We start from the raw sequence: 103578 nt of genomic DNA on the forward strand, positions 1-103578 counted from the left end.
TTATTGGTTTACTCTCTGTTGGAGTGAAAAGCTTTTTCTGTGTCTTTAGGAGACTACAATAAATTGATGTGACTTATTTGACAATAAAAAAAAAACAAAGGCACTCCAGCTGAAGACAACAATACATACTGTATATTAAAAGGTTTATTCCCATTGTTTCCCTTGTACAGTGCATTGAGGTAGACGAAGAGCCTTCCCTTCACTTATTTTCTATGTTCTCCTTGGGTGTTCTCACTGGAACCAGGTGATGTCACCAGGGTCCCAGCTGCTCATGTCACGTGTTCTGGGAAAAAGCTAGGTTATGATGTCTATAGTGTAGGCATCATAGAATTAGGAATACTAGTAATTTAGCACATTTGTAATTTAATAGGATCTCTATGGTATTGTAGCTAGGTCAAGAGCTGCCTACTGCTCTATATGATAATACACAGAACCATTTCCCTTTGGTTACTGGAGAGCTAGCTCTTTGGTTACTGGAGAGCTAGCTCTTTGGTTACTGGACTATTTGCATAACCGTCTGTACATTGTGATGTGGTATCACACCTTTGACAATGGATAGTTTGAATCTTCTACAATTATGCAAATGTTTCGACCATGTATGCTACAGTATCTCTAGTGACTGATGTGTTAGTCTTTCTACCGTTTTGAAAAATGACGGACAGGTATTTGAAACCTGTGTGTCAGGGCCCTTTCCTCTCTGGTCCCACGTTGGCCACAGTGGTATGGAAGGCGTGTTGCATTTTAAAATGTCCGTCATCTGGAAAGGGAGAGGCAGGTCTTCTGCTTAACTTTACCTTGGGCCTTACCAAAACACTACTTTACCAAAACACTACAGGACACATTTTCCACAACACTGTGTTGTCCTTTCCCACAGACTAAACAACACCGAGTCTACTGAAATGAACTAGCATCTAGGGAGGCCATCCTTTAGACATGAATAAGATTGAACTTTTGACCCTTGCCTCTGTCTCGGTCCTCATAAAATCTACCATTTAATTGTTTTTAAAGTCAACTCCACCTGCTGAACACATGGTTTCCTAGAGGCTGAAGACATACCATATACAAACACATAATCCCACATAACTACAGACAATGCTGCACTAAATAAAACTAACAATGTGTGCAGTATACAGATTGTTTACCGTTGAAGTTTTTATCAAGCACATGCCAGATAAGAACCAGGGTTTGTATTCCTCCCCCGTGGTTCATTGGGCTTCCTGCTCTTATTTTTTACTTTCTCTTTTTCACGCTGCCAGACTCGAGGTGAGTTCTCTTTTTATGTTTGGATTTCTTACTTTTACATGCTAACCTAGCCCTTGTTTTTAGACAGATCTTGTGTGATGGTAGGTATGCAGGTCTGAAACTAATTATTTAAAAGTTTTTGAAATAATTTGAGAGTAGATCAGCCATTATAATGAGTTAAATGGACATACAATAACCCCACTGGGCATAGACGTCAATTCAACGTCTATTCCACATTTGTTCAAGGTAATTTAATTGAAATGACGTGGAAACAACGTTGATTCAACCAAAAAAAAGACTGTATAAAGTAATACAATGCTATTTTATGGTGAAAATTATATTTTATACTAATACAATTGCTTTGTTTAACAAATAAAAAACAAATCTAAAAAAAGAAAGTCAAAATAATTGGCACTCCTGTTTTCAATACTCCTACACTTCTTTCAAAGATGTTTTATGAGATTGCAGAACACATTGGGAGGGATCTTAGACCATTTCTAAATACAGAATGCAAAACACACATTTATTGAGGTTCAAGTCTGGAGACTGAGAAGACATTTGCAAAATGCTGATGTTGTGGTCAATTAACCATTTCTTTGTGGATTTTAATGTGTGCTCAGGGTTATTGTCTTGGTAGAAAATCCACTTGCGGCCAAGTTTCAGCCTCCTAGCAGAGGCAACCAGGTTTTTGGCTAAAATGTCCTGATACCTGGTAGAGTTTGATGCAGTTGACCTTAACAAGGGCTTCAAGACCAGTGGAAGCATAACAGCCCCATAACATCAAGGATCCACCACCTTATTTTACAGTAGGTATGATGTACTTTTCTGCATATGCATATTTCTTTCAAGGCCAAACCCACCACTGGGTGTGCGTGGCCAAGAACTGTATTTTCATGTCATCCAACAATTGTAAATGCCTGGAGTTTGCTAAAACAGCATTGGTTACTTGGATTGGAACCGGTGCTATGATCAGATGACACACAAATCGAGCCCTTTGATCACGCACACCAGTGGTGGGTTTGGCGTCGAAAGAAAGATGCAAGGAGAGGGTGCCGGAGTATTGAAAACAGGGGTGCCGATAATTATGTTTTACTACTTAGAACAATATAATTGTTTTGAATATAATACCCGACTGTATATCTATATAATCCGTCATGACCCTATGTAAAAAAAATATTTAAAAATCTTGTAAACAGAGTTAAGTGACCAACACAGAGGAGAGGCAATTAAGTCGACCAACAAAATAATAACAGGAAGGGTTTGAAGCTGTTGAGGCATTTTTATTAAGCTGTTGAGGGGTTTGAAGCTGTTGACATGGTGCACAGTTAACCCCAGTTAAAGCTAAGGGGGACAGGAAGAGATGGAGAGACCTTGTGGAGGCCTTACACGCCACTCTGTGCAATGAGGCCCAAGTAAAGGGGACATAGCATCCCATTGCATACTCAGCAGAATTACCCTCAAACTTGACGGTGTGTTTCTGCACAACTAGAGCCACATAGGGAATAGGGTGCCATTTGGGACTCAGCCTACATAGTCCTATGGGCCCTGGTAAAAAGTAGTGCACTATATAGGGAATAGAGTGCCATTTGGTAACCATCCTACTGTGGACAGCTCTCAGCCAGAAGCAGGAAATAGGTCACAGCACAAAATCGTTTGCATCACCGCTGTAGCAGCAGCCATCTTATTCCCACAGAATATGTACCTCCAGTCTCCTGTGAAAGTGAAGTGCAATGATCAAAGCTTTAAATAGAAACAGGTACTGACAAAAGACGTTGTCTTCCACTTCAGTGTTTGGTTGAGTTTATGGTGGCCAGCCAGTCACTCACTACAACACACTCCAGATTTAAACTGGCATTCCTACAATGGGAATGCAGTAAACTGGGAATCACACAGATAAAAACCACAAAACACATTTGATAAAAACTTGAATGAATTGCAGCATGACCTTGTGTTTGTTCTGTTGGTTTAGAGCCCTGTCGTGGACAGACTACCTATCTCACCAAATTATGCAACATTCGTTGTTGGTTTTCCTTCTTTTTGAGTTGACTTACTTCATTGTCCTATGGGCCTAGTGTTGACATGTGCTATTGGTTTAGCCTTTTTTGTGGGATGAAGACATCAAGTGTACTAATCCCGTAACCTGGAAAGCCTATGACTAGATGACTCAAGTACTGGCATAAAAACTTTTCCCATTTAGTTTATGCTTTCAGTTACATGGTGTGCAACAATTTCATGAACATAAAGGAGCACATTTCCTGAAGGATTGTGCATGTAAAGCAGAGCACCAAGATTTTTTCACATAGGCCAAGGCTTTAGTTGACTGGTTGTAGGTCTAGAGTCATAAAAACGCTCAGAATATCAAGACGTTAGATATATGAAACTTCAGGAGCTAGTAAATGAGTTGTCAAAGGGATGATACGGCAGACATGTCCTAAGGTTTACAACAATCCTTGCCATATCTTCATCTTATAGGTTAGTGTTACCTTTACAGGGTCAAAACCTTTGAGGCAACAATTTTCATTGTCACCCACCTTTTGCCGGTTTAGTTCCTTCCCTTATGGAATGTAAAGCCAAAGTGAGACCATAAACAGTCTATAATAGTGATTGACAGGTCTAGGAGGCATGTGGCATTACACAATGTGTCGACAGGACATTGGGCATGGACTAAATTGAATCTAGGCACCACCAGGTCTAGGGACACCTGCATTCCAAAAGCACCTGGAAGAAAGGGAAGGAAGGGAGAGAAAAAAAAAGTGTTTGTCACTATCTCTGCAGCCTCTAAGGTCAAAAGGGGGTGAATTTACTACCACAGATGTGAGATGTGCTTGGAAAAATGATAAAGGATGCATCTTGGAGTTGGTAGTGGTTAGTTATATGTTATACAGTAGACTATATTATATATGCAGTAGAAGAAAGATAGTTTCTAAAACTATCTGGATAGGCAGTTCCTCTGTCCTTGAGATGGTTTTAGAGAACAGCCGGGTTTGTTTCCTTTCCACAACCATTATGATGATACCCTGTATGTATGTGGTGCACAGTTAGCCTATTTAAAGACTATCAAGTATGGGACATGTCAACGCAGCATGATAAGAACACAGTGAATAGAAAGGGAGTCACTGTCGCTGCACGGAGTTGAAGCCGAGCGCATTTTTCCTGCTCAAGTCTCTCAGGGCATGACATATCTCACTATTTAGTTTCCAGACTAATGACGTGTGTTCAATTTATGCTTTAGAGCAAACACACCTGATCTCATCAGGTTCTCTTTCAGGAGCCTGCAGCCAGGCACTGTTCAAACCCCAACTGCATGGTAGCAGTGATATAGTCAACACGACTTCTCAGCAGGGAGCAAAGATGCTGGTTTATGAGACCATCAAAACAAAGGCATCATCTGCCAACAAGCTGCATGCTACCATCTTTCTGCCCTGTTAAATGGAAGGTAATGGAAATACAGAACTGTTGCTGGGGTCTACACATGGCACAGAATAAAAAGGGGACGACAGAGGCGCATTACTACACAAATCAGCTCATTTTTACAAGAGCACAAAAATACAATTGCATTATTAATGTTCATGCAGTAATTCTTGCTGGATTAATATGATTCTTATTCATTTGGATTTGAATGGGGATTTCCTCCCGAGTGCAAAAATAATCCTTTTATCTACCTTCTTCTGAGTGGAAAAGTGCTGTTTACTTCCATAACACATCTGGGGTTTTACTGAATTGGCTGGCTAGGCCTTGGCTTTGGATAAAGTTTGGCAGTGTATTCCATTGAATACAAAGATTTTTATTTTAAACACTTCAGGGGGGAATAACATGTCCAACAGTGAAATGACTCCAGATTCCCACAATGCCCTCTCTCTGTGAATGGACAATGATTATAAAAATATGGGTCACACTTTATTTGGATAGTCCCATATAGAGAATGTACAGATGGTCATACTATCAACAAACTGTCTGTTGATGAGCAAATACTTGCTAAGGGTAGGTTTAGAATAAGGGGTGAGGTGAGGGTTAAGGTTAAGGTTAGGCTAAGGGTTAAGTTTAGGGTAGGGCTAGGGTAGAGGATAGTTAGTTAAAATGTTGTTGACGGTTATTGAACATCTACTAGGGACTATCCAAATAAAGTGTTACCAAAATCTGTTACACATTTACTACTGGCTAATACAGTCCTCTACAGATGACTAATCTCACACACACACACACACAACAAATTTGGTCTTGTTTGGGGGAGGAGCTTGTTAGCCAGTGTGTAGAATAAGACCCAAACATGCAATGGAAGATATGAAATGTTTCTACCTTTGTGTACATATTTCAGGATACATCACCATGAAGAGAATTACATAAATAAATGATGCATTTACAGTATGTTTAGTACAGATCATGGACCAATAATGTAATTATGTTATCATCATCCAAGTGTTGATCCACTTCACTTACTGTAGCTCAATAAACAAGAGATTTTTTCAAACTCAAGGTATCATATCATAGCTGACACCACAGGAGGCTGCTGAGGGGAGGACAGCTCATAATAATAATAATAATGGCCGGAACAGAGCGAATGGAATGGCATTAAACACATGGAAACCATGTGTCTGATGCATTTGATAGCATTCCACTCCAGCCATTACCACGAGCCAGTCCTCCCCAATTAAAAATGGCACTGGGTGCTCTGCCTCAAAAAAAAAGAAAAAGATTTTACTATTCAATTACAACATCAACATAGGCCCCCAAACAGATGGCCTTCATCTCCTCCTCACACACAAATTGGGTTGAGGGGTACTATGACACCCTAACTAAAATAGAGTGTTGCTTTGTGCAAGGTATTTGCAGTTATGAACTAGACACAAATCAGATTAAGCTTCCTGTTGGCCTCATTGAGGGGCACCTACTGGGCACAGACGTCAGTTCAATGTCTATTTTTTAAATTTACATTCGGTTGAGCCGTGCGAATTCAACAAAACATTTCACCACCATATCCGCCGATGTTGCACTTCCGCATCTTGCCATGAAAGGTGACAGCTAGAGCGGTGTTTGTCAGACCATGAGATATCCCAACAATCGGTCTTCTCGTGTCTTTATCGTCCGAACGGGTTGGCCTACAAACTATTATGACCCCTCTATGAAAAGGTGAGACTCTCACTAATATTTCAGTCTCCGGTTGGCTCTACGACCCCCACAAACGTCTTGGGACTTGTATGATGTCGGTACAGCCGATCTGCCAACTTCTGAGACTCTTAAACAGGTACATGTCGGTTGTTTTGCTCTAGGACGCCCACAGGCCTCACAAGACTCTTCTGAAGGCCCCCCAGTACCCATTTTCTTTTTATGAATGGAAGTATCTCTTATAGTCTTATATCTCCCTCTCTAACTTTAAGCATCAGCTGTCAGAGCAGCTTACAGATCACTGTACCTGTACACAGCCAATCTGTAAATAGCGCACCCAACTACCTCATCCCCATATTATTACTTACCCTCTTGCACCTCAGTATCTCTACTTGCACATCATCATTTGCACATCTATCACTCGTGTTAATCGCTAAATTGTAATTATTTCTCCTCTATGGCCTATTTATTGCCTTACCTCCCTACTCTTCTACATTTGCACACACTGTGTTATTGACTGTACATTTGTAACTATTGTTGTCGTTTTTTTTATATATATATTTTTGTAACCTTTATTTAACTAGGCAAGTCAGTTAAAGAACTAATTCTTATTTTCAATGACGGCCTAGGAACAGTGGGTTAGCTGCCTACATGGTTAAATAAAAATAAATACATGGAAACTGTTTAGTACCAAAAATAATGGGTTAAATGAATGTAAAAAAAATAATAATAATACAAATCTTTATATCTCTCAGGTACAGTACCAGTCAAAAGTGTGGACACCTACACATTCAACAGTTTCTTTATTTTTACAATTTTCTGTATTGTAGAATAGTAAAGACTATCAAAACTATGAAATAACACATACAGAATCATGTAATAACCACAAAGTGTTAAACAAATCTAAATATATTGTATATAGTAGCCACCCTATAGCGTTGCACACTCTTTGTATTATCATCCAGCTTCATGAGGTAGTCACCTGGAATGCATTTTAACAGGTGTGCCTTTAAAAGTTCATTTGTGGAATTTCTTTCCTTCCTAATTTGTTTGAGCCAATCAGTTGTGTTTTGACAACGTAGAGGTGGTTTACAGAAGATTGCCCTATTTCAATTAAGTCGCACTTTCCTTTTCATTAGGGACAGATAGTTTGGACAGGTAGCCAACTGCTTGTAAAATGTACGGAACATTTTAGAGTATGATGAAGCAAAAGGGGGTTGAGCGCATGTTCATTGAGGTCAATACTGGTAGAGGAAACAGTGCATCCTGTAATCTATTTCGAGCCCAAGAAAATGCGTCTCATCAGGAAAGCACAATACATTGCAGGTTCAGGTAATATTTTACAGTAGTAGCCTACAGTAGCTACTGGATGACTGATTGGCAGCATGATTTGAATAATCCAAATAATAATCAAATGAGATGGGGGACCAGCCTTAATTAAAGATTTGACAGGGAAATCTAGGAAGGAAATTTGACCTCAGTCAAAGAGGAAGAGGCATAGCAAGATGTTTCACTCTCGCCAAAATGTCTAAAATAAGCATAATTTGTTCCTATGGGCTTATTTTGGAGCTAATCACCTGCCTTCCTGCCTTTGGGACAACGACTCCATTGTTGGGGCGGAGATATGAGCATCTCGTCATTATATACCGATCTCTGCCTCACTAGCCTACTGCTGCTGCGTACTGTACCTTACGACTCACTGGTGAGGGGACCAAATGGCTCAATACATTTGGTAGCTAGCGTACGATACATTAGCTACGATATCAGAAATATGTATGTATTTAGCAGAAAATTACATTTATGACTTCGGGTAGTTAAGTTAAATACCGACCGTGCAACTGCGTCCTCCTTGTCAGGGGTAGAGTTAGTTATTCCGTTGCTTTGTCGGAAAGCAGCAGGAGCGTATTGGTCTGGTTTGGCTAGCAACACAATTTAGCTAACTTAACATTTTATTTGTATTAACAAACAAGCTAGCTAATTTAGCCGTGTGAAACCAGTCTGAGGTAAGTGAAAGGGCATGTTGTTTTATAAACCAGTTATTTTACCTGTTGACGTCTGCCAGTGAAGCTAGTTAGCCAGCTAACGTTAGCTACCCACCCCCTAGCCGATTACACTCAACTCCAGTTTAGTCGGCTACTTACCCTCTGCTCTCCAGCCAGGTAACTAGTCACTTTAATACTAAAATAGTGTAGTTAGCTAGTTAACCAACTAAAGTGTAACCCAGTTTACTGTAAAAATTGACTAGTTAGGTAGTTAGAAAACGCCATTCTAGCTAGCTAACTGATTTTATATAGTTAATCTTGTTCATTATTAGCCTTGACTTGAGCTAACTAACCAGCCACAATGTATATGTACACTGACTGTTCATGTCCATTACTCCACTACTAACTAGAGCAGCTGTTTGCCTCTAAACATAGCTATGTTTGCCAAGCACATTAGGATAATTAAACAGCTAAATGAGTGCAAAAACAGATGTATTCACCAACTGTTAATGACCTAACTAACGGGCATCAAACAGTTGCTGTCATCTGTTTTTTGGGGGTTGTATAATGTAGCCTCATGTGAATTCAACAATAGCCTACAGTATTGTAGCCAGAATTTTAAATAATACTCCACCAGCATTAATCATGTGAGTAGAAATACATCCTTGAAATATAAGCTTATGTCTTTTGATTGACCAAAGCAGACCGATCCCATGTCAATCTGGTAACATTTCAGGGACTAGAATGCTCCCAATCAATGTCAATATTTAAATGAGATTGCTCTAGATTAGACGACTCCGCGGTTGTCACTAGCCAGTGAAAATTGCTATATCAAAAATTACTGAAGGGATAATCCATCCCAAAACACAAATTATTGAGTGATAAATATCACTAACGTAAAAATAATTTGGACAAATGTTTCATTTTGTCGTTAAATTCCTTAATGAAATCTGTTGCAGCTCAAATCTACTACAAAACCCACAATGCAATTCTCTCTCGCTGGGCTAGGTAGCTAGAAAACATAGCTACACACAATAGTAGCAGAGTCAATATAAGCATGTGAAGTAACTAGCTAGCTGTACAATCGCCTAAACAAACAGCACTATCAATTTAGAAGTATTACTCACTGAGTTCAACTTCCAGTTTGTTTCTGCCACTGAGCTATAAACGGCGTCTCTACCCAGAGCGAGAGCAGAGTAACGTTGCTATCCCACATAGATGTTTTTGAGGAGATGGGGTACACCATTAGAATCGTATTAACGCCCATTGTGAACATTGCCCATAAATCGTCCATGGGCCGCACGGTGCATTCTGTGGCAATGAGCTCTCCTTCAAGGAGCGAATGGGAGTCAATTGAGCCCTAGCTCAAAAACCAAACATTAGCATGAATTTCGAGAAACAAGTACAACGTTGCAAACCATTTCCAAGGTGTGAAATAATTAACTTGTTCGCTGTAATATCATATAGCTTTGGAATCATGACATTACGTACTTTTGAGGAAAATAGGCAACTTTATCTACTCTTACTCTAAATTTGAGAAGGGATTGCGTGACGATTAGTTTAGCAACCGTGTGATTTAGCATGACGACGTGAATGTGATGGTTGGATGGGGCGTTTCTTCATTCCTTTATTTAATATCTCTGTTTCACAGACACAGGGCGCATTGCGACATGGTACTTGAAGGAGAAAAAGAGTTGAATCATTTTGGACACTGTTTAGATAAACCACATCGAAGTGAAATTTTTCATGACGATATAAACGGATGGATGTGTTCTAGACAATTATGCTCATACCATCTTTTGGCTGCTTTGGCGATCTGGAGTGCATTTCATTGTTTTAAAAGCGGTATGAAATATGATAGTGTTATTTCCAGTGACGAGTTAGGTTGGGATTAGTCATAAATATGATTTTGTGGTGACTAGTGAGGACCCGACTCTGCATTCAATACTCAGTAACAAGAAACCGAGGCTTACAACTCTTACTATCATTATTTACCGAATATGTTCAACCACAGGGCTTAGGCTGTGTAGGCTATGTCATAATTTAAAGCTTCAACATGTAACTTTTTTTGGCGACCTGACCAAATTCAGATAGAAATGGGATTGTAGATATGTAATTCTCATTGAAAGCAAGTCTAAGAAGGGGTAGATCTGTTCTGTGCTCCATTTCAATGCTTCCAGTTAAGTTTAGTTTTTACTTTCCGTTTTGTACACCAGCTTTAAACAGCTGAAAAATACAAAATGTGATTATTGAAAGTATATTTCACAGCTGTTTAGATGGTACGGTGATTCTCTACACTAGCTTGTTTTGTCACATACACAGCATTTTTATTTATTTATTTCACCTTTATTTAACAAGGTAGGCTAGTTAAGAACAAGTTCTCATTTGCAACTGCGACCTGGCCAAGATAAAGCATAGCAGTGTGAACAGACAACAACAGAGTTACACATGGAGTAAACAAGTCAATAACATAGTAGAACAAAAATAATCTATATATGTTGTGTGCTAAAGGCATGAGGAGGTAGGCAATAAATAGGCCATAGGAGTGAATAATTGCAATTTAGCAGATTAACACTGGAGTGATAAATGATCAGATGAACATGTGCAGGTAGAGATACTGGTGTGCAAAAGAGCAGAAAAGTAAATCAAATAAAAACAGTATGGGGATGAGGTAGGTAAATTGGGTGGGCTATATAGCGATGGACTATATACAGCTGCAGCGATCGGTTAGCTGCTCAGATAGCAGATGTTTAAAGTTGGTGAGGGAGATAAGTCTCCAACTTCAAAGATTTTTGCAATTCGTTTCAGTCACAGGCAGCAGAGAACTGGAAAGAAAGGCGGCCAAATTAGGTTTTGGCTTTAGGGATGATCAGTGAGATACACCTGCTGGAGCGCGTGCTACAGGATGCAAATTTCTGCTTGAAAAAGCTGGCCTTTGCTTTCCTGACTGACTGCGTGTATTGGTTCCTGACTTCCCTGAACAGTTGCATACCGCAGGGACTATTCGATGCTATTGCAGTCCGCCACAGGATGTTTTTGTGCTGGTCGAGGGCAGTCAGGTCTGGAGTGAACCAAGGGCTATATCTGTTCTTAGTTCTGCATTTTTTGAACGGAGCATGCTCGTCTAAGATGGTGATGAAGTTACATTTAAAGAATGACCAGGCATCCTCAACTGACGGGATGAGGTCAATATCCTTCCAAGATACCCGGGCCAGGTTGATTAGAAAGGCCTTCTCGCAGAAGTATTTTAGGGAGCGTTTGACAGTAATGAGGGGTGGCCGTTTGACCGCGGATACAGGCAATGAGGCAGTGATCGCTGAGATCCTGATTGAAGACAGCAGAGGTGTATTTGGAGGGCAAGTTGGTCAGGATAATGTCAATTAGGGTGCCCATGTTTACAGATTTAGGGTTGTACCTGGTGGGTTCCTTGATGATTTGTGTGAGATTGAGGGCATCTAGCTTCAATTGTAGGACTTCCGGGGTGTTAAGCATATCCCAGTTTAGGTCACCTAACAGAACAAACTCTGAAGCTAGATGGGGGGACGATCAATTCACAGATGGTCTCCAGGGCACAGCTGGGAGCTGAGGGGGGTCGGTAGCAGGCGGCAACAGTGAGACTTTCTGGAGAGATTCATTTTTAAAATTAGAAGTTCTAACTGTTTGGGCATAGACCTGGAAAGTATGACAGAACTTTGCAGGCTATCTCTGCAGTAGATTGCAACTCATCCCCCTTTGGCAGTGCTATCTTGACGGAAAGTGTTCTAGTTGGGTATGGAAATCTCAGAATTTTTGGTGGCCTTCCTAAGCCAGGATTCAGACACGGCAAGGACATCAGGGTTGGCAGAGTGTGCTAAAGCAGTGAGTAAAACAAATTTAGGGAGGAGGCTTCTGATGTTGACATGCATGAAACCAAGGCTTTTTCAATCACAGAAGTCAACAAATGAGGGTGCCTGGGGACATGCAGGGCCTGGGTTTACCTCCACATCACCCGAGGAACAGAGGAGGAGTAGGATGAGAGTGCGGCTAAAGGCTATCAAAACTGGTCGCCTAGAGCGTTGGGGACAAGGAATAAAAGGAGCAGATTTATGGGCATGGTAGAATATACAGTGGGGCAAAAAATTATTTAGTCAGCCACCAATTGTGCAAGTTCTCCCACTTAAAAATATGAGAGTGGCCTGTAATTTTCATCATAGGTACACTTCAACTATGACAGACAAAATAAGGGGGGAAAAATCCAGAAAATCACATTGTAGGATTTTTAATGAATTTATTTGCAAATTATGGTGGAAAATAAGTATTTGGTCACCTACAAACAAGCAAGATTTCTGGCTCTCACAGACCTGTAACTTCTTCTTTAAGAGGCTCCTCTGTCCTCCACTCGTTACCTGTATTAATGGCACCTGTTTGAACTTGTTATCAGTATAAAAGACACCTGTCCACAACCTCAAACAGTCACACTCCAAACTCCACTATGGCCAAGACCAAAGAGCTGTCAAAGGACACCAGAAACAAAATTGTAGACCTGCACCAGGCTGGGAAGACTGAATCTGCAATAGGTACGCAGCTTGGTTTGAAGAAATCAACTGTGGGAGCAATTATTAGGAAATGGAAGACATACAAGACCACTGATAATCTCCCTCGATCTGGGCCTCCACGCAAGATCTCACCCCGTGGGGTCAAAATGATCACAAGAACGGTGAGCAAAAATCCCAGAACCACACGGGGGGACCTAGTGAATGACCTGCAGAGAGCTGGGACCAAAGTAACAAAGCCTACCATCAGCAAGGGCATTGAAGATGAAACGTGGCTGGGTCTTTCAGCATGACAATGATGCCAAACACACTGCCCGGGCAACGAAGGAGTGGCTTCGTAAGAAGCATTTCAAGGTCCTGGAGTGGCCTAGCCAGTCTCCAGATCTCAACCCCATAGAAAATCTTTGGAGGGAGTTGAAAGTCTGTGTTGCCCAGCAACAGCCCCAAAACATCACTGCTCTAGAGGAGATCTGTATGGAGGAATGGGCCAAAATACCAGCAACAGTGTGTGAAAACCTTGTAAAGACTTACAGAAAACGTTTGACCTCTCATTGCCAACAAAGGGTATATATCAAAGTATTGAGAAACGTTTGTTATTGACCAAATACTTATTTCCCACCATAATAAATTCATTACAAATCCTACAATGTGATTTTCTGGATTTTTTTCTGCTCATTTTGTCTGTCATTGTTGAAGTGTACCTATGATGAAAATTACAGGCCTCATCTTTTTAAGTGGGAGAACTTGCACAATTGGTGGCTGACTAAATACTTTTTTGCCCCACTATATTCAGGGCATAATGTGCAGACGGGTATGGTGGGTACAGCGGAGGTAAGCCCAGGCACTGGGTGACGATAAGAGAGGTTGTATCTCTGGACATGCTGGTTATAATGGGTGAGATCAAATTAGTTGAACTATTAGAATTTTAGCAACCAGGAAATGTCAGTGATTTATGCATATGGTACCTTTTGGCTTTGTATGCCCTATCTGTATATACACTACTGTTCAAAAGTTTTGGGTCACATAGAAATGTAGAATACATTAAATGAGTTGCATTAAATGAATAGGAAATATAGTCAAGATGTTGACAAGGTTATAAATAGTGATTTTTAATTTAAATAATAATTGTGTCCTTCAAACTTTGCTTTCTCAAAGAATCCTCCATTTGCAACAATTACAGTTTTGCAGACCTTTGGCATTCTAGTTGTCAATTTGTTGAGGTAATCTGAAGAGATTTCACCCCATGCTTCCTGAAGCATCTCCCACAAATTGGATTGGCTTGATGGACACTTCTTACGTACCATACGGTCAAGCTGCTCTTACAACAGCTCAATAGGGTTGAGATCCGATGACTGTGCTGGCCACTCCATTATAGACAGAATACCAGCTGACTGCTTCTTCCCTAAATAGTTATTGTATAGTTTGAAGCTGTCCTTTGGGTCATTGTCCTGTTGTAGGGGGAAATTGGCTCCAATTAAGCGGCGTCCACAGGGTATGGTATGGCGTTGCAACATGGTGATAGCCTTCCTTCTTCAAGATCCCTTTAACCCTGTACTAATCTCCCACTTTACCACCACCGAAGCAGCCCCAGACCATTGACTCCACCATGCTCGACAGATGGCGTCAAGCAGTCCTCCAGAATCTTTTCATTTTTTCTGCGTCTCACAAATGTTCTTTGTGATCCGAACACCTCAAACTTATATATGTCTGCCCATAACACTTTTTTCCAATCTTCCAGCTACAATAGTCATTTACAATATTAACAATGTCTACACTGTATTTCTGATCAATTTGAAGTTATTTTAATGGACAAAAAAAAATGTTTTTCTTTCAAAAACAAGGACGTTTCTTACACAGAACCCAATCCGGCTGCGCGCGCCATCGTGCATAAATTAGTTTTGTCCCCCCACACCAAACGCGATCACGACACGCAGGTTAAAATATCAGAACAAACTGAACCAATTACATTCATTTGGGCACAGGTCGAAAAGCATTAAACATTTATGGCAATTTAGCTAGCTTGCACTTGGTAGCTAATGTGTCCTATTTAGCTAGCTTGCTGTTGCTAGCTAATTTGTCCTGGGATATAAACATTGAGTTGTTATTTTACCTGAAATGCGCAAGGGCCTCTACTCTGACAATTAATCCACACATAAAACAATCAACTGACTCGTTTCTAGTCATCTCTCCTCCTTCCAGGCTTTCTCTTCCCTCAACTTTTATATTGCGATTGGCAACTTTCATAAAATATGGTGCATTACCTCCACTGACCTCGTTTGTCTTTCAGTCACCCATGTGGGTATAACCAATGAGGAGATGGCACCTGCTAGAGGTCGACCGAATAATCGGAATGGCTGATTAATTAGGGCCGATTCCAAGTTTTCATAACAATCGGTAATCTCCAAAAGGACACCGATTGTGGCCGATTTAAAAAAATATATATATATAGATTTTTTTTTAAATATATATAAAAATAATAAATAATATTTTTTTACCTTGTTTATTTAACTAGGCAAGTCTGTTAAGAACACATTCTTATTTTCAATGACGGCTTAGGAACGGTGGTTTAGGAACGGTGGGTTAACTGGCTTGTTCAGGGGCAGAACGACAGATTTTTAACTTAGCTCGGGATTCGATCTTGCAACCTTCCGGTTACTAGTCCAACACTAACCATACAGCAAGAAGCCGCAAGAAGCCAAGGTAAGTTGCTAGCTAGCATTAAACTTATCTTATAAAAAACAATCAACCTAACATAATCACTACTTAACTACACATGGTTGATGATTTTACTAGTTTATCTAGTGTGTCCTGCGTTGCATATAATCGATGTGGTGCCTGTTAACTTATCATCGAATCACAGCCTACTTCTCCAAACAGGTGATGATTTAACAAGCGTATTAGCGAAAAAAGCACTGTCGTTGCACCAATGTGTACCTAACCATAAACATCAATGCCTTTCTTTAAAATCAATGCACAAGTATATATTTTAACCTGCATATTTAGTTAATATTGTCTGCTAACATGACTAACTTTTAACTAGGGAAATTGTGTCACTTCTCTTGCAAGCAGTCAGGGCATATGCAGCAGTTTGGGCTGCCTGGCTCGTTGCAAACTGTGAAGACCATTTATTCCTAACAAAGACAGGAATTAATTTGCCAGAATTGTACATAATTATGACATAACATTGAAGGTTGTACAATGTAACAGCAATAATTAGACTTAGGATACCACCCATTAGATAAAATACAGAATGGTCCTGTATTTCACTGAATTAATAAACATTTTGTTTTCGAAATGATAGTTTCCGGATTTGACCATATTAATGACCAAAGGCTCGTATTTCTGTGTGTTAGTTATTATGTTATAATTTAGTCTATGATTTGATATTTTATAGAGCACTCTGAGCGGTAGTAGGCAGCAGCAGGCTTGTAAGCATTCATTCAAACAGCACTTTCGTCCGTTTCAAGCAGCTCTTCGTTGTGCTTCAAGCATTGAGCTATTTATGACTTCAAGCCTATCAACTCCCGAAATTAGGCTGGTGTAACCGATGTGAAATGTCTAGCTAGTTAGCGGGGTGTGCGCTAATAGCGTTTCAATCGGTGACTGCACTCGCTCAAGGACCATGCAGTAGTTGTTCCCCTTGCCCTGCAAGGACCGCGGCGTATGTGGAGCAATGGATAATGATGCTTCGAGGGTTGCTGTTTTCGATGTGTTCCTGGTTCGAGCCCGGGTAGGGGCGAGGAGAGGGACGGAAGCCATACTGTTACACTAAAGTGCCTATAAGAACATCCAATAGTCAAAGGTATATGAAATACAAATGGTATAGAGATGAATAGTCCTATAATTCCTATAATAACTTCAACCTAAAACTTCTTACCTGGGAATATTGAAGACACGTGTTAAAAGGAACCACCAGCTTTCATATGTTCTCATGTTCTGAGCAATGAACTTAAACGTTAGCTTTTTTACATGGCACATATTGCACTTTTACTTTCTTCTCCAACACTTTGTTTTTGCATTATTTAAACCAAATTGAATGTTATTTAAACCAATAATGTTTCATTATTTATTTAAGGCTAAATTGATTTTATTAATGTATTATATTAAGTTAAAATAAGTGTTAATTTCAGTATTGTTGTAATTGTCATTATTACAAATAAAGAAATAAAATAGTCAGATTTAATTGGTGTTGGCTTTTTTTGGTCCTCCAATAATTGGTAAAATCTTAATCGGTCGACCTTTAGTACCTGCTTCTATAAACCAATGAGGAGATGGGAGAGGCAGGACTTACAGCGCAATCTGTGTCACAAATAGAACTGACTTCTATTTTAGCCCTTGGCAACGCAGACGCTTGTTTGCGCTTGCGCAATAATTGAATAATATAGATTTCTAAATGTATTTTGCCATGCTCGCGCACGCGATGTAGTCAGGGTATTAGTGACCTCAAACTTTTAAACGGTAGTCTATATGCTAGGCCTGCGTGTGCACTAGGATAGGTCCCACATTTAGTAACTACAGGCTCTTTTTGTCTGCCTGTATGTTGACCAGAATTAGAAGCCTCTTACTGTGAAAAGACCTGAACTCTAGCTGGGTATGTGACTTGCACTTCTCTGTGAGAGACTACTGCTTAGTTGAAGTGTAAACTTTTACGTCTGAATGAGTAACATAGCGAAGTCACAAAGCCATGTTCTTCAGAATCTGTGAAAGCTGAGGATCTAGAGACCTAGGTTGTAAAGGAACTTTCTGTCAGATTTCCTGTGTTGTACATGATGTGTCAACACTTCCCAAGACCCCACCTCCCTTGTCTCGTTTGTACACTACAACCCCTTACCAGCATACTGTTCAAGAAGGGGAAGAACAACACATTGTGAAATATTTATTCTCTGTTCTGATTGCTTGACTTAAGTTTGAGAGGGGGTAAGGGTATGTCCCAGATGGCACCTACATAGCGCACAACTTTTAGGATCTGGTCAAAAGTAGTGCACTATGTAGGGAATAGGGTGCTATTTGGGATGCAGACAGAGAAAGCCGGTTTTGATGAATAAGGTTGACAATGCGGGCCAGGGAAAGTGAAGGAAGGCACTGAGGCATTGCGGAGTAAATACAATACAGTGCTTGTAACATGCACTCTGCAGGATGCACTGCACAGCCATGGGAATGAGGAAAGGAGCATCAGACGGTGATGATTCGCATACAAACCTTCCACTGCTAATTATTAACCAGTAGACAGCCTTGTTTATCATAGGTCTACCTCAGACTATAATGAGTAGCCTAATACAGAAAAGACAATGTCCCAACATTAGGCTCTAACTGGTTTGGTGAGAACAATAGGCAAGAAATAGGCCTACAAGTGCAAAATTGCAAATGCTCATCATTGTGTTGATTGCAACTTGAGAACAAGTTAATCATATTTAGGCAGTAGATTGAAGAAAACCATTTGTTTGTGGTTGAAATACCAATTGGACAAGAAATCTAAATCTAAGTTCATTAGTCGCATACACAGATTTGCAGATGTTATTGCAGGTGCCGTGAAATGCTTGTAATTTTAATTGATAAATTATTTACCATTTGATGGTGTGTGCAGTGCATCCTCATTCGCTATGAGCAAATACAAAGGTTAGGCCTAATTGTTTAACAGCGTCTTTATGCATTGCTAGTTAGTGTTATGTATGTGGACTACCTTAAAGTTAACTCCTCTAAATATTTGAAATAATGTTTTGTTAGCAATGAAATAGAAAAATGCAGAGCACTTGACCCCTGACTTCTGCCAGTCTCTTGGCCCATTTGGGCCATAGTGTCCTCTCTACTGTCAATTTTTCTCAATCGCTAACAGTACTACAGAACAATAAAAAATCATTGTAATACTTGTGTATTGTTGGGAAGTGTTTCCAAAATACATTTGAATACCAAATTTGACATCCTAACCCTACAATAAGTACCCAGTTGCATAATTTTGTTTACTTGTCTTCCTCCTCTACTATTCCAGAGAAGACTGCACTGTTAAATGATGGTACATTGTGTCCAATTATATTGATGCACGTGTGAGGAGGCCAGTTGCCTTTGACTTGTCCTAGATCACATGTCAAACTCATTCCACAGAGGACCGTGTGTCTGGCTTTTCACTCCTCCCTTGTACTTGTTTGATGAATTAAGGTAGCTGATTAGCAAGCAATTCCCCTCATCTGTTTTTTTTATTCTTATTCTTATTTGAAAGAGAAACAAAAACCAGCAGACGTTATGCCCTCCATGGAATGAGTTTGACACCCCTGAGATGATTGTGTGGCTGGAAGTTAGACGTTATCTTTTCTAATAACTTCACAAGGAAAACAATATAAAACACGTTCGTGCTGCCTGATATTCAGAAGGATGTTTGGGCCGGAGCACTAGATTTCTGTCAGGATTTTTAAAGCTATGTTCAAATCCTTCGTGTTATGTCTGATCTTGGACTACGTCCCCATCCCTCCTTTCTGTTTTGATGGAGGCACCTGTCCTTTGGGCTGAATATTAAGATTGTGTGTATCTGAAGCAGAGCCAGCCATTACCCCCATGGAGTTGCCAGAGGCTGTGTGTCTTGTGTCCGAAATAGTGCTGCTCTATTCCCAGCCCCCACCTGCACTATCATGCACTATGGATATGGCTGCAGGATAAAGCCGGCGCTAAAAGCATTCCTCGCCATTCTCTCTTGTTATATATTCGGACAGTGTAGTTTTTATTTTTAGCCAGTGCCAGGTTTAGCCTTTTTCCACACTCGCCGTGAAGGTCGTGTGGGGCTTTTGGCGGTACTGCTGGTGACAGGCAGGGGTTAAGCAGGTGAGGGCCGCTAGGCAAGTGGGTCTTGTAGACGGGGGACAAGGTATCAAGTCATTGTTCCAGATCTGAGGTCACAACAGCTCTAGAAATAGGCTGTCTCAAATGGCACCTATTCCCTAAATCAACTAGATTAGTCTGTTGACAACCCCTGCCTTATATATAGTGCACTACTTTTGACCAGGGTCTGTAGGTATAGGGTGGCATTTGGGACATAGTCAGACAGGCCCCTGGTTGCTGATAGGTTCCAAGATTCTCTGGGGGCCATGATTTTGAATTTGTAGAGTTGATTTTCTTGGACATTGTTTTTAAGTTGTGTAGTGATTTTATATACAGTATTTGTCAACATTTTGTTACTCATCCAAGTTTTTTTAAATGTGATTTTCTACATTGTAGAATAATAGTGAAGACATCAACTATGAAATAACATTGAATCATGTAGTAACCAAAAAAGTATTTTATATTTGAGATTCTTCAAAGTAGCCACCCTTTACCTTGATGACAGCTTTGCACACTCTTGGCATTCTCTCAACCTGCTTCATGAGGAATGCTTTTCCAACAGTCTTGAAGAGGTTCCCACATGCTGAGCACTTGTTGGCTACTTTTACTTCACTCTGCGGTCCAATTCATCCCAAACCATCTCAATTGGGTTGAGGTCGGGTGATTGTGGAGGCCAGGTAGTCTGATGCAGCACTTGAATCACTCTCCTTCCTGGTCAAATAGCCCTTACATAGCCTGGAGGTGTGTTTCAGGTCATTGTCCTGTAAAAAAAAAAAAAAAAAAGATTGTCCCACTAAGCACAAACCAGATGGGATGGTGTATCACTGCAGAATACTGTGGTAGCCATGCTGGTTAAGTGTGCCTTGAATTCGAAATAAATCCCTGACACTGTCACCAGCAAAGCACCATCACACCTCCTACTCCATGCTTCACAGTGGGAACCACACATGCAGAGATCATCCGTTAACATAATCTGCGTCTCACAAAGACACAGCGGTTGGAGCCAAAAATCTCAAATTTGGACTCGTCAAACCAAAGGACAGGTTTCCACCGGTCTAATGTCCATTAATCGTGTTTCTTGGCCCAAGCAAGTCTCTTCTTCTTTATTGGTGTCCTTTTAGTAGTGGTTTCTTTGCAGCAATTTGACCATGAAGTCCTGATTGTCTCTGAACAGTGGATGTTGAGATGTCTGTTACTTGAACTCAGTGACACATTTATTTGGGCTGCAATTTCTGAAGCTGGTAACTCTAATGAACTTATCCTCTGCAGCAGAGGTAACTCTGGGTCTTCCTTTCCTGTGGCGGTGCTCATGAGAGCCAGTTTCATCATAGAGCTGGATGGTTTTTGCAACTGCACTTGAAGAAATGTTCAAAGTTCTTGACCTTCATGTCCTAAAGTCATGTGGACTGTTGTTTCACTTTGCTTATTTGAGCTGTTCCTGCCATAATATGGACTTGGTCTTTTACCAAATAGGGCTATTTTCTGTATACCAACCCTACCTTGTCACAACACAACTGATTGGCTCAAACGCATTAAGAAGGAAAGAAATTCTGAATGTACTTTTAACAAGACACACCTGTTAATTGAAATGCATTCCAGGTGACATGAAGCTGGTTGAGAGAATGCCAAGTGTGTGCAAAGCTGTCAAGGTGAAGGGTAGCTACTTTGAAGAATCTCAAATAGAAAATTTAATTTGTTTAACACATTTTTTGGTTACTATATGATTCCGTATATGTTGTCTCATAGATTTGATGTCTTCACTATTATTCTACAATTTAGATAATGGTAAAAATGAACACTTGAATTAGTAGGTGTGTCCAAACTTTGACTAGTACTGTATATTTTTGCAAGTAAACTAGTTTTATTGTAGATCTGTGCTTATTTCAAGGATGGCAACTTCCTGGTTTTAGGCGTATCAATTTTGTTCAATAGGCATGAAAGTTGAGAACTGTCTAAAGCACAAGTGTATTACCCAGTGCATACTAACATCACCCTGTTGTTGGACAGGTAAACCTCTAGACAGTTGTGACTGCGGAGATGTCCAAGGCTCCAGATTCCCCTGCACGGTCCCGCTCCAGATCAAAGTCCAGATCCAGGTCTTACACTCGGTCTCGCTCGAGAAGCCGCTCCAGATCCAGGAAGCACCGCTACAGGTGAGGTTTATTTGAACTTCCTTCCCCTATTTGGTGGTCAATTACGAAACATTTCTGTAAAAAAAAAACTACGATCAAGCCTTGCATTAGTGTCGGACGATTTTACGATTGCATCTTCTATCAACCATGTTTTTCAGCCATCGTCGATGATGATGACATTGTGATGTCACAAACTATGTTTTAGCATATTTGAGTCTGGCAGGGCAGCAAGCACACAGCAGGGTGACATGCCAAATGGCCTATTCCCTATTTGCCATAACCTAAAATGTTCAATACATGTGTGGTAGTTGCTAATGCAAGATCACAATGTAGAAAGAATGGAGGGCACCAAAGCAGCGCAAAATGTCAGATGGGGCCTAATGTGTTTTTTGTTATTTTTCCCTCCCCTCTCCAATGTTGGATGATGTTTACAGCAGACACTCTGTCTGGCTTATTGTTTTAAAATCTTAATTTCCCCTTTTCTCCCCATTTGATTTGAATGTGACTTGTTGGCCTAGCCTACTCAGAGAGAGACTCTCTCCTTGCAAACCAAACCAACAATAGGCTATAGACCTACACATAGGCTACTATCATTAAAAGTTTAACTAATATTTACGAAGTGTTTATTATTGTCCGTAAACTGAGCATATAAGTTCCCGTAGCAGAACTTTCAATAAGCGGGAACAAAAAATGAATTGATGATGAGTTGGTGTCATAGTTGTCTGAAAAACACAATTTTATTTTGAATAACTTACAAATTGTGTATTTTATATAAAGGTTCACCACAGTCAGAAAACTATTACCACTTGCATGAACATTGGTTTAGGCTTAAAACAAATAGGCCTATTAACCAGGCTATGCCTTTTGCCTAATAAACTGTACAAATCCTAAATATAGGCATATAAAATAGTCTAAAAAAACAAATGCTGCAAATAAGTATTTCAAGATTTGACAGAGTATTTTTGCCTATAAGAAATGTATTTTGAATATAGGCTCCATTTTAAAATTAAAGTGCAATGAGGAACAATTAGGTCTAGTTGTTTTTGTTGCCAAGTCTTAGGTAGACCTAAAGTTTTCTGGCAAGGAACACAAGCATGTTCACCTCTTCTGCCCCAGAGTAGAGCACTCAGCAGGATGATTCACTTGTTAATGTTGACGGAGGTCCTTTGCCCTGATATTTTTTTTTGCATATTCTGCAAGTAACTTCAGTCAGGTCTGCTGCTGATCCCTCACATTTATCAGTCGGCCTGAAAGCAAAGACCTGCTTTCTTTTCCACCAAGTCAGCCATGGTTTTTTCCCCTTCTGATTTAGCATAAGGCAGGCTATACTATAAGTGAAATCCCATCACTTCCTTTTTATGTCGGAAAGTAGCATTTGTCACTAGTTACCACAGCCACAAAGTCATAAAGCCAGCTTATTTATGTAATTTCTCTTCTTAAAATGTGATTTTAACCTTAACCACACTACTAACCTTATTCCTAACCTTAACCAAAAAGCAAATGTAGCCTAATGCCCGATGTCCACCAGATACATTTTTCTTTTCTGGATGTCTAGCCAGCATTTTCTGTACTTGATGTCCAAGTGCTTCACTTTTCAACTAGCTAAAAGCTAGCTAGTTGGAGTCTATGTACTAATGTTTGTACCACCGCGTGATAAAGCAACGCAGGAGTTGAAAATATTGAACGTATGTGGTACACCGAAAACACTGTAGCCTAGTACGGCACCCCCAACATAGCGTTACGGACTGCTCCATTGACAATGAATGACTTCCGCCAGAACACAGTTTGCATCTGGTGGACATGAGGCGTAATGGAAGAATGGCGTGAATGCGCATACCTAGATGATCAAGATGAAATAACAATGGCCTACACTTGATATGGCTATAATATTTGTTTTTAAAAGGTAGGCTAATAACTGATATCTGAGTATTTTTATGGATAAGAGAAACAATTTGAAAATCATTCTATAGACTACATTTTTTTTTTAAATAACTAGGCCTAATACTGTTTTTTTGTTTTGAACAATGATTTGATGACATTGTTTGTGGCTTAGTAACAATTTAAATAAGAAAAATGACACGCACCTAATCACAGTTCTGGTATAACCAATGTGAACTTGTTTTCCCCACCATTTGACCCCTCTGTATCTGTCTGCAGCTTCCTCAAATGCACAGAAAAGTAAGTTGATACTGTGACTTCAAAATGTCTAAAACCATGACTAAAGAGAGACTATCAACAAATACAACAGAGCTTCTGTATTTGAGTGAGTTCATGTTTACGTTTTTATTCAACACGTTTATAAGCCATGAAATGTGCTTCGCCACTCGCGCTGCAACCAGCATTGCAGCTTCAAGAAATTAGTAGCAAAATGTATTGATAGGCTGGAGTTACTGGTAGATGTGTTTTTTAATATAGAGGAATATCACTTTCTCTGGTCATAGGAGTAACAACATGAATTTGTGCATGAGGCAGAAATAATGTGGTATGACTCGATTTTTGCTATCAGCTGGAAGACTCCCCTTTTTGGTCAGTCTACATGGAGGGCTAAGGGACTGTCTGATGGTGGGAGGTTGACCTTCTGATGCTCTCCCTCCACTGAGACAGACCATCTGATGCAGGCACAAAAAGCACATTTATTTAAATGTATGCTCACTCAGCTGTGCCTCACAAGTAATACCACAAGTGATCTATAACCAGTATGATCATATTCCTCAAGTTTTAAAATCTATATTTTTATGGTCTGAGAAGAACATTGGCAGGACAGTTCGAGCATAACCGATATGCAGTGATAATGTATTTGGCATATAGCCTACTACAAACCTCATTGTTACAGAACTGCTGTAATAGGTTAGTGTTGCACAGGCTTACGTTTTTTTTAAATGTTATGTTTTAAAAAATTCTGAGCGGTAGATCTTGGCCTTCATTTTGACTCTGTGATCTCAGCTCAAAGTTTGGGGACCACTGCCTTACTGTATGAAGTTGTAATCCAGTCCTGTTTCTCATAAGATTACTGGGATGGAAAGCCTACCCACCATGAGATTTGAATATGTGTATTTCCTGTTCTTCAGCCTGGAGTTGGGCTATATCGATTCTTAGAATATTTGGGTAAAACAAACTTTCAACTAATGTATGTTTATTGCTTGCTCTTCTTTTGCTACTAGAAGACTAACCTCTCTTCATATTAAGGCTGATGTGCTGTATCCATTGAGGCTGTGACAATACCAGTATCACACATTTAAAAAACGTTTTAAAAACATTTTTTATAGTAAAATGAAAACACGAAGCCGACAAACTCTTTGGTCCTTTTTTAAAGGGTAACTCAACTCCAATTTGAGCGTTTGCCCTACACTTTAAATTTGTTTTAAAAAATGCATTCACGTGAGAAGTTGTGGGTGGGGGGGAAATTGCTCAAACATTTATTTTGGTGGTGGGTAAATGTAGTTGCATCTGATCCCAACACATTCTCACTAAAGCATACTTACCAGAAGTCCTCTGGCACACTCTGATAATAAAAATACGGCTCTGGGGAGTTAGCTCACGGTGGTAAGGCGCCGAGTTCCAATTGCTACTAAGTTCAAATCCCATGGGATGGATTTTTTTATTTTTATGTGGTATTGTGAAAAGTGCAATCACCTTGAAAATTAAGGTTAGGGGCTCAATTCAATCCAACCTGTATTGCAGTATTTACGCAGTAGCTCTTTTTCCAATGGTCAAATTAATTCACAGGTTGGTCTTGGGTACTGTATAAAAACCTACAACTACTACCAGTTTGACCCCTGGTAGTAGGCTTTCACTTTTCAGAATTAGAAGTGTGTGGGCATCGGATGAATATTGTAAATATAGGATCAAAATAATATCTGCCCTGTTTGGGATTCAAACTCATATTTTTAACTATGAGCCAACTGCCTTTGCGGACTGCACCATCAATCAGTTATAGCAGGTGAGAAAAAAACATGACCACCATTGTCATGTATTTCTATGAATATGAACATCATATAATCCTCATAGCCTACACATTTGTTCTTAAAACCACATAGATGTGTATGAAAGGGTAAGCAAAAATGTTGAATTTGGTCATACGCGGAAACGTGCCATACTGATTTCCCAATTATGTGTAACGGCAGTAGTCAAGGAAGCATCATGCAAAATATATTCGCCGTGCTTCACCTGCTTTTATAGTAAGCCTTGAGGTGGTACCACTCAGCACATCTAGAAGGGAGTGTAGCCTACGAACTAGATTTACTACCAAAAGACCAAAATATACTGACAAGGTGAATCCAGGTGAAAGCTATGATTCCTTGTCGATGTCACTTGTTAAATTCACTTCAATCAGTGTAGATGGAGAGGAGACGGGTTAAAGAAGGATTTATTTTACGCCTTGAGACAATTGGGTCATGTATTGTGTGTCATTCAGAAGGTGAATGGGAAAGACAACATATTTAAGTGCCTTTGAACGGGGTGTGGTAGGTGCCAGGCACACCGGTTTGAGTGTCAAGAACTGCACCGCTGCTGGGTTTTTCACACTCAGCAGTTTCCCGTGTGTATCAAGAATGGTCCATCACCCAAAGGACATCCAGCCAACTTGACACAACTGTGGGAAGCATTGGAGTCAACACGGGCCAGCATCCCAGTGGAATGCTTTTGACACCTTGTAGACTCCATGCCCCAACGAACTGAGGCTGTTCTGAGGGCAAAGCGGGGTCCAACTCAATATTAAGAAGGTACCCCTAATGTTTTGTACAGTCTGTGAATATCACTTTTGCATTAAACTGTCAAAATGAACCAGAATTGAAGTGTGTCAGTAAAACTAAGCCTAAAATGTTTTTCCATGAAAGTTACTCTTTAACCTCCTGTATGCTAAATGTTGTGTGCAATAGCTTGGAAAAAAAATAAATGTGACTCAATGACACCATGATGATGTTTATTTCCAACATGAGGGCTGTTTTCCCAATACTAATGAGTATCGTGAGACTGGTATCATCCTGGCCCTAGTATCAATGCTCTGGTATAGTCTACAGCCTCTTTTCCAGATGACACATTATAGGACCTGTTACACAACCTCGCTCCAGTCTTCTGTTGAGTTGTACATTTTGTGAGTGACATAATAAAGTAGTGCACTTACATAACATGCAGGGAGTGACACCATCAGTTTTGATAAATTATTTAGTCAGCCTTTTGTTTCAGAGGAATACTTAAATCCTTTTGATTTGACTCATAATTTCGGTTGGTTCTTTGCTCTGAAGTAGATGGGCTGCCAGACAGCGTTCAGCACTTTGTCGGTATGTTTTCAGCTGGTAGGACTTTAATGAGGGCCCGGCGTCAGTTACGTCACAACTTAGTTTTTCATGACTGAACTTTGTAATTAATAAAATATATATATATATGGCTATTGTTAAAGTTAGATCCCACTCTGGTAGGAGATGTTGTTTTTATGCCATGCTTTAGGGCTCAAAACAAAGCGCTTGGGACCTCTTTCAGTTTAATGGTCAGCAATGCATAATACAAGTGACATACATTTTGAGTGATTTGTCCAAAGTGAAAGTAATGGCTGGAAGTGCATGCTTTTATAAAGAGAGAAGGAATTGGCAGAAGGAAGGAGAGGGAGGTGTGGGGGGGGGGGGGGAGAACCCAGGCCAAACCCTCTTCTCCCCACTCCCTTCAAGGATTAGAGTGAAAATGCTTCCCCTTTTGGCCCAATGTGTTCCGCCTCTTTCCACTGCTCCAGTCCCACCACACGCGCTCTCACCAGACATGGGGAGTCCCTCACTACTGTGAGTGTTATATGTTGCTCAGCACATCACCTCCAGAATATTCCAATGAAAAGGTGCAAGCGGTAAGTTATGGGGGATTTTATTAGAGGCTTACATGACAGATTTGGCTGTTTGGGGGTTCCCCCCCCCATCCCCTCTGCTGTACATGGTGTGTTGTGTAATTATTAGATATGACTTGTTAGATATTACTGCATGGTCGGAGCTAGAAGCACAAGAATTTCGCTACACCCGCAATAACATCTGCTAATCACGTGTATGTGACCAATAAAACTTGATTTGATGGGTAGAAACTAATCTCCGGTTTGCTTGCTGCATGGGTTCTAATTTGGGTTTTGTTGCGAGGCCCCAATTTGCATTCGTCGTTTTTAAAATTTGCCTGCTAGTTAGTATTTTCCATGATATGTAAGGTGTGCTGATGTACTGTAGGCACGGTACTTTCAATGTTATTGTACTTCTACTGCTACCACCATGTGGTTTTCCATTTCATTCTTTTTACATTATTTCCATTGATTTAAAGAAGAATGTGTAACAGGCAAGACATGATCTTAAACTATTCGAAGGTGTTAGACCTAGATAGCAGACTTTTATGCTCTCCAGGAGTTAACCAAATGCATTGGCTTGTGGCTACATTTGCATGAATAGGCCTACATTTAATTTGTTTTCGTAAGAAACGCTGGCTACTTTATTCCATATAATGCTAGAATGGGCACTTCTCCTGCTCTTTCCATCTGGTCAAAGGGCACCTTGAAGTGAAGATGTTGAGACTTCAGAGGAAAATGGCAGCAGTAGAATATTTGCTGAGTTGTAATTGGTGATGTAGTGTATGGTTTTGTAGCTCCCCCGAGTGGACAGAATACTCCATAACACAGTCCCTCAGTCCCATCCACTTGGAGCACAACCAGTTAATTTACAGTCAGTTTTCTTTAGCCTGATGATCTGTGCTGTTTGTTTAATTCACTCCCAGCTATTGAATACATCTGAGGGGCAGTTGTATAAAGTACTTAAGTAAAAACACTTTAAAGTACCACTTGAGTAGGTTTTTTGGCATCTGTACCTTACTTTACTATTTATATTTTTGCAAACTTTTACTTCTACATTCCTAAAGAAAATAATGTACTTTTTACTCCATTTTCCCTGACACCCAAAAGTACTTGTTACATTTGGACAGGAAAATTGTCCAATTCACACACTTACTTTTGATACTTAAGTATATTTTAGCAATTCCATTTACTATTGATACTTAATTATATTTAAAAGCAAATACTTTTACTCAAGTAGTATTTTACTAGGAGGCTTTCTCTTTTATGTGAATCATTATCTATTAAGGTATCTTTACTTTTACTCAAGAATGACATTTGAGTACTTTTTCTACCACTGCTGAGGGGTATACTACGAAGCAAGCTAGGTCTACTCAGGTTTTTTTCCCGCTTCACATTCCAGCTCATTTATGGATAGCCAAGGGCACACTCCAACACTCAGACATAATTTACAAACAATCCGTACTACAACGGTGGATATTGCTCCTTTTCTGGATCTATTAATGTTGTTACTATTTAGCCAAATACATTTTCTGGTCAAGCGACCATATTCTTCAGGCAATTAAAAACGGCTGGACGGACGGGCAAGTAAGGTGCCTTTTTGAGAACTTAATGTCAATCCCTGTGGGGTTTATTCATTGTTTTCTGTGAGTGAATTGTCTGGTGACGGGCAAACGCACACCTGAGTTGGCAAAGTGCAGGCTGGCGAAACAATACTTTTCCTCTCTGTCTGAATACACCAGACTGGATCTCAATATGTGTTTATGGTTTACAATGTTTTAGGCTACCTCCTGAAACTTGTATGGGCATTGACTACACAGTATCTTTTAACGTACCTCTTCCTCCTCTTCTGTTTTCTTCTCCTAGTTCCAGGTCTCGCTCCCGCTCCAGATCTCACTCTCCGTCCCACGGCAGGAACTATCCCACCAGAGACTATCAGAACAACCAGGGTTACCAGGGTTACCAGAGAGGCTACAACCGCGGCTTCCGCAGACCCTTCTACTTCCGAGGTAGAACCCGGGGCTTCTACCCTCGCCGTGGTTACCAGAGAGGAGGGAACAGCTATGGCTACAGGGCCAACAACTGGCGGGGGGGTGGCCACCGGGACGGGCCACACCGCGACCAGGATCACCACGGTCCGCATAGCCCCAGGAGAGGCCGCTCACGCTCCCGCACTCCTAGGAAACGCTCGGGCAGCCGCAGCCACTCGCGGTCTCGATACTCTGACCGCTCGTCCTCCAGGGGTTCTCGGTGGTCTCGGGGGCGCCACAGCTCGTCTCGCTCCCGCTCCTCATCCCCGCGGCAACGCCGCAGCAGCCCTAGCTCGGGGAAGCCCGGCTCCAAGGATGTAAAGGACAGGCCTACGCCAGCAGAGGCCAAGGGGGAGAGCGGAGGAGGGGCTGGGGAGCAGGCAGAAGGACAGGGGGGAGAGGCCAGTAGTCATGATAAAGATTCTGCTGGGAAATGGCAGGGTCTGAGTGACTATGACACCAGCCCCAAACGCAGCAGTCCTGCTGTTGGTGCCAACCAGGGAAAATCAGAACCCAAAGGGCCGTTGTGGAGAACTATCGGCAGCACTGGCAGTGCTCCCTCCACCAACAGCCCACCGGGCTCCACCAAGGCTGGGCCAACCGCCTCCTTCAGCGGGTTTGGCTTCCTTGGCAAGGAGGATCCCACCACGGTAGACGATAAGAGTGCCATTTCCTCTGCTTTCAAAAAGTATGTTCCATATTTCCCATTATATTCTGCTACATTTGTCTTTCATCATACCTGTTTTGTTTTATTTTCTTTAAGTTGAGTTTTCCTCATCCCACTTTGTGATTGTAATTATTCTTTTAAAATTGTTCAGTCTGTGCTCAGCTACAAAAATCCTTGGAAGAATACAGCTAAAACTGTATGCCGTAGTCAATGGCAGTCCTCTTCTCATTTCAAATGCTAGTGATAACAATTAAAAAGTCGCTGGCTGTTGTCCTCTGCTATGCATTGAAAGTAGGTTCAGTTGTATGAAATCCCCCTAATTTTGGAGGTGGAGATTAAGTATAATTATTTCAATACCAGACCTATGCTATTGTAAGTGTTACATGTCATTCTGTGGTGTTGTCACCTCTATGGTTGTGCTGTCTTGTTTGTTGATCATCCAATATTTGTACCCCTTGAGACGAAAAGCATTCAAATTTAATCAGTGCCCTGTTACAAAACTGGGGTTCTGTAACACAACTAGACATTCTTCTTTGTATAACATGTTGTAAAGGTCCATTTACTTCTGTCTGATTGTCCAGGTTCTTGGCAGAAAACAAGAGCAAAAAACAGCAGGCGGCGGCAGAGTGGAAGAATGGCCGGGACAGGGACCAAAGCACCACGGACGGAGACGGCAGAGAGAAAGGCAAGAGCAGGACTAGCAGTGGCCTCTTAAACATAACAGCAGGTTCCTTCAGCTCCAAGGCCGATAAGTCCCTGCCCTTCCTGGACAAAGCTGAAGAGGCCTTCCTCAAGTCTCAGGCTGCAGGGAGAGAGAGGGAGAGGGAGGCAGAAGAGGAGGCCAAGCCCAAAGGAGCCACCCTGACAACACGGGACGTGTTTGGGAAGTGGGAAGACGAGCCCCATTACTACCCCCCAGGGAAGGATGAGGAGAGACTGAGAGACACGGCCGAAGATGTGGTGGAAGACCTGGAGCACATGGAGGAGGAGCTCTACCGCAGCCGCAAGCAGGCCTCCAAGAAAGAAGAGAAGTCCAAGAAGAAGGAGAAGAAAGACAAGGAGAAGAGCAGTACGTCCCCAACCATAGCAACCGTGGCCCTTAGGGGTTCAGGTAGCAGGGAGAAGGACAGGCCCCTGGCCCTATTCCCCATCTCTAGGGTGGAGTCACCCCTACCCAGGCCCTCTGGAAAGAGGGATGACTTTGAGCTTAGTATCAACTCCTTTGACAAGATGCCCAGGTAAGCAGCATTACCATTATTGTTCATCAACAGACTGCTTGGAGGGTTAATGTTTTCTGAAAATATAATTTTTAACACAGGATAGTTTTTGATCTGCCTGAAAGTCAAAAATGTTATGGAACTCATCACGGTCTTGAACAAAACAGTTTTGTATCTGCTTGATCCACCTGGTCTCTCTTTCTCAGCTCCTCATCTGGAGGTCTGACCAAGGAGCGTGGTATGTCCAGGGATCTGGTGCATCCCGCTAAGAAAGATCACGGAGAGTTCCGTTCCATCTTCCAGCATATTCAGGCGGCTCAGCTCAGACGCAGCCCCTCTGAGCTTTTTGCGCAGCACATTGTCACCATTGTGCACTACATCAAAGGTAAGGTCTCTTATTGGGGACCATAAAGTGCTGTCTATGACGCCACAGACACAACAAGGACAGCAGTGGGGTTTAGCTTTGAAATATTCACTAGTTCCATGGACTGTTCAATCACTTGTCCCTTTGTAGGATTTACCAGCCACTCAGATTATTTACCAGCCCAAATATATATTTTCTGCTAAAATGACACGATCTTGGGTTAGCTATAAACATTTTTGGTAGGAGCGTTATATCTTGTCTTCCTTAGCAGTTGAAACTAATACATAGAAAAACAACCTAGCTTGTGAACAAAACAATGTAAATAGCCAAGAAACAAGGACAAAGTCTAACTTCAGTAGACTTTCGCTTCAAGTAAACTTTCATGCCTGTATGCAGCGTTTCTGAAAATGAATCTTTCACTCAGTTCAGCCAGGTAGTGTTGCAGCACAAGGTGGAATGGGTTATACAGGATTTGTAGTTCTTTTACTTTGTGCGATTTTACTTTTATTTATTCACAAAGGCACGTGAAATGTTTGCACTGTAGAGCCCTGAACACCCGCCAACGTGGCTGGTGAAATAGATCTCTTACCCGGTCTAATCTGTTAGAGATGTCCATTGACTAGAAGGACTATATAGATATTGTATCTGTCCTCCATTTGCAGCCCAACATTTCAGCTCTTCAGGCATGACTTTAAGTGAGCGGTTTGCCATGTACCAAAGAAAAGCCGCTGAGATGGAATTGATGAAGCCAAGGAAGAGTCCAGAAATCCATAGGTAAGGCAGTCTTTCTCATAAGTGTCTTCTTTTCAGATTGCTATGAGTTTACGTTAAGCGTTCAATATAGCTGCAAAGTTGTGTGTTCAACAAATGAAATACTCTCAAATACTTTGACACTATAGTGTGTTAAGTACATGCTTTGATGAAGCCATATCCAACTCACCTTGTGCCTTTTCCTTTTGTGTTCTCCAGGAGAATCGATGTCTCCCCCAGTGCGTTTAAGAGACACTCTCACCTGCTAGATGAGCTGGAGGACTGCAGCTACAAGGTGACCGGCCTTTTTGACATTTAATGTAAAAATATAAGGTGATTGAGACGATCCAAAGCAGCAGTGTTCAGCTTGTGCTTTTCTTTTAAAGGAGATGCATAAGTCTAAATCAAAAGAGCCCAATTTGTGTATTGTAATCCCAAGCGAGCCCCCCAGCCTATGAGATATGGTTATTGAGCGGGTATGTACGTACCCAAGAAAAAGCTAAAAGGAGGTGACTTAAGATGCTGTGTCCAAGCCTCTCATGGGACCCTAAGCAATGCCATCGTAAGTATTTCTCCTCAAACAAGCAACATGTTTTCAAGTTCAGTAAAATTATTTTGTTTTTAAAGGATATCTTAAAAGCATGCTCCTGTTTCCCATGAGTGTGTATATGTCTGTTGATGTGAATGTCTGTTACTTGGCCAAGTTACTCCGTTTAATAAAGCCTTAGAAAATGAACTAAGATTACATTAACACACGTGATTGATCTGTTTACTTGAGTACATCAATTCAAAATACTTTGATATAGAGCTTAAGTTATTTGGAAGAAAACATTTCAAGATGGCCTTGGCTCTCTGGAGGAATGCATTTATTGTGCAATCACCAGCAGATGGGGTGCAATACTACAAACACACACCTTCCTTATTTCACTGCATGTATTTTTATTTATTTTTTACTTAATCTTTGATACATTCATAGGTTGCACCTCAGTCACTGTCACGTCACGCCATTGTTATGAACGTTCTCAAGATGCCCTCGTGATAAGTCCAGTCATTCTGAACGGAGGCTAATGACTGTTTTGTTTAAATTATACGATAGTGGCCTGGAAATTTGACATTGCTAAAGTAGGAAAATATTTTGTAGGCAGCAACTTTGCCATCATTATCATGCTGTCAAATTTACTTTAGAAAGATGGAAATGTCATTATCTTGCAAAGTTTCTCAAAAATAGCTAGCAATGCTAATGTTAGCCAGCTAAAAACTGGTGGTCTTCCCTCAATCTTAGCTAGCTAGCTAATGTTATACTGCATCTAAAGTCAATCTGGCGACATCACAATGATGACTATTTTCTTACTAATTATTTGCCTCCTTTTGAAATGTGATTGTATTTCCAAGACACTGTACTGCACTTTTTAATAAATCTCCATCAGCGCTCATTGACAATGCATTGAATAGAATGCTCAGTTGGGCACCAGTCCTAAAACGAATGTTCAAAACAATATTGTGACGAAACGTGCAACCCATGAAATGGAAAGGCATCATTACTTCATTATGTTGCCCACTTCTAAGTTGTGGTATCGGAAGTGGCAAATAACATAGACCGCACTTCCATATCTCCACAGGATCAGGGTAAAAAACCTAAAGGTGACCCAATGGACCTGCGTCTGGATATAGAGCGCCGTAAAAGGTTTTCTGGGAAGGAGCCTGGGCAGCATAAACGGGACGGGGGCAAGGGCTCCGGAGGCTCCCGAGGACCCAGCCAAGAGAGGTCCTCAGAGAGATCCGCCAAACACCACAAGAAATCCAAGTAGGCTTATTATAGTTTACTTTGAAATCACCTCCCCATAGTCTCCTCCATCCCTGAATTGTTTCTTTCATTGGAATGTGGTTATATAAACTATATGCATGTCATTTTCTCCACCCCAAGGTTTCTTTGCGATTTCATGTTCAGCACTTAAAATATAGATCCAGTTAAAATGGAGTCTAGTTTGTAATTTCCCCCTTTTTACCCCTCTCGCTCACAGAAAAACCAAGAAGAAGCGTGATCGCTCTCCATCCTCCTCCTCTTCCTCCTCCTCTCCCTCTCCCTTCAGAGGAGGGTTCAGAGGTAAAGACCACATGATGGGGGAGGAGATGGAGCACATGGACCAGGGCTACAATAAACCTCGCTTCGGGCCCCGGGACTACGGAGGCCCCATGGATAGGGGTCTCTCCCGGGATTATGAGGGCCACATGGAGAGGGGTCCCCCCCGGGATTACGAGGGCCACATGGATAGGGGCCGAGGACGTGGAGGAGGATTTGTAAGTTCTGCTCTCTGTGTGACGTATTCTACTGTTTCACCTAGCCAGCCTACTGTATGGACTGGAGTGCACTATGGAATGACTTTGATTGTCTTGTAATTTTCTATCTTTATAACTTCGCTATAGACTGTGCTTCTCTGCTCTGTTCCTTCCTCCTAATGATGATGATGATAAGGAAAATGAGGAGGATGATGATTCTATTTCACACTTAATCCATACCTGATTACTAAAGGTAAAGTAATACTCATGTGACATTCAGAAACACAATACTCAATGTAGAAGCCTGACTCCTCCTTCTCTCCACAGCCGACTGAGAGCCCCTGGTGTTCTCATCCCGCTTACTCGCTCTCTCGCTCTCCATCTCTGATGTATTTGATCTTTACATTGGGAATGCTTTCCTGCAGCTATAATTTTTTATTCAGGTCCAAGCCCTCAGTCCAAGCCCTCCCCTCAGTCCAAGCCCTCCCCTCAGTCCAAGCCCTCCCCTCAGTCCAAGCCCTCCCCTCAGTCCAAGCCCTCCCCTCAGTCCAAGCCCTCCCCTCAGTCCAAGCCCTCCCCTCAGTCCAAGCCCTCACCTCAGTCCAAGCCCTCACCTCAGTCCAAGCCCTCACCTCAGTCCAAGCCCTCACCTCAGTCCAAGCCCTCACCTCAGTCCAAGCCCTCACCTCAGTCCAAGCCCTCACCTCAGTCCAAGCCCTCACCTCAGTCCAAGCCCTCACCTCAGTCCAAGCCCTCACCTCTGTCCAAGCCCTCACCTCAGTCCAAGCCCTCACCTCAGTCCAAGCCCTGTGAATATTGGAAATTATAATAGTTGATTGTGCTCAGACTAAGTTTCTCCTAGGTACATATCTAGGATCAGCATCCCCTCCCTCAATCCTAACCTTAGCCATTAATAGGGGAAATGCTAGATCAGTGTTTATGGGCAACTTCACTCTTCACCCCCAGTCTGACCCTGTTTGTTTTGGTTTCAGCTCCCCAGAGTGAGAGGAGGTGGAAGGGGCTGGAACAGGGGCAATTACCAAGGAAACAACAACAGCAACCCCCCTCCTAATATGAGCAATGCCCCCCCAGAGCGCCCGCCAGACGAGGAGTGGGACCCAGAGTACACTCCTAAGAGTAGGAAATATTACTTTGTAAGTTTCAGCACTTACTCTTTATTTGAGTATACCATAATTACTCTTTATTTGAGTATACCATAATTACTCTTTATTTGAGTATACCATAATTACTCTTTATTTGAGTATACCATAATTACTTTTGTGTGAGCACTTCTCTGCACAATACCCCTAGTGGATTTGAATCCAAATAGTCTCTCCTAACATTCAGAGCTGATTTTGGTTCTGTTTTCCCAGATTAGAATATGAAAACATGGTCTTGATTCTGTTTTCATATTGTGATAGGTGATCATCTTTGCTCTTAGTGACATTAATACAAGATGTATACATGTTAAATCTGGAATCGGTAGCGGTGAAACTGCCACGTCTGTTTGCGATATTACAACAAAGACGTAGTTTTCCCTTGAACAGCATTGCACACGCAATAGAACAGCAGAGTATGTTCTATGATATTTTTTTACCATGATGTAGAATGCTCTGCCCCGTTTCAAAAGAAAACAATAAATGTGCTTGGGGCGACCAGTGGCACTGTTACACCAATGTGGATCTCGGCTTTAATAATGAACATTAATACATGTTAACACATTTTAATTTGCTGATGTTGTCTTGGAATCCTTTTCACTGATCTGACCGTTTACTTATTTGGCAGCATGATGACCGAGAGGGAGAGAAGACGTGGCTGGAGAGCCGTGGCCGAGGGGCCTTCCCCCGCAGCAGGGGACGCTTCATCTACCGCAAGGGCGGCAGCAGCCCCAACAAGTGGACTCATGACAAGTTCCAGGGGGATGGGGAGGAGGGGGGCGAGCATGGGGAGGAGCACCACACAGAGATGGACCATAAAGACAACATCCAGTCCGGAGACCCCTCAGCTTCCAAGCTGTAGTAGACCCTCCTCTTCCTTCTTCCAGAGCTTTCTGTTCATCTGTTTGAGGTCATCTGATTATCTGCCGTCATCTCTGCGTAAGCTTGAAGAGTCTAAACTCTGGCTACCTGCCCTGCACCTAGTCAGTCACAGCATCAGAATGTACACGGTTGTTTTCCTATCGTTGACTCAAGCCACTTTCAGTAAGGGTTATATGGGAGAAAATGTTTAATTTAACTTGAATGAAGGGGCAAGCTACTTTTTATTTTTGTTTAATTACTACCAGTAATTTGTATTTGTTTCTGGGTGTTTGATATGTAAAGATGTGCTTTGTTTGTCTTTTTATCTGTATTTGCTTGTTTGTTACGAACAATAGCAGACTGGTTTCCGATCGTCTCCTGTGGGATATACTACAAACAGGATAAAGGAGTTGGTAAGCTAACTTGCCTACAGTAAATGTTATGAAATAAGAAAGTTATTTATTTTTGGAGTCAATTAGACCATGCCCAGATTGAAATAGGCATGGTCTAATTGACTCAACAACCAAAAATACATATGAAAGTTTAGCTTTCTTAATGAACCGAATATCTGTAGTTATTTCTGGTTGGCTAACTCATTGATCTTGCTTTGTAGTACACCCCTCTGGGTCCTCTGAAATGGTTACGTTATTGTAGCTACGTTGATTTAAAGCAAAGTAACTTTCCTCATGACATAAAAATGACAAATGGATTTGTGCCTTAAAATTGATATTCATAGTGATATGTATTGCTCTTATACTTTCGTCGTACAGCTTTTCTGCTGTACTAGCTAAAGCAAGCCTTTAGCTAAACAGCTGTTTAGGGCAGTGCTAGGTTTTTGATGGTGTTTTGCATGACACTTTGGTCCCATGGGGTGGTAAGGTTAGATTCCAATCTCTACTGTGGGTACAGGGCTCATACTAGAACTGGGCGATGTGGACAAAAATCCATATCACGATAAATTGCCTGAATTGATGCGAGAACAATACATTTCTAACAATTAACACAGTTAATTCTTTTTTTTTAAATGATACTTTCAACTACTACTAGTTTGATGGTTGTAGCCATCAATTATCCAATTAACAATGACCCATATTAGCAAACTTTATTTAAAGGTTCACATTTCTCTACTATAGGCTACTTATCGTATTGAACGATATCAGCAAAATGCCTGCGATTTAAATTTCGGTTTATCGTCCCAGCTACTGCTCACATACCAGTATGTCCTGCCACGTTGAGAATTCTCCATCCTACATAAGCATTCTCATTACCACCAATACTTCTGGTCTTCTACTTGTTGGAGAGTTGAGCTTGTTTCTGTGTGGTTTGTTCCCCTTGATACTTCCTGTTTTTAAGCATCAAGAGGACTTTCACTGTGTAAAATGAAAGGTCTGCTACAAAAAAATATTGTTTCACAGCTGACAAATAGCAGGTGTATGTTTGTGCCTGTGTCATAATTTTAGGTAAATCACTATTTAGATTTTTTTTGAATATAATTATAGGAAAAATAAGTAGTTATGTAACAAACAAAATTATTGATATTGAGGCCTTTTATATTGGGAGTTTAAATGTTTTAAATATACAGAACAAAAATATAAACGCAACATGTAATGTGTTGGTCTCATGTTTCATGAGTTGAAATAAAAGATCACAATTTTCCATACTCACAAAAGCTTATTTCTCTCATTTTGTGCATAAATTTGTTTACAACCCTGTTAGTCAACATTGGTCCTTTGCCAAGATAATCCATCCACCTGACATGTGTGACATATCAAGAAGCTGATTAAACAGCGTGATCATTACACAGGTGCCCCTTGTGCTGTGGACTATAAAAGGTCACAACATGTCTCAAGTTTTGAGGGCGTGTACAATTGTCATGCTGACTGCAGGAATGTCCACCAGAGCTGTTGCCAGTGAATGTAATGTTCATTTCTCTACCATAAGCCGCCTCCAACATCGTTTTACAGAATTTGCCAGTACGTCCAACAGGCCTCATAACAGCAGACCACATGTAACCATGCCAGCCCTGGACCTCCACATCCGGTTTCTTCACCTGCGGGATCATCTGAGACCAGCCACCTGGACAGCTGATGAAACTGAGGAGTAGTTCTGTCTGTAATAAAGCCATTTTGTGGGGAAGGACTCAGTCTGATTGGCTGGGCCTGGTTCCCCAGTGGGTGGGCCTATCTGGGCGCACCTGCCCAGCCATGTGAAATACATAGATTAGGGCTTAATGAACTTATTTCAATTGACTGATTTCCTTATGAACTGTAACTCAGTAAAATAAGTGAAATTGTTGCGTTTTTATATTTTTGTTCAGTCTAGTATAGCAGTTTACGGGCTTCATCATTTTCGTTCTTCCGTAATGTTCTACATCAAAAGGTAAACCTATACTATTGAGGTTATGGCACAAGATGACATAAGTATAACTTTTCCCTGTATGTGGCAAATAAATACTGTCAAACTATACTTGTTGTTGGAGCACGAATACAGGTGAGTAGATGTCAAGGAGCAGGTTTAGTCAGCAACAGTGCAAGACTGCTGCTTTGTGCAGTCTACCCCTAGACTACATTGTGTCCATACTGTATGTGTTGAGCATACTGTAACTGTAGGACTCTATTCTTTGTTTTTACGCTCTTACTCGAAACAGAAGCTGACATCTTTTCTACTGTTCCCTAAGAGATTTTAAGTACTTGTCATTAATTTTCAATAAATATTTTCTCTGGTTCACTTGAATTGTTTTGTCATGTACTACTTGCCTTTTCCTTCTGCACTCCTCATTTAAAGTTCTGAGTTTTCAACATTCTTATCAAATGCCTAATGGAAACTCTAAAAGTTGTACACATCCACGGTATTTGTTATATTGCAATTCTTTGGACTTGACAAGATATACTGCAACATGTCTAACTAATTTTAGACATCAGTGCCTGCTTAGGACAATTTGATAAGGACTGCAGGAATTTAGCTGTGGAATTTGGTAATGAGCACATACTCGATATGCGACTGCAGACTAGTTGTGCGCGGGTCAGCTGTTTGTTCACCTGGAATTGCTAATAACCCATCCATCACTAGTGCAGACTGAAGTTACATAACCTCAAAAGCAAACACGGGTCACTCACTCAAGCAAAATTCAAGGAATACATGCCAGCCCAAATGGCATCCTATCCCATAGTGCACCACTTAACCCGAGCCCAAGGTCCTGGTCAAAAGTAGTGCACTATACAGGGAATAGGGTGCAATTTGAGACATACACCAGTTTTTTTTTTTTTATATGGCTGTTACAATCCCCAATTGAAATAATTAACAGGACACTTACTGGCACTGGACATGAACACTCCAGTCATAACAAGCAACCTTTTCATTCAGCATAGAACAGTTTGGGTTTGGAGGGAAAAACTCACCCAGGGAAGCCAAAAACAGAGGATCCCCTGGGACATAGCTGGGATGCACTGGATTTTGCACAAGGGAAGTAGTACCTTGGTAAGATGTACAGCACAGGTATGTCCAAAATGACACCCTATTCCCTATATAGTGCATTACTTTTGACCAGAGGCCATGGTCAAAAGTGGTGCACTTGGTAGGAAATAGGGTGCCATTTGGGGCAACAAAAACAGGTATTTTGCCCGGGGACAAATGACCTTTTCATAAGTCCTGAACAACCTCTTCAGGAGAAAGAGAGAGAGGCTGCAGGGAGTGTGGAAAGGGAAATCGAGTGTGCATCCCAAATGGAATCATTTAGGAGTTTGGTCAAAAGTAGTGCACCATGTAAGGGAGTAGGGTGCCATTTATGGATCCACAGTGTTGCTGCTGCTGTAACATAGACTGCTGGGACTGGAAAGGAAAACAGGAAGTTACTAGTCGGAGATGGTGGCTAACGAGGGGTTAAAGGATGGGGGATTCTGTGGGAAGACTTGTAGCCGGCTAAGATTAACATGGAGGGTTGGAGCTTGGAGCTCTTGTGGAGCAGCCTAACAACCATGTAATTCAATAAGCAAATGTTAACATACATAAGACAGTGATATTGGTGGTTTCTCTAAGCTGTCTGCATTGTAAATCAATGTGTGAATGTCCAGTGGTCATGAAATTCTACTTTTTATTACCAAAATGTATATGGATACTCATTGAAGTATAAACATAAAAGCGTGCATTGTATTGTGCAACACATTTGCCATAGTCATACATTAATGAAAAACGTTGAAAATACACATTGAATGAAAAGATGAAGGTGAATCTGTGCCTGCCCAGTAAAGTCCTCTACAGTCTCTGTCTGAAGTAGATAAAGTTCAGGGTTAATAAAATGTTAGGTCATTGAGTCACTTTAGGTCCTTTAGAGGTAGTGTACCCGTCCGATGGTCCCTGTCCCAGTGGTCATTATATCAGGCTGCCTGTTTCTCCAGATTTCTCTGATGATGCGCTCCCTCTCCTCCAGTTGCCTCGCCCTCTCCAGCTCATCTGCCGACGCAAACACGTTCACGCTCCTCAAAGTACCATTTGATTGGCTGCTGAGGTTGCTCATAGGCACCGCAGTTAATTTAGGGATCTCAACCTCCTCCCCTTCTTCCACATCCACTTTCTCCTGTTCCTCATCTTCTTCACTAGACTTCAGTTGTCTCCTCTCTAGGGAGTGGGGAGTGTTGTTGTTCTTGGTGCGACCACGACGTGTGCTACAGGCGATGCCAGTGACCAGGAGGCACAGGGCCAGGAGCAGGCCAAAACACACACCCACCATGAAGTACAAAGCCAAGCTCTCTGGGTTGGCTAGATGGGTTTAGGAAAAACAGTTTAGATCACTCACTTACATAGCCTTGTGAAAACAGATTGTGTGAGCTTGCAAGATCAGGTTGGTTTTGATGCTATCAGCTACATTGCCAGGGGTTCAGTCAATTCTTCATTTCATTTAAACTAAATACAACAGCATGTGAATTGACTTTAACAATGCCTTGTTTGGTATCAGTTCTTGGCAAATCTCTTCACAAAGGGCCCCTGACTGGTCTTACTGTATAATCCACTTTCCTTTGGCTGTAATATGAGTACAGGAAATGAGGAACTTTACACAATATTTGAGAGGTCAAGCATGCAGACACTTTCCCGGTACAGGGGTGTCAAGCCAAAGCTAACAGAACGCACAAGTCCCTGGAAAGGATTGTGGTTCTACTCAGAGGTTACAGATCTTTCAGAAAGCTTTCTTAAAGCATCAGAATTAATAAAGGGTTGCTTTATCCTAGAATTATAAGAAGAACAAACACGGATGTCTCACCTTTGATGTGAGCATAGCTCGCCATGCTGTTACTTAGCAGCTCCATGTCTTTTCTAATTGGTTCCATTTTGACCTCTGTTTGGTTGACACCATCCACCAACAATATGACGAGTTCTTCTGTTTTGACGACTTCTCTGGTCATCACATCTCTAGGTCTCTGGTGTCAGTTCCGGGCCTGTCTCCAATACAAGGACCTGTAGTTCAAAAATAATTAACATACCGTCAGAACTGCCCCCACAAACAGGAAACAATCAACATTTCCTCTTCTACTATGACGCCAGTGTCATTTCCAATGAGAGGAACGGACTGTCATTTTGGACAGCCAGCACTCAAAGTGTCTAACTGTCTGAGCTCATTCTCTGGTCCTTAGGAGTCTCATAAGGCTTAGAAGAGAGTGTAACAGAATGCCTCCACCTATTTCCCACCCAACCATCCTCCCTACAATTCAATGAGGTGTCAGAGGTCACTGGGATGTACACATTGTGTTCCTGGTAGTACGTCCCTAGTGCCCCACAGAGGACACCATAAACACCGAGTCAGTCAGTGTGCTTGCTTAACCACTAATTACTTTGTATTTCTGGTATTTCCGTAGCAGTGGCCCAGCTATTCCTTTCCTGTGTGCTCAGAGTGGGGGGGTTCACTTTTCCCACAGAAACACGTGTTTCACATGCACGCTAACAGTCTGTCTGTGTGGAGTCTCACCTCGAGGAGGAGCCAAAGTGAAAGGGAAGGAGAGATCTAAAAAGACAAATAACACTATACAGTGTTACAGAGGTTGAGAGTGAATCTGGGGATTGGGGGAGGGAATAGGACAACAAAGTGTTGATGAAATCCCATGACTGCTGATTGCTCCCTCCCTCATTGCCTGCATGCAATTCAACAACAGCTGAGGCAATGGCAGACTGTTGTTCTTTCGCTGCGTCTTTCCTCTGGGAGTTTAAAATCATGCCAGCTATCATCAGGCCCATCAGGATCCTGTGTTTTCCCACCCTGATCTTTATCCCGCCGAGCCTTTATCCCGCAGCAGACCCTGACCCTGTTCACTCTCAAAGTACATTTTGCCAATTAAATGGTGGCCGCAATTGGCAGCATTGCTGCTTTGTTGGCCCACAGACTCATGGGAGATGGTGGGACTTGCCGCCTTGCCCCATCAGGGGTTCTCTGCTTATAGTTCTCTTGGCTAGCTAATTGATTTGACTTTTGGAAGGAAATAGCTCACCAACTTCATCCTCAGTTTTTTTTTCAGGCTTTAATGACAAGTGCTGTTCATTTAAAGACAAACAATATTTTCATTTAATTAGGCCTTGCTTGGCCTCGATTTTAATTTCCCAAATCCTACAAATTACCAGGATGGTGTTTCATCACCATGAGTCAGGCAGATTGAAAAGGATCAAGGTTAGGAAGGCTCTTTTTTTAAAAGAGGCACAAAAGCTCTCTTCATTTGAAAAATGCACCAGACACATTTCTGTACTTTTTTGTGTGTTTATAGTCTACTTCTTGGCATCTCGAAATATAATCCCTTTCAAGCACATTCTCCTCCCTGTGCATTCTCCTTCCCCTCCCTCCCTCTCTTTGAATAGCCATGTATACCAATGCACTCCAAGCAGTTTTATCACAAACAACCATAAAACTTTAGCACAACAAACAAGAAATGTTACCGTCATAAAAGTTTCTCTCAGTCTCAAAATGTCTGCATGCTACATACCGGCGGTAACTGGTGATGGCTCTTTAAGTTACACAGTTCTGGTCAACAAATTCTAAGACAGACAGCATTAACACCTACCAGACAAGTTCAATAACTCCTGAAATTAACTGTGGACGTGCGTGTTTACATACCTCATTAAACCCTCTGCCTTCAACCCTACACATTTCCTGCTTGGATAAATCAATCAGATTCAAACGATGACATTTTAAACCTTTGAATACCTAAGGGAAATTCTACGGTAACACAGACTCAGATTTTTCACTTTAAAATGTATGCCAAACAAAAACCAATGACTGCAAAGTTAAACAAACCATACAACTATGTACAAGGACAACTTTTAACAATTTCCACAGAATTTTACAAAAACACATGTACTTGAAGAACAGTGCAGATGCAAAGTTTGGTAACAGAATGACGGCATCAAAAGCACAAACCTTCATTCTGTTAAAATCTCAATATCACTCTGTTGCCGTGGATTTTCCCGTAAGTATTATTCTTGTCACTGGTGCCTTAAAACAGATATCATCCAACAACACAGTAATTTTAATGGATAAGGTTGTTGTCATAATACAAAAAACATAGAGACAACAAAACTGCCAAAAGCACATATGGTCTTTAACAACATACATGTGTGGCAGGCTGGGAGACAGACTGCTCTGATCATGTTTAAGTGAGGATGTAGAGGCGTTTTGGGTCTCTGCTTCTGTTACTGCTACAGTGCCTATAAAGAGTTTTCTAGATGTGGCATTATGAAGTACAGACATGAATAAGAGTTAATAACAGTCTCTACTAATAAACCTCCATGTCATGTTGTTACTTCCAGAGTACAGGATCACTTTTTTAGGTAAACTCAAAGTGTTTTCCTAAATTGTTAGGAAATCAATCTCTTCCATAGAAAACATAACATGTAAAAAGGCAAGTGAATACATCCTTATCACTGGTGAGGACATCAACAGTCGGTCCTACATACAGAAATAGTGACAACACCATTCAACAACACAAGTGAACTGAAACCACTCACTCACCTTAATCTTGATAAAGTCAGTTGAATTTGTGGCTTCACAGTCAATCCACAGATCCAACAATGATTCTCAGTCTAAGTCTAGACTGAGCAGCTGTCCATCTCTGTGGAAAGCAAATACTGCCACAGGCTGTGAAAAAAAGTGGAGGAGAAATCAGAGGATCTCAGAGGCGTAGAGGAGTAGGAGCAGTTAGTCCCATCGGGCTGTTATACTGCTGCTTAAGATGAGGAAAGATCCAAGGCTCAGGGGTGCTTGACCTGTCCTCTCTGTAAAGCTGAAGATAATATTTTAGAGAACAGCCTTCACACATGCTGCCTCTCTCCTCAACATCAGCTGTGCTCCACCACCACTGCCTCTCTCCTCAACATCAGCTGTGCTCCACCACCACTGCCTCTCTCCTCAACATCAGCTGTGCTCCACCACCGCTGCCTCTCTCCTCAACATCAGCTGTGCTCCACCACCACTGCCTCTCTCCTCAACATCAGCTGTGCTCCACCACCACTGCCTCTCTCCTCAACATCAGCTGTGCTCCACCACCACTGCCTCTCTCCTCAACATCAGCTGTGCTCCACCACCGCTGCCTCTCTCCTCAACATCAGCTGTGCTCCACCACCACTGCCTCTCTCCTCAACATCAGCTGTGCTCCACCACCGCTGCCTCTCTCCTCAACATCAGCTGTGCTCCACCACCACTGCCTCTCTCCTCAACATCAGCTGTGCTCCACCACCACTGCCTCTACTCAGAGAGAGGGAGGACTGGCCAAACCTGGGCCAAAAGAGGCTGTCAAAAGGGAGGTGTTGAGAGAGAAAAGAAAAGAGAGAGAGGAGAGAAAGAGATGAGCTTGATTAGCATTTTCCAAAAAACACAGAAAGAAATGAGCTTGATTAGCATTTACCAAAAATCCCCAAACAACATTAGTTGCATTCCACAGATCTTCATACATACATACTTACACTCAGTCTGAGGTATACTTGTGCTATAGTCAGTGTCCTGTTAACTTGGCCTCTGTGTGTGTGGGCTATCTCCAGCTCTAGGCCATGCCACAGTGAGGAAGCTCTGTTCAGCGTTAACCCAGGAAGGAGGGACTGACTGGGGATTAATTAAACTTTTTGTGTTGTGATCTCAGGGGTTACATTCCAAATGGCACCCTATTCCCTATATAGGGAACTACTTTTGACATAAGCCCTATGGGTCCTGGTCAAAAGTAGTGCACTGTGTAGGGTATAGGATGCCATTTAAGACAGGCACATGGTTTTAGGGATTAATATGTCCCTAGCAAGGTTTAAATAAACTGTTTCACACCCCCATGAAAGTCATACAAGTTTTTTTATGTGGTTCTTTGTGTTTGTTGTGTAAACCATAGTGATTTGTCCACATATTTCAGATTGATGAGGTAAACAACCATTTTTTCTTATTATTCCAAGGGGCTTTTACAACCAAAATGTTTATTTTGAATTCCTCTGTAAAGAACTGTTCTGAGCTAAACAGTGTTGATGTGGCAGTCAGTCCAGTGGCTTTCAAAAGCAGTTATGTGGTTGTTGTCACTGAGAGGTTTCTCAAGGTTGGTCTTAGAGAAAACATTTGTTTTTTTAAAAGAAGGTTCAAAACCAAAATCACACCACAGCTCAGACCACAGGTCCCCGACTAACAATAATGGAACGGCATAGGGAAATTCCTGAGATCCAGTGGTGGAACTACATTCTTTATCTAGTGGTTAGAGCATTGGGCAGGTAACCGAAAGGTTGCTGGATCGAATCCCCGAGCTGACCAAGGTAAAAATATGTCGTTCTGTCAGAGCAAGGCAGTTAACCCACTGTTACCTGGGCGCCAAAGATGCGTGGATGTCGATTATGGCAGCCCCCCACCTCTCTGATTCAGAGGGGTTGGGTTAAATGCGGAAGACACATTTCAGTTGTATTCAGTTGAACTGACTAGGTATCCCCCTTTCCATATGTACTACATTCTGTAGGGACATATTGACCCCAGGTGAATTCATCTCCTCCCCTTTGTAGTACACTCTATACATGAAACTCTATCTGAACTCAAGCGTTTGAGTTTGAGTTTATTTTTATTTATTTTTATTTTTACAGGGACAGTGCACATTAATCAACGTTTCAGTAAAAGTGCCGGTTTTAGCCAGCCGGCTAATTTTCAACCGCAGTCCCTGGGCAGGTTATTAAAAACAATTACAATATAGACAATAGCAACATAGAACAAGCAAGACATAGCAACATAGGACAAGCAAGACATAGCATACAGACAGAGCAACATAGGACAAGCAATACGTAGCATACAGACAGAGCAACATAAAACAAAAAGCAGCAAGACAAAATTCATAAAAGTAACAAAGTGTTTCCACACCTCACAAGCTACAGACAACAGACAACATGGAAAGCGGCAACACACAGCTAGGGACCATGTTCACAAATCTGATTGACCTTTAGCCATGTCTTCGAGCATTTTGTGAAAGTGTGATATGTGGTGCAGTTATGTGTGTCTGATGGCAGTGTATTCCAGACATGGGAAGCTCTCACAGAGAATGCAGATTTACTAAAGGTGCTTTTCCTTAGGGGAACTATACAGTCACCTCTCATGGCAGACCTTGTGGATCTGCTGCCATATGTCTGGGTTTTCTGTTTAACAAAAATACTGAGTGGAGGGGGAGCCAGGCCATTAAGGATCTTGAATACAAGACATGCGTCGGTGTATTGCACAAGATTTTCCCAACTCAAGAGCTCATGCTTTCTAAGGATGTGACAATGATGATGGCTATTGGGCTTCCTATCAAGCACTTTGTAGACAGACTGAATAGGTTTTAATGTTGTACAGCAAGCTTGGGCCCAACTAGTCAAGCAGTATGTTAAGTGGGGGAGTATCATAGATTTGAAGTACAGTTTTGCTACCTCTGTAGTCAAACAATTTCGTATAAATCGGAAATTAGCTAGGTTGAATTTGGTTATTTGAATTACCTTTATCACATGCTTTTTAAAAGAGAGGTTGGAATCAAGTATGATGCCAAGGTACTTAAAATCGGATACCACCTGGAGCTTCTCCCCTGACACATAGACATCTGTCTCAGTAGCATCTGTTGCCCTCTTTGTGAAGAACATGCAAACAGTTTTTTTCACATTGAGATGCAAACACGAGTCACTGAGACACTTTGTAACCTGGACCATTACAGTAGTGAGTTCTTGTGCAGCTTGTTGTTTGCTCTTTGCATGCACATATATCACTGTATCATCTGCATACATTTGAACTTCAGACCCAGTACAGACAGAAGGCAGATCATTAATGTACAGGCTGAACAGGAGGGGCCCCAGTATTGACCCTTGGGGCACGCCCACATCATAGCTACGAGTGGGCGACAGCTCATTGCTCACTCTGACACACTGAGTTCTGCCTTCAAGGTATGATTTCATCCATCTCAAGGCATCAGGGGAAAAGTTGAACTTGGACAATTTTGTGATGAGAATCTCATGGTTAACAGTATCAAAAGCCTTCCTTAGGTCCAGAAACACAGCCCCAACAGCACCCCCTTTGTCCATCTTGGACTTCACATTTTCCAGAAGAAAGCAGTTGGCCGTTTCTGTGGAGTGTTTCGCTCTGAAGCCAAACTGCATGGAGTGTAATGTGAAGGGGCTGTTGTTGAGGTGGGCAATCAGTTGTTCTGCTACACACTTTTCAACAACCTTTGACACCACAGGTAGTATACTAATGGGCCTGTAGTTACTCACGTCAGCAGGGTCGGCTGATTTAAAGATGGCCGTTATTATGGCCGACTTCCATACCCTTGGAAACACACCGAGACCAATAGATGTGTTGGTGACCTTAGTAATGGGGCCAATGAGTGACTCTTTGTAGTTTTTAAGAAAGGTAGAGTCCATCCCAAACACATCTTTGGCTTTAGAGTTCTTTAGTGAGCTAATCACCTTGTTCACCTTTGACTCAGAAACCTCCCTTATGATGAAGACAGGTTGAGTGTCATTCACTAGCACTGAGCCCAAGAAACAAGTGGAGGGGTTAATCTTCTTCTCCAGCCAACACATGTTATGTCAGACCTGTCCTCTTCCTGACACTGCTAAGAAATAACATACCCATTTAGAAATTCCTCTAAATCCCAAACACCATCGGAACATTTAGGATAGTCATTTCCAAGGGAAACACTTATTTCTTCCTCTTAGTTTCTCTATGCCATTGGCCCCAAGAAGTTCCATCCTGGTTCTGTGACTGCCAGTCCACCAATCACATTCAAGAGTGAACCAAAAGGCTTTTATGAGTGGGTTTTGTTTGGGAGAGGGAGAGCTAAAGTTTGGAAACAGCCCTGTTTTTTTCCCCTCATCCAGACGGGTATTGATCATAAGTAATCTTTTCCCTGGCTGGCCTGTGGGTAGGGAGGGAGACAGAGAGCTGGTTCCTCAGACAGATGGGCATTGTGGTCTATCCTAGCCGAGGCTCCTGGCCATGTTTGCATCCCAAATGACACCCTATTCCCTTTATAGTGCACTACTTTTCACCAGAGCTCATAGGGATATTGCACTTCAGTGCAATACATAGGGAATAGGGTGCCATTTGGACATGTTCATGTCCAGTAGAGAAAACACTGCCCCCACACAAACACACCCTCACTGTAGTGTGCTGTATGTATTGGTTCCTGTTCAAATTCTATACAATTAAAACATTTCCTTGCTTCCTTGAATTCATAAGTACAGATCTAACACAGTTGGACAGGTGAAAGCAAGGACACCAATACATAGCTTACAGGATCAACCGTCTGTGATCACTTCAAGGAAGGGACGAAAGGTATACGTAATGAAATAATGGTATACAGATGTGTAACTTACATGGTGTGCTTTTACATCTGAAATGCTTGCTGTTTGGGATTTTAGGCTGGGTTTCTGTACAGCACTGTGACATCTGCTGGTTTAAAGGGGCTTTATAAATACATCTGATTGATTGATTCACAATAAACCAAATTGCATTGTGCCTATATCAAAACCAGTTTTCCCCAAGACAAAAGGACAATCTAACTAACAAAATATAGCAATCACACATCTTGTCATCTTACCAAACAGCACTTAAGACTACATGGCTTGGAATTACTCAATTCGTTTTTTTTTCTGAAAATGCAATGATTTCTTTAAAAAAGGAATGTTTATTCAAAGTATTTCAACAAGAGATGGAGCAAAATGAGAATCAAAAACACTTAAGCATCCAAAAGAATAGTCTTTATTTACCAAAGAAAAGTCTTTACAATGCCAACTATTGACATTCTTAAACTTTAGTTTTCTTTCCTTGGATAAGAGGAAAACCTGTCACCCTCTGTGAGTTATAATGTTAAAGCATTATGAACATAAAGACTCAAGGATGACACATGTAACTTGTGAGAATCAATTCAAATTCATATTCTTCTGTTCTGGAGTCACAATTTCATTAATGAAACAAGGAGAAATTGCACAATGTGAAATGAGCGGTAATGGAAGGCTCCTTGGGGCAACACAACCTCCACCCTTCTAACCTCGTCCCCTGGTTCAATTGCTAGCCAACCACATACAGACAGAGAGAAAGCCAACTGGTGGATGAGAATACCACTCTTCAAGTTCAATTATTTTATCAATTCAGTATAGCCTGGTCCCAGATCTGTTTGTGCTCTTGCCAACTCCATTGCCGATTGTCAAGCCACACGTTTGAGGTGACCATGAGTGACAAGGAGCTGAAACTCAGGTCAGCCCCTTGGGGCCAACACAACGTCCTCCACCCTTCCAAGTTCAGTTCTTTTTCTTTTGATACTCCTTCCTGCCGCCTTTATTGCCGGCAAAGTTGCGAACGCGTCTGATCCTGGTCAGCTGGGTCTGTATGGTCTCCATGATGTCCACGTGGTCGGGAATGTGGACGTAGCGCACGTTCCTGGCCGTGATAAACAGATCGGCCAGCTGACTGAGCCGGCCGCGACGGTCCCGGTACAGCACCTGTGGTCGACCACATTGGAAGGATTAGGATATACTTTATTGTCACCAAAGGGGGAAATCGTCTTGGATGATTAAAGAATGTGCTGCTGCATCCACATAGAATAAATAAATACATAAAATCTAATTGTGCAACACATATCATTATCATCATCACCATGAGTGAACATTGGAAAAACGTGTATTTAACACTTACATGTGTCATCCTCTTGAGTTATTTGTACTTTAACATTATTGTTTCTAAATGTAAAAATCTGTTTTACCCAAAAATCAACCCAAAAATCACCTCCTCCAGACGCACGTTCATGAAGGCGTCCACGTTGACCACACGTCCCCTCGCCGTGCTTTCATCCCTCAGGTCCACGGTGGTCACCTCCCCCTGAAGCCCCTGGAGAAGGATCACCAGACTGTTCTCTGCTATGGTGCGCTCCCTGATCGAATGGGACACCTCCATTGGTCCTGCTTTGGTTGAGGATACAGCCAGGGAAGACTATGGAGAGGCTGGAAAGGGTCTGTGTATAAAATGTAAAGCCTTGTTATTAATTCGTTTCCTAAACGTTTCTTGCAAAAACGGGATTATGGGTAGCCCTATCATATATTATAATTCTAAATAGAAGGCTCTGGCGCACACGTTGGATCTGCATTCCCATCTGACGCATGGACCAGAGCTACTATTTTGGAAAAACGCGACACCGTGCGCACAATTAAATAAGTTCTCACGGTACAGCACAACATCTTTACTTTGGTGGGTTACTAAAGTATATATATAAGTCAAGTCACTAAGCATAGAGAAAGAATATCCTAAAGGATCAATGGAAGGCGACAAAGCTAGATAAGTCGTTGTAGTAGCGCGATGGACTAGAGGTACAACAGAAGCTAGATAACACTGACTTTACACAAAGCTAAGAAGCGAGCGTACATTTTGGTTGATTCGTTTACATTCAGGAGAAACCAAGGTTAAGTGTACTTAGAGAACAACTTTGCAGCTAATCATGTCAACGGAGCAAACTTGAGGATGAAAGTAAACCGCCGGAGCAGTTTGATGACGTTTCACAACTGTGTCGTCTACGTCACCACCAACTGCCACGCAGGGCCCATGTATTTCGTAACTTGCCAACGTCTTGAACAACACTACCAAGTCGAGTACTCCTCGCTTCTTTCTCCGTGTCTACAATCATGGCCAATAACATGACACTTCTCTGGTGCACCTTCTCGGTTCCGTGCTGGCGGGTTATGATCGCTCTGGAGGAGAAAATGTTGCAGGGATACAACCAGACGCTGTTGGACTTTGATAAAGAAGAGCACAAATCTACAATAGTCATGGACCTCAACCCCCGGGCACAGCTCCCTACATTCAAACACGGGGACTGCATAGTGAACGAGTCCTATGGAGCATGCATGTATTTGGAAAACCAGTTCAGGTCCCAGGGGACCCAGATGATCCCTGAGGGTCTAGCCGAACAGGCCCTGATGTACCAACGCATGTTTGAGGGCCAAACCTTCTACAAGAAACTTAGTGATGTGGTCTACTATGAGTATTATGTCCCTCAGGGAGAGAGACATGACTCTGCTATCAAGAGGAACAAAGATAACCTTGCAATTGAAATTAAACTGTGGGAGGGATACTTTCAGAAGATGGAGGCAGGCTCTTACCTGGCAGGAAAAGCCTTCTCGTTGGCTGATGTCCTTGTCTTCCCCACCATTGCCTACTCCTTCCGCTCTGGGCTGTCAGCAGAGCGTTACCCCAAACTGAGAGCATACTACTCTATGATGAAGGACAGACCAAGTGTCAAAACTACCTGGCCCCCACACTGGCTGGAAGACCAGGAAAAACCTCAGTGGGGTGACTTTCTCAAAGAGCTCTGAGACTCACTTCTACTAAAGGAGCACATTATTTAAAGTATTATAGGCACTTAAAATCTACGTACACTATATATACACAAGTATGTGGACACCCCTTCAAGTTAGTGGATTCGGCTGACAGGTGTATAAAATCGAGCACACATCCATGCAATCTCCATAGACAAACAGTATAATGGCCTTACTGAAGAGCTCAGTGACTTTCAGTGTTGTGGCGTCATAGGATGCCACCTATCCAGCAAGTCAGTTCGTCAAGTTTCTTCCCTGCTAGAGCTGCCCTCGTCAACTATAAGTGGTTATTGTGAGGTGAAACGTCTAGGAGCAACAACGGCTCAGTCGAGAAGTGGTAGGCCACACAAGCTCATAGAACAGGATCGCAGAGTGCTGAAGCGCGTAAAAATCATTAGTCCTCGGTTGCAACACTCACTACCGAGTTCCAAACTGCCTCTGGAAGCAATGTCTGCATAAGAACTGTTCGTTGAGAGCTTCATGAAATAGGTTTCCATGGCTGAGCAGCCGCACACAAGCCTAAGATCACTATGCACAATGCCAACCGTCGACTGGAGTGGTGTAAAGCTCGCCGCCATTGGACTCGGAAGCAGTGAAAACTCGTTCTCTGGTGTGATGAATCACGCTTCACCATCTCGCAGAGTCCTGACCTCAACCCCATTGAACAACTTTGGGATGAATTGGAACACCAACTGCAAGCCAAGCCTAATCGCCCACATCAGTGCCCGACATTACACCTGTGACTGAATGGAAGCAACATCCTCGCAACAATGTTCCAACATCTAGTGGAAAGCCTTCCCAGAAGAGTGGAGGCTGTTATAGCAGCAAAGGGAGGGGACCAACTCCTTATGAATGCCCATAATTTTGGAATGAGATGTTCGTCAAGCAGGTGTCCACATACTTTTAGTTATGTAGTGTAGCTTCCCTTGGTTGCACACCTCATGAAACAGAAAAGTTGCTTTTTTTTGTGGATTTACACATTTGTTTTTGTAACAAAAAAAGGCTGTTTTGTACTGTAACACCATCTATGTTTGTAAGAACATGACTTAACAAGAAAACATGTTTTTAGAAATACATGGCTCTGCTGGCATGTTGTTACTACTCCCCCTGCTGGCGATCTGAGGATCCTTCAGAAAATAACACGATCTGTGCAAATCTACAAAAATACAAATGTGGAAAAATATGCTTGAGTGTTGGTTTATTGAAGACAACTGCTTCTTATATTCAATGACTGGTAGATCATTTACCAAAATATGAAGTGCCACCGAATACAAAAATAAAACTCATACATACTATATATAAATATTCTCTATATACACAAGATGTTCTTCATAGAATCATCTACATTACAAATATACAACATAACAGCTATTCATATCTACAATAATTTTCATTTATTTTTAGAGTCTTATATTTCACTTTTTGCACTCGTTTTAAGATGTAATCTACAAACCAAAATAGCACCACCAGAGGGATGAAAAGATTGACTAAAGTAATACGTGATTCAACTTTTGTCCAACAAACGGGCCTAAGAGGTAATGTTGAGTTTGTGTATGTAAGCATTGATTGACCAGCTCCAGTATAGTGGATAACCACAGTAACATTAAGCACCCAAACTACAATAGGCATCTTGCCCAAACTACAATACTGATTGTACAGCTCTACCCACTAAAACCTCATCATAATCAACATTATAGTTCAATAAGTTCATCCATCATGGCCAGCAGGTCATCCCCCTTGTTGCTTGGTCCCTCTGGCGATTCAGTCTGTTCAGGCTCCCCGGTAAACTCTCCCGCGATCCGAGCCAGTTCTGTGTTGACTTGCACGTCCTGAGAGGGGAAAACCCCCCACTTCATTTGATGCATAATCAGTACAATAATGAACTACAATTGTTGCTTGATACAGATATGCTGTTGAGCTTAAAGGGGTTTTAGTGGAGATTGTAAATGAGAGCTGAGCAGGAATACACACCAATGACATGGTGATCTTTGGTTTGTCAGTCTGATGCTAGGTTGCCTGCCGAGAGTACTTAGCACCTCTGAACAGAGTGCCAGCCGTAATTTGCAAACCGATCTACATATAGAAACGCTTGAAAATATCAGCAGTCAGACAGTCCCTAAAACACACACTGCGGCGAACAAACGCCAGATGAACGGCAGGTCGCATTCGGTGTGTGTAATTGCTGTGAAATCACTCAATACCATCATACCTGTGTTGCTTGAATATTAATCACTTGGAATGACTGATCCCCATTCGTTCCTGATGCTCCACTGTAGAAGACAAAGATCATTCCTTCACATATACCAATTACTTGCTCTGATCAAACCAAATTATAGATGATCAAGATGCTGCAATATGCATCACAACCACTGTTAAACAAAGAACTAAGGCACTAGTAGTGAAAGAGAACTCACGCCTCCTCTTCTTCTTGGTCTGTGGCAAAGAGGTTGACCCGGAACCCTGTTTCAGTGTTTCGGTTCTGAACCTTCATTCCACCCAGCAGTCGAGCCAGCAGGTTCAGCTCCTCTTTGGCCAGGGGGTTGGGTTCAGAGTTTGCCTGTGGAATAATAAGTATATATAGTGGGTATGCATCCCAAATGGCACTATATAGGGAATAGGGTGCCATTTCGGTTGCAGATTGGGTTACTTGGGTTTACTGCCCCCCATGTGGATCAGCTGGTAGAGCATGGCGCTTGGCGCTTGCAACGCTAAGGTTGTGGGTTCAATTTCTATGTTGGACCATTATGAAAAAGTAGAAAAAATTCATGCAAGTTGCTCTGGATAACAGTGTCTGCTAAATTACTAAAATTACTAAAATGTACAGTAAGTGCTGGTGCCTCAAGAGGGCAGTCTTTACTGTGCTTGTAAGCATGCACACCTGGGGTTGTATGGATCAAGTCTCTCAGAGTAGGAGTGCTAGGATCAGGTCCTACCTGTCCATGTAGTCTTATTCAATGTAATCTAAAAGGCTAAACTGATCCTAAATCAGCACCCCTACGTTGAGATGCATGATACATACTGCCTGATGACAAAAATGAGGGCACTTTAAGTGGAATGAAGTGTGTTCAGAGTTCAACCTTTTGAGAGTAGTTCTTGGATGTGTGAGTTTCTTCTGGTTGAGTCACACTGTACCTGTTAGAATTCAACAGATACATATTGATTTAAAACAAACAGCTAATGTAGAATTCCGACTCTGATGTTTAATGGTCGAGCCTCCATGCCAGGTGCAGTAGGTAGTTGCTTACATATTTGTCCCAATTCGGGTGACTCTATCTCCAAACCGCTCAAAGGAGCCCACTCGGATGGAGCTGGTGTAACTGCCTCCAGTGGGGAACTCCCATCTCTTCCACTCCTTCCCATTGCTACTAAACATCCTGTGATAACAGGAAGTCAGAGATGAAACCCTGAATTCAGATTGGTTACATTGATGTCTTCAGGTTGAAACGCATTTAAAAGGGAACTAGTAAAAAAAGGAACAGACTAGCAAAATACTACCACTAACTGTAGCATGCAATGCATGACCGTCAATACAATTCCTCTTGGCCTTTACAATGAATATCTATATGACCTCTCAGTCACTACTCATGGAGACCAGGTAGTTGATCCGCTAACTAGCGGTTCAAATATGTTTAACACCTCCGTTGCGTTACTGCCAAGTTAACCTAACGTAGCAGGTATAGAAAGATGCCTGAGCGGCGTTCCCACTTCAGTTTTTTCAGGGGAAATGGAAGGTAGGTTGAAAATACTATATCCCTGAAAACCAGATCTTAGCGTTTTCTGGAGACTCCACATTGGCTACTGCCAAATAGATTACCTGATTAACCCTGGGACTTCTGTCCCATGGGGCACTGGGCCTGTGGTCGAGAGAGCAAAGCGTCCATTGGGATTCTGCACTTTATCCTTGAGGAAAAGTGATACCTGTCAGAGACAACATTCATATTTGTTTTTGTTTTTGTCAACAGCAGAATCGGTCAAAATTCTATTTTTTTGTATGGATTTAAAAAAAAAAATGATACAGAAACATTTAGAGTTTTCAACAGCCGATAAAGATAAAAAGGGACTTACCCTGACATGCATGTCTTGAAGAAATATGAGAAGCGTTTGTCGGAGGAGTTGAAATTCCCCATCAGACAAGGGTGTGTACACCTTTAACAAACAGGAAGAGTAGAAAAGGGTACATCAGACTTAGCTTGGCATTACAAGCAGGATGTGGGCGAGACAGCAAATGAAGGCCATATTTTTGTAGTTTAGGTAAAGCATGCATGTAATCTGCCACAATGAATCAGGTTGCGTCCCAAATAGCACCCAATTCCCTACAAAATTGCACTACCTTTGACCAGAAATAAGATCACATCTGACTCCAGATGCAGCTCATGTAAATTAGGAAACACCTAATCAGATGGCTATTGTCTACATCATCACAGGTGTCAGAAGATTGATTACCTAGCAAGCTTGAGAGGCAAGGTAGAATATCACAAACAGAGCTAGATAGAATAACCCAGAGGAATAATATACTTGTTGAGTATAGCTATAGCCATCAATCTTGTGTTGTCGTTGTCAACACTTACTCAGTGCTAAGTTTGTCAAGGTCCTGACATCAGTGTATTAGCTCTCTGCTACAGGGCTTTTTGTTGCGAGCATGTACACAGATCACTCGAACATGATACTTTTTTGTATAAAAGAAAATAAAAAATGCCATATGGGCCCTCATCAAAAGAAGTGCACTATATAGGGAATAGAGTGCCAGTGACAGGTCCGTACCTCAATGATCTTTCGGTGTGTCTCGTCCACTTGGTTGAGAACACTGGGGGTGTCTCTCACAAACTCCCGGATGGCGTCTATGTGATTGTATGAAATAATCAGCAGGTCTCTGGGACGTGGACACAGCAGGAGTTGGTATTTGAAAGCCATCACCATCAATTCATAAAGCTATACAGAAAACAGTAGACAAAAGAAAACACAAATTACAGTACGTTGAATGCCAAATAAGATGGCATGACCAGTATTTTCTAATCTACTCATATTTGAAAGGGGTCTGTTGACGGGCCTAGTGGTCGAGAGTAAAAGGGATAGGCCGCAGTGTTTCACATTTAAGCTGTGTTCGAATACTCATACTAACCGCACTATTAGTGACGTGAATTAGGTATATAAACCCAGCAAAAAAATAAACATTTCTTTTTCAGGACCCTGTCTTTCAAAGATAATTAGAAAAAATCCAATTAACTTCACAGATCTTCATTGTAAAGGGTTTAAACACTGTTTCCCATGCTTGTTCAATGAACCATAAACAATTAATAAACATGCACCTGTGGAACAGTCGGTAAGACACTAACAGGTTACAGACGGTAGGCAATTAAGGTCACAGTTCTGAAAACTTAGGACACTAAATAGGCCTTTCTACTGACTCTGAAAAACACCAAAAGAAAGATGCCCAGGGTCCCTGCTCATCTGCGTGAACGTGCCTTAAGCATGCGGCAAGGAGGCATGAGGACTGCAGATGTGGCCAGGGCAATAAATTGCAATGTCCGTACTGTGAGACGACTAAGACAGCGCCACAGGGAGACAGGACGGACAGCTGATCGTCCTCGCAGTGGCAGACCACGTGTAACAACACCTGCACAGGATCGGTACATCCCAACATCACACCTGTGGGACAGGTACGGGATGGCAACAACAACTGCCTGAGTTACACCAGGAACACACAATCCCTCCATCAGTGCTCAGACTGTCCGCAATAGGCTGAGAGAGGCTGGACTGAGGGCTTGTAGGCCTGTTGTAGTAAGGCAGGTCCTCACCAGACATCACCGGCAACAACATTGCCTATGGGCACAATCCCACCGTCGCTGGGCCAGACAGGACTGGCAAAAAGTGCACTTCACTGACGAGTCGCGGTTTTGTCTCATCAGGGGTGATGGTCGGATTCGCGTGTATCGTTGAAGGAATGAACGTTACGCCGAGCCCTGTACTCTGGAGCGGGATCAATTTGGAGGTGGAGGGTCCGTCATGGTTTGGGGCGGTGTGTCACAGCATCATCGGACTGAGCTTGTTGTTATTGCAGGCAATCTCAACGCTGTGCGTTACAGGGAAGACATCCTCCTCCCTCATGTGGTACCCTTCCTGCAGGCTCATCCTGACATGACCCTCTAGCATGACAATGCCACCAGCCATACTGCTCGTTCTGTGCGTGATTTCCTGCAAGACAGGAATGTCAGTGTTCTGCCATGGCCAGCGAAGAGCCCGGATCTCAATCCCAATGAGCACATCTGGGACCTGTTGGATCAGAGGGTGAGAGCTAGGGCCATTCCCTCCAGAAATGTCAGAGAACTTGCAGGTGCCTTGGTGAAAGAGTGGGGTAACATCTCACAGCAAGAACTAGCAAATCTGGTGTAGTCCATGAGGAGGAGATGCACTGCAGTACTTAATGCAGCTGGTGGCCACACCAGACACTGACTGTTACTTTTGATTTTAACCACCCCTTCGTCCAGGAACACAGTATTCCATGTCTGTGGAACTTGTTCAGTTTATGTCTCAGTTGTTGAATCTTGTTATATTCATACAAATATTTACACGTCAAGTTTGCTGAAAATAAACGCAGTTGACAGTGAGAGGACGTTTATTTTTTTGCTGAGTTTAGTATGCTTGGTCATAGTATGGATATGGTTAGTATGCCAAAAGTTCCTGGATGTCGTACTAAATTCGCCAAAATTCAAAGTATACATGCAGTGGACACTATTGCCGTGCTTTTATGGCCCCTAATGCTATTCTTCCAAAAATGGGCATGGCGTCACGTTTTCAGATTTTAAGAAAATAAGTCCTACAAAAGCGGATACAAATTCATTGCTTTAACCAACTATGAAAATGTTTAAATGTTGAGCAATGTAAAAAAAGTAATGACTTTTCTAATAAGTTACATTACACGTTGTGTTGGCTGACAATTTGTTAGCTACGCTATCCTTACGAACCGCATAGCATTACAGCAGTAGGTACCGATATGTTAGCTAACGTTAGCTACCTAACGTTAGTTGGCTACAAATACGTCCAACTTGCCAGGCACTATTATTAGCTATCTGCTATCTAACTAACTACCCAACGTTTATTGACTTGATTATTCACATCATTCTACTCCGATTTCAGAGCACTCTCACCCAGAATAACTGATGAATTTACGAACACTCAACACCCATTGAATATGGCCGGTGTTAGTAAACGTCGGCAAAAAAATTGTTCCGAATTTATGAACATAGTCTGTTCTAGATTCGCTATAGATTTACGAATGCCCAGAGTACACTCTGGCACTCCCGATTGAATTTACGAACACAACCGAAATCATAATATGTTTAGCTAGTCATTTGTTATGCTAACAAGCTAGCAAGAGGTTTCATAGCAACAGTACCAACTTCCAGTAGACAGGCGAAGCTCTAATACGCTCAACTGAAATGATACCGTTCGTTTACAGTATACTAAAATAAACTAATATAGTATGTAGTATATACTCATTAAGTATAGTACACAGTATGTTAGTATGGGTATTCGAACACAGCTTTAGTTTTCCCCCTAGCACTACACAGCTGATTTAAAAGGGGCAGATTGAAAGTGGCAGTGCAGTCAAAAACGTATTTTCCCCCCTTTTTTTTTATTCTGCACCCTATGAGGTCGATGTAACACTCTGAAATTGTGAAAATGATGATAATGCCTTTTAGTGCAAGAGCTTTTTGAAAAGAATTTCAGTAGCTCAGGTGGGATGGAGTTTTTGGCCCATAGCATGACGTCACAATCTGATCTGATTATTCTGACCAATGACCAGTCATCTTTTATTTGCATATGTATCCTCCTACTTTGAAGGGGTAAGCGGGGTAGAGTTGATTCAATCCACCAATCAGGGCTGTGTATGTAAATTCACTGGCAACAAAATATATTTTGAGTTATTTTCATGAAATAAAGTGATTTATTAGCCATACAGTGTTGATTTACAGTAAACAGACTACATGGAGGCTTTAAATTATCAAGTAATTTCTAAACTTGGATTATTTGAATTAGGGCCTCTAGTCTACTGTATGTTGCCTACCCTATCCATGCTGGCAGGGTTGAGCCTCATGATGGAGGCATGGGCTAGTCGTGTTAGCACTGTTCTCAGAGCCCTATTACTGTAGAGGTCCTGAGGCTTCAGCAGTTCCTCCATAAAGGCCTTACTGAACATGGTGGCTATGATGTCATTCATAACTATAGACATGATAGGACAGACAGAAACAGTTAATTTATTAAGGACTTGAACAAAACTGTAAAAAAAGTCAATTTGGTTATGAATGCATTTTAGGTGATACAAAATAAAGGTGATAACATGTAGGTACAGAAAGGAATCCAAAAATTTGGCAAATGTGACAGCAATAATTAATTTGATAAATTCAACACATGCCCAATATATACGATTGTTGAACATCATAGAATTGCAGTGCTGTCTTGTATAACAAGCTTTCTGAACCAGTACCATTTTTCACTAATGTATTGGACCTGGGGCTACACTGACTAATAGTACAGTAGTACAGAATACAGGCTACAGCTAGGATACATGGGGAGAGGGATGTGACTGGCTAGGAAAATACCTCTTTTTCTGTCGTCATCTGACCATACACCTGCAATAAAGTGATGTTTAGGGAAATAAATATGTTAAGGAGGAAAAATATATAATATGTTGAGGGGGGATGGTTAAATTCAAACTGCTACTACACCAAAGATACTTGCAATTAACTCATACATTTAAAGATTGGCAAAGTAACAGAGTGACATGGTAACAGAGTGATGCTGAGACTTTTTTTTTTAACTTGAACTGTGCAGATGCAAAGTTTGGTAACAAAATGACAGAACAAAAATTCATTCTGTTACCAAACTTTACATCTACACTGTTCTGCAACTGTGTTTTTGTAAAATATTATGTTGAAATTGTTAACAGTAGTCATTGTGCATAGTGCTTTATTGTTTGTTTAACTTTGCAATCATTGGTTTTTGTTTGACATACATTTTAAAGCACAAAATCTGAGTCTCAGCATCACTACGTTACCATAGAATTGCCCAGATCAGGGGTAGGCAACCCTGTTCCTGGAGTGCTGCAGATACTGCAGGATTTAGTTTCAACTAGGCACCTGACCAACTGAGCTAATTGATCAGTTCAATAATTGTCTGAATTCAACACCTGGTCTTCCAGGTTGGTTATATCAAAACATTAAGTGGCACTCCAGGACCAGGGCTGTCTACCCCTGGCCCAGATGAATAGGTTTCCCCTATTCATGTGTGACTGAGGTTAGTCATCTAACTAGTTAGGCTAATTAGAAAGGGTTAGGATTAATTGGGAGCCTACTGTGTGCGCAGCTAACATGCCTTCAGTAGCTAGCTATGATAATCTAGTTACAGACTACCTTTCTGTGTATTATCATCGGCGGTATTCTGAGTTTGAAGACGTTGGTCCAGAATATAGAGCATTTCTCCGCCGAGGTTAATAAAAACTAGAGGAAGTGTTCTCATAGACATCTTGTAGAACCAGAGGATTAGCTAGCAAGCTAGTTAGCTCACTTGCTGTATTGGTGGACCGTGCTGTACTGAGACTGTGGATAACTACCTTTATCTGCTAACCTTGTAGTAAATGCATAATGTCAAAAGGCTCAAATAGACCGTTAAAATTAGCCTAGTCCAAGTAACAGTTAGTCGATGGGTTCTTCAACCTCTGCTCCGCTCTTCAATCACAAAGTGAACAGTTGCGCATGACAGGTGGCTAGTTGAGTCGCTCAAAGTCACGTGGCACAGCAGAACACAACCAACCAGACAAATTGAACCACATCATAGACCAACCTCTATTTTTCCAGTAGTGATGGGCATTCCGGCTCTTTTCAGTGAGCCGGCTCGTTCGGCTCACCAAGTGATTGGTGTTAAAACAATTAGAATTAAATTATTAAATGAAATCATACTCTACCTTAACCACAATGTATTTAAAAATGCATTGGTTTGTTATGAAAAGTAATGCTATTAAACATTTGCATTTAAAGTATAATTTTTTAATGTATTGTAATGAAACAAGCAGGGTGTAGGTCTCGAACCCTTGATCTTCTAGCCCGAAGTCCAGCGCGCTATCGACTGTGCCATAAAAGCATACTCGAGCGGCTGTGTCGATATCTACGCTTATGAACCCATTGTCGTTACAGTATATGAACGAAGTGCATATAAATCTAACCAAAACGAATATAATCTGAACAGCATAATAGAATATTGCACCATATCAAAGGGAAATGAATAACAATTTTCAAAACTGCAGCATCCCACAAATTTAAATAAATGTAAAAAAGAAGGATGCTATTACACATGTGCATTTAAAGTACAACTTTTTTAATGTATATAAACAAAGTGTATATAAATGTAACAATTCAAAACGAATACAATCTGAACAACATAATAATACAATATTGCACCATATCAAAGAAAGATAAATAACAATGTGCAAAACTGCAGCATCACACTTAAAACATTAAACTGGTCCCTCTTTTCTCTCTCTTCTTTATTGCCATGTTATAACTAGCAAGCACACAGCAATGCTGACCATATTTTGCTTTTATGAGGGATTTGCATCCAGAATTGCAAGCTGCCTCTCTTTCGAGGGGCTGATACAGTTTCTTCTTTCAATAATTATTTGTCCTGTTTTCGAGAAGACCATCTCAGAGGGAACGGATGTGGCCACTATGCAGAGTCTCCCTGTCATGACTTTAGTAAGCCGTGGGTAGACAGAGGCCTTGTACTTCCACCAGCTCAGAGGATCTGGGGCTCCTCCAAATAGGATCGGGCCTCCGTTATGGCATCTGCTGAGAGATTCCTTCGTACTGCATCCCCAGTTGCTCTCTTGTCAAACAGCATCCAAACAGCAGACGTTTGTGGAACTACTGCTGGTGCTTCTGCTCCATCTGTTCCCTCTTCTTCCCGTTGCCCTGGTGCCTGAGTCAGCTGACTGCTGGGGCTGTCCCTCCCTGCTGTGAGGTTATTCTTTGAAGAGCCTCAATCGCTCTGGCATCACTGACGGCTAACTTCTTAAACCTGGGGTCAAGTGCAGCGGTTTCTGATAGCACGTGATTATATTCCATTCTTTGGAACTTTCTGTCCATTGATGAACATAGGGTGTCAACTCTGTCCTGTGGTTACATTTGCTTCTCTCTGGCGGCTGGCTGTGATTCGCTGCAGACCCTGACACAGGAGTATCACTTTTGATGCTGTCACATAGCTGAAAAGAGAGAATAGTAACTTATTAGTTCAGGTTCATTTTTTTTATCTACTGATACTACATTCTCATCTACTGCTCATATACATATATAATACTAGATTAAATAATGATGTAGTAATAACTGCTTACTGTACCTCTCTCCACTGATCTCCACAGTGACCTGCTCAAAGGGTTCCAGGACTCTGCACACCTCCTCCACCACCTCCCATTCCTCTTGGGTCAGAGCATCAACAGGTGCATTGACAATGGCCAGGGGTAGAGATGATGGCATCCTTTGACTCAAGAAACCGCTTCAACATATAAAATGTTGAATTCCACAATGTAGTGCAGTCTTGTTTAGGCCTCAGCTCAGGCATCCCCATCTGGCGTTGTGTAGACTTTAGTTTTTCAACATCTACTGTGCTCCTGTGGAAGTATTCCGCAGCTGCTTTCACTTTGTCCACGGTGGGCTTCATCCCGTTCAGAGCATCTCTTACAATCAGGTTGATTGTGTGGTGAGGCACATGGGCTACTAACAGCTTGATACACAACATACACTTAGTATTACTTTCTTAGCTACAGTATGCATATCTCCCTGGCATATCATATAATTTATGCAGCAGCATACAAGACATTTTTGGACTCACCTTGTTGTGCTATACTTACTTGAACAGGAAGGTGCCGCGGAGGTCCTTCGTGGGCAAATTTTGTTATCAAACTTTGTCATCAAAGTCCCGGATTTTCTGCTAGCTTGCCGCACCACCACAGAAAGCACTGAGCTAGGCTGAAACACCTGCAATTTGGAGCTCCCTTACTCAAGAAAACAAAAAAGAGACCATGTTTGTATGCGGCTTTATTAACTCAATGATATACATCTTTTTACATTATTTGCAAACTGATATGTGACATGTATTAATGTCAAAATAACATGCAAAACAGGAAAGCCCCCTCCCCCAAAAAAACAGGTGCCCCACCTGCCCTGAATGACGGGTCGCCACTGATGCCCGTTGAAACAAATTTGTCCACTGAGATACTTTTTTGATAGGACATCTCATCTCATATCTGGTAGGGGATGATCAAGCCAAACCTAAAAAAAACTGTTGCATATAAATAGTGCCTATTCGAAATATAAAATAAAAGTTGAATGCAAGCATGGTTGGTACCTGTTGTTGAGGAGTCACAAGAATTACCTGAAAAGTTGTATTACCTGAAATCAAACATGGCAATGAATAGCTTCTTTCATGCCACTGATGGCTGTGTTACAATATGAAAATACTCCCATTCATGACTGGCTCGTATTTCCATGATCATCAAAGGGGAGATCAGTTCTCAAACATTACAGTTTAACTATTGTGTCTACTCATAATGTTTCTGTATTGCTAAAAGGAACCATTCCAAGGCCATATTGTCCCACAACTCTCTCATCATCATCTTTTATGCATTCCTTGGAATCTATATTAACTTATTGCAATACAGTATCATGAGATGTATTAGTGTGTGACTTAGGGCAGGACAGGTACAGTGAAAGATGCAAATTCCTAATATCTTTTATGTACATTTGTGAGCCACAGAGCAGTGGGGGTGTAGTCCTAATAGTCTTACAGTCAGTTATCCAATAGACAGTTCCACGAACAGGATCATTGTCAACCTTTGATACAAACTGGGGGATTAGAAGACTCTTAAACACATGTAGAGGTAAGGAAATATCATGGACAAAAAAATGATAATATATATACACTGAGTGTACAAAACATTAGGTGTATCCAGGTGAAAGCTATGTTCCCTTGTTGATGTCACCTGTTAAATCCACTTCATTCAATGTAGATGAAGGGGAGGAGACAAGGAATAAAAATCCTTCTTTAACCTGAGACAATTGAGAAATGGAATATGTATGTGTGCCATTCACAAGGTAAATGGGCAAGACAAAATATTTAAGTGCCTTTGAACAGGGTAAGGTAGTAGGTGCCAGGCGCCCCGGTTTGAGTGTGTCAAGAATTGCAACGCTGCTGGTGTTTTCACGCTCAACAGTTTCCCATGTGTGTCAAGAATGGTTCAACTTGACACAACTTTGGGAAGCATTGGAGTCGACATGATCCCTGTGGAACACTTGACACCTTGTAGTCCATGTCCTGATGAATTGAGGCTGTTCTGAGGGCAAAAGAGGGTGCAACTCAATATTAGGAAGATGTTCCTAAAGTTTTGTACACTCAGTATATATCATGGACTAATTGGCTGATTGAAAATTACAGAGCAGTATTTGAAACATAGCTTTTGAATAGGATACAGCTTGGATTTTAACATGGGATATTGTTATTAAAAAGTTTTGTAAGTTCACTTTTTGTATTGTGTGTGTCATTACTATACAGTTCATGGGACAAGTGCATCCGCTCTTTTCATTCCCAGATTGGCTTCATTGGAAATACTACAACCATGGGCTTCCCTCTATGCCTATGTCTTCTCTCTTTGTAAGTAAAGAGTTATTTGCTTGCATTAGGCTCGTTTGCCACATGGTACTGGAGTTATTCAAAGAAAGAAAAATTACATGATCATTTAGTTAATGTAGGTTGACAGAAATGTGATGTTATGTCTCTTCCCTTCTAGGATTTTCACAACTGCTTGTGGTTCAGGTTTTAGTGACGACTCAACACTTAATGAAAACTCTTATAAGGAAAAGTGGATGGAGTCTATACCTGATGACAAACTCCTTTCAGCTGTTACTATCCCCGGAACTCATGAGAGCCTAACTCTGTACGGTGGACCACTTATACAGTGTCAGGCTTGGACCTTGGAGAACCAGCTGAAAGCAGGATTGCGGTACTTTGATATACGTGTAGAGGCCAGTATGTTCCACAACATCCTTGATGTCATGGATGGGCATTTAGTACACACCAAGTTCCATGAGGTGCTGAACATTCTATGGGAGTTCTTGGACAAACATGGAAGTGAGTCTGTGCTTTTGAGAGTGACACTGCAAGGAATAAGCATGAAAAAAGCTGGAAAATGTATCAAAACATTGATTGAGAATTCTGAAGATAGAGTATGGACAAAGATATTTGTCCCCAAAATGCAAGAAGCAAGGGGGAAGATCATCTTCGTGCAGAGTACCAATTTCAATGTTGGAACACTTAACCATGACACTTTTGTCACAGGCGACGACACATTCAAAGACCTTGAAAACAAGATGAAGAAGATCACAAAACACCTGAAAGAAGCTAAAGAGAATTGTGGTCATGCATTGGCACTGACCGATTCCTCCGCCACAGCCATTTTCAAAGGCCCTAAAACTGTGGCCAAAATGGTTAATGGTCAGCTCAATAAGCTCATAGTTGAACTACAAACAGGCTCTAACAAACCAGACTGCTTGGGGGTAATCAGCATGGACTTCCCCAGTCCAGACCTCATCCATAACATCATTGAGGTCAATGGAAAACCAGGGAGTGGTTCATCTGAGCACTCAGAAGAGCCTGAATCAGTAGAGCCTGCACCAGCAGAGCCTGAACATACAGGTTTTAGTGATGACTCAACACTTAATGAAAACTCTTTTCAGGAAAAGTGGATGGAGTCTATACCTGATGACAAACTCCTTTCAGCTGTTACTATCCCCGGAACTCATGAGAGCCTAACTCTGTACGGTGGACCACTTACACAGTGTCAGGCTTGGACCTTGGAGAACCAGCTGAAAGCAGGATTGCGGTACTTTGATATACGTGTAGAGGCCAGTATGTTCCACAACATCCTTGATGTCATGGATGGGCATTTAGTACACACCAAGTTCCATGAGGTGCTGAACATTCTATGGGAGTTCTTGGACAAACATGGAAGTGAGTCTGTGCTTTTGAGAGTGACACTGCAAGGAATAAGCATGAAAAAAGCTGGAAAATGTATCAAAACATTGATTGAGAATTCTGAAGATAGAGTATGGACAAAGATATTTGTCCCCAAAATGCAAGAAGCAAGGGGGAAGATAATTTTCGTGCAGAGTACCAATTTCAATGTTGGAACACTTAACCATGACACTTTTGTCACAGGCGACTTCACATTCAAAGACATTGAAAACAAGATGAAGAAGATCACAAAACATCTGAAAGAAGCTGAAGAGAATTGTGGTCATGCATTGGCACTGACCGATTCCTCCGCCACAGCCATTTTCAAAGGCCCTAAAACTGTGGCCAAAGTGATTAATGGTCAGCTCAATAAGCTCATAGTTGAACTACAGACAGGCTCTAACAAACCAGACTGCTTGGGGGTAATCAGCATGGACTTCCCCAGTCCAGACCTCATCCATAACATCATTGAGATAAACAGAAATCCAGGAAGTGGTTCATCTGAACAACCAGAACAGCCTGAACCATTAGAGCGGGAACCTGCAAAGCCTCAGCCAGCCGAAGAGCCTGAACCAGTACAGCCTGAACCGGCACAGCCTGAAACAGCAGGGCCTGGACCAGTAGAGCCTGAGTCAGCGGAGCCTGAACCAGCAGAAACTCAGCCAGTAGAAGAGCCTGAACCAGTTGAGTCAGAGCCAGCAGAGGCTGAACCAGCAGAGCCTGAACCAGTAGAAAAGCCTGAACCAGCAGAGCCTGAACCAGCAGAAACTCAGCCAGCAGAGGCTGAACCAGCAGAGCCTGAACCAGTAGAAAAGCCTGAACCAGCAGAGCCTCAGCCAGCAGAAGAGCCTGAACCAGCAGAGCCTGAACCAGCAGAGCCTGAACCAGCAGAGCCAGAGCCAGCAGGGGCTGAACCAGCAGAGGTTCAGCCATTAGAAGAGCCTGAACCAGCAGAGCCTGAATCAGCAGAGCCAGAGCCAGCAGAGGCTGAACCAGCCAAGCCTGAACCAGCAGAATCTGAGCCAGCAGGACCTGAGCCAGTAGAGCCTGAACCAGTAGAACCAGCAGAGCCTGAACCAGTAGAACCTGAACCCGCAGAGCCTGAACCATTAGAGCCAGAGCCAGCAGAGCCTGAACCAGTAGAACCTGAACCAGTAGAGCCAGCAGAGGCTGAACCAGCAGAGCCTGAACCAGTAGATCCTGAACCAGTAGAGCCAGCAGAGGCTGAACCAGCAGAGCCCCAACTTGCAGAAGAAGCAGCAGAAGAGCCTGAAACAGCAGAGCCTGAGCCAGAGCCAGCAGAGGCTGAACCAGCAGAGCCTGAACCAGCAGAGCCTGAACCAGTAGACACTGAACCAGCAGAGGCCGAACCAGTAGAGGCTTAACCAGCAGAACCTGAACCAGCAGAACCTGGACCTGAACCCCCAGGGTAGCCCAAAGAGCCTTACTGGAATAACCAAGGAAGAAGAGATGCAATGAGAAACATAAAGAGATTAAAAAACACAATTATTGTCCAATTAACCTCAGTAAAGAAGAATCCCATCTAAAACCTTACAACAATAAATACAAAATCAAATGCTCCCTTCAAACAGTAAAACAATTGTCTACTATGTGGTATTTTGTATATTAACTGCATGTTTAACTAGGAAAGACCAACTGTTCCATGTTGCAGTTGAAATATACAAATATGATAGTTACTTTAAAATTAACCCATCTGTGCTGAGATCTGTCTGAGGGTATTTTTTTCCCATCAATACGTTTAATAAAATAGCATAGGGCCTTTCAGAAACTTGTATCTAAACCCACAGTGACACCTACAGGTTACAATGCATATTACTGCTTGTTTTGATGATGATTCATCTGGACATGTAAATGATTAAGTCTCTAAGGCGATCACTTACACCCTCTTATAAATGTACGTATGTAACATTTCCGTTTAAAATGTTTTCTAAAAAAAATCTCTATTATGTATGTAGAAGAGCTGCTTCAAATAATATATCTAAAACAACGTATAACGTCAACATAAATAGTTAGATACAGTGGGGCAAAAAAGTATTTAGTCAGCCACCAATTGTGCATGTTCTCCCACTTAAAAAGATGAGAGGCCTGTAATTTTCATCATAGTTACACTTCAACTATGACAGACAAAATTAGATTTTTTTCCCTCCAGAAAATCACATTGTAGGATTTTTAATGAGTTTGCAAATAAATTCATTAAAAATCCTACAATGTGATTTTCTGGATTTTTTTCCTCAATTTGTCTGTCATAGTTGAAGTGTACCTATGATGAAAATGACCGGCCTCTCTCATCTTTTTAAGTGGGAAAACTTGCACAATTGGTGGCTGACTAAATACTTTTTTGCCCCACTGTACAAAGGCTGCGTTTACATACAGTGGGGCAAAAAAGTATTTAGTCAGCCACCAATTGTGCAAGTTCTCCCACTTAAAGAGCAGTTGTTCTTCTTTGCTCAGCGGCCTTTCAGGTTATGTCGATATAGGACTCGTTTTACTGTGAATATATACTTTTGTACCTGTTTCCTCCAGCATCTTCACAAGATCCTTTGCTGCTGTTCTGGGATTGATTTGCACTTTTCACTCCAAAGTACGTTCATCTCTAGGAGACAGAACGCATCTCTTTTCTGAGCGGTATAACGGTTGCGTGGTCCCATGGTGTTTATACTTGCGTACTATTGTTTGTACAGATGAACGTGGTACCTTCAGGCGTTTGGAAATTGATCACATGGATGAACCAGACTTGTGGAGATCTACTTTTTTTTTCTCCTGAGGTCTTGGCTGATTTCTTTTGATTTTCCCATGAGGTCAAGCAAAGAGACACTGAGTTTGAAAGTAGGACTTGAAATACATACACAGGTACACCTCCAATTGACTCAAATGATGTCAATTAGCCTATCAAAAGCTTCTAAAGCCATGACATAATTTTGGGGAATTTTCCAAGCTGTTTAAAGGCACATCCAACTTAGTGTATGTAAACGTCTGACCCACTGGAATTGTGGTGCAGTGAATTATATGTGAAATAATCTGTCTGTAAACAATTGTTGGAAAAATTACTTGTGTCACGCACAACGTAGATGTCCTAATCGACTTGCCAAAACTATAGTTTGTTAACAATACATTTGTGGAGTGGTTGAAAAACGAGTTTTAATGACTCCAACCTAAGTGTATGTAAACTTCTGACTTCAACAGTACGTGGTATATGGTCTTATGGCTGTCAGACAATCAGAATTCAGGGCTCCAACCACCCAGTTTATAAAAGAGAACTAAACGGGACTGCCACGTTAGAGCTCCTGACAGACAGAGGTGCATCAAGTTTGTTGGAACCTCTCCAGCACGCTGGATGATTATGATTAATTTAAGATTGACTTTGAGTGTCCCTTAGTAAGAATTTCCACAACACCATATCCACTCTTTCCTTTCCCAGACTGTCTTTTTTGGAAATACCACAACCATAGGTTTCCCTCTATGCCTATGTCTTCTTTCTTTGTAAGTCAGAGTTACCTACTTGCATACTTTTCTTTTTCCACATGGAGTTAGCCATATAAAATAAAATAACATCATCATGATATTAATGTTGGTTGATAGAAATGTGATTTTCTGTCTCTTCCCTTTCAGGATTTTCACAACTGCTTGTGGTTTATCGTGGCATATATACTTGATGACAAACTCCTTCAATTTCTCACTATCCCCGGAACTCATGAGAGCCTAACTCTGTACGGTGGACCACTTATACAGTGTCAGGCTTGAACCTTTGAGAACAAGCTGAAAGCAGGATTGCGATACTTCGATATACGTGTAGAGGCCAGTATTTTCCATAACATCCTTGATGTCATGAATGGGCATATAAAACATACCAATTTCCACGAGGTCCTGAACATTCTGTGGGAGTTCTTGAGCAAACATGACAGTGAGACTGTGCTTTTCAGAGTGACACTGCAAGGGACGAGCATGAAGAAAGCTGGAAAAATCTATCAAGGAATTGATTAAGGAATCTAAAGAAAAAGTATGGTTGAAGTCGTTTGTTATCTTACTTGTGAGATTCCAATAACCAATCATATTATACTATATTGCTGTTGATATGTTTAAATTGACAGCTATTATAAATCAGCTCAAGCCTTTAACATTTAGGCTAGCTCAGTTATCGATCAATTGAAATAGCAAACGTTAGGGATCATGCTAATCATGCATGGCGAACTATTTTATTTTTCATACTTTAAAAAAATGTGATTAACTAGTATCATAATCCATTTCAGCATATCAGTTTCCCTCAACTGTTGGACACTGAATTTCCACAGGCTGTGGGGTATCCACCGCCATATCGTCAGCTTCACTCGCTCTTGCAACAATTTTGTGTGGCTCCGTGTAGGAGACCTGCTGCTCAAACCCTTGCCACTTCATACTCCTTTACCCTAACCGGGCACTCCGGGGAATTGGGAACATGATTTCCAGCACAATTGCAACACTGTACATCCACAGATTCTTCAACATGGCTTTGGCACACACTTGATACATGGCCATACCTTTTGAAATTCCAGAAAAACAACGGCTTGGATGCGAAAGCTCACATCATATATCTTACATATCCCAGCTTCACATGTGAAGGGAGATTATTCTTCGGCAAACATCAATAATACTGACAGATTTTCCTCTTTTCTGCTATCCACTACACACGGGCCCAGCTCCATAAGGAGGCTTAGCCCCTCAGAGGAGTCACTAACTGTGGGTTTAGTTCCGTCCGCGCCCTCCCGGACAGGGGTGGGCAACTCCAGTCCTCGGGGGCCTGATAGATGTCACACTTTTTCTCCATCCCTAGCAAACACAGCTGATTCAACTAATTGCATTCTAAACTGAAGATCATGATTAGTTGATTATTGGTGTGTTAGCTGGGGCTGGGGCAAAACTGTGACACCAATCAGGCCCCCGAGGACTGGAGTTGCCCACCCGAACTAAACCCAGTCAGTGAGTCCTCTAGGTTTAAATGTAATAGTACTACTGTAAATACTACTTTAAGTGTAGTCTTAAGTTCAAGGTGATCAGATCATCCCTGTCTAAATTCATCTATCCAAAGATTTTGGGTTTATATTTGCATGCTGTGATGAAACAGGAAAGAATTTATAAAAGTTATACGACACAGATTCTAAAATATTTATATCGAAAGGTAAGGCAAAACTAATTACATATTGCAAGCAAGCAGACAAACATGACTGATTTTAATGCATAAGTATGACCCATAAGAAAATAGCCCAAGCATCAATGTAACCTTATCCTACTCCTCAGACTAAACTGTATGCAAATAAAGACAAAGGGCTTTCTGAGTTTCTCGAGTATGAAAAACAGCTCAGGAACATGCCTAAATGCCAAAATCAGGTAAGAGCCTTAGGAAAATTACAAGTGCAGAAAAAGGGTGTATTGTTCAGTCACAGGTCATCAGACCACACAGCTGATTTCTGTCTGTTTCTCTGTCTGGTCTAAGCTTATACAGTTGGCCTTTATCTTCCTTTTATGGTGAAGGAAAATGTAGAGCAGTTATTTACGAATGTTGTCAATGGAATCTCAAATGCATATTTCCTGTACATATTGTGAGTCGTACAGTAGGCTATAGACAGTAGAAAATAGACAATGTTTACAGACAGTGTAAAGGGAAAAAGGCCTTTGCCCTTTACATCAACAACCCCTATTCTATACATTACAGAAATAAGAAGAAATCATACTTTATTGTATCAGCCAATGACCACTTCAGACATAAGATAATGCTTGATTAACTATATGATGTGAGTCAAAAACCCATCAATGGTAATCAAAGTTAGGCAATCTTAAAACTGATGACACTACTGGCTAAATACCCCATGTTGACTCTGTTCCTTTACCAGGAGGTAAATACAGGTAGAGAGGGGATATGTGAACCTATAATAAAACAAGCAGAAATCAAAATGTCTTATGGTAGCCTAGCCTACAAAAATAGGATAGGCAGTAGCAATAATAGCCAATACGTCTCTGGCCTAAATACATTTCATACCATCGATTAGTTGATAACAATATTGGCGCCCTTGAAACTTATTTGTAAAAGGCTTTGAATCAAGTGTTCAGTCAGGCAATAAATGATCAACTGCCGTTGGCCTGTTTCCTTTCCTTACTAAAATAAAACGGTAAACGCTCTATTTCCTTTTTTATTTTTATTTTTTTAATCGTTTATTCATAATACAAAATGATCAACAACTTACATTGCTACATCAAACAGGGGCGGTAGCCCTAGTGGTTAGAGCGTTGGGCCGAAAGGTTGCTGGATCGAATCCCCGAGCTGACAAGGTACAAATCTGTCGTTCTTGCCCTGAACAAGGAAGTTGTTCCACGGTAGGCCGTCATTGTAAATAAGAATGTGTTCTTAACTGACTTGCCGAGTTTTTAATAAATAAACGTGTAAAAAAAAGTATAGCGAAACAAAGCACTATTTCCTTGTTCAGAGTTTGAAGCGTATGACTGACGTCATCGCCTCCAATATGCTGTTGTAGCCTACTGTCCACCGTGAAACTGCTCATAAGAGAGCAAGATATTTCACATGGATAACAACACGAACATGAATGGCCGAAACTGTTGGACTATAAATTACTGGTAAGTAGGATAACTACGTTAACGGGTTTACTTCGTTTCTTATTTGGGAACATGTAGCCCTTGATCATTGGGCAAAGGAGTCTTCTGTATGGGGGACTTTTGATAAGAAGCGCAACGCTCGGTCGGAACATAAAGACGCATCGCTGGGGGTATGGTTTTGAAAGCTTAAGGACCTTATCTTTCATATCCGCGAGAGATAATGTACAAAAAACAAAACGTTAAATTGATACACACCTATTGTAGAGTTAGGGTTCCGACACTGCCATATTACAGCGCTTGTCCACGGAAGACAGTCAGTGGACTCGCCTACCTGTGCTAACGTTAATTGAATATCTGCAACTCCAAACACCTGTGTGTAAACAAAAGACAGATGCCACAGACAGATGCCACAGACGTGTTGTCACTGAAAAATACCATCCGCTACAATTGTGCTAAAATCGGTAAACACAGGGTACAGTAAGTGTGGATTTTGTATTTGTTAAATGTATTTAGATTTGATATGAAAATAGAGGGATTTGTTTATTGTACCGCAATTGAGAATCGATTCACGTTGACATGGAGTATTTGGTTTCAGAGCCAATTCGCCCTTTAAACAGAAAATGTACGGTCTTTGGACTAAGGAGTAACCCATCAGTCCAACATTGGGCTAGATAACGGTGTCAAAATCTCATGAAGTCAGACGTTTTAGATTTTCCAAAACTAACATGTAGAACAAATCAAAGAAGGTAAACTCAGGTTGGTAGGATACATTTTACATGTCTCTGGGAATGAACACCAAAAATGTATTTCATTTCCTGAAAATACTGGAGTGGTTGACAATAGACATAGGCAATGATAAAATTAACCAAGACACTATAGGCTGAATTAGTCAATAATCGCCGTTATCCATTGAATACGAGTGTAGCCCAGTCAAATTATAATACAGTAGAACTATATCAATAACAGACATGTATTTTCTGACCAAAGTAAGGGTACTGTAAATGTACAGTGTATGAAGGAATACAATACATTTATTTAGGCTTCATTATATGACAGAATACTGACAGAAATGAGCAGGGGACGCTGTTAAACCATGATCACTAATTATTAGTATTTTGTGACAACTGTAAAATGAACTGATTTTTAATGGTATTTTTGATGAGAACTAATACAGACGTCAATTTCAATACTAAAGTGAGATGTGATCTGTCATCAGATTGTATTGTTTTTAAACCTAATGGTGTTGATATGATCGGGGAAACAATTTTTTTATACCACTTCACACAACCAAAACAATGTTTTTTTTTTAAACAGAGCACTGCCCGAAGGGGGGAGAGGGAGAGATGAACATAGAAGTCAGTCCCATCCCAAAGCTGTACCCAGTCGCAGAGGTCTTCCCATGGAATGAGTTCTCCTACACACCCCGTCTGAGCCCCACAGAGCCCCACGACACAGACGGATGGCTCTCCGCTCTGCCTGCCTTCCACAATCATCATCCACCCTATCCCATCTGTGAGAGAATGCAGCAGAGTGGCACCCAATGCTCTGCTCCAGAGGAGAGCGGCAAGACCGCCACAGACCCTGGAGAGGCTCAGCTGGACTTCTACCGTAAACTGGGCTACTCCCCAGCGCAGGTCCAGACCGTGCTGCAGAAGTTTGGCCTGAACACAGACACTAACAGGATTCTGGGGGAACTGGTGCAGACTGGAGCCAGCCCAGAAGGGATGGAGAAGGAGGGAGCCCCAACTACCATGTCTGTCCTGATTGCTAGAGGGGAGACCCTTAGTAGCCTGCCCCTCACCCCTCCACCAATTTGGGAGGATGCAGCCAGTGAGGAGGAAGATGACCTGAAACCCATAGTGATCGATGGGAGTAATATAGCTATGAGGTGAGTAGAGAATTACATGCTGTGGGTCTGAGGACTGGTTTCCCAGACACAGATTAAGCCTAGTCCTAGTCCTAGATTAAAAGGGGCGGCAGGAAGCGTACCGATTGACCTTGTAAATCGCTCTGAATAAGAGTGTCTACTTAAATGTAAAAAGCATGCTCAATGGAGATTCTTCAAAGAAAGTCATTTTTAGTCTTGGACTAGGCTTAATCTGTGTCTGGGAAACTACCTGTGTCTTGAATTGCTGTTTGCTGGTGATAGTTATAGCAGAATGTATTATTCAGCTGTGTTTTGATAGGGTCCTGAGGACACCTAATTGATTTGCATTGAGGAAGGTATCAGGGGTCTGTGACATCTGCATGTTATGTACATTACTGGCCACTCATCAGGACTCCTCGTACCTCCACCTCCACTACTAATAAGTATTTGAGTCAGCATTAAAGTGCTCTTCAATTGTGAACATTACAAACAAATCAGTCGTGCTCTCAGATCTGTGCTCTAATTGCAGAAAGTGGAGGGGTGGACATAATGTAGACATATAATCACTCTTAATGGATAATGTTCATGGAATACACGTAGATACAGGCTTCGAACCAGCTTTAATCTAATCTCTCCAGTGGCTGTTTCTACAGTGACTGTTTCTAGGAAGGAACTTGTGGTTTGTACTTTACCGGCAGAATTCCCCCTCCTGTCCTCAAGAACAGATAATTTCCTTATTACGCTAAACTCCTGCCCTAACCTAATAATTACGATTCAGCCCTCAATACTCAATCACTATCAGGTGACACAGTCAAATAAAATAAAATTGTATTTGTCATATGCACTGAATACAACAGGTACAACATACTTTTTAAAATTTGATTTTTTTTTATTTCACCTTTATTAAACCAGGTAGGCTAGTTGAGAACAAGTTCTCATTTACAACTGCGACCTGGCCAAGATAAAGCATAGCAGTGTGAACAGACGACAGAGTTACACATGGAATAAACAATAAACAAGTCAATAACATAGTAGAAAAAAAGAAGTCTGTTGTACCTGTTGTATTCAGTGCATATGACAAATACAATTTTATTTAATTTGACTGTTAAATTTAATTTGACTGTGTTACCGGGAAAGGGTTCCTTACAAGCCCTTTCCCAACAATGCAGAGTTAAAAATGTAAGAAAAATGTTCAAAAAATAAAATAGTAACACAATAAAATAACAGTAACGAGACTATATACACAGAGTACCGGTACCGAGTCAAAGTGCAGGGGTATGATGTAATTGACGTAATATGTACGTATAGGTAGGGGTAAAAGTGAATAGGCAAACAGGATAAATAATAGAGTAGCAGCGTATGTGAAAGTGTGTGTGGCATCTATCAAATCAATTTTTATTGGTCACACACAGATGTTATTGCGAGTGTAGTGAAATGCTTGTGCTTCTAGTTCTGACAGTGCAGCAATATCTAACAAGTAATATCTAACAATTCCACAATAAATACCTAATACACACACATCTAAGTAAGGAATGGAATAAGAATATATAAATATATGGATGAGTGATGTTTGAGCAGCGTTGGCTAAGATGAAATAGATAGAATACAGTATATACATATGAGATGAGTAATGCAAGATATGTAAACATTATTAAGGTGGTCAATGGTTACAAGTCTATATGTTTGCAGAAGCCTCACAGTGCTAGTGATGGCCTTGAAATAGAAGCTGTTTTTCTCAGTCTCTCGGTCCCAGCTTTGATGCACCTGTACTGACCTGACCTTCTGGATGATAGCAGGGTGAACAGGTAGTGGCTCGGGTGGTTGTTGTCCTTGATGATCTTTATGGTCTTCCTGTGACATCGGGTGCTGTAGGTGTCCTGGAGGGCAGGTAGTTTGCATGTGTGTGTTACTGTAGTATGTGTGTGTGGGTAGAGTCCAGTGAGTGTGCATAGAGCCAGTGCAAGAGACTCAGTGCAAATAAAAAGGGGGTCAAAGCAAGTGGTAATGATAGCCATTTGATTAACTGTTCAGCAGTCTTATGGCTTGGGGGTAAAAGCTGTTCAGGAGCCTTTTGGTCCCAGACTTGGCACTCCGTTACCGCTTACCGTGCGGTAGCAGAGAGAACAGTCTATGACTTGGGTGGCTGGAGTTAGTCTGGAGGAAGCCTCAACCTTTTATCTCCCTCCCCCAGCCACTGCACCATGTACTTCTTTGGCTTCCTTCCCACTTTGATACACACTCACACCTAAACAGGCACATCTCTCCCTTATTGCTCAGGTATGCAAATCTGAGCATGCAAATCAGTTCAGTCTAACAGGAACAGGCTTGATTGCGTTGCATTTACTGACTGTCCTTTGATGAGGATAATACATGTACACTGCGGTCAGAAAGTATTCAGACCCCTTGACTTTTTCCACATTTTGTTATGTTACAGCCTTATTCTAAAATGGATAACATAAATTGTTTTCCTCATCAATCTACACACAATACCCCATGATGACAAAACAATAACAGGTTTTTAGAAATGTTTGCAAATGTATAAAAAAATGAAATGCCTTATTTACACGTGTTCAGACCCTTTGCTATGAGACTTGAAATTGAGCTCAGGTGCATCCAATTTCCACGGATCATCCTTGAGCTTTTTCTACAACTTGATTGGAGTCTGTGGTAAATTCAATTTTGGAAAGGCACACACCTGTCTATATAAAGTCCCACAGTTGACATTGCATGCCAGAGCAAAAACCAAGCTCAGAGACAGGATTGTGTCGAGGCACAGATCTTGGGAAAGTAACAAAAAAAATTCTGTAGCATTGAAGGTCCCCAAGAACAGTGGCCTCCATCATTCTTAAAATATAAGAAGTTTGGAACCACCAAAACTCTTCCTAGAGCCGGCCGCCCTGCCAATCTGAGCAATCGGGTGAGAAGGGCCTTGGTCAGGGAGGTGTCCAAGAACCCGATGGTCACTCTGACAGACCTCCAGAGTTCCTCTGTGGAGATGGGAGGACCTTCCAGAAGGACAACCAGCTCTGCAGCACTCCACCAATTAAGCCCTGCATTGTAGAGTGGACAGACGGAAGCCAGTCCGAATCTAGGGAAAGATGAACGGAGCAAAGTAAAGAGAGATCCTTGATGAAAACCTGCTCCAGGACAACGACGCTAAGCACACAGCTAAGACAACGCAGGAGTGGCTTCGGGACAAGTCTCAATGTCCTTAAGTGGTCCAGCCAGAGCCTGGACTTGAACTCGATCGAGCATCTCTGGAGAGACCTGAAAATAGCTGTGCTGCGACGCTCCCCATTCAACCTGACAGGGCTTGAAAGGATCTGCAGAGAACAATGGGAGAAACTCACCAAATATAGGTGTGCCAAGCTTGTAGCATCATACACAAGAACACTTTAATCGCTGCCAAAGGCGGAAGACACATTTCAGTTGAATGCATTCAGTTCAACTGACTAGGTATACCCTTTCCTTTTCCCAAAGGTGCTTCAACAAAGTACTGAGTAAAGGGCCTGAATCCTTTAAAAAAATTGTTTTTTTTACAATTTAATCAATTTTAGACTAAGGAATACTTTCAGAATGCACAGTGTACATTTACCAGTGCAACAGTCAATCTTTACCATAACACGTTTTTGTTAAAGGTAGACTCAGCAATATGACTTAGATGCAAAAAGTAAACGGCATAGTAGGGCCCTATAAAATATATTTTTTTGTCTGATTCTGTAATTTTTCTCCTGTGTTTTCATGTTTTTGCTCTCAAGGTTACACTTTATTAATAGAAACTCCAATTTAGTTATTTAGTTCACAATTCTTCCACCACATCAGGAGACAACTTTTGAAGTCTGGTTAAAAAAATAATAATTTCCTTTTTATTTTTGGGTATAGTTACCCTTTAATTCCAGTGCTCACCTAGCAAGATGCTGTTTAGCTGTGTTTATGTGCGCATATATGGTACGTTTTGCCAAATAAATACCCACTAGATTGATACAAATAATCATTCTCATTCTGCTAGGTAAGCAAACATAGGCAACATTTTAGTTAACATTAAGTTGAGAATGTTTTTGGGAAAGCCTTTCCATCTACTAGAATAATTTTCATTAGCATCATCTGGGGTAATTAAAATCCAATTTATTCATATAGCCCTTCTTACATCAGCTAATATCACAAAGTGCTGTACAGAAGCCCAGCCTAAAACCCCAAACAGCAAGCAATGCAGGTGTAGCAGCAGCTGATGCATTCTGTTCATGTCTTATGATAAACTTTTAACATTTTCCCTACTAAGTTCAATAGATTTTTGTATATTGGTCATCAAAAAGAAAGAAGGACCAAGGCACTCTTCATATAATTAATTCAAATGCGATTACAAAATTGATTGGACACACCTAGTAAGCAATACTATACACATTAAAAAGTGAAGAACTGTAGCTATGTTATCATAAAAATACAACTCCAAGCTAGAAATATCAGAACACTTAGAAAGGTAGTTCTAACCTTAAATATGACTGGGAGAAGTGTCAAGAATAAGAAAGCAATATATTCCATAGTACACTAGAACACAGCAAAACATGAACAACAACAGTTTAAACATTTTCCCTATATAGTGCACTTATATTGACCAGAGTCATAGGCACTATGTAGGTTATAGGGTGCCATTTACCCTGACCACACAAATAAGTAATTGCGAACGTGATTTGTTTGCTTGCTCAACAGTTCATTTCTATTGCCCCTCTGTTGTAGCCACGTGAACAAGGAAATGTAGTGTACAAAGAAGGATTTGATTGGCTTGCTTGCTCAGCAATATTTATTTCTATTGCCTCTGTTGTAGCCACGGAAACAAGGAAGTGTTTTCCTGCCTGGGAATCCAGCTGGCTGTGAACTTCTTCCTGGACAGGGGTCATACTGATATCACTGTGTTTGTTCCCTCATGGAGGAAGGAGCAGCCCAGACCAGATGTCTCCATCACAGGTAGGATGTTGGGAATACACCACACAGGGCCCAATATTTACTTCCTTTTCTGTATCACACAACAGCCCTCATTGTAGCCTATGTAATCCAGTAGATTTCCTCCTCAATACATGGGTGGACATGGGTGGACATTTTGTTTTCGGCACTCAATGGAATTTTGAGTTTATATGCTTTTTAAAATCAGAGATGGCACATAGAGAAAATTATTTAATACCTTCAGTGGTGTAAAGTACTTAAGTAAAAACACTAAGTACTACGAGTTTTTTGGGGGTATCTGTGCTTAACAATTTATATTTTTGACAACTTACTTTTACTCCACTACATTCTTAAAGAAAATGATGTACTTTTTACTCTGTACATTTACCTTGACCCACAAAAGTATTTCTTACATTTTGGATGATTAGCAGGACAGGAAAATGGTCCAATTCCCACACTTATCAAGAGCCTGCTCATCACTACTGCTTCTGATCTGGCGGACTCACTAAACACACATGCATTGTTTGTAAATTATGTTGGAGTGTGCCCCTGGCTATCTGTAAAAAATAAAAAAAAATAATAAAGGAAATCGTGCCACCTGGTTTGCTTAATATAAGGAATGTGAAATTATTTTTCACTTTGAATCGTTAAGTATATTTTAGCAATTACTTTTGATTCTTAAGTATATTTAAAACCAAATACTTTTAGGCTTTTACCTGAGTAGTTTTTTTTACTGGTTGACTTTTACTTGAGTCATTTTCTAATAAGGTATCTTTTACTTTTACTCAAGTATGACAATTGGGTACTTTTTCTACTACTGAATACCTTATGGGATATATTGACTGCAGGAAATGTGCATACAATCTCAATGATTGAGTAGAGAGTGTCTCTTTGGTCTGGAAAGGTAAAACATTGTTGTGTTTGAGCAAGAAACAATATACCATTTGGCCTTTGTCAGTTACGGAACTTGAGGCAAACAACTTAGGCACGAAAACGGATTAGGGTTCAATGTGATGCAACTCCCGTACTCTTGGTGAGAGCAGTGTAGAGAGCAGGAGGGGAAACAGTATTTTTCTGTTTCCAAATTGCAACTTGTGTTGAACTTTATCTCCAAACCACCTCTTATTCATCTGATTAAATTAGGGACTTTTCTAAACATCTTTATTACTTCCTGCTGTAGCACATAAAAATTGTCCTCTCACGATGAGCTGCTGCTGTGATGACAGGATGCTTGGCTTGGCTGACTTATAGTAACTGTTATTGCCATAGCCAATTATCCTCATGCCTTATCCATTGCCAATTTATGCCAAAAGCCAGCTATATCGTGTATGCTCAAATGTTTATATGATGTTTGTCTCAAACATATAGATATGTGCACACATCTCTCTAATATATGCAGTGAGGGGGAAAAAGTATTTCATCTCCTGCTGATTTTGTACATTTGCCCACTGACAAATAAATTATCAGTCTATCATTTTAATGGTGGGTTTATTTGAACAGTGAGAGACATAATAACAACAAAATAATCCAGAAAAAAACACATGTCAGAAATGTTATAAATTGATTTGCATTTTAATGAGGGAAATAAGTATTTGACCCCTCTGCAAAACATGACTTAGTTCTTGGTGGCAAAACCCTTGTTGGCAATCAGAGGTCAGACGTTTATTGTAGTTGTCTACCAGGTTTGCACACATCTCAGGAGGGATTTTGTCCCACTCCTCTTTGCAGATCTTCTCCAAGTCATTAAGGTTTCAAGGCTGACATTTGGCAACTCAAACCTTCAGCTCCCTCCACAGATTTTCTATGGGATTAAGGTCTGGAGACTGGCTAGGCCACTCCAGGAACTTAATGTGCTTCTTATTGAGGGACTCCTTTGTTGCCTTGGATGTGTGTTTTGGGTCGTCATGCTGGAATACCCATCCACTACCTATTTTCAATGCCCTGGCTGAGGGAAGGAGGTTCTCACCCAAGATTTGATGGTACATGGCCCCGTCCATCATCCTTTTGATGCGGTGAAGTTGTCCTGTCCCCTTAGCAGAAAAACACCCCCAAAGCATAATGCTTCCACCTCCATGTTTGACGGTGGGGATGGTGTTCTTGGGGTCATAGGCAGCATTCCTCCTCCTCCAAACACGGCGAGTTGAGTTGATGCCAAAGAACTCCATTTTGGTCTCATCTGACCACAACACTTTCACCCAGTTGTCCTGTGAATCATTCAGATGTTCATTGGCAAACTTCAGACGGGCATGTATGTGTTTCTTGAGCAGGGGGACCTTGCGGACGCTGCTGGATTTCAGTCCTTCACGGCGTATGATCTCATGATCATTGCAACTCCACGAGATGAGATCTTGCATGGAGCTCCAGGCCGAGGGAAATTGACAGTTCTTTTGTGTCTCTTCCATTTGCAAATAATCGCACCAACTGTTGTCACCTTCTCACCAAGCTGCTTGGCGATGGTCTTGTAGCCCATTCCAGTCTTGTGTAGGTCTACAATCTTGTCCCTGACATCCTTGGAGAGCTCTTTGGTCTTGGCCATGGTGGAGAGTTTGGAATCTGATTGATTGCTTCTGTGGACAGGTGTCTTTTATACAGGTAACAAACTGAGATTAGGAGCACTCCCTTTAAGAGTGTGCTCCTAATCTCAGCTCGTTACCTGTATAAAAGACACCTGGGAGCCAGAAATCTTTCTGATTGAGAGGGGGTCAAATACCTATTTCCCTCATTAAAATGCAAATCAATTTATAACATTGTTGACATGCATTTGTTGTTGTTATTCTGTCTCTCACTGTTCAAATAAACCTACCATTAAAATGATAGACTCATCATTTCTTTGTCAGTGGGCAAACGTACAAAATCAGCAGGGAATCAAATACTTTTTTCCCCTCACTGTACATATAGATATTTTTCAATTGAGTTTAATTGAAAGATGTAAAATATCTGATGCTCATCAATTAAACTTTGTCCTTTTTAATATGTGTGTGCCAAATATCATATCAACGTTGAGCATACACGCTATAGCCGGCACACTATCAGAGCATCTTAGTTGCTCGAGTTCCAATTAAGTTTGTCAACAAAGGATGACATGTTTCCCCCAGGAGAGAGAGAACATGGGAGAAACTTGTCAACAAAGGATGACATGTTTCCCCCAGGAGAGAGAGAACATGGGAGAAAGTAAAGTGTTGTGAAGAATTTGTTGCCTGGTTAAAAAAAACATCTTACACAAAGATCAGGGGGAAACAAGTGTATGAGTATGTGAATGCATGATTGATCTTAATACTTAATTGATGATTAACTAATTGAATAGTTATCTAACATTAATATTTTTCTCTACTCTAAAGATCAACACATTTTGCGTGAGCTGGAGAGAAAGAAAATCATGGTGTTCACCCCTTCGCGGCGTGTAGCGGGCAAACGTGTGGTCTGCTACGATGATCGCTTCATCGTCAAGCTGGCGTACGAGTCAGACGGTGTCATCGTATCCAACGACACATACCGTGACCTTCAGGGCGAGAGACAGGAGTGGAAGCGCTTCATCGAGGAGAGGCTGCTCATGTTCTCGTTCGTCAATGACAAGTAAGTCTTGTGGTAGCTTATTATTAACCGTAAAATGGCACACTGGATTAATAACTCATGTTTTAACTGATAATGCAGTTGTTACAGATCTATAACTTTCATGAATGAGACATTATAAATGCTTATGAATGTTTAACTATTAATATATGCAAATTATGCATTATTGTTTAGTATACATTAGCCACAATGTAGTATCAATCTAAACTCCACTCCCCCTCTCTCAGGTTCATGCCCCCTGATGACCCCCTGGGTCGCCATGGTCCCACCCTGGAGAACTTTCTACGGAAGGTTCCTCGGTTACCACGCAAACAGCCATGTCCTTACGGTGAGATCACATCTCTACTGGGGTCATCCTGTGGTTGACCTTACATATGGGTGGGGGGAACATTTCCAAATAATTATTAACAAACGGACACAAATACTGTAATGGATGTAATAAATGTACTGTATGTGCTTAAACTCAGCGGTACTAATTAACTCTTGTTTATATTTCATGAATACAGGAAGGAAATGCACATATGGAATAAAGTGTAAATTCTACCACCCGGAGCGAGTCAACCAATCCAATCGCTCTTTGGCTGACGAGCTGCGGGAGAAGGCCAAGCTGCCCTTGTCACAACAGAAACACCCCACCACAGGTCCTGGACTTGCCTATGGCCTTTCCCTGGAGGAGCAGATGGCTCAGAAACTGACCCTAGAACAGTGGAATGGCTCCTTGAAGAAAGGCCTCACCAGTGAGAATGTTCTTCTTCTCAAGGGAGGTCATCGCTCCAGCTGGACGTCCCCAGCTAAGAAGGCCAGCACCAACCGACATTCCCTGACCGACCTGGACTCGGCCCTGGCCAGTGGCTCTCAAGAGAGGCTAGATTCTGGGCTGGGCTCCTTCGAGAGCCAGGCATCTGACCCCTCTAGAAACCACTGTGATCACTATAGCAACGCTGGGTACAGGAACTGCCAGTCAAAGTCCGCCCCCAGTATGAAACAACAACGCTATTCTCTCCCTAGCGACCCGCCTTGTAACTGCTGCTCCCATGCTCCTCAGCCTTCAGGCCCCAGTGCAGGATACCAACAACACCACAGCCCACACCATAGCATGGGCCCAGCCAGCACCCACAACCCAGACATGATGACCTACTACCCCCCTTGTTACCCCAACTATGGAACACCAATGTATCCAGTTAGTATGCATCAGTATAGCCACCCCAGTGACTTCCAACAGCAGGGCAGGGTCCACCGTTCACAGCAGACCTTCTGGTCGGACCCGTTTGGGACTTATCCTCAGACTCTCCATTGCATTGCTCAGGTGGAGCAGCAGAGACACTGGTCCCCTGCCCGGACACAGCCGAGCCCCCATGGGGAGTGCAGGGAGAGGGAGGATGTCAGGAAGAAGCTGCTGGCCATCTTTAACGGCCGTCTGGTGGACAGGGCCATGGACATGTTCCCCCATCTCATGGACCCACAGAGACTGGCTGCTGAGATCCTCACCCTGAGATCCTCTCAGGGCCTGTGATTGGCTCGTTGCTCTGAGATGGAGGGATTTGTAGTTTTTTTCAGTTGAAAGAGTCTCTTGAAAAAATGTCCAAGTTACTATAAAGATCTGTGTTTCCACTTTAGGGAAACATTGACCTTCCTACTGTATTTGCTTTGCCAAATGTGTTCTTGCCAAGTGTTTCAGGAACTAGGTCGCTTATATTGCCTCGAACATAAAACCGGAGGCAATTGATTGTTGATGCAAGTTGTATCTATTTAATAACTCTTTCTAGACCCTCGAGTGTATTCGATGGGTAAAAGTAATGTATTTGAGGAGCAAAATTCTTACAGAATGCATGTACAGTGGGGCAAAAAAGTATTTAGTCAGCCACCAATTGTGCAAGTTCTCCCACTTAAAAAGATGAGGGGCCTGTAATTTTCATCATAGGTACACTTCAACTTTTCCAGAAAATCACAGCAATAGTTGCCCAGCAATAGCCCCAAAACATCACTGCTCTAGAGATCTGCATGGAGGAATGGGCCAAAATACCAGCAACGGTGTGTGAAAACCTTGTGAAGACTTACAGAAAACGTTTGACCTCTGTCATTGCCAACAAAGGGTATATAACAAAGTATTGAGAAACTTTTGTTATTGACCAAATACTTATTTTCCACCATAATCTGTAGGATTTTTAATGAATTTATTTGCAATGTGATTTTCTGGATTTTTTAAATCTCATTTTGTCTGTCATAGGTGAAGTGTACCTATGATGAAAATTACAGGCCTCTCATCTTTTTAAGTGGGAGAACTTGCACAATTGGTGGCTGACTAAATACTTTTTTGCCCCACTGTACATAGGCCTTAGGGCACTATTATAGACAAATGTTTCAAGATGAATTATGACATAAAAGGTATTATCGGCACAGTGTGCCATAATGGTGGTCACAGCTAACTGTCTAGTACGGTCTAATACGGTAGTGAAGTAGATGCTCTATGGGTCAAGTTCATTGAAGAACATTAATGTCCAGAGAAGAAGTATAATTGTATTCTTAATTAAAAAAAATACCTCTATAATCAAGTCAATAGATATAGACCAGTATAATATTTTTTGCAATTTTCTACTATCTACTTTGTATTCATTCTGTGTGTAGCAATGTGAGAGCAGATGGCTTGTGTATTATTGTTATAATTTCAGATCGTTGTTCAGTGCCCTGCTACAATGCATTCAGAAAGTATTCAGACCCCTTCCCCTTTTCCACATTTTGTTATGTTATGCCTTACTCTAAAATTGATTAAATAAAATATTTTTCTCATAAATCTACACACAATAACCCATAATTACAGATCAAAAACAGGTTTCTAGAAAATTGTGCAATTAAAAAAAAAATATTTAACCCAAAAAGCAGAAATGATTTACATCAGTATTCAGACCCTTTGCTATGAGACTCGCAATTGAGCTTGGGTGCATCCTGTTTCCATTGATTATCCTTGATGTTTATACAACTTGATTGGAGTCCACTTGTGGTAAATTCAATTGATTGGATATGATTTGGAAAGGCACATACCTCTCTAGATAAGGTCCAACAGTTGAGAGCATGTCAGAGCAAAAACCAAGCCATGAGGTTGACGGAATTGTCCATAGAGCTCCGAGACAGGATTGTGTCGAGGCACAGATCTGGGGAAGGGTACCAAAACATTTCTTCAGCATTGAAGGTCCCCAAGAACACAGTGGCCTCCATCATTCTCCAATGGAAGTAGTTTGGAACCACCAAGACTTCCTAGAGCTGGTCGTCCCTGTCAAACTGAACAATCGGGGGAGAAGGGCCTTGGTCAGGGAGGTGACCAAGAACCCGATGGTCACTCTAACAGAGTTCCTCTGTGGAGATGGGAGAACCTTCCAGAAGGACAACCATCTCTGTAGCACTCCACCAATCAAGCCTTTATGTTAGGGTGGCAAGACGCAAACCACTCCTCAGTAAAAGGCACATGACAGCCCTCTTGGAGTTTGCCAAAAGGCACCTAAAGACTCTCAGACCATGAGAAACAATATTCTCTGGTCTGATGAAACCAAGATTGAAGTCTTTAGCCTGAATGCCAAGCTTCACGTCTGGAGGAATCCTGGTACCATCCACTACTGTGAAGCATGGTGGTGGGAGCATCATGCTGTGGGGATGTTTTTCAGTGGCAGGGACTGGGAGACTAGTCAGGATCCAGAGAATGATGAATGGAGTAAAGTACAGAGAGATCCTTGGTGAAAACCTGCTCCAGAGCACTCAGCCCCAGTCTGAGGTCCTAAGGTTCACCTTCCAACAGGACAACAACCCTAAACACAATGCCAAGACAACGCAGGAGTGGCTTCGAGACAAGTCTCAATGTCCTTAAGAGACCCAGCCAGAGCCTGGACTTGAACCCAATCGAATATCTCTGGAGAGACCTGAAAATAGCTGTGCAGTGACACTCACCATCCAACCTGACAGATCTTGAGAAGATCTGCAGAGAAGAATGGGAGAAACTCACGAAATACGTGTGCCAAGCTTGTAGCGTCATACCCCAAAACACTTGAGGCTGTAATCACTGCCAAAGGTGATTCAACAAAGTAGAGAGTAAACGGTCTGAATACTGTTGTAAACTATTTATTTGTAAAATATTTGCAAAAATTCTGAAACACTGTTTTTGCTTTGGCGTTGTGGCGTATTTTGTGTACAGTAGATTGATGAGGGGGGGGGGGGGGGGGGGGGGGCGGTTTAATCAATTTTAGAATAAGGCTGTAACGTAACAGAATGTGGGGTCTAAATACTTTCCGAATGCACTGTGTGTGTTCATTAGCTGCCAAGGGAGTTTTTTTTATTTTCTTCAGTGTGCATGGAGTTGTGGTGTGAATACAGGCAATTCATAATTTCAGTTTTCGTATCAAGACGTGAGATGGGTTAGATCATGCACAGTGTGACCAAGTAGCAACACAGAGACACAAAGTGGTGACCAGCCAAAACAGATGGAATCTGATGTGGAGTATCAGAATAAAATGTTATAAATTAGTCTGTGAAAGTTTATCTCCCCAAATGTTTATAATGTTTTAGACAAAGCTTTACAGATGAAACATGATGTGACAATGGATAATATGTAGGAAAGTTATTTCGTTTTGTCACAGTTTTGGTAGTGGTACTGATAAGCTTTCATCTTTTGGAGGAGTTGTAAGTCTTTCTACTGCAAAACTTCTGTTGTGACTCACTGTGCTGGGAGCTGTTCATACGTGCTATTCACTGCTATTATTACTGATGGGAAAATATAATAGTTATTTTGAGAATGAGGAAATTCACCAAACTTCTGTTGTGGGTTTAATAAATTCATGACTCATTTTGAGGGAACAGTTTCTCCAATATTGCATTGTCTTACTTTATGTTGTCACTCCTTCGCAACACTCGTCCCTCTCAGTGCAGGAGGAATAGTTGTGCTATCTGACATAAGACAATGCCATCAGTGTGCTTCCATTGTACTGCTCCTTCCACTAATAAGGTAGCCTAGTGGTTAGAGCGTTGGGCCAGTAAACAAACGGTTGCTGACTTGCCTAGTTAAATAAAATATTGACTAGGTCGCTTGTCAATACACACACACACACACACACTGTTTCTCATGACGAGGAACTAGACCAGGGGTGTTTTTTAATCAAACTCAACTGTTCAACTTTTTCAGTGATGAAGACATGGATGTCTCATGGTAGGGTGGGGTATTCAAAATGGAGGACCATTTTCTGAATGTTTTGGCAAATGTCAGGTTCAAAAATAATCCCTTTCTGACCACTTCTACCATGGGCAAATATTTATGCAAGGTATAGAATTCACTAAACACACCCGGTTTCACACAGATATACAGATGAACAAACACACATCCAGACTTGACCTGTCATTTTCCCAAAGAAGGCAGAGAGATGTTTGTTACAGTTTTAAAGGTTTAAAACATAATTACTGCTGCAGGGTCACATGAGGGCTGACTGGGGAATTAAGGTTACGTCTCAAATGGCACGCTGTTCCCTATATAGTGCACTACTTTTGATCAGAGCCCTATGGGCCATTGTCATTAGTATGTCATTTGGGACGAAGCCATAATGTTGACTTGACAGAAAAACAGTTACTACTGTTATTAACTTTTTTTCTAGTGAAAACTGACTTAAGACAGTCCGTCACAGTTGATGTCAACTGTTATGATGTTAATGACCGTTATACTGTATGGTGGTTACAGGATTACTGATCTAAGGTCTTGTTATAACAAAGCTACCAGCGGTGTAACAGAAAACAGAAAGATATTGTATGCCATCATCCCGCGAATTGCACTGTCATCAGGAAGGAAGCATAAGCAATAACAAAGTGTTCAAGAACAGTGTAGTATCGGGTAAAGCTTGGGAAAAGGTTTAGGGCCTCAAAAATCTCAGATGTGGATGTACAGTAACACCCCCTGCGGGACTGATGAAGATGGACAAACTGACAGCAGCCCGTCAGTGAGATGATGTGATCTTGTTGGACAGAAATACTCTCTGAGGGACTGTGTGTGGAACATGTTGCAGTGTTCTTTCATCTCCACAATTGCACAAAAGTCCTTGAGAGCAAATATATGACTTTGTTACATATGAATCGGAAATGTATCAAATATGACGGATGATTCAACGTTTTGAGGGAAGGGGTAATTATATATACAAAATTATAGTCTCTGCCTGTATCAACTTCACATTGACCAATGTCTCACATGACCTCAGTGCGACCTCAATGCATGCTTGTTAGGCAGCCAGGAAGACTCCCAATCACTTGGACATGCTGTAATCAGTTTCTAGAACTTCTATACTTCAGTACATGGTGAAATAAGGCCAGATTAGAGATTCCTCCAAATTGATCTTAAATCTTTTTTGAAAGTGTGGAATTTTCTCAGAAACATCCTGTAGGTCGTGTTGGGTTCTAGTTTGAAATACTTGCTAAACTAGAAGTTAATGGGTACATGTATGAGTAATGTATATTGTGGGGTCAATGGAGGTTGGATAAGAGCTAGGGGCTTGGAGAGTTACTAATTAAGGTAAAAGACAATCACATGGTTGTGGTCACTGATAAAGGTGGATAGCTGTGGATTAGTGAGGAATGTGGGCAGAGGTCAGGTCACTTGAAGGGAGAAGGAACAGTTTTATCACACACATCACTTAAGTTCCTGCCTAGCAACAGAGATGTATTGGCTGTGGAGATGTGCAAAGAGTTGACTCTGCCCAGTAGAGGGTATATATGTACTTGTGGAGACAATGTTAGTTTTTAACCTAATAGCCGTAATAGGTGGTTATACCTGTTTTACCTGAAGGCTGGGAGAGGAAATTAAGATTCAGAAGACTGCCCTTGGGCTTTTCCCATACAAGGGGATCAACCTGATCAGAGGGGTACATCAAGTTGAACACCTTGAGTCTCTGGAGACATTTGAAGTACATGATGATGACATATTTGCTGTTACTTACCCACGGTCAGGTAAAACCATGCATCTGACATAGTGTAGGTTATAGGACTATACAGTACTTACTACAGAGCGACATGTAGACTACACTACAAAACATATTAAATTCTGCATGAATTTTGGGATTGTACTGTGAATGTGCAACGTAATCTCACAAATGCCCAGATTATATTTCTTTAAAAAACACAGGAACTACATGGATACAGAATATTTTGTCCCTATTGTATCATGGCGATCAAATGACAGAGGGATGTAAAAAAATGCATGCTATTGATTTAATTGATTGATCAAACACATCTATAGCCTCTTCAATGCACATGATAAGTGTGTCATTGTGAAATAACCTAAATATATTTATTTCTTAGTTCTCGGGGGCTCTTGGTTTGACCATGTTGCTGATTGGTATGCTCAGAAAGATTCATTTGATACCCTTTCACTGACATTTGAGGATATGATCAAGGTAAATTAATGTCCATAATGATCAGATCACAAAACAATGGATTGCATATTGGTAAGACTAATCAAACAACAACACAACAACAATTGCTTTCAGGACACACGAGGTGCAGTTGTCAGGATATCAAACTTCTTGGTTAAAAACCTGGATGATAAAACCATTGACACAATAGTGGACAAACCCTCCTTCAAGAACATGAAAGAAAATCCACAGGCTCAAAATGATATACAGCATCCTGCAATTTTTGAACAAAGTGGATCCTTGAATCGAAAAGGCATGGTATGTTCATATTAATGAAGTTAATTTAAATTAATGGTAAAAAATTCACCAAAGAAAAGATAAAAATACTAGTGGATAGTTAGTTGAAATGTTGTTGACAGTTAGTTGACTACTGAACATACAAATAATCTATTTGGGACTATCCAAATACTGCGCATTCACACTGCACCTTATCCCAGGGCTAAGAGCCTCCAAGCCCTGGGCTAAGGGAGATTTTAGCCCGGGGCTAAGCAAGTGTTCTTGCACATTCTAAAGTGGGATAGCACCAACCTTAGCCCTGGGCTAGTACAAACTTTTTGGGGCTAGCCCCAGAAACACGGTGCAAAGATATCCAGTGAAACTGGATTGTTCTACGTCTAGAATGCTCACTGTCCAATCACAAAATCTGCACTGTTACTTCATTTACATATACTCGTGATGCCTGCACGCTATTTTGATAAGGAAATTGGTACTATTTCATCCTGAGGACAAAAACCCATAGGGCCAGATCGAATTTCAGAAGTGAAACATATTGATTGTTTCCGAGGTCAGATTGGCAGACAGCAAGGTTTATACAAACAAACTATCACTGTTGGAAACTAAACGCTAGGTTAAAAGCAAGAGCAAATAATGTGCTAATAAATGTCTTATTGCTTATAACATTGGTCGTGTGTCAGAGAACGAATGTTGGTAGCATGTTGTTTGTCTGTTAGCTCAGGGTTTTGGAATACAAGCTTAAATCCTTAGCCAGGGCTAAAGCTTAGTCCAGGCTTAATAAATGCTTGTGCGAATGCAGGCTAAGCTAGCCCAGGCTAGCCTGGGGCTAAGATAGCCCAGGGCTAAGACCAATGCAGTGTGAAAAGGCCTATAAAGTGATACCATACTGTCTGTTATGTCTCTAATCGGGGAAGGTGGGGGACTGGAAGACTATGTTCACAGTGGCCCAGAGTGAGATGTTTGACAAGATCTACATGGAGAAGATGAAAGACCTTCATTTGACTGGGAGCTGTGAAAACGTGTCCTGAACACAATGGTAGTGAAAGCTTTCACCAGCTTGGTTGAAGATGTCAGAAAAACGGATCCAGATGCTTGTTGTTGATTTTACTTGTTGATCTGTCGTTGTTGATCTGACAAATTGTACTCCAGTTGTGTGAATCACTCTAAATATGTCACTTTTGGGGGATATAGGTCTAACTAGATTGGAAGAAATGATAGTCAGTAACCGAAAGGTTGCTAGATCGAATCCCTGAGCTGACAAGGTAAAAATCTGTTGTTTTCCCCCTGAACAAGGCAGTTAACCCACTGTTCCTAGGCTGTCATTGTAAATAATAATCTGTTCTTAACTGACTTGCCTAGTTAAATAAAGATTAAATAAAATACATTTAATTTTTAAAAAGCACTTAAAGGCTTCATAATTTATAAATATCATGTTTGATATTATCTCATAGATCTCATAAGCTTGTGTTAACCTCAGACTTTATTTTCGGCGCAAAACCCTATTCTTTCCCCATTCACTTTCACATTGGAACTGTTGAACGAACCAGAGGTAAATCATTTCCGGGTTTTAGAACTAAAAGCTGGCGAACTCTATTGACTATTGTACCCAAAATGCAACGCGTATCTTAAGCCTACTGCGCATGCTCATTTCCACCATTTGTAATATCTACTTTCTTTTCCAAATGTAATCGTTCAGGTTGCAATAATGCAGCTAAATATGAACGGTACTTTATCCGTCCATGATTTTGCCACTGCAAACCGACGTTGACATTTTTGCAGGCGGCGAGACCGATTCACTCAGCAACGAGGGATTTATTTTCCTTCGCCGCAGTAGCTAATTAGGTGACGTTATTTTCCACTAATGTTGAAGCAAGGAATTATGTTGTAACGTTATTTCTGTGGCAAACAACAGTTGTAAACTGTCTGTCAGTGTCAGTCTGGTGAATGAGTTAATGGACTGAACGGTAACGCGAATTGGGGAGTTCACGTAGCTGTCAACAACTTTGACTTTGTAACGCCTTCGCTAACTAGAAGCTAGCTGGCTAGTTAGCCCTGACAAGAAGACAACCATGTGGCAAAGCGTTGGTCTAACTGTGCTGGTTATTGTGGCAACCCTTGTGTGTGCGTTGCTCTTCATGGTGTTTGGTAAGTAACATAATATTTTGACTTAATTTTTTCAGTTTTCTTGAATGTAATGTGAAATGACATTACTCGGACACAGCTGTGAAACGTATTAGCTGTTAGGTACAGTAAGCTAGCTATGTAGCATTCAGCCATGATTATACTTAGTGCTTGCCATGGTGTTTCATATCCAGAGCTACCTGCCATCTATCTTTCTTTAGTGAGCAGCGACTGTCTTGACCTTTTTCATTCTCAAAATGTTGAGTAGGTAGATCAACGTTGTCTATACAAAGAATAATCTCTCAAGACATCATGTTATTAGAGGTTTGTCCCTCATAGCTGTTATTAATTGGATCAGTTTAAATAATTGATACATATCAGTTGTGTTTTTTTGTGCTTGAGCAGTGTTCGACAGGATTGTCTTGAAGCATCATCCAGTCAGGCAGTCTCCTGTTTCATTATCATATCTTTGTAGGCTACATCTAATTTTACCTATAATAATAATAACCCTATCTGTCTATTATAATCAAAAAATGTGATGATCAATTGTTGAGGCCCAGTTACATTAATTTATGCATACCTGTGTGTGGAAAACAAAGACTTATTTGATGTTACGTTTTGCACTTTATCTTGTGTGTATATACACTGAACAAAAATATAAATGCAACATGCAACAATTTAAGATTTTACTGAGTTACAGTTAATCTAAAGAAATCTAGTTAATGAAATACATTAATTATGCCATAATCTATAGATTTCACATGCCTGGGAAGAATTTTTTGGCAGTATCTGGTGTGACCACCATTTACTTCATGCAGCGGGACACATCTCCTTCGGTTTTGCCAACCCACAGTTTCATCATATGTCCGGGTGGCTGGTCTTAGACGATCCTGCAGGTGAAGAAGCTGAATGTGGAGGTTCTGGGCTGGTGTGGTAACACGTGGTCTGCGGTTGTGAGGCCAGTTGTACGTACTGTCAAACTCTCAAATGAGGTTGGAGGTGGCTTATGGTAGAGAAATTAAATGATCTGGCAACCGCACTGCTGGACATTCCTGCAGACTTGAGACATCTGTGGCATTGTGTTGTGTGACAGGACTTCACATTTTAGTGATGTTTTATTGTCCCCAGCACAAGGTGCACCTGTGTAATGATCCTGCTGTTTAATCAGCTTCTTGATATGCCACACCTATCAGGTGGATAGATTACACACCTATCAGGTGGATATAAATGCTCACTAACAGTGCCGTAAACAAATTAGTGCACACAATTTGAGAAGCTTTTTGTGCATATGGAACATTGGTGGGATTATTTATTTCAGCTCATGAAACATGGGACCAACACTTTGTTACATGTTGTGTTTATATTGTTATTCAGTGTGTATATAAAAATAAATAACAACAAATTAATTGTTTGATTCATATATGGTCACTGTGCACTTTCTATTGAGGACTTTTGTTCTTTTTGGCTCCTCAGGTTGGTATGTTGTCTGGCAGCTCTTTCTGTCCAAGTTCAAGTTCCTGCGTGAGATGTTGGGCGACACCGGATCTCCACAGACAGAGACCCAGCCGTCCGAATCAAAGAGCAAGCATACCTCTCCTCCTACCCAACGCCAGAGGCTCAAGACTGCCCGCCAGAGGGTCGTTCCTCCTGAAAACACTACATAGATGACCACACCCATCTGCTACCAGTCTCACCCTGTCCCCCTATTCACCAACCCTCTTCACTCTAGGAAACCGCGGTGGACAAAATGAAACCCCTTACTAAATGGCATGATGTCGAATGTCATACTATTCCGATGTCCATGCATACTACTCCCCTTTCCACTACCTTACGACGTCCTCGTCGTAGACACTTGATACTCTACTTTTCTCTCCTGGACACTCTTACGAGACTACGTATAGCTGCTGATGTTATAAAGGCACAGACCATCAAATCATGGGACATTCTGTGTACAACTTGTTCATGTTTCAAATATGTATTTTAGCTGTTCACAGTATATGTACTGAGCAGCACATCCAGTCTCTTCACTTGGCCTTAACTGACACTGCAACATGGTCAGCTCTGACTGGCTGACACTGCAATATGGTCAGCTCCCACTGGCTGTCATGCTGCTAACACCTGCACAGGGAATTGCTGCTAACACCTGCACAGGGAATCTGTTTCTCCATGATCACACAAGTGAATTCTCTGTCATGACTGTGTATGTGTGCATTTTGAGAGTTTGTTTATTTGAACATGTTTTTGTAACAAAGCCTATATTCTGACAAACCTAGACAAACTGTTGTATAAAACAGGCTCATTTGTTAGCATTTGCTTTCAGAAGCAAAACAACTGCTAGAACAAAAAAAACGGAATGTAACAATTTGTATAACTGATAAAGTTCCTTGTCGTGTTCATTTCACTTTATTTGTAACCAAAGTGCAATGAAAGGAATGTTTATTTTTGAGGTTATTTTATTGTTGGTCAGAAATTAATACATATACAGTACATTCAGAAAGTATTCAGACCCCTTGACTTTTTCCACATTTTGTTATGTTACAGCCTTATTCTAAAATAAAAATGTTTTACCCTCATCAAGAGGAAACACAGATCCCCTGTGCCTCGACACAATCCTGTCTTGGAGCTCTAACGGACGATTCCTTTGACCTCATGGCTTGGTTTTTGCCCTGACATGCACTGTCAACGGTGGGACCTTTATATAGACAGGTGTGTGCCTTTCCAAATCATGTCCAATCAATTGAATTTACCACAGGTGGACTTCCAAGTTGTAGAAACATCTCAAGGATAGTCCATGGAAACAGGATGCACCTGAGCTCAATTTCCAGTCTCATAGCGAAGGGTCTGAATACTTATGTAAATAAGGTACTTCTTTTATCAATCTGCAAAATGTCTAAACAGTTTTTTTCTTTGTCATTATGGGGTATTGTGTGTAGATGAGGACATTTTTTAAATTTAATCTATTTTAGAATAAGGCTGTAACAAAATGTTAAGTCAAGTGGTCTGAGTACTTTCCGAATGCGCGAGTACTTTCCGAATTCGGCTTGCAAGCGTCCCCCTTTTCCTCCAAACATAACGATGGTCGTTATGGCCAAACAGTTCTATTTTTGTTTCATCAGACCATGGGACATTTCTCCAAAAAGTACAAGGTTTAATCCCCATGTGCAGTTGCAAACCGTAGTCTGGCTTTTTTATGGCAGTTTTGCAGCAGTGGCTTTTTCCTTGCTGAGCAGCCTTTTACTGTGGATATAGATACTTTTGTACCTGTTTCCTCCAGCATGTTCACAAGGTCCTTTGCTGTTGTTCTGGGATTGATTTGCACTTTTCGCACCAAAGTATGTTCATCTTTACGACACAGAACGCGTCTCATTCCTGAGCGGTATGACGGATGCATGGTGTTTATACTTGCCTACTATTGTTTGTACAGATGAACGTGGTACCTTCAGGTGTTTGGAAATTCCTCTCAAAGATGAACCATGTTTTTTCTGAGGTCTTGGCTGATTTGTTTTGATTTTCCCATGATGCCAAGCGAAGAGGCGCCAAGTTTGAAGGTAGGCCTTGAAATACATCCACAGGTACACCTCCAATTGACTCAAATGATGAAGCTTCTAACGCCATCAGAAGCTTCTAACTCCATGACATCATTTTCTGGAATGTTCCAAGCTTTTTAAAGGCACAGTCAATTTAGTGTATGTAATCTGACCCACTGGAATTGTGATACAGTGAAATAATCTGTAAACAATTGTGGGAAAAATTACTTGTCATTCACAAAGTAGATGTCCTAACTGATTTGCCAAAACTAGTTTGTTAACAAGAATGTTGTGGAGTGGTTGAAAAATGAGTTTTAATGACTCCAACCTAAGTGTATGTAAACTTCTGACTTCAACTGTATCAAGCATCTCAGAGTAGTAGGAGTGGTGATCTAGGATCAGGCTGTCCAAATAATCTTATTCATTGTGATCTAAAAGGCTAAACTGACCCAAAGTCAGCATTCCTACTCTGATATGCTTGATACATACTGCCCCAGAACTCCCTATTAAGGTAACAAATAAATAGGCTATAGCTCATTGCTCTGGCTAGTTAGCCTCCCAGAGGTGATAGCTGGGGTGTATTCAATAGGGACCAAATGGAAGCGAAAAGCTGAATAAGGGAGAACCTAAACTTGTCCAAAAATAATCATTTGTGTTTTCCGTTGTAAAGTATTTCGCTATGGTGTGCCCTAAAGACTACACCCGATGCTACAGGGTCGTCAATAGCTTCCGTAGTCATAAAGATGGCATCCTTCCCTGTAGTTCATTACATTATCTCTGATCCAGCTATAAGCATGACATTGTAAAGCATGTTAATTCTCTATGTAATGGTTTAACGTGTGATTGTCCAAATTTCACTTTTGTTTTGGGCTATTGCTGTAATTTACATCCAGAATAAATATATTTCTTAACTCTGTATATAAATATTTGTTTAACTGCATGTTCAATTTGATGTCACAACACGGACACATTTTAAGGCTTGTACATCTTTTTGAGACATGAAATTGAGTCTTTCTTTGACCCTCCACACTTACTGTCATATTTGCATACAGTGACTGAACGACAGGGGGCAGTGTGGCTCAACATGAAACAGTGATGGAGAAAATAACTGTTTTTCAAACTGTAGTCAAAGGGAGTATTGGAAGAGTTTAAAACCAGCCAATTTACATTTCAGATGTAGGTGTATTTACAGTCTATCAAGCCATATGTTGTGACTGTGTAATCCCAGTTAACCCAGAACTAAAATCTAGAATTTAGTCAGATTGGTATGTCCATGAGAGATAACAAATCGGAAGCACAGCCGAGAGCTGCCCAGTGACACGAGTCTACCAGACGAGCTAAACTACTTCTATGCTCGCTTCGGGGCAAATGGCACTAAAACATGCATGAGAGCACCAGCTGCTCCGGAAGATTGTGTGATCACGCTCACCGCAGCCGATGTAAGACCTTTAAACAGGTCAACATTCACAAGGCTGTAGGGCCAGACGCAATACCAGGACGTGTACTGCGAGCATGTGCTAGCCAACTGGCAAGTGTCTTCACTGACATTTTCAACCTCTCCCTGTCCGAGTCTGTAATACCAACATGTTTTAAGCAGACCACCATAGTGCCTGTGACCAAAAACACTAAGGTAACCTGCCTAAATGACTACTGACCCGTAACGGTCACATCTGTAGCCATGAAGGGCTTTGAAAGGCTGGTCATGGCTCACATTAACACCATTATCCCAGAAACCCTAACCCCACTCCAATTTGCAAACCGCCCCAACACATCCACAGATGATGCAATCTCTGTTGCACTCCACACTTCCCTTTCCCACCTGGACAAAAGGAACACCTATGTGAGAATGCTGTTCATTGACTACAGCTCAGCGTTCAACACCATAGTGCCCTCAAAGCTCATCAATAAGCTAAGGACCCTGGACTAAACACCTCCCTCTGCAACTGGATCCGGGACTTCCTGATGGGCCGCCCCTGGTGATAAGGGTAGGTAACAACACGTCCACCACGCTGATCCTTAACAAGGGCCCCTCAGAGGTGTGTGTTCAGTCCCCTCCTGTACTCCCTGTTCACTCATGACTGCATGGCCAGGCACAACTCCAACACCATCATTAAGTTTGTTGATGACACAACAGTGATAGGCCTGATCACCGACATCGACGAAACAGCCTATAGGGAGGAGGTTAGAGACCTGGCCATGTGGTTCTAAGACAACAACCTCTCCCTCAACGTGATCAAGACAAAGGAGATGATTGTGGACTACAGGAAGAAGAGGACCAAGCACACCCCCATTCTCATCGACAGGGCTGCAGTGGAGAAGGTTGAGACCTTCAAGTTCTTTGGTGTCCACATCACCAACAAACTAACATGGTCCTGGCACCCCAAGACAGTGGTGAAGAGGGCACGACAAAACCTATTCCCCGTCAGGAGACTGAAACGATTTGGCATGGGTCCTCAGATCCTCAAAAGGTTCTACAGCTGCACCATCGAGAGCATCCTGACTGGTTGCATCACTGCCTGGTATGGCAACTGCTCGGCCTCCAACCGCAAGGAACTACAGAGGGTAGTGCAAATGGCCCAATACATCACTGGGGCCAAGCTCCCTGCCACCCAGCACCTTTATACCAAGCGGTGTCAGAGGAAGGCCCTAAAAACTGTTACCACAACTAACCGGTGCCCCTGCACATTGACTCTGTACCGGTACCCCTTTGTGTATATAGTCTCGCTATTGTTATTTTACTGCTGCTCTTTAATTACTTGTTACTTTTATTTCTTATTCTCGTCCATATATATATTTTTTAACTGCATTATTGATTAGGGGCTCGTAAGTAAGCATTTCACCTTTTGTATTCGGCGCATGTGACTATTACGATTTGATTTGATTAGTGACTGTGTGTTGTTGAGAAAAAAAGCGAACAACAAAGTTATAATTTGCTTCATTTGGAGGAGAGGTGAGCATCCCTGGCAGTTATATGACCAATGGTGAAAGGTTTAGGTTTAAAAATTATTTTGAAGACATTTTAATATTAGAGAGGCCTGACACTTTTGGAAACCCTATATATACTGAACAACAATATAAACACAACATGTAAAGTGTTGGTCTCATGGTTCATGACCTGAAATAAAATATCCCAGAAATTTTCCATACATACAAAACTCTTCTTTCTCTCAAATTTGGAGCACAAATTTGTTTACATCCCTGTTAGTGAGCATGTCTCCTTTGTCAAGATAATCTATCCACCTAACAGGTGTGGAATATCAAGACACTGATTTAACAGCATGATAATTACACAGGTGCACCTTGTGATGAGGACAATAAAAGGCCACTAAAATGTACAGCTTTGTCACGCAACACAATGCCACAGATGTCTGTTGCCAGGGAATTGAATGTTAATTTCTCTGTCATAAGCTGCCTCCAAAATCGTTTTAGAGAATTTGGCAGTATGTCCAACCGGCCTCACAACCACAGACCACGTGTATGGCGTCGTGTGGGAAAGTGGTTTGCTGATGTCAACATGATGAACAGAGTGACCCATGGTGGCGTTGGGATTTTGGTATGGGCAGGCATAAGCTCCGGACATAGAACACAATTGCATTTTATTGATAGCAATTTGAATGTACAGAGATACCATGACGAGATTCTGATACCCATTGACGTGCCATTCATCTGCCACCATCGCCATGTTTCAGCATGAGAATGCACAGCCCCATGTAGCAAGGATCTGTACACAATTCCTGGAAGCTGAAAGTGTCTCAGTTCTTCCATGGCCTGCATACTCAACAGATATGTCACCAATTGAGCATGTTTGGGATGCTCTGGATTGACGTGTACGACAGCGTGTTTCAGTTCCTGCCAATGTCCAGCAACTTCGCACAGCCATGGAAGAGAAGTGGGACAGCATTTCACAGGCCACAATCAACAGCCTGATCAACTCTATGCGAAGGAGATGTGTCACGCTGCAAATAGTGGTGACACCAGATACTGACTGTTTTTTTGATCCACACCCCTACCTTTTTTTAAAGGTATCTGTGACCAACAGATGCATATCTGTATTCCTAGTTGTGAAATCCATAGATTAGGGCCTAATTTATTTATTTCAATTGACTGATTTCCTTATATGAACTGTAACTCAGTAAAATCTTTGAAATTGTTGCATGTTGCGTTTATATTTTTGTTCAGTATATCTGCCTTCATGAGCACCTAGCTTGCCTGCGTTACCCACTCTTCCTACACTGAGTTATTGGTGAACCAGAAGCAGGCATTTATAAGTTGTTTGGTAAGCAGCCTCTCTCACCATCCGACACAGACACAGATAGGAGCGACCAGGGCTCTGGTCAAAAGTAGTGCACTATACACGAAATAGGGTGCCATTTGGGACGAGCAACACAGCACCGACCGACCTCCAGTCCTGAAACAGGTCATTCATTCATCAAGCGCTCCCGGTTTCCAGATCTGTAGCGTTAACTCAGCCAAGGCTCTCAGTCGCCAGATCTGCAGTGTTAACTCAGCCAAGGCTCTCAGTCTCCAGATCTGCAGTGTTAACTCAGCCAAGGCTCAGTCTCCAGATCGGCAGTGTTAACTCAGCCAAGGCTCTCAGTCTCCAGATCTGCAGTGTTTACTCAGCCAAGGCTCAGTCTCCAGATCGGCAGTGTTTACTCAGCCAAGGCTCTAAGTCTCCAGATCGGCAGTGTTAACTCAGCCAAGGCTCAGTCTCCAGATCGGCAGTGTTAACTCAGCCAAGGATCTAAGTCTCCAGATCTGCAGTGTTAACTCAGCTAAGGCTCTCAGTCTCCAGATCTGCAGTGTTAACTCAGCCAAGGCTCAGTCTCCAGATCGGCAGTGTTAACTCAGCCAAGGCTCTCAGTCTCCAGATCTGCAGTGTTTACTCAGCCAAGGCTCAGTCTCCAGATCGGCAGTGTTTACTCAGCCAAGTCTCAGTCTCCAGATCTGCAGTGTTTACTCAGCCAAGGCTCTAAGTCTCCAGATCGGCAGTGTTAACTCAGCCAAGGCTCAGTCTCCAGATCGGCAGTGTTAACTCAGCCAAGGCTCTCAGTCTCCAGGTCTGCAGTGTTTACTCAGCCAAGGCTCAGTCTCCAGATCGGCAATGTTTACTCAGCCAAGTCTCAGTCTCCAGATCTGCAGTGTTTACTCAGCCAAGGCTCTAAGTCTCCAGATCGGCAGTGTTAACTCAGCCAAGGCTCAGTCTCCAGATCGGCAGTGTTAACTCAGCCAAGGATCTAAGTCTCCAGATCTGCAGTGTTAACTCAGCTAAGGCTCTCAGTCTCCAGATCTGCAGCGTTAACTCAGCCAAGGATCTCAGTCTCCAGATCTGCAGTGTTAACTCAGCCAAGGATCTAAGTCTCCAGATCGGCAGTGTTAACTCAGCCAAGGCCCTCAGTCTCCAGATCTGCAGTGTTAACTCAGCTAAGGCTCAGTCTCCAGATCTGCAGTGTTTACTCAGCCAAGGCTCAGTCTCCAGATCTGCAGT

At 41.6% G+C, this 103578-nt stretch overlaps 8 protein-coding genes across 18 annotated transcripts; 5 read left to right on the forward strand and 3 right to left on the reverse strand.

The window, feature by feature from the left end:
- Nucleotides 1-912: 912 nt before the first annotated feature.
- Nucleotides 913-39663, forward strand: thrap3b (thyroid hormone receptor associated protein 3b). Of its 8 annotated transcripts, none has more exons than XM_036970654.1 (11): nt 913-1263; nt 21674-21819; nt 29474-30325; nt 30886-31542; nt 31728-31906; nt 32548-32659; nt 32855-32930; nt 34255-34439; nt 34657-34933; nt 35905-36066; nt 36698-39663. In XM_036970654.1, exons 2-11 carry the CDS (start codon nt 21704-21706, stop codon nt 36929-36931), a joined length of 2850 nt encoding a protein of 949 aa, XP_036826549.1. In that variant the 5' UTR covers nt 913-1263; nt 21674-21703; the 3' UTR covers nt 36932-39663. The 8 variants fall into 8 exon arrangements, 6 of the variants coding, with proteins under 6 accessions (XP_036826549.1, XP_036826548.1, XP_036826547.1 ...); XM_036970653.1 differs by lacking the exon at nt 913-1263 and adding an exon at nt 7953-8047; XM_036970652.1 differs by lacking the exon at nt 913-1263 and adding an exon at nt 8048-8348.
- A 1340-nt stretch (nt 39664-41003) lies between these two features.
- On the reverse strand, nt 41004-45644 carry eva1bb (eva-1 homolog Bb (C. elegans)). 2 transcript variants are annotated; one of them, XM_021560083.2, is made up of 3 exons: nt 44915-45644; nt 42185-42378; nt 41004-41685 (listed from the first exon to the last, which is right to left on the reverse strand). In XM_021560083.2, the coding sequence occupies exons 2-3, from the start codon at nt 42324-42326 to the stop codon at nt 41255-41257; spliced, it is 573 nt and encodes a 190-aa protein (XP_021415758.1). In that variant the 5' UTR covers nt 42327-42378; nt 44915-45644; the 3' UTR covers nt 41004-41254. The 2 variants fall into 2 exon arrangements, with proteins under 2 accessions (XP_021415758.1, XP_036826552.1); XM_036970657.1 differs by lacking the exon at nt 44915-45644 and adding an exon at nt 44324-44895.
- A 4470-nt stretch (nt 45645-50114) lies between these two features.
- lsm10 (LSM10, U7 small nuclear RNA associated) lies at nt 50115-51939 on the reverse strand. Of its 3 annotated transcripts, none has more exons than XM_021560086.2 (3): nt 51794-51939; nt 51161-51386; nt 50115-50877 (listed from the first exon to the last, which is right to left on the reverse strand). In XM_021560086.2, the coding sequence occupies exons 2-3, from the start codon at nt 51326-51328 to the stop codon at nt 50677-50679; spliced, it is 369 nt and encodes a 122-aa protein (XP_021415761.1). In that variant the 5' UTR covers nt 51329-51386; nt 51794-51939; the 3' UTR covers nt 50115-50676. The 3 variants fall into 3 exon arrangements, with proteins under 3 accessions (XP_021415761.1, XP_021415762.1, XP_021415763.1); XM_021560087.2 differs by having other exon boundaries at nt 51842-51938; XM_021560088.2 differs by having other exon boundaries at nt 51176-51386; nt 51794-51929.
- Nucleotides 51940-51980: 41 nt separating this feature from the next.
- Nucleotides 51981-53926, forward strand: LOC110488083 (glutathione S-transferase A). The gene has a single exon (XM_021560084.2). It carries the CDS (start codon nt 52051-52053, stop codon nt 52738-52740), a length of 690 nt encoding a protein of 229 aa, XP_021415759.1. The 5' UTR covers nt 51981-52050; the 3' UTR covers nt 52741-53926.
- Nucleotides 53927-53931: 5 nt separating this feature from the next.
- oscp1a (organic solute carrier partner 1a) lies at nt 53932-62476 on the reverse strand. The gene is made up of 10 exons (XM_021560089.2): nt 62154-62476; nt 60809-60963; nt 57505-57672; nt 56809-56889; nt 56558-56661; nt 55989-56117; nt 55821-55875; nt 55158-55300; nt 54953-55013; nt 53932-54572 (listed from the first exon to the last, which is right to left on the reverse strand). Exons 1-10 carry the CDS (start codon nt 62263-62265, stop codon nt 54435-54437), a joined length of 1146 nt encoding a protein of 381 aa, XP_021415764.1. The 5' UTR covers nt 62266-62476; the 3' UTR covers nt 53932-54434.
- A 3799-nt stretch (nt 62477-66275) lies between these two features.
- Nucleotides 66276-69284, forward strand: LOC110489402. The gene has a single exon (XM_036971770.1). The coding sequence runs from the start codon at nt 66555-66557 to the stop codon at nt 69183-69185; it is 2631 nt and encodes an 876-aa protein (XP_036827665.1). The 5' UTR covers nt 66276-66554; the 3' UTR covers nt 69186-69284.
- A 5012-nt stretch (nt 69285-74296) lies between these two features.
- On the forward strand, nt 74297-86575 carry LOC110488087 (ribonuclease ZC3H12A-like). Its single transcript, XM_021560090.2, has 6 exons — nt 74297-74424; nt 75718-76291; nt 81093-81232; nt 84547-84781; nt 85006-85106; nt 85285-86575. Exons 2-6 carry the CDS (start codon nt 75747-75749, stop codon nt 86289-86291), a joined length of 2028 nt encoding a protein of 675 aa, XP_021415765.2. The 5' UTR covers nt 74297-74424; nt 75718-75746; the 3' UTR covers nt 86292-86575.
- Nucleotides 86576-94066: 7491 nt separating this feature from the next.
- LOC110488088 (small integral membrane protein 13) lies at nt 94067-96957 on the forward strand. The gene is made up of 2 exons (XM_021560091.2): nt 94067-94587; nt 96037-96957. Exons 1-2 carry the CDS (start codon nt 94512-94514, stop codon nt 96225-96227), a joined length of 267 nt encoding a protein of 88 aa, XP_021415766.1. The 5' UTR covers nt 94067-94511; the 3' UTR covers nt 96228-96957.
- Nucleotides 96958-103578: the final 6621 nt, after the last annotated feature.

This window comes from Oncorhynchus mykiss, chromosome 32, assembly GCF_013265735.2.
Source record: "Oncorhynchus mykiss isolate Arlee chromosome 32, USDA_OmykA_1.1, whole genome shotgun sequence".
In the NCBI taxonomy this organism is placed as follows: domain Eukaryota; kingdom Metazoa; phylum Chordata; class Actinopteri; order Salmoniformes; family Salmonidae; genus Oncorhynchus; species Oncorhynchus mykiss.

Coding starts and splice junctions, on each gene's coding strand:
- thrap3b (XM_036970650.1), top strand. CDS start 27,495: ATGTGTTCCGCCTCTTTCCACTGCTCCAGTCCCACCACACGCGCTCTC. Junction 30,326..30,885: donor ATTTCCTCTGCTTTCAAAAA/GTATGTTCCATA, acceptor CTGATTGTCCAG/GTTCTTGGCAGAAAACAAGA. Junction 34,440..34,656: donor AAACACCACAAGAAATCCAA/GTAGGCTTATTA, acceptor TCTCGCTCACAG/AAAAACCAAGAAGAAGCGTG.
- eva1bb (XM_021560083.2), bottom strand. CDS start 42,326: ATGACCAGAGAAGTCGTCAAAACAGAAGAACTCGTCATATTGTTGGTG. Junction 41,686..42,184: donor GAGCTATGCTCACATCAAAG/GTGAGACATCCG, acceptor AAACCCATCTAG/CCAACCCAGAGAGCTTGGCT.
- lsm10 (XM_021560086.2), bottom strand. CDS start 51,328: ATGGAGGTGTCCCATTCGATCAGGGAGCGCACCATAGCAGAGAACAGT. Junction 50,878..51,160: donor TGAACGTGCGTCTGGAGGAG/GTGATTTTTGGG, acceptor GGTCGACCACAG/GTGCTGTACCGGGACCGTCG.
- LOC110488083 (XM_021560084.2), top strand. CDS start 52,051: ATGGCCAATAACATGACACTTCTCTGGTGCACCTTCTCGGTTCCGTGC.
- oscp1a (XM_021560089.2), bottom strand. CDS start 62,265: ATGTCTATGAGAACACTTCCTCTAGTTTTTATTAACCTCGGCGGAGAA. Junction 55,301..55,820: donor CCAAGAACTACTCTCAAAAG/GTTGAACTCTGA, acceptor ATTATTCCACAG/GCAAACTCTGAACCCAACCC. Junction 54,573..54,952: donor TTAATATTCAAGCAACACAG/GTATGATGGTAT, acceptor TTCCCCTCTCAG/GACGTGCAAGTCAACACAGA.
- LOC110489402 (XM_036971770.1), top strand. CDS start 66,555: ATGTTATGTCTCTTCCCTTCTAGGATTTTCACAACTGCTTGTGGTTCA.
- LOC110488087 (XM_021560090.2), top strand. CDS start 75,747: ATGAACATAGAAGTCAGTCCCATCCCAAAGCTGTACCCAGTCGCAGAG. Junction 76,292..81,092: donor GGGAGTAATATAGCTATGAG/GTGAGTAGAGAA, acceptor CCTCTGTTGTAG/CCACGGAAACAAGGAAGTGT. Junction 84,782..85,005: donor TTCTCGTTCGTCAATGACAA/GTAAGTCTTGTG, acceptor CCCCTCTCTCAG/GTTCATGCCCCCTGATGACC.
- LOC110488088 (XM_021560091.2), top strand. CDS start 94,512: ATGTGGCAAAGCGTTGGTCTAACTGTGCTGGTTATTGTGGCAACCCTT. Junction 94,588..96,036: donor GTTGCTCTTCATGGTGTTTG/GTAAGTAACATA, acceptor TTGGCTCCTCAG/GTTGGTATGTTGTCTGGCAG.